The sequence below is a fragment of the Neltuma alba genome, unplaced genomic scaffold (assembly GCF_004799145.2).
Source record: "Neltuma alba isolate B1F8T4 unplaced genomic scaffold, ASM479914v2 tig00011277_pilon, whole genome shotgun sequence".
In the NCBI taxonomy this organism is placed as follows: domain Eukaryota; kingdom Viridiplantae; phylum Streptophyta; class Magnoliopsida; order Fabales; family Fabaceae; genus Neltuma; species Neltuma alba.
In genome coordinates this window covers 887,509-1,031,687 of record NW_021635987.1, presented here as the reverse complement: position 1 = coordinate 1,031,687, position 144,179 = coordinate 887,509, and the positions used below count along the sequence as shown (strand labels likewise).

At 32.0% G+C, this 144,179-nt stretch overlaps 2 protein-coding genes and 1 pseudogene across 2 annotated transcripts in view; all 3 read right to left on the bottom strand.

The window, feature by feature from the left end:
* LOC114711118 (disease resistance protein RPP2B-like) overlaps positions 1-523 on the bottom strand; it is a 1,383-nt gene extending 860 nt beyond the window's left edge. The window contains exon 1 of the mRNA XM_028895467.1: positions 1-523. This exon is cut by the window's left edge and continues 224 nt beyond it. Within this exon, the coding sequence (XP_028751300.1) occupies positions 1-484 (484 nt within the window). The 5' untranslated portion in view covers positions 485-523.
* Positions 524-42,883: 42,360 nt separating this feature from the next.
* LOC114711117 (disease resistance protein TAO1-like) lies at positions 42,884-43,712 on the bottom strand. Its single transcript, XM_028895466.1, has 2 exons — positions 43,529-43,712; positions 42,884-43,248 (listed from the first exon to the last, which is right to left on the bottom strand). Exons 1-2 carry the CDS (start codon positions 43,710-43,712, stop codon positions 42,884-42,886), a joined length of 549 nt encoding a protein of 182 aa, XP_028751299.1.
* Positions 43,713-52,207: 8,495 nt separating this feature from the next.
* On the bottom strand, positions 52,208-129,270 carry LOC114711116 (uncharacterized; annotated as a pseudogene).
* Positions 129,271-144,179: the final 14,909 nt, after the last annotated feature.

The following is a 144,179-nucleotide window of genomic DNA, read 5'->3' as shown; positions in this document are numbered from 1 at the left end:
TTGATAATGGCATGCCCGCATTTGTCAGAGTATGAGGTAGCAGATTATTTGTTGGGGACATCCAAGATTGGTAGAGAAAAGGAATCACACAATGTGCTAATCCTTCATGACCATAAATAGATAGATTTAAAATGCTTTTTAATCTCACCAAAGAGTAGGGCACTTGTTTTATTGTAGGAGCAATTAAAGTTGTCAAAGATTCCATTTGCTCTATGTCCTCCTCAAGCTTTTCAATATTCAAACAACCAGAAAGAATAAGAGTTTTTAAGCATTTTAATCTATAAATGCTTCTTGGAAGACTATGAAGGCCAACACAATCCTCCAAATCTAAGAGAAGAAGTTCATGAAGATGCCCAATAGAATCATGCATCATGGATAGTCTTGGACAGTCTTTGAGGATTAGCTTCTCAAGATTTGGTAGTTTTGAAAAATCAGGAGTTTGCTTCAAGTAAAGAGAGTGGCTGAGATTGAGGATTTTCAACATCTTCAATATCTACAACAAAAACATATTTCAAAGGGGAATTAAATGAACATCCTGAGAAATTTAACTAATAAAACACATAGAAACAATATGTAAAAACTTTCACTTAAACTGAAGACTCTTGAGTGCAAACATTGTTTTCAATCAATTGGAAAGTAACTCTTTAAAGAAAAAACATACTATATATCAATTACTTGATCCGGAAAAAGTAACACATATTTCAATATAAAGCGAATTTGAATTAAAGAAAATCTAGTAGCTTTATTCTTCAATAATAGCAAGGGATAATCCATTCATAAGCTATATATATGGGGGGAAAAAATTATAAGATAAAGAACTATCAAGAAGGCTATAAAGTATCAAACCGAATGAAAAATAGAGTAATATATTTACACGTCCCAAGTCCCTATTTTATGTTCCACATATCCAAAATTTCGAGTTTGGACTGGGCCCGTCTATAAAAAAAAAAAAAGATAACAAATTATTAATAGTTATTTTAACATTTAATAAAAATCAAAAGCTTTTCAGTGTAACAATAAAAATCTAATTTTGCAGCTGGAAGCTTTCGATTCTGGCTTTGAAATCGGGTTTTGAATCCCAGGTAAGAATAAAAATAGGAGAAAATAAAACATAGATTATTTCTGGGTGGGGATTAATTTCTTTTGTGTTGATCAAGATGTCCCTCTTCGAGTTCTTTTTGATATCCATCTCCTGTTTTTTTAAGCATAAGATATGAAGTATCTTCCCATTGAAAGTGAAAGGATAAATGGGTTACCCAGTGGCCCAAAAAAAGAGTATAAATGGGTTACCATGCTCATTCTCCAGATCCAGATGCGAATCCGAATCTTCTGTCATTTATCCGCCTCAAAGATATTGGACGGTTGGAACGATCAATCCTGTCTTCCAGAAGAAGAAGAAGAATCCGTTAAAAATGGAGCAACTACCACCATCATCAATCAAATAAACCAAACAAAAAAGGCGTGGTGATATGGAGCGGAAAGTTACCTGTGAATTGCTGGGTAGGTGAAACAGAGACGACCAATCGATCAGAGAAGAGAGAGATGTATAGGACTTTTGCTGTCTCTGCAGGAGAGTGAATGGAGGAAGAGTGAATGATATGAAACAACCCGACGAAGAAGAAACGTGGAGCCTTCACTTCACTTGACTCTGTTATAAGGCTTAGAAAGAGAGACTGAAATGGGACGACCCGACGGAGAAGAAACTCGGAGCCTTCACTTGACTTGACTCCGCTAAAACTTAAAAGAATTACAGCGCTGTCCGTTTGAAAACATTTCACATGCAAAAATTAAAAGGCTGTGTTCTTTTCACTTTTTTTTCCCCCGTCAATAAAAGCCTGTGTTCAAAACAGTATTTTGTTTTCCTTCATTTTAATTACTGAGACATTAAAGTTTTAGTAAAAAGATATTTGTACCAAAAAAGTAAACTCTATTATACTGATTACTTTAAACTATCTTTGCTATTCTGTTTGTAAGGTTTAGATTTTTTTTCCTTCTATTTATAAGTTATACCATTAAATTTTTAATATACATGTATTATTTTAGCTATTGATTTGTTATTGTGCAAACTGTGATTTTCTTGAAGATTATTTATATTAAATATGAATAAAAATATTTTTAGTTTCAGAGAAATAAATGAAGACAACATTAAAAATATATATTAAATGTTAAAATAAACTCAAATTAAAATTTATAAAACAGACCAAACCTCTTCCTAAATCTAAAGTTTATAAATTGGATCAGATGGAGTAATAAATTAAAAGTAAAATAGTACATTTATGTTAAAAATTTAATGATGAGAAAAAATTTCTTAGCTTTATAAATAGAGCAAAAAAATATTTTGAAATAGTGACTTGTGGGTATTCAAATTAATTTTTTAAAAATAATTTTACATAATTTAAAGTAAATATGTGAGATAAGTTTTGTCTTGTCATGTTTAAAAACATTTTTTTAAGTGCCCAAACACTAGCTAGTAATAAGTTATAACAAAATATCCAATGAGTCTCTTTGAACCACAATAATATTTATAAATGGTAGCTTGTGTTCAACAAAATACTTTTCAAATTTTGAATATAGACCTAATTATTAAATTAATTTTAGTTTTAAATATAAGATATATATGTCATATTTATCAATTTTTAAATTATTTTTATTAATATTCTCTCAACTATAATTAAATTGAACTGGATATTAAATAGGAAAGGTTAGCAAGTCATCGTTTTTTTTTTGAACTGATGGTAATCCGTACTTATATATTTATATGATAATTTTTTTTACTTGAATACATACTTGTATAAGAATATTACAATAATATGTGATCAAGTAAATAAATATTTTTTAAAAAAAGAAAATATGAGGAGAAACAAGTTTTTTCTTACTTGGATAGGAGAGAAAATGTGGGAGGAAAGAAAAGTGGAGGAGAAAATAAAGTAGGCCCTGTGCCTCATTTTCTCTTCAAATTTTCTCTCCACATATGAAGAGATTTGGGAAGGAAAACAAGACTTCCATGACCGTTCCTCATCTCTCTTCCTCTCCATATTTATTTTCTTTTATTATATTTAAAAAGTTATTCACTTTTTTTTCATCTTAAAACAATATTTTTATTAAATAATTTGGTTTTAAAATATAATAATCTGAAAATATATACAAACTAAATAACTTGATTTTAAATTATTTGATGATGCTAATGTTACTATAATTTTTTTATTGTAATATTTAATTTAATTTAATTTAATTGTAAATATGATATATTTTAATAATGACATTTTAGTTATTTAAATATATGCTAATTTTTTTTCTTCTCTATTTTTTCTCATCCATCCAAGTAAGAGGGATGATTATAACTTTTCTCCAGTTTTCTCTCTCTTATTTTCTTTCCTCTTGATTTTCCTTCCTATCCAAACAGAGCATCAAAGTAGGTAGTGAATGAGTCGAAGTGGTGGAAAAGGAAGGAGGGCGATTACTGTTTTTTAGACTCTTCGTTTCGTTTTCTTCCCGTCTCCGTGTTCTTTCGTCATTGGTTCAGGTTTCAATTTTCATCTTTAGACTTCATGGACATTTTTTCATTATTTCAGGGAAAATATCATAAATATATGCGACAAATAATAAGCAGTGGGCAGTAAAAAAAAAAAACAAGGACAACTCATAAAATTCGTAAGAATAGTAATACTTTTTTTAAAAAATAAAAAAAATACTGGGGTCGCTAAATTATGATAAAAGTGCAAAAGGAAGCAACAATCCATGTGGGAACTTACGATGGGGTCGTCTCCTGGTCCCACCTGGCCCCCTCCCCTTATTCCTCTCTCTCACGATCGATCAATCCCTCCGGGATTCTGTGATGGACACGTCAACCCTGCAAGCATTTCTTCCCTCATTTCTCTCTCTCGATCAATCTCTTGGCTCCGCATTCTTCGCCTTTTGTCTTTTGCCTGGGGGTGCCATGTGCGTTTTATTTACTTGTACTTTTAATATCTATGCACGGTAATGGCTCCCACCGCAAAATGAGGGATTGCGTGTTGGACTCGGTACATGCTCTTGTTTTCCCCCTAAACAAGGCTTTTTTTTTTTTTTTTTGAGTAGGATGTTATCGCTAATTCAGGGTATCCCAGCCGAAACCGACCAGACTAATCCCAAGGTGTCTCGTAGGTATCGAGCCCAAGACCTGGCGGGTACGTGGCGCCTTGCCTTCCCCTTGTCAACCAGTCGGACCGACCCTTGCAGGCAAGGCTTTTTTTTTTTAATAGGAAGTAATCCTATCTGAAATAGTATCAGACACAAAAAATATTTAAGTAATCCTATAATCACTTTATAGAAACTTTTTTTTTATAAGTTGAGACAAATTTTTTTATATATTTATTTCGTATATCATAAAAACACTTCTGAAACTATAGTTTTATTCTTACTCAAATATTCTGTAAATATAGGGAACTTTTTTCTATAGGTATTTGAATCTTATTCATCATGTTACAAAAGACAAATCCTTTAGACTTAATTTTGTTAGTTCTGTACATGCTCCTTAAATATCTTGGACTCGAAATCCGGGAGAAACAAAAAATGGTAACGGGAGATTCAAATTTCAAATTTTAAACTTTAAAATCCCCTCCACTCCTTTTTTCATCATCCGTTCGGCCCTTTTTTTAAATAAGAAAATAATAAATAAAGAAGGTTGAAATTATGATATTTCAATTTAAGGAACTAATGTTATGTTTGGATAAAAAAAAAAAAGAGAGGAAAAAAATGAGAGAGAAGTGGTTTTTCCTTTATTTGGATGAGGAAAGAAAAGCGAGAGAAAAAAAAAAGTTGAAAAGAAAATGAGATGGGTTCTACATTCTATTTTTCTTCCAATTTTTCTCTCCATATATCAAGAGAAAATGAGAAAAAAACGTATTTTCCCTTTCTACTCTTACATATGTTTTTTCTACAAAATGATACCTATTTTTTCCCATTTTTTTACTTTATTTATTATTTTCATATGTCTTTCTTCTATGTTTGCTTGATTTGAAAAATAAAATAACTAAAATTGTAAAAATCCTTCTAAAACAAACTAAAAGAAAAAATAAGTAGAGTTGTTATTTTAATTTTTTTGACATCACATTACACAAATGTTATTTTTTTAATAAAATTATTTGATGTTAAAATATAATAACATAATAATACCTCTTTATCACATAACTTGATTTTAAATTATCTAATTATGTTAATGTAAATATAGTTTTTTATTATGATATTTAATTTGATTTTAATCAAGATATATTTTGGTATAACAATAAGGGTATTTTAATCATTCATATATTTACTTATTTTCTTTCATTTCTGTTTTCTATTATCTATCCAAGTATAAGAAGTGATAATATTTTTTTTCTAATTTTCTTTTTTCTTCATTTTCTCTCTTTTCATTTTCTTTCCTCCTAACTTTTCTTCTCATCCAAACAAAAGGTAAGGATTGGAAATAACAGAGAGATAAGTTATTCTCAAATTAAAATTTTAAAATTTAGATGCTTTTTTTTTTTGGAAAAAAAAGTTCAACTCTTCGTCAGCGCTGTCCGTTTGAAAGCATTTCTCTCCATTTTAACTTCACATGCGAAAATTAAAAGGTTGTGTTCAAAACAGTATTTGTTTTCCTTTGTTTTAATTACTGGGACATTAAAGTTTAGTAAAAAGATATTTGTACAAAAAAAAACTTTATTATACTTTTTTTTTTGTGAGCTGAAAGAAAACTTTATTATACTGAATACTTTGAAGTTTAAAGTATCTCCGCCGTTCTGTTTGTAAGGATTAGATTTTTTTTTTCTATTTGTAAGTTATATTATTAAATTTATAATATGAATGTATTATTTTAGCTTTTGTTTTGTTATTGGGCAGATTGTGATTTTCTTGAAAATTATTTATATTCCTCCGATTCTTAATATAAGACATTCATATTAAGTTAATTTTGGTCTTAATACAAGATCTATTTATTATATTTATCAATTTTTTCTAAATATCCTTTATGGATACTCCCTCAACCATAATCAAGTAAGTGAGGGAGGAAGGGTATTAAGAAAGATGATTATGGTGTTTTAAGAAAAAAAACATATAATATTTTTTTTATAATTAACTAATTTACCTAACTTTTTTAATCTAAACAAATTAGTTAAATATGTCTTATATTAAAGACCGGAGAAGTATTAAATACGAATAAAAAAAAATTTTAGTTTCAGTAAACAGTAGTCCTTGGTACCCACAGCCGGAGCTCCTGTGGAAGGCACCAGACCTCCTGTGACAGGCCGGCTAGTAAAGGCATTTGGTTGTTTTAAAAAATAATAAATAAAATAAAAGATAATGTGTTCATTTCAGTAAATTTATAAATATCAAATTAGTTACTTATGTCTAAATTGAAATTTTACAAATTCAAATAATTATTTTGATATTTTTAAGTTCAAATATCATTTTTATGTTATTTTCTTCAATTGTTCAGAAGGAATTTAAAAATATCAACAACTCGTTTACGCAAAGAACAGGTTTACCTTCACATGCGAAAATTGATAGGTTGTGTTCAAAATGGTATTTTGCTTTCCTTCATTTTAATTACTTTTTTTTTTACCAGAGTCCTTCATTTTAATTACTGATGCATTAAAGCTTTAGGGAAAAGATATTGGAACGGAAAAAGTAAACTTTATTATACTCAGTACTTTAAACTATGTTTATGATCCTCTTTATGAGGTTTAGAGATTTTTTTTTATCCTATTTATAAGTTAATTTTTAACATGAATTTATTATTTTAGCTCTTTATTTGTTATTGTGCAAATTGTGATTTTCTTGAAAATTATTTATAATAAATATGAATAAAATTGAAAATTTGTTAGATTTTAAGTATGAGTTGAGATTTAAATTTTTTTAGTTTCAGTGAATAGTACTCCCTCTGTTTCTTATTTTGAGTTCTAATTTACGAATAACAAATAATTATTTAAAATTAGTTAAAAATATACTTTTATTTTTAAATATTTTTTATAATAAATGAGAAAAATGATGAAATAGAATGTGTGCAAAAATATGATAAGAGATAAATAAATGAAGGCAACATTAAAAAATATATAATAAATGTTAAAATAAATTCAAATTGAAGCTTATAAAATAGATTAAACCTCTTATAAATTTTAAGCTTATAAGTTGGACCAAAGAGATCAGTAATAAATAAAAGGTAAAATAATACATTTATATTAAAAATTTAATGATGAAAAAAATTTTCTTAGCTCTATAAATAGGGCCAAAGAAATAGTTTGAATTAGTGAGCTGTGGGTGTTTAAATTAGCATTTTAGAAGTGATTTTATGAAGTTTAAGATAAATATATAAGATAAGTTTTGTCTTGTTATGTTTGAAAGCATTTTCTAAATGCTTTTGTGGGTGTCCAAACAATGGCGAGTAAAGTTATAACAAAATATCCAATAAGTCTCTTTTAACCACAATATTATTCATCAATGGTATCTTGTGTTAAAAAAAAAATACTCCTCCGATTTTTAATATAAGATATAATTATTGAATTAATTTTGGTTCTAAATATAAAGCATATTTATCATATTCATCAATTTTTTGAAATTATTCATATTGATATTCTTTGAACTATAACCAAGGAAGAGATTGAGGGGAATATTAAAAAAGATAATTATAGCATTCTAAGAAAAATATATCATATTTTTTATAATTAACTAATTTTTTAATTTTTTAACATAATCTAATTAGTTAAATAAATCTTATATTAAAGATTAGAAGAGTTTTTTTTTCCATGTTTTTTATGAAATTGCTGATAGATTAAAGTTTTAATAAAAAGACATTTGTAAAAAGAAAAAAAATGCGTAAACCTCGGTTCTCTTTATCAAGACGGTATAATTTTCGCATGGGAAGGTAAAATAGAGAGAGGTGTTTTCAAATGGAGTATTGTGGGGAAGAGAGATGAAAAGCTGAACTGGCTCACGACAAAACTGAGTTCACTTTCCCCTCAGGTAAAAAAAAAACATGGTACCAACAAATAGTTGGTCGAACTAATAAGTAAATTCTCTTCTTGTAAAGATGAAAACGCATGTTTGAATCTCAAAAAACGTTCTCATTAAAAGAGGGGCTAACTCCATCCCGCCTCTCGAGTTTGGATTAGTCAGCTGCCAAATACCAGATCACCGGGTGATATTTCACCCAAAAAAAAAACATGTTAGATGTATTGGGATGATGTGAGGAGAGAGAAGAATACAAACTCGTTCGTTGTATGTACAAAAAGTTAAAGAATATTTTTCTTCTTTTAATGTTATTTCAGATTTTATTTTGATCTCTTAACTTTAAAAAATAAATTTTAAAAAATAAATTTCTAGTCTTCTAATGCTAAAATTGTTAACAAAAAAATGATATTGACATCTTAAATATTGATACAACATTACTAAATGCTTTAATATTAAATTCAATATTCAAAATAATCATGATTGTTACAAAAAATTATCATTTAAGACTAATAATTTTAGAGTTAAAAAAATAAAAATATACTTTTTAAAGTTAAGGGACAAAATTGAAATTTTACATAAAATTAAAAGAATAAATGTACACTTTAACTTATCTTTAACCTTATTCTTAATTTGAAGGATTTTAGGTATAGTATTTTAGTAAGTATTTTTGACCATGTAATTTTTTTTTTTCTGTTTGTAGTATCTATGTAAAAAAAACCTCCCTGCTTACGTTTACGTTCTGAAAGGAGAGAGTCCCCCCCCCCCCGGGGGGACCTCAGAACCGAGAGAGTATTAACTGCCAAGGTCTCAATAGATGCTAGCATTCAATGCTATTCCTCAAATAAGAACTACTGTGATTCTTGTTATCTGTCATGTTTGTTACATGCCAATTCATTTTTACCTGGTGTTTCAAAAATCAGACTGAATGTTGAATAAGAAAAATTAGCGAGTCATGGTTTGTTAGGCCGGATTAGTTGAACTGATGGTAATGTATACTTATATATCTATATGATATTTTTTTTTTTTGCTTGAATATATGCTTATATAATAATATGTGCGTGAAAATTACAATAACATGTTATCAGGTAAATAAACATGTTAAAAAGATGCCCTTACCATTTGTCATTCAAATTATTTCTCACTCCATTAAGGTTAAAAATTTCAACACCTTGCTGAATGTGTGTAGCTATCGTGAGTAGTGATAAATTGATTTGCATTGAAAGTGGTGAATGAGTCCCAGTTGGCCAAATGGAAAAGAAACGAGAGTGATTACTATTTTTCAGACTCCTCATTCTATTTTCTTCCCCTCTCCGTGTTCTTCCGTTTCTTCACCTTCATCATGTGGGGGAATTGGCTCAGGTTTCAACTTTCACCTTTAGACTGCATTGACATTTTTTCATTATTTCAGGGAAAATATCATGCATGTATGCACTAAATGACAAATAATAATTAAAAAAAAAAGACAGACTAATAAAATTCGTAAGAACAGTAATAATCTTTTAAAAAACTAAAAAAAAAATACTGGGGTTACTTAATTATGATGACAATGCAAAAGCAAGCAACAACCCATGTGGGAGCATGCGATGAGGTCGTCTCTCCTGGTCCCACCTGGCCACCTCCCCTCATTCTTCTCTCTCAGTCAATGATTCAAGAACCATCCGACAGTCCAACCGGTTAGATCGTCAACTAGACTTATTAACAACTCAGTTTGGACTGAAAAACCGTTCATATGATTGAGTCGGATTAGACTAGAGTTGAGCTGTTATTAAATTGGAACCTGAAGTTGGACCAGGAACTAGAACGGTTTTTAGAAAACCGAACGGTTTTTTAGTTTAACTAAAAAAAATGCTAAAAAATTAAAAAAGTAGAAGAAAAATAAAAAATTGACCCCCTCAAATATCCTAATATATTTTTGGACTATTTATAACCATATAGTATTATTTCATTGAAAATTTCATATATTGTGGTGTTAAAACTGTGAGTCGCTGGTTTTTTTGTTTCGATGTCTAGTCTAGTTTTTAAAACAATGTTTTAATTTAAATGAATTAATAATTTTTAATATTATTAAATATCTTAAACATATATAAATTTAAATATATAAGGTTTTACTGCATTTTCAGTGATTTCACCGTAAGTTTAGATTATTTAAATATATTTCTAAATTATTTAATAATTTGATATTTTATCTATTAATTATATATAGTATTATTTTTAATTAATTATTACGTCATCTCTTCGATCGGACGATGTGATCGATCCAACTGATTAAATTATGACCGTTGATTTTTATCCGCCGTTTAAACATTGCCCTCAATCAGTCAATCCGTCCAGGGATTCTTGATGGACACGTCCGCTCTGTCACTTGATCAAAACACTACAAACGTTTCTTCCCTTGCTCCTCTCTCCAAATCAACCTCCTGGCTCCACATTCTTCTTTTTCCCCTTGGATCAGGGGTTTTATCTTTTGCGTGGGGTCAAGTGTGTGCTATTTATGTGTAAAGCCAGCAAATCATTTGACATGTAACCAGAATATATATAAATTATAAACAAAAAGTTTGAGCCATGATGATTAAAAAAAAAAAAATTCTCCCTTCAATTTTAAATATAAAACTCATATTATATTATAATAATATTATTATAATATAATATGAGTTTTATATTTAAAATTGAAGGGAGAATTATTATATTTAAAAATATTTAAACAGTAATCTGAATGAGACAAATTTCTTTTTATCACAACACAAAATCTTTGCTTTGCATCAGTCTCTGAGAGGAATGGCCAAGGATTCAGGTTGGTCACGGAAACCAAATACGGACTACTCAAATTAAAAGCACGAGGTTGAAATTTAATATAATTTTATTTTTATATTTTCAATAATTTTAATATTTTAACTTACACGAAATTTAAAATAAATATTTTTTTAACCGTCAGTTTTTATAAAGAAAATTTTTTAAACATTATTAGTTAAAAATTTTAAATTTGAACAGTTGAAGATTAAAACTATATTCAGATCATATGCATTTCACTGTAGTAATGAGCACTGCAAGCACTAAAATCAGTTTTGATTTGCAAATTAAATAGACATGGGGTATAGAAGAAAAATTTTAATAAATATCTAAAACAATATAAAACAAAAGGTATTTTACTTTTTGATAAATAAAACCAAAATAAATTTTTTTAGTGAAAATTAATTTTTTGATCTTTTAAGTTTTAACTTAGTTGTAATTTAATTCTTCAAATGTGATTGGTTGCAACTCAGTACTTTTGATTTTTTTTTTATAATTTAGTCTCTAATTTTTTCATATTTAATAATTTAATCCTTATTACATATAACTTATTTTTAATTAATTATTCTACATGACAAAAAATATTACATATATAACACCAATTAAAAGTTGCAAGTGTGTCTTCCAACTCAGCTATGTATCATGCAATCGGACTCCTCCGCCATGTCCACCGACAGCATCTCCTTCCTCTGCTTCTTCAGCCTTATCGTTGGCAAGTTTATTGAACCTCTCATTGATTCCGCTCTGCTTCTTGGCCTTTTGTGGCTTTTGCTTGATTGCTTTAGTTAACAAATTTAATGTTTGAAGTGCTCAAGCATTTTTTGTTTCTAAAAGTCGTAAAGTTTGGAGCACGAGAAAGTGGAAATAAATTATTTAATTAAAAAGTAATTTTTTTAAATATTTTAATTTTAATCACTTTCATCCAATCTCCTTTCCATCAGCTTTGTCATTTTATGTGACATTATTGATTTGATTCTATTTCAATTATCAAGAAAAATGAAAATATAATAAACCAAAATTTGTCCCTCCACTGAATTATCAAGGATTGAACTCTACAAGCTTCTTTAGCTAAATAAACCACAAAAAAAGTATATACGTCCTCCAATTTTAAATATAACACGCAGTTAACTATTTTTGCAGAAGACAAAAAAAGTAACTAACTTAGTTTTATATAAAATTAATCTATGCACGTCACCATACAAAGCATATCTGATGTACTAACAAGGGGGAAAAGGGGAGAATAATTATCACCAAGAGGGAGAATAAAGAGACTAGAAAAGAGGCAGAGATATTTTTTTTAAAAAAAAGGAGAAACCAGAGAAATGAGGGGTTATATAAGGGGGAAAAAGTCACAAAGGAAGAAATTCAACATGCAATTCTATTTCACTTGAAGTCGGAGGAAATAAATACTCCTCCGATCCTTAATATAAGACCCATTTAACTAATTTGATTATATTAAAGAAGTTAGGCAAGTTAGTTAATTATAAGAAAAGTGACATATTTTTCCTAAAACACCATAATCATCTTTCTTAATACCTCATCTTCCTCTTCTATTTGATTATGGTTGAAAGAGTATTCATAGGGGTAATTTAGAAAAAATTAATAAATATGAAAAATTGGTTTTATATTTAGGACCAAAACCAACTCAAGAATTAGGTTTTATATTAAGGACCGGAGGAATATCTTAAGACGCTATTTGTAACTATCAATTTAGCACTATGAATTAAATGGTAAAACATTATTGTAAAATTCTAAAATTAAAAGCAAATATTCTGAAGATTCTAATTAGGGCAATATTGAAACCAAATCTTATCTGACGTACTTTGGGCAAATAAACTATTGGTCCCTTTGGCATGATGAAATTGGGGACCATGGAAATGGAATTGAAGGCGGAACTCATAGTTTAGCCCATATGGCATGTGACATCTTCAGGCAAAAAGACGAAAAAAGGTATGTGCCATCTTGATTTCACGTGGATTCCAATTCCAAAAAAGTTAAAAAAAAAAAAGCCCAAAATTTTCAAATTTTTGACATTTCTGCCATTGTCATTTTTTCAGATATCCTTCAAGTCTAACCCCACAAGAAGCCTTGACCTCTGTCGTCGTCCCGAGACACAAGATCAGAGAATAGGAAAGGTGCCAACGACTATGGGTCTTCAATCTTCATATTCGCCGATGACGGTGCAAGCGAACTGTTGTGACAGCGACCTCCCTAATCGAAGCCCACCCCATCGTATCCTTCACCTCCTAAACTCCACCCTTCTCCGATGTGCGACACCTCTAAGTCTGAAAATCAAGCTTGATAGATCTGCTGTAACCAGATTCGCCGTCGACTCGTCTTCCGCAACTGGAGCACGGTGAGCTTGAGAGGGACAGATTTCTAAGTTCCTCGAAGTTGTTCTTGGAGGAGACGTCACAGCCAGCTTAGCCACCGAGATCTGAAGAGCTTCAATGGTGGAAGCTTTTCATCTATTTCGCTTGCCTGAAAAATTTCAAACTTTCTTACTATCTGCTTTTGAGGTCGTCGGCGGTCTCCCTGGATTTGATGATTCTAAGTGATAGGTGGAGAATCTGGCAGGGGCAAGTAGCTGGAGCAAACCGGCTGTGGTTGTTCAAGCTGAAAAATTGTGGAGGATAATGTGGTCTTTTTATTAAAAAAATATTTAAAAGTATGTCTCGTTTCCATCACGTACCCAATATATTTTTAAATCTTATATACTTCCAAATGCTTTTGGCTTTGTTGAGCTGAGCATCATGCATGATATTTTTGATGACGTTGGAGCGGTCATAAAGTTGAAAGCAGAATTGTTTCCTTTCTTGAAAATTCTGCCATGATAAATTTAAACAGATGAAAAGAAAAACTATAAACACCTTAACCAAATGGAGTATCGTGGGGAAGAGAAATGAAAAGCTGAACTCGTTCACGACATAACCGAGGTCACTTTTCTCTCAGTAAAAAAATGTTAGAATGTTAGATGTGTTAGGATAATGTGGTAGGAGAAGAATACAAACTCGTTTGCTGCGTGCACGAGTTTTTTTTATATTTTTAAACTTATTCTTGGTTTGAAGGATTTCGGGTATAGTATTTTAGTAAATATTTTTTACCATGTAAAATTTTAATTTTTTTTCCCTGTTTGTAGTATCTAAGTAAAAAAGCCTCCCTGCTCATGTTTATACTCTGAACCGAGAGAGTATTAACTGCCAAGGTTTCGATAGATGCTCGCATTCAATGCTATTCCTCTAATAAGAACTACTGGTACTATGATTCTTATTATCTGTCATGTTTGTTACATACCAATTCATCTTTACATAGTGTTTCAAAAACCAGACTGAAAGTTGAATAAGAAAAATTAGCGAGTCATGGTTTGTTTGGTGGGTTGATGGTAATGTATGCCTATATATTTATATGATAATTTTTTTCTTGAATATATACTTTTGTAATAATATATGCATGAAAATTACAATAATATGTTATGAAGTAAATAAACATGTTAAAATGATGCCCTTACCATTTGTCATTCAAATTATTTCTCACTCCATAAAGGTTAAAAATTTCAACACCTTGCTGAATGTGTGTAACTATCATGACTGGTAATAAATTTATTTACATTGAAAGTAGTGAATGAGTCCCACCAGTGGCGGAATTATTTCTGGGTGGGGATTAATTTCTTTTGTGCCGATCAACATGTCCCTCTTTGATTTCTTTTTGATACCCATCTTTTACCTTTTCGAGCATAAGATATCAAATATCTTCCCACAGAAAGCGAAAGGATAAATGAGTTACCTTACTGGCTCAGAGGCGGATTCATCAGATCCACGGAATCTTCTGTCGTTTATCCACTTCCAAGATATTGGACTCTTGGAACGATGGATTAATCGTGTCTTTCTGAAAAAAAGAAGAAACCGTTAATTTTTTTTTTTAAATGTCGGTGGAGCAGAAAGTTACCCGTGAATTTGCTAATTGACGATAAAGACCAGAGAAGAGAGGGAGAGATTAATGAGGCTTGTACTGCTTGTGCAGCGGAGCAAATGAAATGAAACAAAGGGATCCAAAAAGATTTATGAGAAGAAAAAAATGAGGAGGCCGCATTGTGCGCGTGCCATTGACTTGACTCCCTTCAAATAAATTGCTCCCTCTGCTCCATATCACACGGAATTGGAGAGCATTCCATGAAATTCTGTTTTAGACCCTTCTCGTTTTTTCCTTCTTCAACGTGGACCCACTGACACAATCTCCATGGTATTCCCAGGCCCGTTTGAATTAACGGTAAAAAAAAAATTTATCCTCAATCTGATTTTTAAAAAAATAAAGTTGAATAAAAAAGTAAATTAAATAATATGATTTATATATAGATTAATTTTTACAAAAATTAGTTTGTAAAATAAAAAAGTTGTTTGAATTATAATTAAATAAATAAGTTTAGTTTGTAGAATGATTAGAATGAGTATGATTTTTTATTAAATAATAAAATAAATTTATAAAATATAATAATTTTAAATTATTATAATATGAAGAAGTTTTATTTAATAAATAAAATATATTTAAATTAGAAATAATAATAATGTAAAAATTTTTAAGGGAAAAGTAATCTTTTGGTCCCTATAATTTTTCACTCATTTGTAACTCAGTCCCTATACTTTGACTTGGTGTAACTCACTCCCTCTAATTTTGACTCGCTGTAACTTGGTCCCTATAGATTTGTCTGTTTTATAATTTAGTCATTGTGTTTTTGAAAAGTAAAATTATATATCTAATAAAAGGAGTAGGGGTGTTCAAGGCCGGCCGTCCCGGTCGGCCCGTTCCAGTCCTTTTTTTTTTTAATTTTTTATTCTATTTATATAATATCATTTTTTTTCATGTTTTTTTAAGATTTGAGACTATTGTATGGAACTATAGATATATTTATTTAGAGTTTTTATATTTGTTAATGATTTGAGATTATTGATTATTAGAATTTTTAGCAAGTTTTATTGTGTTAAAAGCTTTTGTTTAGAGTTTTTAATGATTATTATATGTAATATTTTGAGCTTTTGTTTAAGAGTGCCAAACAAATAAAAAAAAATAAAAAGATGTTTTTTATAAGGTTTAAGCCCAAAAAAATATAATTAAAAAATTCAGATTTTATTAAAAAAATTTTAAAAAAATTAAAAAAATTTTAAAAAAATTTTAAAAAAAATGTCCGGGACGTCCCGGTCCCGTCCTGGATCCGTCCCGTCCCGATCGGGACCGGGACAACCCCGGGACGGACCGGGACACGGGACAGAAAATCTGTCCCGTTACTGTTCACCGGGACGGGCCTGTCCCGGTCCCGATCCGTCCCGTGAACAACCCTAAAAAGGAGGGACTAAATTATAAAATAGACAAAACTATAGGAACCGAGTTACAGCGAGTTAAATTTCAAGAACTGAGTTACAACCGATTCAAAATTAGAGGGACTAAGTTACAAATGAGTGAAAACGATAGGGATCAAAAGATTAATTTTCCCAAATTTTAAACTAAATAATATAACATAATTAATTAGATGGTATATTCTATATAATTTATATAAACGAAAAATGAAAATAATATTAAAAATTAAAAATATTATACAAATTGATAAAAATTATTTTTAATTAAACGAATATTAAAAATATATGTTACTCGATTCAAATATATATATATATATATCTATATATTTATATATATAAGTTACTTTTCCCCTCCTCAATCGCGTTGGCAAAGAGGCACCGGCGGGCGGCGACTGCCAGTGCATCATACCGTTCTTCTTCCCCTCCACTGGCAATCTTCTCCCACACCGCAAGTGATCTTTGAAACCACCGTTGGTGAGCACTGAGACGTGACGGTGATTCATCCTCGCCATGGAACTCCCGCTTCGTCTTCTTCCCCACTTCATCTTCGCCTTCTCCATTTTGTTCATCTTCCCGGCGACGACTTCATTGTCTTATGAGCTTTCTGGTTCATCATCGATTTCTGGTTCTGCTAGTGAAGATCGCATCTTTGCAAGTTGAAGCTAGATTGAAGATGAGGAACATTGATTTTCGGTTTTCCTTTTTTGCTTCCATGGAGGATTTGAGCAGAACATCGATTTCTGGTTCTGCTTGGTTCTCGTTTGGATAATAGATTTTTGGGTACGGATTTTTCGTCTTCATCGATATATTTTTCTGTTCTCGCTGGGACTTGTTGCTAAATTTCTTGGTTGAATCTGGTGGTAATAGATGCCATTGAAAAGATAGATGACAAGCAAGAGTACGATAAAATTGTGGCTGTTAGATTGTGATTTCCAGCAATGGAAGACGGCGCCTACAACCTTTGGTGGTGGTGGACGGCCTTTCTGCATCTGGAGAGTGGGGGCCCGGTGTTGGCGCTCATTCTTGCGATTAGATTTGAACCAGATTTAATTTTTTAGTTAATTATTTGTACAAAAAATTATTTTAAAAAAAATAATAATTTACGGATTATTTTTATTTTAAATTTTATACTCATTAAAATATTTATTTAAAAAATAAAAATAAAAAAAATTAAATCTTGTCAGTCTACATGTAATAAATTTGGGGTGTTCATCCGGAGTAGTAATAAGTACCTAAACTCATTTCTAGGGGGTGAATATTTGGGATAGGAGCATATCAGCATTGAAAAATGACCCCAAAAAAACAAAAAATTACTAAATCTCACGTTAGATTTAATAACGACATTTTATTTTATTTGGTATTGACAATACTTAATTTATAAATAACCATGAATTTTTTAAATATTTCTTATTTGACATTTAGTAATCTTGAGCTTTTTTATTTTGTCATTTTCTCTATTAGTATTCTCACGTTATAAATCCAACTATTATAAAAAATGTGTAAGAAAATATGATAAAAAAATATGAAAAAAGAGAGAGAATAAATAATCAGAGGAAAAATAAAAAATGTATTAAATATTAAAATAAATATCATATTCAAGCTTATAAAATGAACTATGCTCCTCCCTCAAATTTAAAACTTATAAATAGGACCAGATGGAGTATTTATTTAGTGGAATTCGTTAAGATTTTTTGTCTTTCATATAAATATAAATATAGTATATATTGATTTATGAGTAATTAATGAATTCACTAATACTACCTCTTATTCTTAATATAAAACCCAATTGACTAATTTAAAAAATTAAAAAAATAAAACATTACTTAATTATAACAGATATTACATGGTCTCTTTATAAAAATTTATATGTACTATTAGATTGTATATCAATTTATAGGTTTTGCAAATTAGTTTAAAAAATGATAAATATAATTTGTTAAAGTAATTATTTAACTTCATTAATTTTTTTTAAATTGATCAACTACATCTTATATCAAGTACATGACATAGTAATTCACTAGACTTTTTTTTTTCTTTTTGCTCACGGTTGTGTTAAACAAACATGTGATCTAATTCCCATGTCTTTACTGTGAACTAGAATTAACAAAATATTAGAGGGAATGCCGCGTGTGAACTCCAATTTGCTGGATTGCAATATACAACGCCCCTTGCGTGTATTTTGATGTTTGAGTATTGAATATATGGACGCAGATGTTTATTTATTTTAGAAGCAAACTTTTCAGCTTGTAATATTTTAGATATGTACTTGTATGCATCTTTTATTTGGATTTTCTATTTATATGCAAGATGAATGTTTGTTATTCTCTTGCACTGTATATATGTTTCTCCGAGTGGAACTAGTCTTGAAGATTATTTATCCATGTGTCAATCCCTTTGTCAAAATGCAAATGGAAATGGATATTTAAATCAGATTTAATGATTAACTACTAGTTCTGATCAATTAATTAAAAATGTGACCTTGTTTAGTAGAAGGAAATTGATTCTCATGAAAATGAAAATGGAGATGGATATGAAAATAGATAGATGGAGATGAATTTAGGGTTTGAAAGTGTGTTTGGTCTTTTCATGGAATTTGGCATTATTTTACTCGCTCCCTCCTATTTATAAGTGTTAAATTTGAGAAGGGATATAGTTCATTTTATTAGCTTCAATTTGAGATTTGTCTTAGTATTTAATGTATTTTTTTTTAATTTTTCCTTCAATTATTTTTTTTCTCATTTTCTCATTTATTACAAGAACGCATTTGACAATAAAAGTATATTTTTAGCCTATTTATTGATTTGAGCTAATTTTAATTAATTATTCATTATTCGTGAATCAGTTATTTAAAGTTTATAATGAGGATGTAAGAGAGTGCTTTATGAGTCCATACTCCCTCCATTTCTTTTTATAAGAAATATTTTCTCTTATAGTGTTGTTTCTAAATATAAAAAAACAAATTTTTTTATTCGAAAATTTAAACTAGTCTTTCTATTTTTATTATCATTGAATACATGTCACTTATTATCTTTATACAATAAATTTTTACTTATTATTTCTTATGTACTATCTTTAGTCTTTATAAACAAAAGTACAATTAGATATATATTATACATTTATCATTTTTAATTAATTTAATTAACATTTTGAATGCTTGATTTTAGTAGTTGTTTCTTAAAAAAAAAATAAAGGAAGGAACAATCAAAATTTCCTAGCTAAAGTTCTCTGGCATCTAACTTTAAGGGGGAAGGGGAGTTTTACATGATTAACACTATAAAAAAAAAAAGACTTTCAATAGCGACACAAAATGTCGCCTCTAAAAATGTGACTTTGAACGGTGATATTAAGAGTCTCTCACACTTTCAACAGCAACATTAAGAGTTATTATTGAAAATTTTACTTTCAATGGTGACCATAAATATCACCACTAAAAGTATACTTTTAGTGACAACTTTTTAAAGTCATCACTAAAGGTCAACTTTTAAAAAGTGAAACTTTCAGTAGTGACTCTTAATACCACCACTGAAAAGGACTTTTAGCAGCGACTTATTGTCGCCGTCAAAAGAAGCTTCTGGTGACGACGACATTTTCTGTTGCCGCTAAAGGGCAGTTTTAGCTACGACTTTTTGTCGTCGCTGAAAATCTATTTTAACTTTTTACTATTATTTTAAGTCTTTATAAAAAATATCATATTTAGATAATAGTTTTGTTCATGATTCGTTATGACAAAATAAAGTATTTTTACTTGTTGTTATGTTAGAGAGAGAAAAAGAGAGGTTAAAGAGATAATATGGTGTGTGTAAGAGTAAGAGAGGGGGAATAAGGAAGAAATGACTGTGTATGAATGTGAGATACTATAATTATGTGTGTGTGAGAGAATTAAATAATCATGATAAAATTTATAATTAAATTTTATTTTTTTTATATACTATTTTCAAATTTCATAATTATAATATAAATATTAAAATAAATAATATATAACTTAAATAATTAGAAATAAAAAAATTTAACAAATAATATTGTGTGAATTATATTTTTATACAAAATCAATATTATAATAAATAGTCTAATCAAATAAGAAAATTAAATATAAATGTTTGATAATAGTTTGTTATTTAATAATATTTAATATATAGTTTTTAGCGGTAACTTTTCAACAGTGACTTTTTGACTTTTAGTGGTCATTTTTTATATTGTTGAAAGTTAATTTTTTTTGAAGGTAATGGAAGTATCTTCGACCCGTAAGCGTCCAAGTATAATGCATTCTTTCTTGATAAGTTCAAAGCCAGCCCTGTGACGCTGTTTAGTTCCCTGCAAAATGGTGAATATAAATGATATTTAAGTTCTAAATTTTACACAAAAAACTTTTGGCGCTTTTGGATTGGGAAAATAATGGAAAATAAAGAAATGAATTAAATCTAAATTTCTCCTTAGAATTTTTTATGACAAAAATAAATAAAAAGTATAATAAAAGGTAAATATTTTTTTTTACTTTCTCTTTTATTCGTCTTAATGCAAAATAGTACAATGACGATCTGGGTCCTCTCCGGCTTGTCAAAATGGGCAAATTTAACTATATACTGCAAACAGTACAAAAAATAACCCAAATCCTATAAGATGAAAAGTATTTACTGAAATGTTTACTTAAAACCATTCATGCAAAGAATGACTTTAAATTTGTGAAGAAGTCGGTCTTGACATGAACGATTTTACCTTATCATTCTTTTCTCTGTCTGCCAAATCATCTTCAATTCTAACATCATTTTTTTTTTAGTTGAAAGCTAAAATCGTTCACTACTTTTTATTTTTCTCATTCTTGCCTGACTTCTTTCCTCCTCTCTCTCCCTACTTTTATTTTCCCCTTCCCTCACTCCCATCCCACTCTCCCGCGTTTAGATAGGATGAATGAATGAGGTATGAGGATAACAAGATATAAAGATTCATAGGATTAAGGATAAAAAATAAAAATGTAAAAATCAGGAAAAAATTAAATATAATTTAAAAAGAGTTAATATAATTTTTTGTTCTAAAAGTTTATCTTCATTTTAGTCTTGGTCTCTCAAATTTTAAACCATTTGTTTTAATTCTTCAAATTTCTTTTCATTTAGAACGTTAGTCTCTATAATACAATAAAAACCTGAACTATTTTATTCCTAAAAGAACCAAAACCTATGGTTTGAAATTTGAAAGATTAAAGATTATATTAAACTTTAAAAAAATTGCATACTTCATAATTTTAAATTTATAGCTAGTCTTCTAAATTATAGTTTTTTTTTTTGAAAATTTGACCTATAAGATTTAGATAAAGTTTGTTACTACTTGAGAATTTTCTTTTAAAAATTATTTCATTTTCTATTCAATATTTGTAAATAAAAAACAATCTATCTTCTGTAATAAATCAATACTTAACAAATTACTACCTTCGATTTTAAGTATAAAAATTAGTTGAAGATTTAATTTGATTCTAAATATAAAATCTCAATCCGTACGGTCTCTTATATTTATTCAACTTCTTTTTAAAGTAGTCTTCATAGTGAATGCACATGTTAAAGAATTTTTATTCTAACAGACATGATTAACAAAGGTATTTTAGGGGAGACAACACTTATTTGTTACAAATAACTAATTTTCTTAATATTTATAAATTAGTTATCTAGCTCTTATATTAAATACTAGAGATGGTATGTCTAATTGGGTTAGGTTACATTTAGTTCCTTGAATTATTTTACAACGTGAATTGAAATTTTATATTTAAGACCAAATTGAATTTCTAACTTATTTTTTTATTTAAGAACAAAGGTAGTAATTTGTTATGGAAGATGGATAGATTTTTTATTTACAAATATTGAATAGAAAATAAAACAATTTTTAAAAGAAAATTCTCAAGTGGTAACAAACTTTATCTAAATCTTATAAATCAAATTTTCAAAAAAAAAGAGTATAATTTAGAAGATTAGCTATAAATTTGAAATTATGAAGTATGTAATTTTGCAATTATATTTTTTTTTTCTGATTTCTTACATTTTTATATTTTTTTCCTCAATCCTATGAATCTTCATATCTTGGTATCTTCATACCTCATTTATTCATTCTGTCTAAATGTGCGAGAGTGGGATGGAAGTGAGGGAGGGGAAAAATAAAAAGTAGGGGAGAGAGCAGGGGAGAAGTCAGGCAAGAATGGGAAATGTTCACCAGGTAGACGATTTTAGCTTTTCAACTTAAAAAAAAAAAAATTCATGTCAGAATTGAAGATGATTTGGCGGAGAGGGAAAAGAATGATAAGGTAAAATGTGCGTCACTTCTTCACAAATTTAGAGTTGTTCTTTACATGAACGATTTTAAATACAATATTTTAGTAAATACTTTTCATCTTATAGGATTTGGGTAATTTTTTTTACTGTTTACAGTATATAGGTAAATTTGCCGTCAAAATGTGAGTTCACAGAACTTCGAGGAAATCGCGCATGAAGCAACAAATCAATACATATAAACACACCTCCGCAATACCACACTTTGATGCTTAATATAAGCTATTCGTGACATATTTTCACGTATTGTTATTATGTTAATAAAATTTTCTAATTTTATTTTTATTAAAGTTTTTTCTTTCTTTTTCTACATTTACAAATCTTTTTCATGTACCTGCCTTCCCTTTTTTTTAAAAATAGAATTAATAAGGATATAATAAAAATAAGTATTAAATATATTACAAGTGATGTGCATTTAGAATTAAAATTTCTCCCTAGGAGTGACTTATATTTAGTACTAGAGTGGTATACAATAATAGATAACCAAAAAAACTAAAAATATAAATGTGAATAAAATATGCAATTGTAATTTATTCATGAGTTGGGTTGACTGAGTAGTAGGAAACTGAAAATCCTGTAAATAAAATTAAAAATTTAAACATTGTAAATAAAAAAAATTGCGCTGACTAACAAGTTATTGGCTGAGATAGTAAGCGGTCTCACTCCTATAAGAAGAAGATTATACGAAACGTGTTCGCGATACAGAACATGTCAACTGATACCGCTGCGAGCTCATCATAGAGGCGCGGGTCCACGGGAAAATTGTGTAACAGAAATGAGAAAATTGATGAGAAAAAAAATATCTGTTGAATTTCAAAATTTCTAATCAATTTTATTTACTAGATGTTAATGACAATTAACTACACTTGAAAAGTAAATAGCAACTAGGGATGAAAATAGGCCAGGCAGCCTGTCATGGCCTGTAGCCTGACCTGTATTTTAAAATAGAAAAAAGTTCAGGCCTTTTTGATGGCCTGTTTAGCCTAATAGGTCAGGTCTAAGCCTTCTAGAAAGCCTGTTAGGCTTGGTTTGACCTTTTTTAATCTTATTTTTAATTTTTATTTTATACTTATATATAGTCTTATTTTAAATTTTAATATATAATTATAATTTGTTTTCAATAATATTAACTGTAATTAAAATTTATAATATTACTCATGACATTAAAATTTAAATAAAAGATAATAATACAAAATAATTATTATGTAGTATGTATATTTTATATTTTTATTATGAAGTATGTAATTTTGCAATTAGGTCTCACTCCTATAACAATTCGTGGAAGGTACCTCAATTAGGTCTCACTCCTATAACAATTCGTGGAAGGTACCTAAAGAATATTTAAATTTATCAAAGTTCATATCGCGAACACGTTCCGTATAATCTTCGTTGAGTTATTTGCATACAACTATATGATTTTATCAAATTCCAAATCCGACAACGGGTTTTGTGACTTTCACGGAAGGTGTTCAAGGGATTGAGAAAATTGAATTGAACAAAAAATTGAGAATGTAATGGCATGAGAAATTTTTCTCTCTTTATCTCTTCTTTATACTTCTAAATTTCCCTTAGTTATTTTATTCCAAAAGGAGATTCGATTAACATTAGTGACTAAATTGTAATTTTCAAACATAAAACTTCGTTTACTGATGTCCGGTCATATAAATAGCAAGCCGAAAAAAGATAAACAAATAAACGACCTTAAAAGAAGTTTAACGGTGTGGATTTGGATCCTCTCTAATTTGTTAAAGAGATTTTAGGAACTTGTGCATGCAGCAGCAAATTAATATAATGGATTTAAAAAAAATTAGCAAAAATACTCACCGAAAATTCTTAGTGGTAAGAAATGATAAATTTTTATATACAGAAAATATTGGTGGTCTACAAATTTTGTTCATACCTCTTTGATTTCTCTTTAACGCACATTTTGTTTTCTGAGTATGGGATATAAAATATCTTCCCACTGAAATTGAAAGATTGTTGCCACACAAAAAAAAAAAAAAAGGAAAGAAAGTGAAAGGATTAATGGTTACCCCGCTGGCTCAAAGGCTCATTCCCCAGATCCATGGAATGTTGCGTCGGACTGTTGGAAGAAGAAGAATCCGTTAAAAGTGGAGCAACTACCATCATCGCATCAATCAAACCAAAAATAAAGAACAAAGGCGGAGCTGGAGCGGAAAGTTACCTGTGAATCTTCTAGTTGATGATGAAGAACAGAGAACAGAGAGAGAGACTTATGAGGCTGGGCTTTTGTAGCTTCCGCAGGAGAGTGAAACTAGAAAGAGTGAGATGAAACAAAAGGGATCCAGAAAGAGACTTATAGGAAGAAGAAATGGGGAGGGAAAATTAAAGTTAAAAAAACTCTACTTAATTATGAGTCTTGTGACAGTGCAAACAATATTTAAATCAATCGGTGGACTCTGTGTAGTCATCCGGTCTACAAAAGTCTTCCTTAATATAATTCTTCCAACTTATTAATTTTCCATATATCGAGAGTCTTTTTAATGGATGTGTGTTTGGGTAGAAATCAAATTATAATTTTAAAAGTAACTTTACGATATATTAATTAAGTACATGAGATGTGTTTTATCTTGACTAGGATGAAATCACTTTTCAAAAGTGTTTTTGAGATATATCAAACACTGAATTAATATATTTCACTTGTAATATATTTTCGTGTATCAAACAATGCATTAAATTTTCTAATTTTATTCTTCTTAAAGTTTTCTTTTTCTCTATTTACATTTAGGATTCTCGAACTTATATTTAGAATAAGAGTGGTATAATGTCAGAAGCAAAAGTCATTTCCTTATTAAGGAAATTGCGCATGCAACATTAAATTAATAGTCATCAAAACACATCTCTACAAATACACATTAATAGAGTTGTAAAAAAAAGAAGAAATATAAATGAATAAATAAAATGTTCAATTGTAATCTATTCATGGAGTTGTTGGGTTGACTGAGGAGTAGGAAACTGAAAATCCCGTAAATAAGGTATTTTTTATGGGATTTTTCCAAAATCAATTCTGATTTAGAATTTAGTAACTTTTAAATTTTTTGAGATTTTTTTTAAATATAGCACCCCAATTCACTTTATCTCTCACAATACACTTGATTAACAATAATATTTTAAGAAAGATAATACCTATTTATTACAAAGAATTAACATAATTAATTTTCTTAATCTATTTAAATTAATCAATTAGTTCTTATATTAATGACAGGAGGTGGTAGTTAATCATTAAAGTCAATATCAGGCAACGCGCTTTGTAACTTTCTTAGAAGGTAGGACCGGAGGTAGTATTAAATAGGGATAATTAATCCACAGCTCCTTATAGTTTCAACTAATTTTGAATTAGGTCCTTATAGTTTTTTTTCTTTTTATCAGATCCTTATACTTTCATCTATTTTTAATTAGGTCCTTGTATTTATTTTCTTTTTTATCAAGTCCTTATAAGTTCACCTTATTTTTAATTAAGTCCCTGAATTTTTTATTCTTTATTTTATAAATTCTAATAGTACTATTATATAAACAAAAAATAGTATATATTAGTTTATAAACAATAATATTATAAAGATATTGAATTATTATAATGATTTTAATTTTTTCAGCAAAAAAATTAATTGTTCTAAAAAGTTTTCCTGAATTAATTAATTCTATTACTTTTTTATTACATAATTATTAATTTAATTTAATTATTAATATTTTATATTTCAGTATTAATCTATTTAATTAAGCTTATATTTAATTAATAAATAAAAATTAAAACTACACAGACCTGATTAAAAATTTAGTGAAATTATAAGGACTTAATTAGAAGAAAAATAAATACAAGGACCTAATTAAAAAAAGGTAAAAGTATAAGGACCTGATAAAAAGAAAAAAAACTATAAAGACCTGATTCAAAATTCGTTGAAACTATAAGGACTTACAGATTAATTAACCCTATTAAATAATAAGTCGGTTTGCATAAAAAATATTTAATTTTAGAGAAGTCCATATCAGAGAACGCGCTCGGTGACCTTCGTGGAAGGTATGCATTGAAAAATGTTAGAGTTAAGCACGTGGGTTATTATGTAATTAGTTATAACAGATACAAGTTGTATTCCAGTAGCATGCCAGCTGTAAAACTTAGCTGTATAATAATTTATGCTTAAGCATTGTACTCTGGTGAACAGTATAAATACAAGTCGGGGTGTCCAGTGGTAGTCAACTCATTGAGCTCATTTCATTCAATCCTTGACTAAGAATATTTAAATTTATCAAAATTCATGTCACGAACACGCTATGTAATCTTCGTAGAAGGTGTGTGTGTGTGTGTTATACATATCAATAAGTGTACAAAAATATTTAATTTTATCAAATTCCAAATCCGATGATGGGTTTTGTGACTTTCACGGATGGTGTTGTTCAAGTGATTGAGAAAATTGAATTGACCGAAAAATGAAAACGTAATAACATGAGAAAATTTTTTCTCCTATGTCTTTTACATACTTCTAAATTTCCCTTTGTTTGTTTCATAACAAGGCTCCATTAATATTAGTGACCAAATTGCAATTTTCAAACATAAAACTTCGTTTGATTATGTCTGGTGATATAAGAAGCAAGCCTAAAAAAGATAAACAAAGAAACTAACTTAAAAGAAGTTTAAGGGAGAGGGTTTGGATACTCTCTAGTTTGTTAGAAAGTCAATTGTGTACATGGTACTAAAAACAGGACTGACAGGCAGGCTCAGATCGGAAATTGGGGAACTGGCCACTTGTCCGGTTCAGTTCTTGCATTAAATCGGAACAAATATGAACTGGAGCGAACCGTTTTGCACCAGTATGACTCGGACATAAACTAGCTAACCCACTGGGTTGAATGGGTTGCTCGGGTTATCTTTTTCGTCCTCCCCACTAGGCACAACACCATTACAAGGAAAAAAAAGAAGCTTGCATGAAGAGAGAGAGAGAGAGAGAGAGAAATTTATAAGGAAGAACAAACCTTAAAAAGATTAAAAAAATGATGAAAAAATTACCTAGCTTGAAATAGATCAGATGTTAATGGAGAGGACAACACAACCATTGATGAGAGGAGAATAAAATAACCAGTAGGATTACAGAATAGAAGATGGAAGAAAGCGAAACGAAGAAACTGAAGAGGAAGAAAAAGTGGAACTAAAGAAGGAGAAAAGGTATGGAGGATAAAAGATTGTGTGGGAAGATGGAGTAAGTTGGGCACTGGGAGAAAACAAAACTTTGAAAAGCTCTCAAGTCACTGGTTCCCATACATAGCTGAATCCACAGGTTCAAGTCTGGTGCAAAAAAAATTGTCTATATATCATAATTCTTCTTTATTTATTCCTTTACGTTTTGATTTAATTTCTAACAGTTTTAAAAGTGATATTAAATCTATGTATATTATAGATTCAAAAAAACAAAGTTTAACGATATGATCATATTAATATATACTGCCACATGTTTTTATTAGTAATTAAAATTTACTTTTATATTATGTTTTATTCTCATTATTTTATCTAAAGTATTTACTATATTATTAAAAATTATATTATTTTAATTATATGGGTTTGACTCGGGTCTAATTCCAGTCTGACCCATTAATCCTTGATCCACTGTCTTGACCAGTTCATTAACCGGTCTGGTTTTTAATATCTTGGTTATGCATGCAGCAGCAAATTAGTACAATGGAATTTTTTTTTGAAAATATTAGGAAAAAATCACCCACCGACAATTTTTATTGGTAAGAAATGATAAATTTTTTATATAACGCATTGGTATAGGTCATCATTGCTTGGTCATCTCATCTTCATCCAAAAATTAAAAGCATCAAATGCAATGCACTTATAAGTCGGCGCCACCCAATCATGACTTATTAGAAAACTTCCTCAAAATTTAGAGAACTCTACACATCCACTAACGGAGAGAAGAGAGAGAACCTCCTTTGATTTTTTGAAGAGCTTCGAAGAGTGGCTTCTGATCGCTGTTCTTGAGGCGAACTTGCAGCCGTAATGAAGAAAACGTTTGGCATCGACTGAAGCGGCGACGATAACAGTGCAAACGAGAGCAACAACCCATGTGGGAGTGTTTACAACAAAAAATGGAAGAAAGCTTCCAAATTTCAAATCCTCATGCCTTTCTAGTTCTGATAGATTGATGTGCCTCCTCCTCCTTCTCCTCATATTTGTGTTTGGTGACCGTTTATTTACAGCTTCGAATGTTGAAAGCTCCATTTATTCATCAAATGACTCATTATAAATCAAGGAGACGGCTCTTTCTTTCATGGCGAATCCATTCCTAAAAACCGCTTTCGCCTCCGTTTGGTCATCAGATTCGAGATTTGATATTATTTCTTTCATCTCTGCTTCTTCCAAGGATTTCAGTTTGTCTTCCATGGAGAGCAAAGTGGTTGTCTTTGTATAATTTATAATCATTAAGCAAATTATACAAGATTCACATGCCTTGTTATCCAAATCACCGAAGGGGATATGGGCACAACATATGGTCATCCGGAATTGGATTCTCTCCACTACCCTTCCCATCCTCTTCCCCTCCACCACCCTCTTTTTCTCGTCACAACCATTAGATCAAAATTTCAATGGTCCATATTTAATATTTTATAACATTTTATAAAAATAAATATTATGATAAAAAATAAATAAATAAATTTAAACTGTTAAAATCTAATCTGAACAGTTCATAACTACAGACTGTTATTATAGAGCAATTTTTTTTAAATTTTTTTATTACAGTTGTAAACTGTTTAGACCAGATTTTAACAATTTAAATTTATTTATTTATTTTTTTAATAACATTATTTTTATAAGATGTTAAATCTAGACCATTAGACTTTTGATTCAATGGTTGTGAAGAGAAAAGAAGGGTAGTGGAGGGGAAGAGGATAGGAAGGTAGTGGAGAGAATCCAAGTCCATGGTCATCCCTTTTAGATGATATGATCATGACCGTTACCTGGAGGCACTTTAAATTTTACTGAAGCTCCTTCACCCTTGAATGTTCGCCAACTTGGTAATTGTCACCAGGAAGAATACAATCATCACCATACTTTGCATATAAGATTTGATCCCTGCAAAGTAACATAAGCATAACTTCTAATTTGACTATATAATATGCATGAAGAAATCTTATTTGAAGAATGCCCGGGGGGGCTGTGAAATCTTCTTTGAAAGGGTACAAAAGACTAGAGACTTTTTTCCAACTAGAAATTGCTCCCCATTCGATGCACGGACTAGAATTTTTCTTTATACTTTAAACTCTAAAAAATTATATTATCTAAGTTAGTTCAAGATTCGCTGGTTATATTTATTCATTCAAATTGGATTTGAATTAGCGATTCGGAATTTAGTTCAATATACTCAAATCCCAATCAAAATATTATTCAAATCTTAATAATTAAATATATTCTGATATCGTAATGTCATATCCAACCCGTTTTTAAACGAATAGGATATTACTAGTTTTCAAGAATATAGTTGATTGATTGATTGATTGATTTGAATTAAAAGATGTTCCAAGCAATTTTTAAGTTTGGAGATGTCACTACTAGAAAAAAGACATATAACGTTGCAAAATAACCGTGGTTAAGAAGAAGAACGCCGTGAAAAAAAAGACAGTGGCATTTTTGTAAATAAGTTGCTTGACTACTGATTTTCCATGACGATTATTAAGAAAACTAATGTGGAAAGTTTTAAAATAACCGTGCATAGGGTTCAGTTTTACTCATTTTCAAAGTTTCGTATCAATACGCTGTGGTCCCCCACTGTCCCACCACCAACGAACTTCCATTACCGGCCATTCCCAAGCCTTTTCCACTATTTAAACTCCTCCATTTAGCTTGTGGTGTCTTGCCACCATCCATCACCGTTTGAACGCCCAATTTCACGCCTTTGAATCGTCATACTGAGTAGGGGTGTTCATGGGCAGGGCTGGGCAGGGCATGCCCCCTGCCCGATGCCCAGCCCGAAAAATGAGCGGGCTGCATTTTACGGCCCGCTGTCCTGCCCTGCCCATAGAAGCCCTAACCATTTTCGGGCTGGGCAATAACGGGCTGGGCAGGGCGGGCTTCCAAGCCCAAATAGTGATACCTTGGTGAAAATTTTTTTAGTTAAAGTAAAGGTATCTTATAACAATTATAAAGAAATAAATACTTGAATAAACAATAAATTCAACAAATCAATAACTTTGCTTTGTCTTAAATTGATATATATTTTAATATAACACTAAAGTGAGCTTGCTTTTGCATCTTTGTAAGACAACCAACAATAAAAACAAACTAAAAGATACTAAACCAAATTAAAAAAAATTAAAAAGATACTAAGAAGGAAGAATTACGCATACCACTAAATGTATTTATGGCAAATAAAAGAGGGGAGAATAATATATATTATTATATATTATATATTATTATAAGTATTTTTGGCAAAAAAAAAGAATTATAAATATATATATCATGGGCAGGGCCAAATGGGCAGGGCAGCATACCATGCCCGCAGCCCTGCCCTGCCCATAATATGCCCAGCCCAAAAATGCCCATTTTTCTTTGGGCTATTTTTTTTCCGGGCTGGGCAGGGCCATTTTCTTGCGGGCTCGGGCGGGCATACCGGGCTAGCGGGCTTGATGAACACCCCTAATACTGAGTGAGTATCCTCTTTTTTCAATCTTTTTAATTTTTCTTGGTTTCTTGGATGTTTTGACCATAAAAGTCTGTTGTATTTCAAATGGGTTTGTTAATTTTACATTGTGGTTGGATTGCATTGTTGATTTTGCATTTTTTATGTGCTTGAGTTGTTGATTAGTGGCATTTGATGTGAGAAAACTTCAATTCCTTCCTATATACGGTATTAGAAACATGTTTAAATGTTTTGAAGTTGGTTAGTTTTGAAGTTTTTTATTTTTTTGCAATTTTTTTATATTTATTTTGAATTTTTGGTAATTTTTTTGTAATAAATTTGATAATTTAGTGATAAATAATCTGTTAATTGTTTTGTGAATTTTTTTTCCCGTTATGAATATTGATTGATAATAAAGTGTTGTTTAAAATTTCATTATAAATGAAAATAATTTGTATTTCCGTTTTGGATTCAGAAGTTTTAGCTTTAAGAATCTTTAAATTGGCTGGAAATTGAATTTTTATTTTTGCTTTATTTTTTATATTTCTTCAAATTTATCTTGTCTTTAATTTGTTTATTACACTGTTAAGTTGGTTTGGTTGATTAATTGATATGTTTATTTTTTATACAAATTTAGGATTTGTTATAGGAAAAATTAGAATAGAGGACCTAAAGAGAATAATATTTTTACAAAAATTTACTTCTTTAAGTGTATATATATGTTTTAATTTATTTTTACAAAAAACTAAATTTTATATACAAATCTATTTTTATCTATTTCTATAACTTTAAATTAGAAACAAGTGTTTGAAAAAAATTATATTAAATTAATTTTATATTTTTGTAAAACTTTATGCATGTTGAAATATGTCATGAAGAATAGTTTTAATTTTGATTAAAATAATTTTTGTTTAAATATTTTACAAAACTTATATATGTTTGTTTGATTTATATTTTTATCAACATTTTCGCTCATTCACTATATATACCAATTTTTAAGAAATAACTTAATCTAATTTTTAAAAGTAATTATATTTTTTATTTTTTATTATAATATATTTAATATATTTATGGTCCTTTTAAATAATTATAATTTTTAAAATTCTTTGTAATAAATATAACTTTTGCTTGGTCCTTCACTCTAATTTTCCTTTTGTTATATATTTAAAGGGAAATTTTGTCAAATTTTTTATTTTTAAAAAAGAGACATTCCCTTTAATTTGTAAATTAAGTATTAGTCAATTTTAATTTATTGACTAACATTTAATTATTTAATTATTTTAATATTTGAATTAAGGAGTTAGAATTGAGCTTGACAACTATGTTCATTGACTCTGTAGAATAATGGATCGTAATTGGATGAAAGCTAAGAGAATTAGCAAAGAATATAAGAATGGGGCTGAAAGGTTTTTTTAGTTTGCTCAGAGAAATGCCCATAGTCAAAGAGATGGATTGTACCATTGTCTTTGTATCAAATGCTTAAATAGTAGTCGGAGGAGTATTTCTAAGATAAAAGAGCATTTTATCTGTGATGGGATAAATTTGAAGTATATAAATTGGATATGGCATGGAGAAATTAGAAAGACTGCACTGTCTGGAAAGGAAAATGTTGTAAATGAAGATTTTGGTGATAGAATTTCGGATATGTTTCATGATATAAGGTCTAAATCCTCCACACAGTTCTCTCCCACTTCTGAAACTTTGTGTAGCGATACAAAGACACCTTTCTACCCAGGGTGTAAAGATAATTACACAAGGTTGACAACTGTGTTAAAATTGATGAACTTGACGGCAAAAACTAGTTGGACTGATGCTAGTTTCACAAAATTACTTGAACTACTGAGTGATATTCTTCTAAAGGGGAATTTACTTCCAAAACGAATGTATAAAGCAAAGAAAATTTTATGTCCAATGGGTTTGGAATATGAGAAGATACATGCATGCCCTAATGACTCTGTATTATTCAAAAATGAATATAAAGGGTTGAATAAGTGCTCTAAATGTGGGACTTCAAGCTACATTCCACTCATTGAGCGTCCTTCTCGCCAAGAAAAATAGAAGGTGGCGAAGATTAAAAAGAGTTAATACATTACTCTAGAGTCTGTTGCTGTTGCCAAAAGAATTGTAAGTAATATTTATAACTATGCTTCAAATTGCTCTTTTCAATTATCTTATTTGAATTTATTGCTTTAATGTTACAGGATACACTTGAGGAGCAATTATCCCAAGGTATATCCGTCCCTCAAGGACGGATGGATATCTTAGCCACCACCATTGGAAAGGTTAACCATCCCAACAGAGTCAGAGGGGCCCCTACAGGGATTGGTATTAAATAATTTTTTAGCTCTGGTTCATGAAGAAGCACTGAATCATCCTCCGCTAACATGGTATCTAAAGAGGAGCTCGACCAGAGATTACATGAAGAAACGGAGAGAGTTCGAGCTGAACTAAGTAAACAACACAAGGTGGAGATGCAAAAGATATGTGAGGAGTTCGATGCCAAATTTTAATAGGCTATGATGATGGTGGGCACGACCATATTTTAGATACCTCGAGTGTCTAAACCTTCCCGAGTAATAATCACACAGCTTTTCAAAGCTTCTAAAGGTTCATTGGATCCATTTAAACTTATTTAATATGCCTTAACTAATTTCATATTATATTTCAGGGTTCACCTGTGATAAAAAGTAGGAAGGGCAGTAATAATCAGACACATCAACTGACAATGTCTGACCTTGACCCTAGCCTTGACCCTGTCGAAGATGATGGAATGCCATGTCCTCTTTATGTGGACTTTGGAGACTCAACTTGTAACATTCCTTTTTTTTTTATATCTTATTATAGGATTTAGATTATATGGGTGAGATTAATTCATAATATTTAATATTAAAGCTTATTGAATAAATTGTAAATCATAATTTCTGTTATATACATATAAATCATATATATAAAAAAATTATTATTATTTTTATTAAAAAAATATATTAATATATATATAAAAAGGCAAGTGGGTGGCACGTGGGCCACCCACTGCCAGCGGGAGGAAGGGGGGGGTGTAAGCCCCTGTTGGGCCGTGGCCTCTTGTAATAAAAAAAAAATTCATTTCAAGTGGGGGGTACACGTACCCCCACTTTCGGATGCTTCTCCCCCTCCCCTTTCCGCTTCGTTTGTTTTCCTCTGGTCCGCGTCCTCGCCGCGCCGCGACAGTGAGAGGGTGTGAGAGGTGGTCTGAGTGTGTGAGAAGGGAAGGGTTCTACTTGGGTACATATAAGATATCTATGTAAGTCATCTTCATCCTAATTTTTATTATTTAGCTTATTCTTTTATTTTCTGAGTTATGGCAGAATGAATATTTTTAGGGCTTGTTAGATTTTTAATTTTTAAGGCTTCTAATTTAGTATTAGGATACTAATAGAGCTCATGGGGTTAGAATAGAAGCCTTATGACTTAGATTTTTAGTTGATGGTTGATTTGAGGCAATGTGACTTAGAGATTGGTTGGGAAATTGTGATTTGTATTAATAATGATATTAATTTCGAAATTTATCTCTTAGTTGAGTTCACTTGAGGTTATATTGAGGATCCAATGCTTAAACTTTGAGGATTGTTGTTGAAATAGTAATGTTGATGATTCTTGGAGAGACTTTAATTAGTGGAAGTTGGGTGTTTGGAGGAAATTGAGGAAAATATTATAAGTTATTGATTCTAATGAGTGGGAAATGATTAATGGAAGAAGGGAATAGGATTTTAATAATGATTGAAGGCATAGTTGATATATGGTTATTTTTCTAAGAGTTAAAGTAAGCACTTTTTGGAGATTTTTAGATGATTTGAAGGAAATATTCTTATTAATGATGTGAATGAGAGAAATAGAGTTGGGAAGTATTAGGAATTGTCACTTGGAGGAATAGATGAATTATTATTTTTCTAAAGATAATTTTTTTAAGCAAGCCAATTATGGGGATTTAGTTAATAAACTATTTTAATGCTATATTAATTAGTCTTTTTATTAATATATGTTTATAAACTTATTGTTGTAGAGTGAGCTTGGTTTGGGCTCTTGGGTCTTGAATCCTCCTACTTTTAGTTCTTGTGTCAAGAACTTGAGGTAACCACTTTCTAATTTACCTTGTATGCTTGTTGATGTGATTATAAGCATGTGTTGATATTATAAATGTTCTCAATATGTGTTATGGTGGTTTTTTGTATGAAAAGTAATTTATATATCTATATCAAGATTTATGTTTTGATAAATTTATTAGTTAAGTGGGCATAAATTATTTCATCTTATGAATATCTTGTTGATGTTGAACAAATTTGATTATTGAATATGAGAATACTTTATGGATATGAAATTGTGTGGAATTGGATGGTTGGATTGAGCTGTGTTGGTTGTGCTGAAATGTAGTTGTGGGAGGTCTGATTATTTATACCACGTGGTATAGCCGCCACTTGGCGCCCAGTGGTTGGCATTAACATTCTTAGGGCCCTCGGTATCACCCTTCTTTGGCCGGGTCAAGGGTCAGCCCAAGGGACATGACACCTTTCCATATTCCAAGGGAAGGGAACCCATGGTCCGATATGAGCTCTGTAACTTTTGGCCGAGTTACACCTCATTATTGGAGAGCTTGGTGCAGTCTTGTAAAAGAGATGAATCTCGTTATGTGTGAATAGCCCATGGGTTCTGTCAAAGGTTACAAGGAGGTTATAAGGATGGATGATGAAGTTCTATACATGCAAGTTACTTTTTGAATTATTATATATTGTTTTCTGTAAAGATGTTTAACTTATATGTTATTTGAAATTGTACTTTGCCCGCTTAGCTATCTTGTAATCACTCCCTGGATACTTGTTGAATTGGAATTGTGGTTACTGGGTCAATTTGACTCACCCCGTGGTTATTTAACATTTTTCAGGCGAGGGTTCAGGTGTTGGTCCCAAGGGGAAGGTGTCCGAGGCTTGAGTTTTCCTTTCCACTCTGTATAGCCTCTATTTTGATATACATGTTTTTGACTGATGTATATTGCCAAACTTTAGGGCCTTTTTGGTTATACTTAGCATAATCATAGCTTTTCCGCTGCATTATAGACTTGTACTATTGGGCGGAGCCCTTTTTAGTCATATGTGATCGTTATTTTGATTGCAATTGATAATGGGCAGTAGTGGTAGTTATTTTGGTGGACTTCAATGTCCTCGCCCATTTACAATTGGTCTTAATTGTAGTTGAGATTCCAGAGTATTGTTGATGGATTTGATATATATACATGGAAAATCAAATGTTGATCCTTTCTGATTTGATTAACTATCTTTACTATTCTAGAACAGTAGCTACTACCTCGTTAAAGATTTGAATTGTTATTGACTATGGTAGATTTCTATTTGATTAGGTTTGTCCTTCCTACCATGGTTAGCCTTTTAAAGCAATTATCGTTTTGAAAATGATTATTTACCATGAATTACGGGGGTTGTTACACAACTGTTCATGTCACTGATGGTCGATCATTCTTGGACACAACGATCCACGGCATGAAAGTTCCGAAGGATCAAGCGAGGATGACGGTGCTTAGGATTGTTCATGGTTATGGTGGTACACTAGTACCTAACCTTACTGATGAGGTTCAACTATTGGCTCAGGCTAAAGGACATTTTATTTTATGGCCAAAAAGACTTATTACAAAGCCATTGACGAAGAAGGCGACAACGAAGAAGGCCATAAAGAACGCATCATGAGATCCTATACTCCTGCCTCTTCCTGATGATCTTGCCCTTATGTATTCCAGTTTGGAAGTTCTTCATTCTATAGTGGCAACCATGAATAAGCCTGTTACTTTCAAGATGCCGCTAGGGATTGTGGGTTCAGATGTAACATACGACTTCATCATTGACAAGAGAGACCTCGTTCAATTCCTCAACTTTGAGGAGCTGGATATAGTCTTTATGCAGTTGGTTATTTTGTAAGTTACAATATCATTTTCTTAATTCATATTATACTTATGCATGCCCTAATGTTTCTTATTTCAACAACAAGCACTTTACTCAAATCTATCAGTAAGGAGGACTTGAAGGAACATATGGCTTTATGTGTCCTCAAAGGGTGCAAAAAATAGTCAATACTGTGGAAGGAAGGTCGATCTACATTATGACCACAATGACTCAGACAAAAAAGTAAATATATTTTGCACTTTACGTGGAAGGGTAAGTATATTATTGTATTTGAGACACATAAATTGTATGTATAGGATTATAATTAACATGGTTCGTATTTTGCAGTTATCATTGGATCCTAATTGTTTATGTCCCTTTGATAACAAAGTCTACTTGTTCGATTCCCTCTATGGAAGTCCATCTGAAAAAACCAGAGATGTCATCGACACGTTAGTTTATGTTTATATATTTATTGTACGTGTGAAGTTTATAAAAACATGCTCTAACATCATTAAATTTTATTGTTGATAGGGCTTTTTATAGTTTTAATATTGTGACGATGAAGCAAAATAGACAACCACCAACATGGATTCTCCCAAAAGTATGTTGTTTTAAGCTAAATATGTACTTTTAAATCTTTTTCAATAATTAAAGTTAATGTTTATAATCAAAGTCTAATATTCAATTTTATATTTCATTTTGTTAGTACCGTTGTCAACAAGGGAGTGTTGAGTGTGAATATTATGTCATCCACTACATGAATGATATCATTGAGACAGGCGTGACTGAGAAATTAGACGAGGTAAAGATAAGTTACATTGTATGTAATTCTTCAATTCTTTTCACATTTTTGATTAAGTTGACTACGCTATTTTTGATTTACAGGTATTTCAAAATGCTGCGCCATATCAAATGGAAGAAATCAACTTGACGAGGGACACTTTGTCAACAACATTGCTATAGAGTTTTGAAAATTTGAAATAGTTAGGTCATTACTCAAAAAATTTATTAATTAGATTTTTCCTCTTAATTTCCCCCCATAAATGTTCCTTAGTTCTATTGTGCATACAGAATTAACTTAGCTTGTTACTATTCTTTGAATTATGCCTTTACTTGTTGTTAGGAGAAGTAGCAAGCTAAGGTATCATCTTGTAGCTATAAGATTGGTTTCTGTAGGAGCCTATGTAAGTTCTTGGTGCCTATGTTAATGAAAAGAAACTTCAATGCTTGTTGCGCTGTTAACCAGCTAGTTATGGTCATCTTCAAATAGTTCTGTATATTCTGCACTGCCTAGATTTTGGAACTGTAAACTGCAGGGAGTTAAAAGAAATAAACGTAGTAATATTAAAAAAATATTTTTAATGGCGGTTATTTAAATAACTATCGTTAAAAATATTTACCATGGTGGTTCTGACAAAAACCGCCGTGAAAAATGGAATTTCCACTGCAGTTACTTAACAAAGCGCTGTGGAAAGTGGAATTTTCAACGGTGATTTTATTAATAACTGTCATGGAAATTTGATTTTACACAGCGGTTTTTAACAAAACCACTGTGGAAAGTCTATTTTCCACGGTAGTTTTCAACTGCTGTGTTTTATTTACCTTTCAACGTCAACTGTATCTACTATGCCTCCAAAACCGCTGTGAAAAACCCTTAATAACAGCCATTTAAAGCCTTTTTTTCTAGCAGTGTGTCCATACATTTTGTGGCATGCAAGGAATTAGAAGTCTCCAATCCATCTTCCAACAAAAGACTTTGTTGCTTTGGTACACTACTTGGGATCATTGAAGAACCATTGGTACTGTTTAGCATATCCCACAAAATTGATGATGGCATACCCACACGTATTAGAATATGAGTTAGTGGATCATTTGTTGGGGACATCCAAGACTGGTAGAGAGAAGGAATCACACATCATGCTAATCCTTCATGACCATAAAAAGATAGATTTAAAATGCTTTTTAATCTCACCAAAGAGCAGGGCACTCATTTTATTGTAGGAGCAATTAGAGTTGTCAAAGATTCTATTTGCTCTATATCCTCCTCTAGCTTTTTGATATTGTCACAACTAGAAAGAATAAGAGTTTCTAAGCATTTTAATTTATAAATGCTTCTTGGAAGACTTTGAAGCCCAATAGGGTCCTCCAAATCTAGTAGAAAACAATTATGAAGAAGCTTAATAGAATGATGTATCTTAGACAAACTTGGACAGTCTTTAAGTATCAACTTTTCAAGATTTAGTAGTTTTAAAAAATCAGGAGTTTGCACCAAGCAAGGAGAATGGCTGAGATTGAGAATTTTCAGATTCTCCAATAACTAAAATGAAAACATTTAATTTCAAAGAGGAATTATATTAACATCTTTAAAAGATAAATGCTACACGTTCTAAGTATAAAATCTAGTTTGTAGTATAATTTGTACTAAAAATAAACTTTATATTTAAGATCAAAAGAGTAATAAAATACTTGGAAAGATTATATGTAATTAACTCTGGAATAGAAAAAAACACTATCCAATGTGTAATCTGGAAAATCTAAGATAACACATACAATTCAGTAAAACGATGTAATGTTTAGATCTATAGCAAGAGATATAAAGCAATGTGAATTAAAGAAAATCTAGCAGCTTTATTCTTCAATAGCGGATAGGGAAGATTCGTTCAGAAGCTATGAAGAAAAAATCTAAAATAAAGATTTGTCAACAAGGTTGTAAAATGTAAAATCCAATAACAAATAGAGTAGTTTATTTACACGTCCCAAATCCCATTTCTATTCCATATACATAAACTTTGAAGCTAATATCAACAAATTAACTCAGCTTTTTGAGTCATGTACTAGCAAAAAAAAAAAAGAACAAAAACTATTTACCATAATGCTAAAAATTTGAAATATTTTGGTTATTTTTTTAGAGAAACTAGGCTTTCTATCATATAGCAGTTTGGCAATATTTTTCATTTTAATTTTTTTTTGGTAAATATGGCTCAAAAAGCCAACAAATTAACTATTAATTTACATACATAATGTTTCTTCCACACTTGTCTGAGGTTGCCGTGCTTTAAGTCAATAGCAACTAAATCCTCTTAATAAAGGTTGCTAGGAGTGTATTTTACGTGAAAGTGATGCCAACAAAGCCATTTGAGATCTTTGCTAATGCATTCGTAGTCTCCTTTAAGTTGCATACTGTCAAGCAAAGTAGTAGGAGTCTCTTCATCTTCTCAAATGCTTTCATCTGAAAATGCAATTTTTTACTTTTGACATCAAAGGCAATTCTGCAATAGCCTTTGTTCCTGCAAAAATAAAAGGATATTGAAATCGAAGTGTGCACTTGTTTTATTTATTTGCAGAAAAGTAAAATAGAAACATGTCTGCCATGATCAAGCTTACCATGTGTTTTAATAATACAGCTCGTCCATCCTCATAACACCACAACCTACTTCTCTTCCCGAGGTCATTTTGAGATTGCTCACGAATTACTTCTCTTCCCATGTCTTGCAGCAAATCATGCATACCAAGTTTGTTCGTCTCATCAATAGGTACAAGGCTCCACTCCACAAGGGTTTCGATCCCATTGTCAGGAAAAAATTTACATTCATTTAATATCTTTATCGCATCATTTCTGTCTATTCCAATAAAGAAGCAATATATATCAAGGAATATTTCTTTGTTAAAACCATCTAAAATGTCAAAGCTTATTTTTAGCTCATTTTGTATCTTGTCATTAGAAATTTCTGCTAGTTTCTCCTGTACTTCATTCCATTCCTTCGTGTCTACTATTAAACAAATGGATGCCAATGACTTCAAGAGCTAACGGAAGCCTCCCACAATATGCAACTATTTTTTTTCCAAAAATCTAGTGAAATCTTTTTTTGGACTTTTTTTTACTTGACGGCATGCCAATTAAAAAGCTCCCTAGATTCTCCTTCATCCAAATTCTTTATTACGTAAACTAGACAGTCCAAATTATGGAGTAGATGTTTGTTTCTAGTTATAATGATTATACAATACTTCCTTTAGCAAGCCAGTCACAACTTCCAACTAATCATTCACTTGGTCTATCTCATACATATCATCAAGCACAACTAGTGCCTTTTTTTTTTTTTTGGCAAAGTCCATCCCTCAATATGCTTTTTCCTAATGCAATGTTATTTATCTTCATTTGTGTTGTCTTGCATATGCCTGAATGAAGTTGGTTCTGTAAGCTCATGTTGTCCTATTCTTGACCCCAAACTTTTCTAATGTTTGAAAGGTGACTTCTGCCCTCAAAAGTGCAACCAATTTCATTATAGATGGCCCTGGCAATAGTGGTTTTACCTAAGCCCCCCATTCCCCATATCCCTACCATGACAACATTTTCAGATTGATGATTTTGGAACATTGTGATCACTTCTTGCACGCGATTATCCACTCCTACTAGGTGGTCAGGACAAACAAATTTTTCACTTCTTGCCCAATATATAACAAACTTCCCTAACAACATCTTTAACATATTCGCTCCCATCCCCGCGAATCATATAAGGATACTGGGAAATGTGCATTTGATATATAAACACGCACAATATTACAAATAAATAAATTCAATATTTTGAAATGTCCATGTGGTGTTTGGAAGAAAAAGGAGATATTATGAATAAATACTCATGATTTCACTGCGATACAAAAATTTAGTTCACTGTGAGCAGATTAATTTATGTGAATCAATATCACAATTATTTACATGATTTGGAATGTGTAAGGGAAAGAGAAAAGAGAAAGGGGGAGAGCCAAAGAGAATTTGGGAGAAGTTGAGAGAAACGAGAGAAGACAATTTAAACTTATGATTTCATTCAATGATAATTAAGGCATACATACGAGGTTTTAAGGCATGTTTGTAGAGAGCCCTAAACCTTTCCTAATTAATTAATAATTAAAACAAATCTTAATCGAGTTGAATTTAGTATAAAATAACTAGAAAATTTCAAAATTATTAAAATAAATAAAAGATAACAAAACCATTTTTTGTTCTTCAAATATTTGTCAAATGACCAAGTACTCTTTAAATAATTTCCTTTTCTACCTGACTAATAAGGTCTTCATACATAAAAAATTGGAAGTGGGGAATGGCTTAAGGCTTCATGTAATTCCTAAAGCCACTTATGATTTTGATTAAAAAGGGGCTTACAATAAGAATTCATTCACACAGATGGTTAATGAGTTACAATTTAAATGATTCAAAAGTAAAACGCAAAAACTAATTGGAATAAAGCACGATTAATGAAACCACTTTTTTTTTTTTTGCCGGAGATACTGCATATATCATGGGAAAAGGGTCTCTCCACTTCCTTTCCCTTCATTTTTCTCCACTTCTCATCTCAACCATAATATTGCAATTTAAACAGTTGAGATTTCATATTTTATAAAATTATGAATAAAATGTTAATTTTACTTAAAAAATCAATAAAGTTAAACTACTAAATTTTACTCATGATAATTTAAAACAATAATAAAAAAATATTTTACAAAATAATTTTATATAATTGAAATCTGGACCGTTCATATTACAATATGGTTAAGATTAGAAGTGGATGGAAATGGAGGGGAAGCGAAGTGGGAAAGGCCCTTTCCGTTCTTCCCATATATCACGTGCTTAGTTGATTTTTATAATAAGCCATGCATGATATGACTATGAGATGAATATGCTTTCTAGCCCTACTACTAGGTTTGATAAAATATTAAAGGAAATTGTGAGTAGAACAATACATTTGCTATATTAGGTTTGATGAATTTTACTATATATGCAACTTTTAAAACTGTGCCTGGCAGGAAACAAATAAAAGTGAGTCGTGCTCCAGATAATATGCATACGTATAAACATATATCAAGTGTCTCAATCAAAAGTAAATAAGGAGTAAAAAAATATTACCTCGAGCTAAGTACAACGGTTCCTACAAGGCTTCCAGCCTTAGCAAGGGCTTCCCCCACTCTGAAACTCGATCTTTTGATGGTGATGAATTACCTTTTATGAGATCTTTAAATACTATTCCAAAATGTGAACTTTGATGATGAATTTCTGATGGATCCACATGGTAAAACACAGGTAGAATCACCTGATTGTTATTTGATTCATGAAGCTCCGTGATCATTGATAATTCCTCTAAACACCACTTAGATCCAACATATTCCCCAGAGAAGATGACGATTGAGATTTTTGAACTTCCAATTGCTTGCAATAGTTCCGCTTTGAGGTACTTTCCTTTTGGGAAGCTCAACATGATCTTTGAAAACATGAATGCCAGCATAACGTAGAGACCTATAGAGATGTGAAGTAAAATTTTTCTGAGTGTCACCTCTAAAACTCAAGACCATCTCATACCTATAAGCTGATAAAATATTTTAGAAAAACATAATATCATTAAAGTTCTATTTAGATTAATATAATTAAAATATTATTATAAAATAAACATTTTTATAATATTAGATTATAAAATTTCGGAAATACTACGGACAACAATAATAATTACCAATATTGCTATGTGCATGTTGGATAATACGTGAAGCGCATAATGCATCCTTGCAAAATGATAATGTACCTCGATTTCCAAGCTCGTTTCGCGAAGTTTGACATATGATTTGCTTTCCAGTGAGCTGCAACAGATTATGCATTCTAAGTAATTTGTTGTTGTCAATGGTTACCAGGCCTCGATCCTCCAGGACTTCTATCCCTATGCGAGCATGGCATCCACAGGCATCCAGCTTTTGGATCACATCATCCATGTCCTCCCTAATATAAAATAAAACTATATTTAGAAACATTTCTTTTTCTTCAGCATTTAAAGAGTTAAAGCTGAGCTTTAGAGTGACGTATATATTATGTTGGAGAAATCTATTCATCTTCAGCAATCCCAATTTCCATTCATCCAGTGACCTACAACGCAAAAAAGAACCCACGGTTGCAAGAGCTAGTGGCTATGAACTACCTGATCATATGGTCTGTGAAACTTCATCATTTTTGTGAGTTCCCCAAGGCATGTTTTGGAACTAGCGTAGTGTTTAGAGAAGATGATTATTGAAATTTTAGAACCTTCAATAATGCTTTACAATAGTTCAATTGAGACATCATCTTTGAAAACGAAAATTCTAGCTGCACATAGAGATGAATAGAGATAGGAAGGGAAAGATTTTGGAGTCTCTTTGCCTCTACTAAAACTCAAGAGCACTTCATATTCATTGCCTACAATATTTTAAATTACACAAACATTGGTTTAACCCGGTGTTAGATTAGACGTGGTTAAAATAATATAATATGTACAAAAGTATTTTTGTGTAATCCTAAATAAAGTAACATTCAAATAAAAATGCGTTAATGGAATATTCATGTATAAATTAAATAATTCATAATCCAGTTTGATGGACTGCTATTTTTTTAAAATTCAAAATGATATTACTATTTTCGTTCCTTAATATAAGGGCTATTTGAAAATTTGATTCGGTCTTAAATATAAGATCTCAATCTATTTTATTGTCTAAAGTATCTCTATTAATTATACATGTCTAAAATTTTCCATCTAAGAGATGTCATGATTGAAAAAGGACACTTTAGAAAAATCAAGAGAGAATTACTATCAAGTCCCAAAGAAGAAAAATAATTATTAAAAAGTTCTAATAACAACTTAAGCAACCTGTAATGATAAGTTTTAGAGTGGGAAATGACAATCTCGGGCACTTGCCTTGTAATTATTTTTCGGGACCTCATTGTAATCTCCCAAAAATAAACTCATATTTGTAACAAATAATTAACTTAATTAATTTTTTTAATTTATTCAAATTAGTTAAATCGTTCTTACATTGAGGAGCAATGGTATATTTCAGACTCGTGAATAAGGACAAATAATAGGAGGAGGTATCCTCATTTAGTGCCAAATAGTACCTCAAACAAGTTTGCCTTCAATAGGAGGATATGTGTGCTTACCAAATCTAACACGATCAACTAGTCCAAATTTTTTCACTAGACAGACCTATGAAACAATCATGTGAGGATAAATAATTTATAATTATTTAACAGTTAAAAAAATGAAAAGCTTTTCAATTTAATAACAAAAATCTAATTTTGCGGCTGGAGGTAGGTGGAAGCTTCGATGATCTGGCTTCAAAATCACGCTTTGAATCCCAGGTAAGAATAAAAATAGGAGAAAATAAAGCACAGATTATTTCTTGGTGGGAGTTGATTTCTTTTGTGCTGATCAAAATGTCCCTCTTTCATTTATTTTTGGTACTCGTCCTTTTTTTAGTATTACCTCCGGTTTTTTATATAAAACTTCGTTTGACTTTTATTTTGATTCTAAATATAAGACCCATATTCATTTTGTCTCTTATATTTATCTATTTCTTCTAAAATAGTTCTTATAGTAGTTGCACATTTTAAAGGTTCAATTAAATGGTAGTTATAGTTAATACATATGATTAGCAATAGTATTTTAGAGAAGACAATACTTAATTATTACAAATAACTAATTCAACAAACTTTCTTAATCTACTCAAATTAGTCAACTAGCTCTTATATATCTTCCAACTGAAAGTGAAAAAATTAATTGGTTGCACGGCTGGCTCATAGGCTCATTGACCAGATCCATGGACTCTTGCCTCCGCTTCAAAGATATTGGAGTGTTGGAACGATCCATCGTGTCGTTTTGAAGAAGAATAAGATGACTCCGTTAAAACTGGATCAACTAGCATCATCATCAGTCGTGCCAAAAAGAAAAACGGCGTACGTATGTAGATGGAGCGGAAAGTTACCTGTGAATTGATGAGTCGGTGAAGGGGATATGACGGATCTTGTCGATGGCAAAGATCAGAGAAGTTAGAGAGAGAGAGAGAGAGAGATTCATGAGGCTTCTGCTGCTTCCGCGGATGAAGAAAGATTGAAATTAATGAAGCAAAGGGATACACAGAAAGAGACTTGGAAACAAGAAACCTGGAGGCATATATTAAGCGTCATTGGCTTGACCCCCTTTAAAGGATTATTAATATTTAATATGCATTAGGAGAGCAACAAGCCTTGTCGTCATTCTTCTCTCTCTCGCCCTCTCTCGCTCTCTCAATCAATCAATCAAGCGATTCCGTGATTGACACATCCTCCGGTCTTCTTTGAAAGTCTTTCTCAAAAGACTCTGCAAGGTCATTATCACGAACATTGGTTAAGATGAAGGATAAGTGGGCCAATGCTAGTTACGTTGTTAGCTCTCGTTATATGACTTTCGCCGTACACTACTTGAAAAAAAAACAAATTTTGACCACGCTAATTTACAGCGGTTGTTAAAAAAAACATTTAAAAAAAATGACAGTAATATTTTTATAATTATAAGAAAAAAATTTCATTTTTCACAGAATCAATGTGAGAAGTTTTATTAACGGAGGTTTTTAAAATAATTGTCGTAAAAAAGATTTTTCATGGTGGTTTTTTTTTAAAAATCGCCTTAAAAAATCTATCAGAATTTTAAAACCCTATCCATCACGTGATGGTTTTTACTTTTTTATACTCAGAGCTCATGGTTCTCTATTACCGTCTTCACTCGATTTTCTCCCTCCTCCTACCTTTACTGGTATTTATTTTTTGCTTCTATTATTTCCGCCATGTTTTTCTGTTACTGTTATTGTCGCTGTTGCTATTGCTGTCACCAACCATGTCATCCTCTTCATTCTTATTTGTGAGTTTTTCGCCTTTTATCCTCCATTTCTTCCGTGGGCTTCATAATTTTTGTGATTTGGTTGTTTTCTTTGATTAAAATATGATGTTTCTTTTGAGTTTAAATAGATTTGAGTTTTGTTCCTATCCTCGCTTAAGCATACTTTGATATTTAAAAGCTTGAATAGATTTGATTTCTTTCTCTCTCATTTTGTAGATCAAAGTTTAATAGCCTGAAATTCATAAATTTTATTAGATTTGTGTCTTGGAATTTACTTTTATCAAATCATAGTGCTTCGATCCGGTGGTTGAAGGCAAAACTAAGTGGTGCTATTATGGCAGGAAAAGGATCTACATGTGCTCCATCAAAATGCTTTAGACCGGTGACAGGTTATTAGTTAATTGATTCTCAAACCCCTTCCTTTGGAGCTTTGTTCCCCCGTTCCATCTTGATTAATAGGATGGAAGGCAAATTAAAAAAAAAAACTTTTCACAGTGGTTATATATATAATTGCCATGAAAAGTCACATACTGTGGTGGTTCTTAAACTGTCGTGAAATTATCTATATTCTACATCGATGACATAGATGTCGCTCTCAAAAATGTCATGAAAAACGCATTTTAACTACATCAAATATCTTTTTTCTAGTGGTGGTAGTTGCCGATGTAGCATCAACTAAACAAAATATATTTATAAGTTATCAAGTAGTGTTTATGATTTGAACGTATCACCAAACTGGGCACGTCGAGTTGAACAAGATAAGAGGAACACTGAAAACAAAAAAGTCAAATTAACCTCCAATATCTTGGTTGAGATTAACGAGGGATATTAGTATTGGTTCATTTGTGCGTTTAGATCATTGTTATGGTCCAATAAATAAATAAATAAAACACGCCCTCACCCAGAAATGAAACCTATAATCCAAGAAAAGTGATTGATCCTGTGAATATAAAGCTGTAAAGAAGTTTTGGAAGAGACCTGGGGAAGGGAAGGTTAAGGTGAACTATGATGTGGTTCTCTAATTGCAGGTACTGATACCGCCGCAATTGGTCAGACAGGGAAAAAGTGAAGGCTGATTCGGCTTTTTGCTGCAGAAGTTTTGGCTCTGAGGAAACCTGTATTACTATTGGATAAGTTAGAAATTAAGGGTACTGAGACTGATGAAGTATAAGTCAATGCTGCTTAAGAATGCAGAGCTGCTACTGAAGATTCTGAACAAGGATTTTTGCAGAAACAAGCGGCGTTAGTTAAAGCTTCTGACTGATGGTACAAGATTAATGCTACAATTACTCCTTAGTATAAGAGTTATTTTTTAGTGAGAACCATTACAATCAACATAAATATTTTGGAGAAAATAGAAGACAAAATGAATTCAGAACTTATATTCAGAATCAAATCATAACCCCAACTAGCTCTTATATTAAGAACTAGCAATAATTTTTTTTAAATCATAATCCCAGAACACTTAAAGTTTGCTTGTTGAATAGATGGTTTTGTTGGTAAGATAGAGATATACTTGCTAACCTTACATAGTCACCTTAGAATTAGAGCTTAAAATTGGGTTTTATTAATTGTAACAAGAGATTGAGCAATTAATAGAATTAAACACTTGTTCTTGGCTTGAGAAAACTTTTACAAGTACTTTTTGAATCCTAGACTGACACACATATTTTCATTAAAAGCTTTTATGAGAGGAGGTGAGATTGAATGCTACTAAATACAAAGAAGATAATAACTCTAGATCCCGATTTATCCTTGAAGTCCAAGAATAATTTGTTTTTATTAATTTTTTTATTTTTAAAAGTAGTTTTCTTCATTCTTGATGTGTTTCTATCACTCAAATTAAGCGAAAGTATGATAATTAATACTTGACCAGGTTTTGAAACCAAATCTTCATGGGAACAATAGTCTACTCATTACTTTATTACTTGTAATGACTCCTGCACTTGCGGTGCGAACTAACCCCAACCTATTTTATCTCTTATATTTATCTATTTTTTTAAGATAGTCTTTGTAGTAGTGACACATATTAAAGCTTTTATCAAATAGTAATTCTAATTAATATACATGATTAGTAATGATATATTAGAGAAGAGAACATGTATTTATTACAAATAAATAACTTAATTAATTTTCTTAATTTACTCAAATTAGTTAATTAATTATTATATTAAGAAGTAAAGGTAGTAGTATTTGTTTCTTGATGAGTTCAAGGCCAGCCCGTCACCAGGTTTTAGTTCCCTGCCAAATAAGACAGTGAACAGAGGACCAAGGGTGTTTCTGGATTGGGAGAATTAAAAAAAAGTAAGATAAGGAGTGAATTAATCTAATTTTTAATTCCCCCTAGAAATTTTGATTGAGAATAGTAAATAAGAGGTTTGCGTAGATCAAAACCAAAAAGGAATTTTGTTTAATTTACTCCCCCTTTTCTTTATTAACGTTCTCAATACAAATACAACCACTTGATTTAGTGCATTATTCAGTAAAAAATCTTACAATATTATTTTTCAGCAGATGGAGGATATTATCATGAAACTATAAGTATAATCTATTATCAAGCTTGTTGTTCTTTGAAAAAAAAGATCAAATCGTTTATTTGAATTAAAAAGACAAGTATTAAAAGTCTGATGTTATGAGTGAGATCAAACTCATAATCTCTGACTCTCAAAGAAGCTCTCATAAGTCATGACACTTATGAACTCTTAACATAAACATTTAAACCTTTGTTTGTGAATTTATCTACGGAATTTGCGCAAGTTTAATGGGCGTGGAAGTGGGTGTTAGTTCCATTCTAAATTCGAACGCATGCAAGCCAAGATAACTCAAATGGACTTGAGGTCCTGAGCAACATCATGCTTTAGGCCTTTTGACGGTGAGGCAGTCATAAATGTAAAAGCAAAAGTTGTTTTCTTTCTTAAAAATACTACCATTATATATATTTAAAGAGGAGAAAAGAAAATTTATATAAACGCCTTAACCATACATGTATGAATTAATTAGTCCTTCAATGTCATTTACTTCTTTTAGTGGTCCCTATATGTCTTTTTCTCAAGGGAAAAAAACCAAAAATGAATGAATGAAAAAAACGATACCGCCTAATTGCACAGTGGATTTTTTTCCCCCCCTCACTTTTACTTTTTGGTTCGTGTTACATTATTCTGTTCCCTTCTTGAAAGGCATATAATTGTTATCGTTACCTTCACACTATTATATTGACAAAAGAAAATCCAAAATTATTACTTATAATAACATTTAAAATTCTTTTATGTGGGATAAGAACCAATCTTTTAAAACCCAAACCAAAGGGACCAAAAATTTGATCAGATCAAGAGTTTAGTGGTCAATTAGTCCGACTAATGATTAAATCGATGACTTAATAATTAAATTAAAAATAATTATTTTTATTCATATATAATCAATTTTCCAACATCAATTTTTGTTGGATCAATAAGTTGAACAGGGTAAATCACTGCAAAAAAAAAAAACACTAACTTTTTATTTAGAAAGGAGAAGGAAAAGATATTCCCCATAACAAATATCTTTTGAAAACAAATTGTGTTTTCCTTTACTTGTAATATGTTATATGACTCAATAAAGAAACCACATCGTTTGATTGATAACGTGCGTAGCTGTCTCATGATAAACACTTTAAAAAGTGGTTTCATATAAGTCGGTACGACTCTTATCATATGCTTACTCCTTGTATCATAAAACTATTTGTAAAATTATGATTTCCAATCAAAGACCGTATAATTAATTTAGTTTGAACCTCTTGTTCTTGTTATCGAGTCCTAGTTATTAAATTTGATATGGTCGAATGGCTCCTCTTTTGGGTCACCAAAAAAAAGAAAAAAGTGTGTCCGCATGTCCCAATTCCCAAACATCTCCGCGGTGGCGTCAAAATTTCTGATGAGGTGGCGTTAATCCAATTCTCTAGAACGACAAATTAATGACTAATAATATAATAAAAAAAGCTATAAAGACAGAAAATGAATTATATACGCATTTTTATTCTTTTGCATCACGCTCTCTTTCTATATTCAATTACGTTATTCTAAAATATTTAACTGGTACTATTATCTTTTCACAAAAACAATGGCTAGTCCCTCATAACGTGGCGAACTTATGTTTAAATCCCTACTGAAAGATATACCCATATTCAGTACCTAATAGTACCTCAAATAGAATTGCCTTCGACCCGCTGAGAAATGTCCCCACATTTAATACTCAACAACATCTGGAATAGAATTACCCTCAATAGAAATATACTAGGAAAAAAAAGATACAGTTATCTCTAATACTATTAAGCTATACTACCTCCTGTCCTAAATATAAAAGCTAGTTAACTAATTTGAAAAAATTAAGTAAATAAGTTAAGTTGGTTAGTTCTAATAAATAGATGTTGTCTTCTCTAAAATATCTTTGCTAATCAAATGTATTAACTAAAACTACTATTATTAAAAAAACTATTTTGGATAAAAATGTATAAATATGATAAACAAAATAAATTAACATCTTATATTTGGGATCAAAATAAAAATTAAATAGGATTTTATATTAAGGATGGGAGGTAGTGTTTAAATATTGTTTTGACCCAATTAGAGGCAGCTTGCCAAACGTGAAGTTTTCCTGCTTTCAAAGTTCAATTTAGCTAATGCGCTTACGGCATATTAGCGTGAAAGCTTTCCTATGAACAAGGGATCACAAATCTAGTCATACTCGTAACAAACTGTTTGCTCTCCTAATTCAAAAAAGAAATCATTTCTCACTTTTATTTAAGGAAAGAAGCTTGTTCTACTCAGCATCACTATTTAATTTAATAGTCTTTTGCAGTTTGACAGAAGGATTGACACATGGGGAAGCGGAGGCTGAAGCTTCAAGGCTAGCTTCATTCCGAGAAGCACATATAAAAAGCAAGAGCATGACAAGCATTCATAATACGTGTCTGTTTACGACAACCGCGAGTAAGAAAACACGTGGTCTATTGAACGATTAGTCAATTCATCAATTGCTCACAAATTAATATACACGGTATTCATACGAAAGATGGAAAATCTTAATGAATTCTAATACTCCTCCGGTCCTTAATATAAGACCCAATTGTTGAGTTAGTTTTGGTCCTAAATATAAGACCCATTTATCATATTTATCAATTTTCTCTAAATTATCCCTATGGATACTCTCTCAACCATAATCAAGTAGAAGAAGGAGATGGGCTATTAAGAAAGATGATTATTGTGTTTTAGGAAAAATGTGTCACATTTCTTATAATTAACTAACTTACCTAACTTCTTTAATCTAATCAAATTAGTTAAATGAGTCCTATATTAAGGACCGGAAGAGTACATAAATAACTTATAATCAGATCCTTGATAATAACAATGAAACAAACGACACTGCAAAATTGAAAACGAAATTCCTTTTCTCCTAGGACAGTGAGAAAGGCTCCGATTCTGGGTTCATGGCTTTACACTTGATTACACTCATTGTATTCTACAGCTCAAAATACTAGGTACCACAACATTAAACTTTACCCTACTAAGTGAGGTTACGTGATATCATTGTGCTCTGTCAACAACAAACTCTAGAAGACTAAATAAGGCGCATGAACAAAATGCTGATTGATCCATTGAATTTAATTGAGAAGGTGTTCTACCCATTGCTCTAGAATAGCAGGGGAGCCATACCAAGGTCTCAACTCATCATCTGAACCAACAGGTGAGTGATAAACTCCATCCAAGCTAATGTTGAGTGCGCCCTCAAGATGGGCTGATGCTTCTGGCACCACACCATCACCCCATACATCTGCCTGCCCACAAACCCGAAAAAATCTCATGGCTTCAGTTACCCATAATTGATCAGGAAGAACATGACAGTGAAGGATCCGTCACTTATGTTAATGGCAGTTACAGACTCAAAAAATAAAAGTTCCTGGTAAAGACCGTAAAAATCGATTAATGTCATTTACCTCTTCGACAGATCTTATTATATCACTTCAATACTCAACTTGGATTTGGTTCTAATATGGTCTTTCAAGAAGTAAATTAATGACACTACTTAACTTTTCAAGGAGTAAATGATACTATACAATATTTGGGGGAGAAAATGTTCTATGGGCTTGAAACTAATCAAACTTTCTACTATACACATGACCAAGGGGAAAAAAGCAACTTCGAGGAAGCCAATTTATATTGGGATCGTCATTGGAGAATCATGATGAAATTTTGCTTTAAAATGATTCAATCACCTGCTTGTACCCTTGTCCGACAAAGCGAGTTCGGAAAGCCGTATTAATAGGAGGAGAATTGCTTGAAGCACTCATAGCAGCAGCTTCAGGAGCCGACTGAAAACCATTTATCGGAACCACAGACTCAATTTTTGCATTTGACTGGTAAAAAAACTGAGCCCCTTCAATATACCTGCATATAGCCGTACTCAATTAAAATCCGTATCATCAATCACTCTTTTGACCTGGACAATTGGAGTTACACTAACAATAACATAAATATTGAACTCTTTAAGAGTATTTTTGGTAGTATCTTCATCCCTGGTAGTATCTTCATCCCATAAACTCCTAAAGTTGTTACCAAAGTAGATGACTTAAGATTTTAGATCAATATGAGGTGTTGGACCATAAATATGGTTCCTAACTAGAACACAATGAATCAAGGTGCTGCTGGTCTTCTAGGTTTCAACCGCTTTTTGGTTCACTACTACAGTCAAATACTTCACAATCGATATGTATTCCAAAATCATTAAGGCACACCTGTCTCAAGGATCACAAAGTTGAACAACTTTTTAGGCAAACATGAAATTCAATGAAAACATAAAAATCATCAACAGTTAAAGCATTTAGCACTTGAGAGACTAAGAAGAGAAAAATAATGTCACACTTATCCAAAAAATAATTAACCCAATCAGCAAATCATGAAGGATGATTTACCTTCCAGCAGCAATACAGACATACTTCATTTAAGGGGTATAAACGGCTTTTGAGCAGTTTTGTTCAACATAATTCAGGAGACACCGTGTTTGATCAATGACCCCAGGTGTGCCCTTTGGAGGTGGGCTGAGAAGAATGTTGAAGAAAACATTATCAGAATTTTATCACTATGGAACAGAGTATGTTGAGAGAACTGTTTCCTTCATGTCTGAATAATGAAACGAGTGGCATAAATTTTAGTCCTCCAAATCTACATCTTGTCTCATTTGATTTCTCTCAAATTCAATATCTTATATCAGTCCTCCAGTCGGTATCTTTTTTTTTCATCCCTAAAATAAGCTCATTAGCTGATACTAAACAAAGATGGTTCATGTGGCCTAAAGTGAGGTTGATGTTGCATTAAGTTTTCACTTGACCCTCAGCAGAAGCCAAGGAATTCGAAATGGGGCTTCGTGCACTTTGTAATTCAATGCCAAGTAAGCACATAACATCACATCAGCTTCACATTAAGTTGCATAACCATCTCTCTTAAATCGAATTAAAGGCCAAGATAAAATGATAAAACTTTATGTACTTCTTAGAACTAAAAGATCAATTCACTTTAATTAAAACCAGTAATGCATTCTGTAAAGAAACTAAGCTGAAAGTATTAACCATTGACCAACCCCAAACCATTTTAGAGGATTTAATATCTATAAGCATGGACATTACAGGTGAAGGGTTCCGAGAGTCAATAACAAGGAAACATGGGACACCCCAAATTCTTCCATGTGACACAAGGTTATTTGCAGGGATTAGAATTTGTAATTTGATAACGGACAAAGAAGACATGATGGGCATTCAAACATTCTGTGATGAAGAAAAATGGCAGGCGAGGAAGATAATGAATAATAGTTCTAAATTTCATGGTCGCCTGGACTTATGTGCGGGATAAATTTAAATGGTTGTTTCAAGTGTTAATATTTCCATTCTAGCTGTATCTGCCCTATTGTTTTCCCCCAGTTCTAGACATATTTAAGAGTTGTCATAAGAAAGATCACAAAAGATGAATCATTCCAGAATGCTGTTTATATTATAGTTCAATACATTTTTTTTAATGCTTTGCAATCACTCGAGCCGTGAAGTTTATATGAGTGGATGGTATCACCCAGTGGCAGGTATAATTTCTGGATCTGAAAATAAAATTAAACATGAAGAAATGCTGCAATAGAAATTCTAGAGTGTGTATCATATAGGATATATGTCCCTAGCTAATTTGGGCTTGTCTCTAGATGATGAGATTCGGATATGGTCCCAAGTTCAGGAAAAGGTTTGCTCGTTTCAATTTACCCATCACACAGGAATGGTTTACGAGAGGGGTGGATAGTTATTCGGATTTTTTGCCGTTGTTTTTTGTTTGCTTTGGGCTTTAAGCCCCTCTTCTTACCAAAAACGGATTATTAACATGCATTAAAGGCAATAGCTTTTTTTTTTAAAATAAAAAAATGAATTTTTTTAGTTTTTCAATATTTATTTTTTAATTTACTCATAACAAAGTCCATCAACTATATTCAGTTCCTAAATTTTTGACTTGCTTATGTCTTGCTGAAAAAAAGCACATCATATTTGAAAGTTTGTATTTTGAAACCAGAAGTAATAAAAAGGATGGGAAATCTTAGAACACAACGCGCTTTGCACTTTTCTCCGGTGGGTGGGGCAAATGATTCAGATTTCAGAAGGTGAGGCTTGTGGCATTTGCTTTTTAGGTTGTGTGCATAATCATCACTTTTAACAAACTTAATTTTCGAATTGCTGAAGCATTTTGTTTATAAAAGTCCTAAACTTTGGAACAGAGAAAGTAGAGTCAAGTTATTTAATTAAAAGTAAGTTCTTTTTTTTTACTATTATAATCATAATCACTTTCATCCCATCTCCCTTCCGGTTTTGTCGTTTTGTGTTGGAGGAGATTGTACGGGATTGTTGCCTTGTTTCTATATTTAAATTATTAAGGACAATGATATTTTTTTTTTTGTTTGGTCTGAGGACGGTGATAATAGAATGAACCAGAAAAAATTCTTTAATTACGTAAACCACATAAAAAGTGTGCATATATCCCATCTAGTTTTAAATATACGGTCGAATTAACTAATTCGTAGAGTTTCTTTGTAATTAATATGTGGAAAATTTGTGAGACGTTTTCAAAAATGTCCCCACCATTATTAATGACTATAATTTGGATTTGAAGAGATCAGTACTATATCAGATTTTTTTTGTTTTTTTGACCAGCCAGTACTATATCAGACTTTAATGCATAGAAGGAAAAAAGGCCTAATAAATAAGGTTATCATGAAAAAAGTTTAGCATAAAAAATATATGAGAGAATATGGCCCTATATTTACTTGAGTTAACTTATATACTCCATCTGGTTTAAAATATAAGATAAAATTTATCCATTTATGCTAATCAAAACATTAGTTAAAATGATAAATATGTAAGGCATGCATTTTTTCCTTAAATATGCCCTTATTAATAAAGAGAATAAGTAAAAGATGTAATAAATTAATCAAAGAGAAAAGAGAATATATGAAGGCAAAATTGAAAACAAAAACTCATTAAATGTTTAGGCAAAAATAAATGTATCTTATATATAAAAAAAAACCAAGCCACTCCAATAAAGTTTATCTTATATTTTGAATCGGAATGAGTATTTAATTATTTATTAGAATTAAGGACGGGCATTTTTCGCTGACAAAAAAAAATCCGCCTTTTACAATTTCTGAAATCATATGACCTAATCACCATCCTTTTGCCCAAGGAAAAAAAACCGACCCGGACCGACCAGTTCAACTGGAAAACCGGTGAACCGGTCCAAAGTCCGGTCTGGTTTAAGCAGAAAACCGGTCACTTGTTGAACCGGAAAGTAACCGGTCAAATCGACATTAAACCGGTCAACCGTCCGGTTTGAAGGGTTAACCGGTTTAATATTTCCCCCCTCCAAGTCCAAAGCCACGTCGTCTAATGCTTAAAAGGGGGGAAAAAATCGAACAACAGCGTTGGAGCAACTCCCTCGGTCCCTCCCTCCCGACCAGACCCTAGACCAAAATGGGGAAATAAGAAGAAAGTCCATCTGAAAAATGGAGAAAGAGGAAGGCAAAGAAGAGAAGGAAAATACAGGAAGAGATAAAAAATAACTTACTGGAAGAAAAAATTCCTGAAAAATTATGATGAAAAATGAAGTGAAAAACTTCTTTTAAAAGGTAGAGAGCATGGAAGAGGGAAGAGAATATGCTTCAAGAGGTGAGCACTTGAGCTTTGTTGTATGGGATGAAGATCGGAAAATTGAGAGAGGAAGAAGCTCCGACAAGGCCACAGTCCCAGGGTTTGAAATTAAAATGAGAAGGCGGAAAGGCATTAATGACAGAAGGGAAGGGCAGTATGAGAACTCTATTTCCGGTTGCAAGCATTAATTAGCTCCTTCGCGAATTTAGAGGGCTATTTAGGTAACGTGTTGCAGGCACTATGAGTACTTGTATCTTCTTTTTCCGTTTTCCAAAGCCTAGTCATCCGCTCCTTATGTTCACTTAATGGGATACTTCTAAATATTATTTTTATTAAAATATTTTTATAATAAGAAATGAATATTTTTTAAATTTTATTTAAATTTTATTTTTTAAATAATTACCGGTTTGACTCTGGTTCAACCCCAACCTGACCCATTAACCTTTAACCCACTATCTTGACCGATTTAGTGTCTGGTCCGGTTTTTTGTTCCTTGTTTTTGCCACATTTGGTACAATGGAATAAGGCTGGGGAAGTGGAATTGGAACCGCAATATGTTTTTGGCGCATTTGGTAGCTGGAATCCGGTTCTAAACGGAAGTCGCTCTTAACAAAATCGTGGGAACTCACTTCCATTGCACCCCTCATGGGACTGAAACCACTTCCCTAGAACTAAGGTCATTTCTCATCTTTACCCTTCAAGCCTCCCTCCGGCCTCCTTCCACCCAAGCATCCCGTTAGCAATGGTACTCACTGATATATTGTATATCAAATTTGAACTGTTCATATCTTATTTAAATAGTTTAAATTTGATTTTTTTATTTTTATTTGTTTAAAATAATTATTTTAATATGTATAGAATCTAAAATAAAGATAATATCTTAACTATCATTTTTTGCAAAAAATAATTTTTTCTCTTTAAACATAAGTAATTAAAGATTTTAAATATGGACTGCTCAAATCAAATACTCCTCTGGTCCTTAATATAAGACCTATTTAACTAATTTGATTAGATTAAAGAAGTTAGGTAAGTTAGTTAACTATAAGGAATATGACATATTTTTCTTAAAATATTATAATCATCTTCCTTAATATCCTTTCTCCCTCTTCTACTTAATTATGACTGAGGGAAATCTATATAGATAATTTAGAAAAAAATTGATAAATATGATAAATAGGTCTTATATTTATAATCAAAATCAACTTAATAATAAGGTACTTAATAAGGATGAGAGTAGTATGAATAGTTTAGATTTGATATGGACAAGTTTAGAGTGCTGAAGCTGGGTCCTGGTACTCACCAGGCATTCACCAACAACAGCAATGCTTGACAGATAGCAGCACCACGACTATCAGCGACAGCCGATGACTTTCACCAAGCGGGATTCCACACTCATCTTCACTGGGTTTATGCTTCACCATTCTGGCAAATTTCAACATTTTCAGCAAGCTCGGAAAGCCTCTCTCTCTCGCGCGACGGGAGGCTTCTCTTCTTCGTTCATGATTCCAAGCCCGAGTCTCGATCGGCCGACCCTCCCTCTCTCGCCTTCGTTCACGATCCAGCGACGCTCCCCCTCTTGTCTTTCGTTTTTGCTTCTCTCGTCTTCCATCTTTGCATCTTCGATAAACAGGTTGGGTTTGTACGATTTTTTTTTTTTAAAGCCATTCGTTGAGAGTTTGATTGTTATTGAGATTGGTTGTCACCGAGCTTGGTTATTTCTGAATTAGAATACATTGTATTTGATTGTGTTTTCTAATTTTCCGTTGGTTGCCAAGAGCTTTGATATCTGGGTTAGGATTGGTATTTTATTGTCTGAAAAGGGCATATTAGTCTTTCTATGTCATAAATGCAAATACTCTGATTTTTAATATGAGAATTATTTTATAGTGTAGTTTTGCGCTGGTTTTATTTTAACGACAGGAGGACTATTAAATTAGAATAATACTCTATTTTTATTATCATACCAAACACATTTCAAGGCCCAATTCTATTTTTAATTCTATTTTCACTTTCATCAAAAGCTCTTCTATTCTGTTTTTTTTTTTTTTAATTTTATAAGCAACAACTATCATTCTTTTCTTCTCCTAAGTATAAGCAATATTTGTAAGTTGTTTTAAATTTTTGTAATAAATTTTCTATTTTGTTTCATTAATTACTTATTTTAATGTTTAATATGTTTATTGTCTCATTTCGCAAACTGTCATATCTCTACATCACATATTTTTTCTCCATCATAATTCTTTTTATTATAATAATTTATTATTTTTTATACTCTCTCCCCCATAAATAAGGATATTTTAAATAAAAAACTTCTAATTTTTATCTATTTGTTGTATTTAACTAATATTTTAATCTACATAGTAAAATTCTATGTTACTTATAATACGGGACCGGGGGTACCAAATAGCGCATTACAGAGAGAAGGAAAGGAGAATTTCATTATGATATAGACAAACGTGTTTTAATAAATGCACTAATTGATTGGTGCGTGACTCATTTATTAATGGGAGTATGAAAAGAAAACTTTAATAAATGTAAGAATAAAGGATATTCGTTTCTTATAAATAAGATATAAAAAAACACCGCTAATATTTTTATTAAAAAAAAAGCCAACAAAAAGAGTACATTTTTATCATTTAATAAATGTCCCGAGCATGGAGTTCAGTTATTTAATTAAAAATAAGGTTTTTTTTACAGGTTTTAATTTCTTTGTTATTTTACTCTCAACTACTTTCATCCAAAAAAAAAAATGGTAATAAAAAACCCTTGAATTAGTAAAATGGCGAAATACACATCTCAATAAATTAAAGTGCTTAAGAAGACCAGGTCTTGAATCAAAATTATTAAATGTTGGGGAAAAGACCAAAATGCGCATCTCCTTTTCTCTTTCCTTCTTCTCTTCCTCTCTCCTTTCTTTTCTTGCGTCCTCTTTTCCCCTTCCAATCCTTCCTCTGTTCCTCAAATCCTCAGCCTCCTTCGACACTATCGACACTGAAGTCTCTCTCAGTCTTCACTCGCAGACTGCAATTGGCCTCTCCCAATCCGCCTCCAGTCTCCATCTCCCTCTGATCTCTGTCCTGCTCTCCCTCTAGCTGCACTCTAAGTCTCAAGCTTAGCCTTCAACTTCAGGTACTCTTCATCCCATTTTCCCATGGTAGAGAAAATTTTAAGCCTTCAAGCCTAGACACCACTTCACAGGTTGCTCTCTCTTGTCACCTTCAATGAAAGAACTATCTGCTCTCTCTTCTTTTTTCGTTTAACAGCAAAATTGAACTTTTTCAAAAATATATGGTAATAAAAGCAAAAGCAATAATCAAGGATTGACCATGTAGGACCATAGAAGCCAAAATTTTTGGGTTAGTCAAAGGACAAAGCAAGTTCAACGAGGGAAAAAATTGTTATATATCCAAATGAGATGTATTATAGATCAAAAAGTATTTTTTCCCCTATTTCTTGAAAACTTGTAGCTAGATTGTTTGTCATAGTCAGAAGATTCGTGTGCTGCTTAGTTGTAATTTCTAATAACCAGATTTGGTGCTTGAGTTCATACTACATGGTACGTTGAATATTTTGCAGGATTCGATATGTGATTTACTTAACTAAACTTGTTATTTGTAATATTTGATATATGTAACTTGTCATATATAATATGTAAATTGTGATTTGTTAAATTGAACTTGTTATTCTGATTTAAAAAAAAAAAGAATTTGTTATTTGGAATAGTAAAGTTGGAATTTGATATACTTGTTATATATCATACTTAAATTGTGATTTTCTAAACTCAACTTGTTATTTGCAATAGTTAAATATAATTGTTATTTGATATACTTGTTATATATAATATTTAAGTTTTTATTTACTAAACTAAACTTGCTATTTAGAATAGTTAAGTTGTTATTTGATATATTTAACTTGTTACTTGCTACACTTAACTTGCAAAAGCTAACAAGGGATAGAAAAACCAAAAGAAAGACGAAGTCTCAATAGATAGTTTCAATAAAGAAATGGAGATAAATTGTACATGATCTTTTTGCATTTAGATAGGTTTAATATATTTTTACTTTGTTAATAAGTGACCACTGTTATAAATTATCAATGGCAGGTATGTATTGCTAAAATGATATTTGAATTTGAGATTATTAAATGTTTCAGTTTGAGTTGAGATTATTTTTACATTTGATCAACTAATGATAAGTGTAGTATGGAAAATAATAAGTTATGACAAACATTTCATAATAAGTTAAGTTTTTGTATTATTTTCACATTTGAACGGAAAATTACAAGTGTAGTAAGGAAAATGACAAATTTTGAAAAGCATTTCATATTAAGTTATATTTTACTTACAAATGACATGATTTTCACTTTTCATTGACCATTGACAAGCATAATATGCTAAATAACAATTCGGGAATGAAAAATTACAATTTTGGACTACAGAAATGCAACAAATTTAACAAGTTTGTATTATGTAAGTGGTTATTCCCATTATATGTTTAGTAAAATTGTCTACACATAGATAAAAAATAGTTGCAAATGAACACGTTGCAAATCCTCTTATGCAAATGGTTATTCTCATTAGAAAGTTGTCATTTAGTAAAATTGTCTGTAAATGAATTAAAAATAATTACAAATAAACAAATTAAACTGCAAATTCCCCTATACAAATGGTTATTTTCATTATCCAAGTTGTCATTTACATTACTTGTTTTGTATAATTGTCTGTAAATGGATTAAAAATAGTTACAAATGAACAAGTTGCAAATCCTCCAATGCAAATGGTTATTTTTATTACTCAAGTTGCCATTCCTATTACTTGTTTTGTAAAATTGTTTACAAATAGATTAAAAATGGTTGCAAATGAACAAATTGCAAACCCCTTTATGCCAATGACAAGTCTAGTATGCCAAATAACAAGTTGTGAATGTCAAATTGCCAATTTAGTTTTAGCAAGGTTTTTTGAGCAAGATTCTCAAACCTGTGGTTATTGTGTTAGGGATATCAATTTTGATCACCAGAACTATGCTTTGGGCATAAATTTTTTGTTGGAAATAATGTGAATTTATGCGTACAATTAGATCTATGTCATTTTAGGAATATGTATGTAATAGTCATTAACAATTGATAAGTGTGCTAAGTAATTATTAGTACAAAATTAAATATATTAAACCTAAACTAAATACACCAATATTATCTATCGTTTATCCTAATTTCATTACCCACTAAGCCAGTCTCCTTTTTTGGCCTTTCCTCCATTGCGGCTGTGGAAGAATCATCACGTCATTCATTGAACTCATGGTTGACCAACCATCACATAGGATTACAGTAAAAGTTGACACTTAAGCCTAGACAACATATCACAACTTTGTGAATAACAACCATTCCAAATAACAAAACGGAATACAAAAACAAGTTCACTATTGTAAATAACAAGTTAAGTTATGAAAATAATAAATTAAGTTTTAGAAATAAAAGTTAGCTTTTTCAAATAACAAATTAAGTTTGGAAATAAAAAGTTAAATACAGTATTGAAAATTATAATTTAGATATTCAAAATAACAACTCTACACTTGGAAATAACAAGTTCATTGTTGTAAATAAGAAGTGAAGTGTAACAAGTTCACTGTTGAAAATAATAAGTTGAGTTTTGAAAATAACAAGTTAACTTCTCCAAATAATAAGTTCTGGAAATAACCAGTTAAGTAAGTATTGAAAATTACAATTTGGGTACTCAAAATAATAACTTTACACTTGGAAATAACAAGTTAACTTCTACAAATAACAAGTTAATTGTTAAAAAGAATAAGTTCAGCTTTACAAATAACAACTTCCACGCTTGAAATAACAACTTCCTCTGCCTTCTTGCACCCTTATTTATCAAATTCTTATGTCTTCTGGCACTATCAGCTCCCTTGTGCAAAGATGAGGTATCAAAGACTTTGAACTAAGTGAACATGTAAAAATAGCTCCAAATGAAAAATTTCAATTGTCCAAGTATCTGGTTACAAATTAGGCAGGTTTGCTCTGCGAAATTTGAACTAAATCAAGCTTGTATCGTACTTATTAACACGACCACAGAAAATGCAGGATTCTAAGTCATACTTAATGCTATCTCAAATGCTAAAACTCCATGCAAAGTCATACAACACAAATTACATGGTTTCTGCTCAAAAGAGAATGGTGTAACTGAGAAGTTTGGTAGAAAAATAAAGGGAACTGATTTTTCAAACAGAGCAGAGTCAAACGCAATTATTACATTACTCCAAACTCCATGAAAATTTGTTTTATTAACTTTCTCTTTCGTAGTTACCAACATGCACTTTATTTAGAGATAAATTTAATCTGCTTAAAAGCATATATGTGTGAAGATTTCATTGTATATGAGTGGTTTTGTATTGTATGCTTATAAAGGATAAGTCGATGGGAAAAGAATTTAGAAGCAGATAAAAGTTGTGCAAAATTTAATGAAGACAGAATTGTTTACCATTTGAGCAAGGCAATCGTGCATTTGGGCATTGCTCCACCTTCAAGTTTCTTCAATGTCACTTGTCCACACACCACAACGATCCCCGTAGTTCCTATCTTCAAGCTCTACACACCCATCCCTATTCTGGTTTGAACCTTCACATTGGGCACAAACTCTTGCTTCGAAACTCCCCCTTGAGATTCTTCCCCTCATTATGCACCAAAATCTGATACTTCATGCTTGTCTTCGCCTTCGGATACGTCACCTTCTTCACCTTAATCGAGAAACTTGGAATTGTCTTCTTCCCAAGATTCATCTTCCCATCGTCCGCCAAAACCCCGAGCATCGTCTTGCCGAAATACCACTAGATTTTACTGTTTGGGTTCTTCACTTCCACCCTCATCAGCTTGTTGGTGCCGAGGTAAGCATTGTTGGGCTTATTGGTGACGTTCAACCTGGCAGCTTGGAACGACTAAAAATGGAAAACTGCCAGTTGCGGAAGAGAAGAAGGAAAGAGGAGAGGATGAGATGAAAGAAAATGGGCAATTTTGTTTTTTGTTTTCCTGACATTTCATAATTCATATTTAGGACCGGCTCTCTTATAACAATTTTTTTAATTCAAGTACTTATTTCGCCATTTTACTAATTCAAGGGTCTTTATTTGTTATTTTCCCTTTATCCAATCTCCTGTTCAGTTTTCTTTTTTTGTTTTTTGTTTCCCGTTTGCAAAGGAGAGTTAGCGAGGGTATGTGTTATTGTTCGACATTATTGACTTGATTTTATTTAAATTATTACGGAAAATGAAAATAGCATGCGAAACCAAAGTCTGTCTCCCCACTGAATTGTCAAGAATTAAAAGTTAAAACTGTATGAGCTACTGTAATTAAAATAAACCACATAAAAGTGGTATATATAATATAATCCCTCCGCTTTTATATATAATCAAATTAATTCATATGAGAGTTTACAAAATAGTTAAATTACTTTTTTGTAATTAATATGTACAAAATTTATGAGACGAATTTTAAAGGATAATACTTACATCAAGTTTTTTTATATTTATTATGTCAAGTTTTCTAATCATACATGACCATATATTTTATTTTTAAAATATTTGCATTTAATAATGTTTAATTATAAATTCATATAAAGCAAAAAAAAAAAACTATAACGAAGTATGATTAGAAAACTTGACAAAATAGATATAAGAAACTTCATCTAAGCTTTTCCTGTTTCAAAAAGATCCCTACCATTAATGAGTGTAATATGGATTTCAAGAGGGAGAGACCATATTAGATTTTTAATGCGAAGAAAAAGGGAAAAAAAAAACGGTCCAATAAATAGGAATATTATGAATGAAAAAAATTAATATCAGGGACAAGAGAGAATATGACCATATATATAGGATCAAATTAAAATATTGAAATGAATATGTTGGTAACGTTGACTTGACTCTAATTGTTGATGGAGAAAAACATTTGTACTCTATCATACTGCACTTGGATAAAGTTTTGAGCTTATAGCTGTTGGCATGTTTGTGTATGTTAAGAGTTACTCGTGGTTCCCAAAATGTTTTACATGATTAAGGAATAATGTATTGTTTTTTAATGAGTTCAAAGCCAGCTTCTTAAGTCTTGACAGTTTTAGTTCCCTGCAAAATAATGAATAAAAGAGATTCAACTTTTAAAATTTAAATAGTCAAACAAGGACGCTGTATTTTTGGATTGGAAGACTCAAAAAAGAAAATAATGAGTGAATAAAATCTAATTTCCCCCTTATAAATTTTGATTGAGAAGAATAAATAAAAGCTATAAGTAGATCCAAATCAAAAAGGATTTTTTTTATTTCCCTTTTTTGGTTAATCGTCTCAATAGCCAATACCAAAAAAAATGTCTTAATTTGGCGTATTCATTTCAATAAAAACAAGACGTTACAACATTATTTTTCAACACGTGGAGGATATCATCATGAAACTATGATGTTTCACAAACAGTGTCTTTGCCCGTGTCACATAACTACGCATACCAAGCTTGTTACTCCTAATATAAACATATTTTTTCAAAAAATTAAAGATATGAGTACTAACAACCCGAGATTACTGCTAGAATTGAACATACAACTTTTTATTTATAAATTATAATATAGTTCTTATGTCACTAAATCACAAAGCTACTATATCTGATCTTTAATATAAAACTTTGTTTGATTTTTATTTTGGTCTTAAATATAAAATTCCAATTCATTTCGTCTCTCATATTTATTTTTTTTTCCTCAATATAGTCCTTTTAATAATGATAGTTCTAGCCAATAAACTTGATTAGTAAGGATATTTTAAAAAAGACAATATCTCTTTATTACAGATAACTAATTTAAGTTATTCTTTTAATCTATTTAAATTAGTCAATTAATTTTTATAATTAGCACTAGAGGTAGTATTGATTCTTACACACAGGAGATTGAAAGAGAAAGAATATTCACTGGTTTACGGGCCTTTCTTGTTAAGATAACTAATTAACTAGTCTAAATAGGATACAGCATTTAAACCATTGTTTATGATTTTATCTACGGAATTGACACAATTTTAATGGGCATGGAAGTGGATGTTAATTCCATTCTAAATTCGCGCGTTTAAGATAGCTCAGTGGACTTGAGGTCGAACATTATCATGTCTCCCGGCCATTTGACGTTAAAGCAGTCCTAAAGTGAACAGCAAAAGTTGTTTCCTTTCTTAAAAGTACGAGCATTATTCACTTAAAGAGGGAAAAAGGCAAAAATTATAAATTGCATCACCGTACTTTTATGAATTTATTGGTCCTTCAATATCATTGACTTCTTTTCGTGGTCCCCATATGCCAGGGGAAGAAAAGAATGAACGAGGGAATGATATGGCACAAGTGGACAATGGATTTTCTTTTTTTCTTCCCTCACTTCACTTTTTGGTCCATGTGTACGTTATTTTGTTCCGTTCTTGAAAGGCAGTGCATAATTCCTCAAGCACTAACTTCGCTCTATGTTTGTGGTCACGTGTTTACTTCAGTTTTCATGTCAAAACGTTGCTCTTTGATATAACCTGTCGATGATTTTTTTTTTTCAAACTTCAATAACACAATTAATAACTTTTATAATGATATTAACAACTATAATAATACTATTCATCATGTGATCTAAGAAGTATTTTGATGTTAGAAGATTTCTGAGTGCATAATGAATTGGAAATTTTCAACTTTTATAACGTGGTTAACAAGTCATGCAATAGTATTAATAAGTTTCGTAATACAATTAATAACATGTTTTCAATACATTTTCATAAAATAAACATAAATAACATAAGGGTAATATAGTTATTTCGGCAAATTTCAAAGTTTCTATTTAGTCATATATAACTAAAATTGAATTTCTCTATTGAAGTGGCACTGCTAGAAAAAAGGCCTTTAATGGCAATTAAAATGAGTTTTTCACGACAGTTTTAGAGGCACAGTGAATTCCATCGACGTTGTAAGGAAAATAAAACACGATAGTTGTAAATCGCCGTAAAAAATAACTTTCCATGGCAGTTTTTTTTAAGTAAAACACCGTGGAAAGACTACTTTTAACGGCGGTTATTAAAATAACCGCCCTTAAAAACTCTATTTTTTTTAAATTTTGCATCAATTTCCTTTACAACCTCCCTGCTATTTATAGACCCAAATCAACCATTAGAGCACAGAAGAATATACAGAACAATTTCAAGATGCTTATCCTAACTAACATCCAATTCTTATTCAATCACCTAATATATCAACAAATACTGAACTAGTGTTAATAATCAAATAATGAACTAAAATGTGATGAATTAATAACTTAACTATTTCATATTTTCAAAATTCTGTAGCAATATTGTTGACAAAGTATCCCTCATCAAGTTGATTTCCTCCATGTCATATGGCACACTATTTTGGAATGCCTGTAAATTGAAACTAACATATCATTAGTCAACTTAAACAAAAATGCGAAAAAAAAATTGAAGAATTGCATGCAATGCACTACTAGAAAAAAGACTTTTAACGTCGCAAAATAACGGCGGTTAAGCAGAAAAACGACGTGGAAAAAAAAAGCAGTGGCATTTTTTTAAATAAGTTGAATTTGCTGTTATTTTCCACGGCGGTTTTTTTAAAAAACCGCCGTGGAAAGTGCGTCCATTAGCCCTACAGAGCCTTTGTGTTCCGTCATTTTCTTTATCGTTTCATCAGTGCGCCGTGGTCCCCCTCTGTCCCACCACCGAAAAACTGCCATTGCCAGCCATTCCCCCCACTACCCCACCGTTTAAACTCCTCCATTGAGCTTGTGGTGCCTTGCCGCCGTCCGCAACTGTCTGCCGCCATTCGAACACCCCTTATTTCGCATTTGAATCTTCTCTACTCTGTAAGTATCCTCTTCTTTCATTATTTTCAATTTTTCTTGGTTTGTTGAATGTTTTGGCCATGAAAATTTGTTGTATTTGAAATGGGTTTGTTAGTTTTACATTGTGGTTGGCTTGTATTGTTCATTTTGCATTTTTTATGTGGTTGAACCGTTGATTGGTGGACATTGGATGTGAGAAAACCTTAATTCCTTCTTATATACCGTATTAGAAACATGTTTAAATGTTTGGAGTTGATTAGTTGTGAAGTTTTTAAATTTTTAATAATTTTTTGATATTTATTTTGAATTTTTGGTAATTTTTTTGTAATAAATATAAGAATTTAGTAATAAATAATCTGTTTGTTATTTTGTGTTTTTTTTCTTGTTATGAATTTTGATTGATAGTAAAGTGTTGTTTAAATAATCTGTAGAACAATGAATCGTAATTGGATGAAAGCTAAGAGAATTAGCAAGGAATATGAGGATGGGGTTGAAAGGTTTTGAGTTTGCTCAAAAAAATGCCCATAGTAAAAGAGATGGATTGTACTATTGTCCTTGTGTCAAATGTTTAAACAATAGTCGACGGAGTATTTTTGAGATAAAAGAGCATCTTATTTGTGATGGAATAAATTTGAGATATATAAATTGGATATGGCATGGAGAAATTAGAAAGACTACACTGTCTGCAAATGAGAAGGTTGTGAATAAAGACTTTGGTGATAGAATTTCAGATATGTTTCGTGATATAAGGTCTGAATCCTTTACACAGTTCTCTTGCACCTTTGAAACTTTGTGTAGTGATGCAGAGACACCTTTATACCCAGGGTGCAAAGATGATTACACAAGGTTGACAACCGTATTGAAACTGATGAATTTGAAGGCAAGAAATGGTTGGACCGATGCTAGTTTTACGGAATTGCTTGAATTGCTGAGTGATATTCTTCCCAAAGGGAATTCACTTCCGAAACGAATGTATGAGGCGAAAAGATTTTGTGTCCGATGGGTTTGGAATATGAGAAGATACATACGTGTCATAGTGACTGCATATTATTCAAAAATGATTATGAAGGGTTGAATAAGTGCCCTAAATGTGGGACTTAAAGATACAAAATGAAGAAAGATGATGGTGATTATAATGAGATGACTTAAGGTTCTCCTTTGAAGGTTTGTGGTATCTTCTAATAATACCACGATTTAAGCGTCTATTTGCTAATGCCACAGATGCAAAGAACTTGAGATGGCATTTTGATGAGAAAATATGTGAAGCTTCGTCACCCGGTAGATTCTCCTCAATGGAAAACAATAGATCAAAAATTTCCTCAATTTGGTGGCGAGCCAAGAAACCTTCGGCTAAGGTTTTGTACGGACGGAATTAACCCATATGGTAATCTTAGTAGCACACACAGTGCTTGGCCAGTGCTCCTCGTAATTTACAACTTGCCTCCTTAGTTATGTATGAAAAGAAAGTATATCATGCTATCTTTGATGATCTCGGGGCCAAAACAACCGGGAAACAATATTGATGTGTATTTGGCACCTTTGATTGAGGATCTGAAGAAATTATGGGAGGAAGGTATTGATGTGTTTGATGTATATAAACAAGAGACCTTCAATTTACGTGCCATGATCTTCACCACGATAAATGACTTTCCGGTATATGGAAATTTGTCAGGATACAGTGTTAAGGGGCATAAAGCATGCCCAATATGCGAAGAAGGCACCCACTATATGCAACTTAAACATGGCAGGAAGACATATACCTTGGTCACAGAAGGTTTCTTAGTCGGTATCACCCTTACCGTAGATTGAAAAAGGCATTTAATGGCTCACAAGAATATGAAATGGCTCCAAGACCATTAACTGGAGAAGAAATTTATCAGCGGGTGGAGGGAATTAATGTGATCTTCGATAAGAAGAAGAAGAAGACTGCCGATAAGAGGAATATATAGAAAAAAAGATCTATCTTTTTTTATCTTCCATATTGGCAAAGTCTTGATGTGAGGCATAGTCTAGATGTGATGCATGTGGAGAAGAATGCATGTGAGAGCCTTGTTGGTACACTTTTGCATATAAGTAGAAAGACTAAAGTTAGAATCAATACAAGACGAGACTTAGTTGAAATTGGAATAAGAAATGTCATTCACCCACAAGAAAGAGATGGTAAGAGGGCTTATTTACATCCAACTATGCACACATTATCAAAAGAAGAGAAAAGAAGTTTCTGTGGTTTTGTCAATAGTATTAAGGTGCCACAAGGTTATTCTTCTAATTAAGCAAACTTGTTTCAATGCAAGATTTGAAGATAATGGGAATGAAATCTCATGATTGTCATGTGTTGATGCAACAACTACTTCCACTTGCTATTCGAGGCATTATGAAAACCGATGTGAGAAATACTATTACAAGACTTTGTATGTTTTTTAGTGCCATTTACAGCAAAGTCATTGATCCTGCTGAGTTGGATGAACTAGAAAATAAAGGTTATGTGATCCTCTCTCAATTGGAAATGCATTTTCCTCCATCATTTTTTGATATTATGGTCTACTTGATAGCTCATCTTGTGCGAGAAATAAGACTTTGTGACCCTGTGTGTTTAAGATGGATGTACCCTTTTGAGAGATACATGAAAATCCTAAAAGGATATTCTAAGAATCCTTATCAGCTTGAGGCATCAATTGTTGAGAGATATGTAGCTGAGGAGGCAGTTGAGTTTTGTAACGCATATCTTGATAGGGTAAAGGCAGTTCGTCTTCCTCAATCTCGACATAATCAGGGGAGAAGAATCAATGGAACACGGGGTGTCATAGTGACGTCTATGTCAAGAGAAGTTGTAATACAGGCACATCTATACATTTTAAACAACACGGATGAAGTTTTGCCTTACTTGAATGCTCACAATAATATGCTGAGGAACTTAAATCCAAGAAAGAATGATATGCAACTAGCTAATGAACATAATAAGTCATTTGTAGAGTGGTTCAAGCGAGAAGTGTTAAAAGATGGTAATCTTTCTGAGACAATACAGAGGCTAGCTATAGGGCCTTCGTTTGAGGTTTTGTGTTGGGGTGGATATGATATAAATGGTTATTCTTTTTACACAAAAACCTAAGACGATAAGAGTACTATGCAGAATAGTGGGGTGATGGTAGTAGCGGAAGCTATACATTTTGCTAGTTCTAAAGACAGAAACCCAACGTTGGCGGCAATATCCTATTATGGAATAATAGAAGAGATATGGGAGGTTAGTTATACCAAGTTTAAAGTTCTCGTCTTCAAATGTAATTGGGTTAATAGTAATGATGTGCAAGTGGATGAAGAATTTAGATTTGTTTCGGTCAATCTTGAGAGGTTTGGATATGGAGACGAGCCATTTATTTTGGCAAGTCAAGCAAAACAAGTGTTCTTCGTTCCTGATCAAGCAAAAAAGAAATTGTCTATCATGCTTCAAGGTAAAAGGCAAGGAGTTGGTAGAGATGATGGTGACTTAGAGCTTAATCTTGATGAAACCCCGCCTTTCACAGCTACTCGACCTAAAACTGTTGAATTAGATTTGGTAGATGATGACTATGCTGTTAGAGATAATCATTGTGAACGAATTTGGGAGGATAATCGTTATAAGGCTTAAATGAATTATTTGATATTTTTTTTTGCTAAATATACTTAATAATATAATATTTTATATTAACTTGATATTTCTGATTCTTACATTTATTAATTCGTTGTTTTTTTAAACAGGAAATGGACGGATCTAGTCAACAGGGTTCTGGTGACAACAGATCTTTTACTAGTCAGAGAAAGGGTAGAGGGCCAACCCGTACGAGGCATTTAGCTTTACGTGATGAGAGCACACAGCCTATGAGGATTACAATGGAGTTTGATGATGATTTGAAGCCTATAGGAAAGGCTGGGGCTCAATTTACTAGTTATGTGGGTTATGTCACACGCAGTAAGATTGGCATCGACATTCCTAGCTGGAAGAAGGTGAACAAAGATTTGAAAAAAAAATTTGGGAGGATATATTGGTATATTGTGCATTGTTTTCTCTACTTGTTTCAATTACAGTTGCTTATTTACTTTATAACTCTATGCTATTATTGTATTGCAGCTAACATTTGATATTCCTGCCACTGAGCAAATGAGAGATTGTCTATTTAAGCAACTTGATGAACAGTGGAGGGATTTTAAGGCCACGCTTACAAAATATTATATTCATGGAAAAAGAAAGGGTGAACATCCTAAGGAACGATATTCATTTATTAGTGACGAGGCATGGGAGAGTTTTGTAAAGTAACGTGAAGACCCTACATTTTAGGTTTGGTTTCTTCAAACTTAATTTTTAATCAAGTCATATTTTATTTAACTAAACTAACTTTGTCGAATTTGTTTCATTGTCATAGGCATTGAGTCAGAAGAACAAACAAATATCTAAGTAGAATGTATACCCATATACCATGTCTGGTACAGGGTATGGTGGGTTGGAAAGAAGTATGATGGAAGAATGGATGAAGAATGCACAGGTGGCTGCTGCTTCAGATCCTACTGGCTACATTCCACCTATTGAGCGTCCTTCTCGCTAAGAAAAATGGAAGGAGGCGAGGATTAAAAAGGATTAATACATTACTCCACAGTCTGCTGCTGTTGCTGAGAGGATTGTAAGTAATATTTAAGAATTATGCTTCATTAATTGTTTTTTTCAATTATCTTAAATTGAATTTGTTGCTTTAATGATACAGGATACACTTAAGGAGCAATTATCTCAAGGTACATTCATCCCTCAAGGACGGATGGATATCTTGGCCACTGTTATTGGAAAGGCTGACCATCCTGACAGAGTCAGAGGGACCCCTAAAGGGATTGGTATTAAAGAATTTTTTGGCTCTGCTTTACGAAGAAGCACTAGATCATCCTTCGCTAACATGGTATCTAAAGAGGAGCTCGACCAACGACTACAGGAAGAAATAGAGAGAGTTCGAGCTGAACTAAGTCAACAACACATGGCAGAGATGCAAAAGATAAGTGACAATTCGATGCCAAGTTTCAACAAACTCTGATGATGATGGGTACGAGCGGATTCCAGATGCCCCGAGTATCTGAACCTTCCCAGGTAATAATCACACATCTTTTTAAATCTTCTAAAGGTTCATTGATTCATTTAAACTTATTTAATGTTCCTTAACTAATTCATATTATGTTTCAGGGTTCACTTGTGATAAAAAGTGGGAAGGGTAGTAATAATCAGATACAGCAACTGACAGTGTTTGACCCTGACCCTAGCCCTAACCCTGTCGAAGACAATGGGATGTCGTGTTCTCTCTATGTGGATTATGAAAATTCACCTGTTCATGTTGCTAGTGGTCGAGCATTCATGGGTACAACGATTCACGACAACAAAATTCTGAGCAATCAAGTAAGGGTGATAATGGAGAGAATTGTTCATGGTCAGGGGGTACACCAGTGTCCAATCCTACTGATGAGGTTTGACTCTTAGCCCAAGCTAAAGGAAATTTCATTTTGTGGCCAAAGAGATTTATTGCAAAGCCAATGGTGAAGAAGGCGGCAGCGAAGAAGGCCACAACGAGCGCATCATCAGATCCTGTACTCTTGCCTCTTCCTGGTGATGTTGTGTTTATGTATTCCAGTTTGGAGGTTCTTCATTCCGTGGTGCCAAACATGGATAAGCCTGTGACTTTCAAGATGCCGTTGGGGATTGTGGGTTCAGATATAACATACGACTTCACCATTGACAAGAGGGACCTCGTTTAGTTCCTCAACTTTGAGGAGCTTGATATAGTCTTCATACAGCCCGCTATTTTGTAAGTTACAATATCATTTTCTTATTACATATTATACTTCATGCATGTCCTAATGTTTTTTATTTGAACAATAGGCACTTTAATCAAATCTGTCGAAATAGAGGACTTGAAGGAACATATGGCTTTATGTGTCCTCAAAGGGTACAGAAAGAATTTAATACTGTGGAAGCGAGGTCAATCTACATGATGACCACAATGACTCAGACCAGAAAGCCAATATATTTTGCACCTTACGTGGAAGGGTAAGTGTATTATTGTATTCAAGATATACAAGTTGTATGTGTCGGGTTATAATTAACATGGTTTGTCTTTTGCAGTTATCATTGGACTCTTATTGTTTGTGCCCCTTTTGATAACAAAGTTTACTGGTTCGATTCACTCTGTGGAAGTCCATCCGAAGAAACCAAAGATGTCATCGACACGTTAGTTTATGTTTATATATTTATTATTTGTTAAGTTTATAAAAATGTGCTCTAATATCATTTTCTTTTATACTATTGATAGGGCTTTTCATAGTTTTAATGTTGTGGCGATTAAACAAAATAGACAACCACCAAGATGGATTCTTCCAAAGGTATAGGTTGTTTTGAACTAACTTTTAAACATTTTTGGATAAATTAAAGTTAATGTTTATAATCAATAATATCTAATATTCAATTTTATATCTCATTTTGTTAGTACCGTTGTTAACAAGGACATGTTGAATGTGGATATTATGTCATCCACTACATGAATGACATCATTAAGATAGGAACGACTGAGAAATTAGACGAGGTAAAGATGAGTTACGTTGCATGACGTTCTTCAATTCATTTCACATTTTTGACTAAGTTTACTATGTTATTTTTTATTAACAGATATTTCAAAATACTTCGCCATATCTCATAGATAACATCAACTTGATGAGGGACACTTTGTTAATAACATTGGTACAAACTATTGAAATTTAGCTTTCAAATAGTTAGGACATTTCTCAAAAAATTCATTGTTAGATGTTTTCTCTTAGTTCCCTCTTATATATACATGTTCATGATTTCTATTGTACAGAGAAGTAGTTACTTCTATTTCAAAATTGCTGGTCCTAGCCTATACGTGTTCTTTGGTCTTAACCCCTTAGTTCTATTGGCCGGTTCCCTATTTTCACATGATGTAAAAAAAATTTCAATGCTGTATATATATTAACTAGCTATTGATCTTGTTCTGCGTATTCTGCACTGCCTACATTTATTTGGAACTGTAAACTGCAGAGTGGTAAAAATGAAAATCAGCAGAATTTTAAAAATATATATATATTTTTAACGGCGGTTATCTTATCAAGATAACCGCTGTTAAAAATATTTTCCACGACGGTTTTTTGTTTAACTGCCGTGGAAATACAACTTTCCACGACGGTTTATTAAGAAAACGCCGTGGAAAATTGATTTTCCACGACGGTTTAAAATCGCTGTGTTTTCTTTACCTTTCAATGTTGCTTTTATCAATTTCGCTTTCAAAACCGCCGTGAAAAGCCACTATTAACTACCGTGAAAAGCCTTTTTTCTGGTAATGATGTAACCTGTATTTACCTCATTTAATTTCTCAATCATCTATGCCTCAATGATGTCATTCATATAGCGGATGACATAATATCCGTATTTAACACTCTCGGGTTGACAACAATACTAACAAAATGAAATTTAAAATTGAATATTTGACTTTGATTATAAAAAAAAAGTTATAAATATTAACTTTGATGATTGAAAAGATTTATAAGCATATATTTAACTTAAAACAATATACTTGTGGGAGAATCCATGTTGGTGGTTGCCTATTTTGCTGCTTGGGCACAATATTGAAACTATAAAAAGCTCTATTAGCAATAAAAAAATAATGATATTAGAGCAACTTTTATAAACTTTACATGTAATAAATATATAAATATAGACTAACATGTCAATGACATCTCTAGTTTCTTCTTGTGGACCTCCATGAAGGGAATCAAACCAGTAAATTTGTTATTAAAAAGGGGCACAGACAATTAGGGTCTGATGATAACTGCAATATGAACCATGTTAATTATAATCACATATATATAACTTGTGTATCTCAAATACAATAATATACTTACCCTTCCACATAAGGTGTAAAATATATTCTCTTTTTTGTCGGAGTTATTGTAGTCATCATGTAGATTGACCTCGCTTCCACAGTATTAACTATTTTTTGCATCTTTTGAGGACACATAAAGCCATATTTTTTCTTCAAGTCCTCCCTGCTGACAGACTTGAATAAATTTTTATATGCCGGAAAGTCATTTATCGTGGTGAATATCATGGCACATAAATTTAAAGTCTCTTATTTATATGTATCAAATACATTAACACCTTCCTCCTATAATTTCTTCAGGTCCTTAATCAATGGTACCAAATACACATCATTTCCTGGCTGTTTTGGCCTCGAGATCATCAAAGATAACATAATATACTTTCTTTTCATACATAACCAAGGAGGCAAGTTGTAAATTACAAGAAGCACCAGCCAAGCACTGTGTGTGCTACTAAGATTACCGTATGGATTAATTTTGTTTGTACAAAGCCCTAATTGAAGGTTTCTTGGCTCGCTACTGAATTGAGAAAATTTTTTATCTATTGTTTTCCATTAAGGAGAATCTGTTGGGTGATGAAGTTTTTCATCACATATTTTCTCATCAGAATGCCATCTCAAGTTCTTTGCTTTTGTGGCATTAGCAAATAAACGTTTAAATCGTGGTGTTATTGGAAGATACCACAGAACCTTCAAAGGAGGACCTTTAGTTATCTCATTATAATCACCATCGCCTTTCTTAGGTTTGTACTCTGAAATTCCACATTTAGGGCACTTATTCAACCCTTCATATTCATTTCTGAACAATATATATTCATTAGGGCATACATGTATCTTCTCATATTCCAAACTCATCGGGCACAAAATTTTCTTTGCCTCATACATTCATTTTGTCACTCAACAGTTCAAGCAATTTTGTGAAACTAGCATCAGTCCAATCATTTCTTGCCTTTAAGTTCATCAATTTCAACATAGTTGTCAACCTTATGTAATAATCTTTACACCATAGGTGCAAAGGCGTCTCTGGATCACTACACAAGGTTTCACATGTGAGAGAGAACTGTTTAAAGTACTCAGATCTTATGTCACGAAATATTTTCAAAATTTTATTACCAAAGTTATCATTTACAACCTTCTCCTTTTCAAATAGTGTGGTCTTTCTAATTTCTCCATGCCATATCCAATTTGTATACCTCAAATTTATCCCATCATAAATAAGATGCTCTCTCATCTCAGGAATACTCTGTCGACTATTGTTTAAGCATTTGACACAAGGACAACAATACAATCTATCTCTTTTATGGGTATTTCTTTGAGCAAACTCAAGAAATCTTTTGACCCCATCCTTATATTCTTTACTAATTCTCTTAGCTTTCATCCAATTACAATCCATTATTATACAGAGTCAATGAGTATAGTTGTACTGTCAAGCTCAATTTTAATTGCTTAATTCAAATATTCAAATAAATAAAATAATTAAGTGCTAGTCAATAAATTAAAATTGACTAACACTTAATTACAAATTAAAAAAATATCTTTTTTATTTTATAAAAAACTCGGCAGAAATTCTCCTTAAATATAACAAATCCCAAATTATTTAGAAAATGGACAAATCAATCAATCAACCAAACCAATAATGTAATAAACAAAGACAGGATAAATTTGAAGAAATATAACAAACAAAACAAAAGTAACAATTCAATCTCAAACCAATTTAATGAATAAAGATTCTTAAAGCTAAAACTTCTGAATCCAAAATGGTAACACAAATGATATTTATTTATCATGAAATTTTAAACAACACTTTACTATCAATCAAAATTCATAACGAAAAAAAAAATTTGACAAAACACTAAACATATTATTTATTAATAAATTATCAAGTTTGTTACAAAAATACACCAAAAATTTGAAAAAAAAATAAAAAATTAAAAAAAATTAAAAAACTTAAAAAACTAATCAACTTGGAACATCTAAACATCTATTTCAAATGCAAGAAGATGTAATAATAGTGATGGAAGATGGCAACAAAACAACCACAAGTGAAATGGAAGACTTTTAACAGCGAGAAATAGGGGATTTGGCCGATATTGCAGTTTGGTGGTAGTGGGACAGAGGGGGACCACGGCGCACTACTGATGTGAAGCTACAAAATGAAAAAAACAGAACTTGTGATAGGGTAAATTTTAAATCTTTCCATAGCGGTTATTAAGAAAACCGTCGTGGAAAGAACTTTTAACGGTGGTTAAAAAAATAACCGTCGTTAAAAGTACTTTCTATGGCGGTTTTCTTAATAATCGCCATGGAAAGTTAAGGGTCACAACACTTATTTACAAAAATACCACTGTTTTTTTTTTCACAGTGTTTTTCAGTTTAACCGTCGTTGTTTACCGTCGTTATATGTCTTTTTTGTAGTAGTGTGGCTATTTAATGTTTTTTCAAATTAAAGTATCATTTTATTGTCATTTTCCCTAAAAGCTTTTAATTAATTTTTATTACTCTTTTATCTTGCATCTATTCTTTATCAAAATTTTATAACCTTACTTTTCTAATTTTTTAAATTAAGTTCATTGAAATTTTTCCTCCCTTCCCCTCCTACCAAATGAACCCCAAAATTTGATTTAGAGGGAGAAGGAAAAGATATTCCCCAGCCAACAAGAGTTGATCCAATTGGTAAGCAGTTAGCTTATAATTTACAAAATCATAAGCTAGAATCCCACTGCTGATATGAGGATTTTATTGGTAGGCGATCTATAAGTACCTCTGTAAGTGCTCTCTGAGCCTGAAGGCCTGCCTTGACTAGCTAAGTCCCCAAGACCAACTCACCTAAACTTTTTTATACCAAAAAAAAAAAGATATTTCCTATAATAAATATATATTTTGGAAAAAAGTTCCTATATTTTCAAAGATATCTTTATCATAATAACCGAAGGTCAGGGACAAGGCGTGAAACTTTAGTATCATATTTTGAGTAGCATATCTCCTTCATATGAAACTCATTGTAGTTGATCTTGTCTTTATGAACTGTGTTCTGAGTCTAGTTTCATATGAATCAAGTTTCACCTCAAACGGATAATAGTTTAGGAGATATTTTAGAAATACCAAACATATGTTAGAACTAAATGAAGAGCAGAGCATAATATAGTATGTGATTTCTTGATAACGTGTTGGAGAAACATAGAACTTGAGAATATACTCAAGAAACACATATGAAAGTCATCTCCAAAGGTTATATTTGAGCTTAGATAAGGGGTAACTCAAGGCATGTCAATATAACTTTCAATTGGATCATTTTAACTTCCGATTGAGTCACTCTAACTTCTTGTTAAGCATAGTAACATTCAATATTAAATTTAAGAACTTAAATCTTAATATTCCTATTTGATCTTGCAAGTGCTTATTGCTTTAATCTCTATTCCTTTTCTTTTGAATCAATCTCATGATAAATCTTTCTTTTCATAACCAAACCACATAAGATAACTACATTAAGTATAGTACTTAGTCAAACACTACTAGAAAAAAAAAAACCTTTAACGGCGTTTAAAATGGGTTTTCCATAACAATTTTGGAGGCGCAATGAATTTAGTTGATGTTGTGAGAAGAATATTACATGGAGGTTTATAACCGTCATGAAAAATAACTTTCCACGGTGTTTTTTTAAAAAATAAAACGCTGTGAAAAGTTAGCTTTTCACAGTGGTTTTATTAAATAAACTGCCATGGAAAGATAGTTTTTAATGACGGTTATGCAAATAGCCACCGTTAAAAACTGAATTTTTTTTTAACATTCTGTATTGAATTTCCTATACAATTTTCCTGCAATTTATAGATCCAACTACAACCAGTAGAGGAGAAGAATATGCAAAACCATTTCAAGATATAAACTCAATCCTAACACTAACATCCAATTCTTATTCAATCAACCACACATTATAATCAACAACTTAACTAGTTAATAATCAAACAATGAGCTAAAATGTAATGAATAACCTAACTATTTCATATTTTCAAGATTCTCAAGCAATGTTATTGACAAAGTATCCCTCATCATGTTGATTTCCTTGGCCTCATATGGCACACTATCTTGGAAGGTTTGTAAATTAAAAATAACATAATCATTAGTCAACTTGATCAAAAATATAAAAAGAATTGAAGAATTACAATATAACTTATATTTATCTTGTCTAACTTCTCAGTAACCTCTATCTCAATGATATCATTCATATAGTAGATGATATAATATCTATATTCAACACTTCCGAGTTGACAACAGTACTAAAAAAATAAAATATAAAATTGAATATCTGATTTTGCTCATCTAAAAAGATTTATAAACATTAACTTTGATTATTGAAAAGATTTATAAGCATATATTTAGCTTAAAACAATATACTTGCGAGAGAATCCATGTTAGTGGTGGCTTATTTTTCCCTTTGGTCACAACATGGAAACTATGAAAAGCCCTATCAGCAAGAAGAAGAAAATGATATTAGAGTATGTTTTTGTAAAATTTACACATAATAAATATACAAACATAAACTCAAGTGTCAATGACATCTCTGGTTTCTTCTTCTGGACCTCTATGGAGGGAATCAAACCAATAGACTTTGTTATCAAAGGGGACAAAAACAATGAGGGTCTAATGATAATTACAAAATACGAACCATGTTAATTATAATCCTGTATATATAATTTGTGTATCTCAAATACGATAGCATACTTATCCTTCCATTTAAGTTGCAAAATATAACTTCTTTTTCATCTTAGTCATTGTGGTTATCATGTAAATCGATCTCACTTCCATAGTATTTATTTTCTACACCTTTTAAGGACACATAAAGCTATATGTATCCTCAAGTCCTCTATCTCGGTAGACGCACATAAAGTGCCTATTGTTCAAATAAGAAACACCAGGATATGCATAAGTATAACATGAAATAAGAAAATAATATTGTAACTTACAAAACAGCCAGCTGCATGAAAACTATATCTATCTCCTCAAAGTTGAGGAACTAAATGAGGTCTTTCTTGTCAATGGTGAAGTCGTATGTTAAATCTGAACTCACAATCCCCAACGACATGATGAACGTTAGTGGGTTTTCCATATTTTCCATCATGGAATGAAGAAGCCCTAAATTTCCATACATAACCCGAAAGGGAGCAAGAAGAGATTGGAGGACAAGATCTGCACTCTTTGTTGCCTTCTTCGTCGTCACTTTCTTTGCAATGCTACTGGCTTTCAAACAAGTCTCTTTAGCCACAGAATGAAATTTTCTTCAGCCTGAGCCAATAGTCAATCCTCATCAGTAGGGTTGGGCACTGGTATACCACCTTGATCATTACAAACTTTATCCACTGTCACCCTTACTTGATCCTTCAAAACCTTTTTATTGTGGATCATTGTGCCCGAGAATACTCGACCATTAGCAACATGACGAGATGAACTTTCAAAGTCCACATAGAGAGCACATGGCAATCTATTGTCTTGAGTAGGGTCAGGGTCAGGGTCAACCACTGTCAGTTGTTGCGTTTGATTATTACTTTTCTTCCAGCTTTTAATCATAGATGAACCCTAAAACATAGAAAGAAATTACTTAAGGCACATTAAATAATTTTAAATGGATGAAATGAACGTTGAGAAGATTTGACAACATGTGTGATTATTACCTGTGACGATTCAAACACTCGAGGCATTTGGAATCTGGTTGTGCCTATCATCATCATAGCCTGTTGAAACTTGGCATCAAATTCCTTATGCATCTTTTGCATCTCCGCCTTGTGTTCTTGAGTGAGTTGAGCTCGAACTCTCTCCATTTCTTCTTGTAATAACTGGTCAAGCTCCTCTTTAGATACCATCTCAGCAAAGGATGAACCAATGCTTCTTTGTGAACCAGAGTCAAAGAACTGTTTAAAACCAATCTCTTTAGGGGCCTCTTTAACTCTATCGGGATAGTCAACCTTTCTAATCATACTAGCCAAGATATCTATTAGTCCATGAGAAAAAAATATACTTTGGGATACTTACTCCTCAAGTGTATCTTGTAACATAAAAGCAACACATTCAATTTAAGATAACTGAAAAAGCAGTTAATGAAGCATAATGTTTGATATTACTTATAATCCTCTCAGCAATAACATCAGTCTCTAGAGTGATACATTGACCTTTTTTAACCCTCACTGCCTTCTATTTTTCTTAGCAAGAAGGACACTGATGGGTGGAATGACTCTAGTAGGGTCTAAAGTAGCAGCCATCTGTGCAACTTGCAACCGCTCCTCCATTATATTTCTTTCCAACCCGTTGTACCCTCCACGAGACATGGTATGTGGGTACACATTTAACTTAGATATTTGCTTATTCTTCCTACTTAGTTCCTATGACAATGAAACAAATTCAACAAAATTAGTTTAGTTAAATAAAATATAAATTTATTAATAACTAAGTTTGAAGAAATCAAACTTGAAATACCGGGTCTTCCTGTTACTTGACAAGCCTCTTCCATGCCTTGTCACTAATGAAAGAGTATCGATTCTTAGGATGTTCGTCTTTTCTTTTTCCACAAAGATACTCCCTTGTAAGCATGAATTTAAAATATCTCCATTGTTCATCAAGTTGCTTTAACACACGGTGTTCTATCTTCTTTGTTACAGGAATATCAAATGTGAGCTGCAATAAAATACAATAGAGTTAGAAGAAAATAATCAATTATAATTGAAACAAATAAAGGAACGAATTCATAATGTACCATAATATCCTCCCAAAGCTTGTTCTTCACATTTTTGTCTATCATCCTCCAATTAGGAATGTCAATCACAATCTTACTGCGTGCTAGATAATCCACATAACTGTTAAATTGAGTAAATTTAACAAGAAACATCACATTATGAATAAATAATGAAAATATAATAAATAATAAATATCAAATAAATTTAATAAGAAATATCAAATAATTTATTTAGGCCTTATAATGATCATCGTTCTAAATTCTTTCAGAATGATCATCCCTAACAGTATAGTCATCATCTACCAAATCTTATTCAGCTGCTTTAGGTTGAGTAGTTGAGAAAGGAAGGGTTTTGTTGAGATTGAACTCTGAGTCACTATCATCTCTACCAACTGCTTGCCTCTTACCTTGGAGCACGATAGATAATTTTTTCTTTGCTCGATTGGTGACATAAAAAACTTATTTCGTTTGACTTGCTAAAATAAATAGCTCATCTCTATATCCGACCCTCTCAAAATCAAACAAAACAAATCCAAATTCTTCATCTATTTACACAATATTACTATTAACCTACTTATATTTGAATACAAGAATTTTAAACTTGGTATGACTAACTTCTCATATCTCTTCTATTACTCCATAATAGGACATTGACGCTAATGTTGGGTTTTTATCTTTTGAACTAGCAAAATGTATAGATTTAACTACTACCATCACCCCACTATTCTATATAGTACTCTTAGCATCTTGAGTTTTTGCATAAAATAAATAATCATTTATATCATATCTGTCCCAACACACAATCTCAAAATAAGGTCCTGCAGCTAGCCTTTGTATTGTCTGAGAAGGATTGCTATCCTTTAACACTTCTTACTTGAATTACTTTGTAAATGATTTGTTATGCTCATTAGCTAGTTACATATCGTTCTTTCTTGAATTCAAGTTCTTCAGTATATTCTTGTGAGCATCCAAGTAAGGCAAAACTTCATCCGTGTTATTTAAAATATATAAATGTGCTTGCATTACAATTTCACGAGACATGGACCTCATTATGACAACCCATGTTTCCTTGTTTCTCCCCTAATCATGTCGAGATTGAAGAAGTCTAATTGCCTTTACCTTATCAAGATAGGGGTTACAAAACTCAACTACCTCCTCAGTTACATATCTCTCAACAATTGATGCCTCAAGTCGAATAGGATTCTTATCTTTTTAGGATTTTCATGTATATCTCAAATGGGTAGATTCACATTCAACACACGGGGCCACAAAGTCTTATCTCTCGCATAAGGTAAGCTATCAAATGGACCATAATGTCAAAAAATGATGGAGAAAGTGCATTTCCAATTGGGAGAGGATCACATAACCTTCATTTTCTAATTCATTTAATTCAACAGGATCAACGACTTTGCTAAAAATCGTGTTGAGAGATATACAAACTTTCACAATAGTGCTTCTCACATCATTTTTCATAATTTCTTAAATAGCAACTGGAAGTAATTGTTGCATCAACACATGACATTCATTAGACTTCATTTCTGTTATCTTCAAATCTTGTATTAAAACAAGCCTCAAATTAGAAGAATAATCTGTCATACCTTAATGCTATTAAAAAAACCACAAAAACTTGTTTTCCCTTTCTTTGATAATATGTGCACAGTTGAATGTAAATAATCCCTCTTACCCTCTCTTTCTTATGAGTGGATGATAACCTCTCAAAATTCCTACTAATTCAACTTGTTTTAACACTCTTTTCTGGGTTTTGGAAGCTAACTGTGCATGGTTATTCCCTTAAAGCTGGAAAATAGGGCTTGATAAAGTAAACTTTGATTTGTACTAACAATTGAGGATTATTTGTGTAATGCTTCTAAGATTCTTTGTGCAGGAAATAATAAGAGTGAAAAGATGAATGACAAGGAGACAGATCAGAGGAAGATCAAGGACCCAGAAAAAGCAAGGATGGAATACTGAAGATAGAGAGGATAAAAAAAACCCCCTGCCACGGTGCCTGAAGCAACCCGCAGCGGCGTCTCCAACAAAAATGAAGAAAGGCCATTTTGTGTAAGGCATCACGGCACCTGTCTATATCTGCCGCGGCGCCTAGTCCTTCCCGAGAAGCTGTCTATTCTGTATAAGGAGCCACAGCGCCTATCTATATCTGCCGTGGTGCCCATCCCTTTGTCAGAAGATCCTATTCTGTGTAATCCACTGGTGTAGATAAGCATATCCACAACGGTGTCTATCCCCTTGCTGCTGTGCGTTTGCATTATATTTAAAAAATGAGGGCATATAAGTGGTGAAACTCGTGATTTTCAGGGGGATTTCGACCTGGAGGCTTATTTTGGAGGTGTTCTCTGCTAGGGTTTGAAAGTTTTGAAGCTTGGAAATATTAGGGTTGAAGTTACAAGAGATTGAAAGCTTCTTCCTTCATCTTCCTTGGTTTTCTTCTTCTCTTCTCCTTTATTTCTGAAATGGCTGCAAAATATCTATGTATTTGTAGCTCTTTGTTGAACATGTGCAGCTAGAATAGTCATTATAGGGTTATTTTGATCTATTGTATGGATTAAGACTTGTTTTAACTCTCTCTTTAGTGTTAATGATAATGTTATGTTGTTTTTATCTTGAGCTTAATGCTTCCTTGTGATTGGCCACCATTTGGAATGGTTTGTTGATTGGTTGAAGGTTGAGAAAGTTAAATCAATCTTTGAACTTGGGTAAAAACGTGCTAGCTCATAAATTTATCCTATTAAACAGATGGGTTATTAATAGAATAGAGATATATCTATTGACCTAACATTGTCAAAAAAAGGTTTTGGTTTTCAAAGTGTAATCTTTTTAAACAAAAACAAGAGATCATGAAGTTTTACTAAGATTGCAAAACTTGGTTTTGACCTGAGAAAGTTTAATCAATATTTATGAATCTTAGGCTAACTTAACTTATCGTTAAATGCTAAATAAGAAGTTATTAATCAAGTTTTCTGAGGTACAATAGTGAGAAATAACCTTATATCCTTATTTGTCTCAAAGTTAAGTTTATTTTATTTCAAATTTAATCTTTCTCTTCAACGTACATTACACAACTTCATTTACAGCAATTATTTCACTTAACCTAATCAAGAGCACAATTATGATTTTTAACTCGTCTGGCCTTAATCTTTAAGGGAACGATATTTTTTATACTACTCGCGACTTGTCTGCTTATGGTTAAGCTAATCAGCAAACAGTGGAGGAGTTTTCTTATTCCAATCTTGACTAAGTCCCGTCTTGCATTGATTCCATCTTTAGTTTTTCCATATATATGTAAAAGTGCACTAACAAGGCTCTTACACACATTTTTCTCCACATGCATCACATCTAAACTATGTCTCACATTAAGAATCCGCCACTATGGAAGATTGAAAAAGATAGGTCTTTTTATCCATATATTCTTCTCACCAGCAGTCTTCTTGTTTTTATTGAAGATCACATTAACTCCCTCCACCTATTGAAAAACTTCTTCTCTAGTTAATGGCATTGGAGCCATTTGATATTCTTGTGAGCCATTAAATGCCTTCTTTAACCTATTGTAAGAGTGGTGCTAACTAAGAAACCTTCTATGACTAAGATAGACCGCCTTTCTTTCATGTTTGAGTTGCATGTAATGAGTGCTTTATTTGCACATCGGACATGCTTTATGCCCCTTAATACTGTATCTTGACAAATTTCTATATATCAAAAAGTCATTTAACTTGGTGAAGATCATGGCACGTAAATTGAAGATCTCTTGTTTATATGCATCTAACACATCAACACTTTTCTCCTATAATTTCTTTAAATCCTCAATCAAAGGTGCCAAATACACATCAGTATCATTTCCTAGCTGCTGTGGCCCCGAGATTATCAAAGATAACATGATATACATTCTTTTCATACATAATCAAAGAGGCAAGTTGTAAATTACCAGGAGAACCGGCCAAGCATTATGTGTGCTACTAAGATTACCATATGGATTAATTCCATTTGTACAGAGCCCTAGGCGAAGGTTTTTTGGCTTACTACCAACTTGAGAAAATTTTTGAGCTATTGCTTTTCATTGAGGAGAATATATGGGATGACGAAGTTTTTCATCATATATTTTCTCATCAGAATGTCATCTCATGATTTTTGCTTCTATTGCATTAACAAATAAACGCTTAAACCGTGGTATTATTAGAAGATACCATAATACCTTCAAAGGAGGACCTTTGGTTATCTCATCATAATTACCACCATCTCTCTTCACTCTATATCTTGAAGTGCCACATTTAGGGTACTTATTCAACCCTTTATTCTCATTTCTGAACAATATGAAGTCATTAGGGCACGTATGTATCTTCTCATATTCTAAACCCATCAGACACAATTTTCTTTGCCTCATACATTCTTTTTGGAAGTGAATTCCTTTTTGGAAGAATATCACTCAACAATTCAAGCAATTTCATGAAACTAACATCGGTCTAACTATTTCTTGCCTTCAATTTCATCAACTTCAATACAGTTGTCAATCTTGTGTAATCATCTTTACACCCTGTGTACAAAAGCGTTTTGCATCACTATACAAGCTTCCACATATGGGAAAAAATTATGTAAAGGACTCAGATCTTATGTCACAGAACATATCCAAAATTCTATCACCAAAGTCATCATTCACAACTTTTTCCTTTCCAGACAATGTAGTCTTTCTAATTTCGCCACGTCATATCCAATTTGCATACCTCAGATTTATCTCATCACAAATAAGATGCTCTCTTATCGCAGGAATACTCTGCTAATTATTTTTTAAGCATTTAACACAAGGACAATAATACAATTTCTCTGAACAAACTCAAGAAACCTTTCAACTCCATCCTTATATTCTTTGCTAATTCTCTTAGCTTTCATCTAACTACGATCCATTGTACAGTTCTACAGAGTCAATAAGCATAGATGTACTGTCAAGCTCAATTCTAACTACTTAATTCAAATATTCAAATAAATAAAATAATTAAGTGTTAGTCAATAAATTAAAATTGACTAATACTTAATTACAAATTAAAGGGAATGTCTTTTTTATTATATAAAAATTTTGACAGAATTTCTCCTTAAATATAACTAATCCCAAATTATTTAAACAATGGATAAATTAATCAATCAACAGACCAACAATATAATAAACAAATACAAGATAAATTTGAAGAACTATAACTAACAAAACAAAAGTAACAATTCAATGTAAAACCAATTCAATAAATAAAGATTCTTCAAGCAAAAACTTTTGAATCCAAAATGGGAACACAAATGATATTCATTTGCTATGAAATTTTAAATAACACTTTATCATTAATCAAAGTTCATAACAAAAAAACAAAATTGGCCAAAACACTTAACAAATTATTTATTGGTAAATTCTCAAGTTTATTACAAAAATTTGACAAAAATTTGAAATAAAATATCAAAAAATTACAAACTTAAGAACTAATCAACTTTGAACATTTAAACATGTTTCCAATGCCGTGTATAAGAAGTAATTGAGGTTTTCTAACTCCAAATATCACCAAACAACCCCTTAAGCACATAAGATACGCAAAATAAACAATGCAAGATATCCAAAATGTAAAACCAATTAACTCATTTGAAATATTATTAGTGGCAGTCTCACCCAAGAGAGGGGTGAATTAGGTGGGTTATAAAAATTTAAACGAATTGAAACAGTGAAATAAATAAAAACAGAGCTTTGAGTTAGAAGGATTTCAACGCAGAGTAAAGACATAGGATTTATATTGGTTCGGTCTTAACTACTCGACCTACGTCCAGTCCTCAGAACACCTCTGAGATTTCCACTATGATCCAAGATTAACTGGGCTCTTGGCACCTCAGTACAGATATTGATTTTCTCAATCACTCCCCCTTACTACCTATAAGGTTACAATTCCACTCAAGAATCCACACTCTTGAGTTACACTTAGAAAGTGATTAAAGATGATGTATCAGTCTCTCTCACAAAAGAAATGAATATGAAACACTGAAGCTCCGTAAAGAGAAAAACAGAGTATTGAATGCAACAGTAAAAATATTTACGTAAGGTAACTCGCGTATTCAATCTCGCATTCAATGCTTCTTCGCGCCTTTTATAGTTGCAGAAGTTTAATAACCATTAGACAGAAGAGCTTCTAGCCGTTGAGAGTTCGGTTGCGTGTTTTCCCAATTGTAACGGTATTCACCATTAATGCTTCTGACATGGTAGGTTACAGGCTATTTAAATAACCGTTGAGCTTGCTTCGTATTCTGTATCAATACTTCAATCTAATAAGTTTTTCATTCAGAATGAAACTCAAGAAGATAACTAATTAAATGGTAATAATATTCATATGGTAGATGAGAAAGAAATCAATCAAACATCAGATCCAATAACTATGAACTGAACATCCATATCCTTGATCGAAGTCATGATTGATAACTGGTTTATCGATTACGTTATTGATTAATTAAGATGAAAGATTTTGAAACAGATAACTATATTTATCAATCAAATTATGGATTAACTCATGATCGATCAGGTGATTGATAAATAAAAAGAGTGACTTGAGAAAGATTATGTAGAAAAAAGGCTCAAGATCACTTATGATTTTGAATCCTTTAAAACAGAGAATTAAGATAAACAATAAGGCTGAGAAAAGCTCAAAGAGAAATATTTAGAAAAAAATTGGATTTTACCATAGCTTCTTGGTATTGAAAGAACTGGATCATTGATTGAATAAGTAATCGAAAAATATATGATCGATCAAGTTATCGATAAAGATAAGCAAGAGAGAATTTGATTTTCAAGGTACATTAATCGAATACATCGATAAATGGATGACAGAAAATTTGATCAATAAAAAGAGCTTTAACAAAGATTTTCACAAAGAGCACAAATCCTATGATGATTGAGTAAGTGATCGATTAAAGATTGATCGATCAAGTTATCGATAAAATATAGCTGAGAAACTTAATTTTGAAATGCCAAAAAAAATTTGATCAATCATGTTACATGAAAATAGGTCATTTAGAAGAATGGATGATCAATCATTTTATCGATAAATCAATTCTCGATCAAGTGATTAAAAAGGTGATTAACATAGTTTAAACCAGTAAAAAGGTAATGATCGATCATTTGATCGATAAACCTTTGATTGATCAAGTGATCGATAAAGTATTTTTCAAAACACTTAAACAAAAGGAAAATATTGATAAACAAGTAAGTTATTATGTGATAACAGAACAAGTGATCGATAAATCTATGATCGATAAAGTGATCAATAAATGGTGATTAAAACAAAATACAACAAGAGTAGAAAGCTTTACCATTTATCTGTCTTCTCATCGATGACTTATTTATCGATCATGTGATCGATAAAAACTTACCAAAAATTGTGTCCCATTATCTGTCAGTTGTTCGATTATTAGATTATCGATCAATTGATCGATAATTTTCTGCAGACCTCTATACAAAACAGTATTAACAATGATCGATCAATTGATCGATCAACACATACAAAATGATTTATCTATCAAGTTATTGATTAACATTTCTACTAAGTTATCAGTTTACACAGTAACTTTATCTATCAAGTGATCAATAAACCCTTGATCGATCAGGTAATCAATCAACTTACTAAAACATAGATTCCTTAATTGTTATCATCAAAACCTTAAATCTAACAAATATAATATATTTATATTATCAAGTTTGGATGGTGGGATAGAGGAGGACCATAGTGCTCTAGACTGTGAAACTGTGAAAAAGAAAACGCACGATAGGGTTAAATTTAAAACTTTCCATAACAGTTATCTTAGATGTAACCGTCATTAAAAATATTTTCCACTACATTATCTTAATAATCATTGTGGAAAGTGAAATGTCATGCCTTTTATTTATAAAAATGCCACTATCTTTTTTTTCATGGCATTTTTCTTACTAACCGCGATTAAATTGCGACATTATATGTCTTTTTTGTAGTAGTAAAGGCATGAGATAAACATTTGATACAAACCTTTTGCTTTAATATTTGACATCATCCAAACTAATCATATCTAACAAAAATGCTTTTTAAAAGAACTTTTGTCTAATACCAAACACTCCCAAAGACAAAGTAGGGAGGTAACTATTTGGGTAGGAAAAAGGATATTAAGGTATTTTACTTTCATGACTACTACCTCTCTAGTCCTTAATATAATATCTAATTAATTAATTTGGAAAAATTAAAGAAATTACTAAATTATTTTAAACTATCTATATTTATCATTTTTCTCCAAACTAATTTACCTTACTTATAAATTGATATATAATCTAATAATTCACATAAATATTTTACAAAGATCATGTAAGACAAGTCCCTCACAACATGGCAAACTAAGGTTTGAATCTCTGTTGAAAGAAGTGCCTACATTTAGTGTCTAAAAATACTTTGAACATGATTGCTTTCAATAGAAGAATATTTATACATATAAAAAAATAGAAAAAGAATTAAATTGCTAGTAAATTGAGTATAGGAAGGAGCTATTTGAATTGAAGGAGAAACAACACAACTCGAAACTCAAGAGGGATTAGTCTCAAATCTAAAGTGATTTGGGAATACTCTCAATTACATATAAAAAAAGAAAAAGAAAAAGAAACTATAAGGCAATCAAATTAAAACAACTACATCATCATCAAACGACTACGTTATCGATCAAACTAAAAGGTTTTTCTTATTGAGTCATATAAAATATTACATGCAAAGGCGAAAACAATTTTTCCAAAAAATATGGGGAACATGTTTTCCTTCTCTTTTTTAAATCAAACATTAGTGGCTTTTTGCAGTTACATACCCTGTTCAATTTACTTAATTGGCAAATTGATTAAAAACTTATAGAAAATAATTATTTTTAATTTAGTTATTTGCTTATGATTTAATCAGTAAGCAAACTCGTTTAACCAATAAAACATGACCTGATGATATTTTCGGTTCCTTTGGTTTGGGTTTTAAAAGAGTAGTTCTTAGCCGTATATAAAACACTTTAGATGTTGTATGAATTACGAAATATTTTAGAATACTGGATGTACTTGAAAAAATATTTTGGGACACTAAATAAATTATTAAATATTTTAAAATATTGAAAGTATTTAGAAAAATACTTCAAAGTGCCATTCTTTCATTCATTTTTTCCCTTAAGAATGACATATAGGACCACTAAATAAAAGAAGCAAATGACATTGAAGACTAATAAATTCATAAAAATATTGTTATGGCGTTTATAATTTTTCTTTTATCCTCTTTAAATTTATAATGGAAGTATTTTAAGGAAGGAAACAACTTTTGCTTTTAAACACGCACTACAAAGGAAAAAAAAAAACCTTTGGCGACAAGTTTAAGCTAAAACTTGATTTTCTACGACGACAATAATGATCACCGTTGAAAGTCTCACTTTTAATGGTGGCTATATTAAGTCACTATTGAAAATCGTCACTTTCAGTGGCTACTTTTTTGAATCGCTGTTAAAAGTCTAACATTTATTGACCATAATAATAGTCACCACTAAATGTGTGAATTTCAGTGGTGACTACAACTATTGTCACTAAAAGTCACATTTTTAGCAGCAATTTTTTTGTGTTGCGCTTGAAAGCCAGACTTTCAACAGCAACTATTATTATCACCGTTAAAAGTGACACTTTTATCGGCAACTATAATTTTTGCTGCTGAAAGGTAGTGGTCATTTTTTGCAATAATTTTTTATCACCAATGATAATAATTTTTTTCATTTTCATATTTTAAAGATAATATTTAACATATCAAATTATTAACTGTGTATTGTAGTGTACAGGATATTACAATATATAGAGGGTTTGAGAAACCCTAGAAAGAATAAGAAGAATACGCATGTACAATGATAAACATATACAGAAATAATAAACATCTAATAATTTGTAACTTGGACTCGGACTTCTTATTGGGCTTCTCTAGTATAAACCCAATTCTCTTAACATTCCAAGACTTGCCACGGATATATAAGTGGGTGTACAGTAGTCTCCGCTTTTGATTTAAGCTCTCATTATATAGTGTGATTATAGTACAGATGATGACCCCTCAGCAAGAAGACGTCGAGCAATTCCAGACATGTCTCTTGCTTTTGCTCCAAACCATCTCAAGACATTGCGCTTTCTCCATTTTTAATGTCATAACCAGTATAGCCCTGCTGCTACTTTTGGCCATTATTCCGCAAGGTTTTTTTTCACATTGTAGGGTCATTATTAGCAATAGCTGAACAATATCAATCTTCAATAATGACTCAAAAGAAAGGTTAGTTGATTTCATTTCTTATCAAGTATACCAAAACAACGAATCATAAGTCTAACCTCTTACTTCTCAATGCGATCCAACATTTCTTCCCTGTGCTTAATTATTTTCATATTTTTGATGGAATTTTATTTTCATTTTTCTTTTGCTATGAATAGGAAGGGAAGAGAAAAAAAGGGAATCACCTGACATTATTTGTAAAAGGATAGCCACAGATGGGCGAATATAATCATTTATGTACAACCATACATATAAATAAGTTTTAATTCTAGAGTGACATATATTGACTTCATGAAAAGTGTCATGACCAGAGAAAACTTGAGAAAGAGTGTCACAGGAAAAATGGAAGAAAGTTTCCAAATTTCAAATCTTCATTGCCTTTTTAGATCTGCTTGATTGATGTGCACGCCTCCTCCTCTTCCTCCTCTTCTACACATTTGTGTTAGGTGCCAGTTAAATTTTCAACTTCAGATGATGAAGGCTCCATCTGTTCATCAAATTACTCCTTATATATTAAGTAGACAGCTGTTTTCTTCACAGTGAATCCATTCCCAAAAACTGCTTTCACTGCCACTCGATCATCACATTCAAGACTCGATATTATTTCTTTCATCTCTGCTTCATTCAAGGATTTTAGTTTGTCTTCTGTGTAGAACAAAGTGGTTGTCTTTGTATAATTTATGATCATTAAGCAAATTATACGAGATCCACATGTCTTGTTATCCAAATCACCTGAGGGGATATATACACAGCAAATAGTCATCCCTTTTAAATGATCATGACCATTAACTGGAGGCACTTTAAATTCTACAGAAGCTCCTTCACCCTTGAATGTTAGCCAATAGGGATAATTGTCAACAGGAAGAATACAATCATCACCATACTTCGTAAGATTCAATCCCTGCACAATAACAAAAACATAAACTCTGATTTAACTATATAATGTGCGTGTAGAAGTCTTTTTCAAAAAATCCAGAGAGAGAACCTGTGAAATCTTCTTTGAAAGTGTACAAAAGACTTGAGAATTCTTTCTAATTTCAATTAAAAGATGTTCCAAGCAGTTCTGAGGTCTCGAGATGTCCATACAGTCTGTGGCACACAAGAAATCTGGAATTGCCAATCCATCTTCCAAGAAAAGACATTGTTGCTTTGGCACACTACTTGGGATTGTTGAAGGAGCATTGACACCGTTTAGCATATCCCACAAAATTGATGATGGCATGCCCGCATATGTCGGAATATGACGTAGTGGATTTTTTGTTGGGGACATCCAAGACCAGTAGAGAGAAGGAATCACGTAATGTGATAATCCTTCATAACAACAAATAGATAGATATAAAATGCTTTTTAATCTCACTAAAGAAAAGGGCACTTGTTTTATTGTAGGAGCAACTAGAGTTGTTAAAGATTCCATTTGCTCTATGCCCTCCTCTAGCTTTTCAATATTTTTACAACCAGAAAGAATGAGAGTTTTTAAACATTTTAATCTGTAAATGCTTCTCGGAAGACGATGGAGGCCAACACAATCTTTCAAATCTAGTAGAAGAAGTTTATGAAGACGCCCAATAGAAGGATGTATCTTGGACAAACTTGGACAATCTTTAAGGATTAGCTTTTCAAGATTTGGTAGTTCTGAAAAATTAGGAGTTTGCACCAAGTAAGGAGAGTGGCTAAGATTGAGGATTTTCAGCATCTCTAATACCTACAATGAAAACATTTAATTTCAAAGAGAAATTAGATGATGAACAGGTTGAAAAAGAAATAATAATGTACGTGGAAATGATTATATGTAAAATCCTTCATCTAAGCCGAAAAATCGAAGTGACAACATTGTTTACAGTCAATTGAAAATTAACTCTTGAAGGGGAAAAATAGACTATTAGGTACTTAATCCAGAAAAGTTAACACATCATTCACTATGATGGTGTAAGGTTTAGATCTATAGCAAGACATATATGACGCGAATGTGAAAGAAAATCTAGCAGCTTTATTCTTCAGTAGTAGCAGGGAAGATTCCTTCATAAGCTATGAAAAAAGTCCAAATTAAAGATCTATCAAGAATGCTGTAAAATGTAAAATCCAATAAAAAATAGAGCAACAAATTAAATTAAAGATCTATCAAGAAGGCTGTAAAATATAAAATCCAATTTACACGTCCCAAATCCCCCTTTCATTCCATATCCATAAAATTGGAAGCTAATAATACCAAATTAACTAAGCTTTTTGTGTTATATACTGGCAAAAAGTAACAAACAAAAAATTACGATAATACTATATATATCACAGAAACTATTTATCATAATGCCATCAGTTTGAAGTATCTTGGTAAGTTTTCAGAGAAACTAGGCTTTGTGTCATATAGCAGCTTGGCACAATTTTATCTCTCAATTTTTTTTTTTTTTTGGGTAGTTATGGTTCAAAAAGCCAACAAATTAAATTAAGAATTAATCTGCCTACCAGAGGTTTCTTCCACACATGTTTGAGGCTGCTGTATTTGAAGTCAATAGCGACTAGATTCTTTTGATAAAGGTTGCTGGGAATGTATTTTAAGGGAAAGCCATGCCAGCAAAGCCATCTGAGTTCTCTGCTGATGTATTTGTAGTCTCCTTTAAGATGTACATTGTCAAGACAAAGTAACCTGAGTCTCTTCACATTCTTAAATGCCTTTGTCTCTAGCAAATGCATTTTTTTACTTTTTGACATCAAAGAAAGTCCTTCAATAGCCTTTGTTCCCTGCAAAAATAAAAGCATATTGAAATCGAAATGCGCACTTGTGTTACTTGTTCACCGAAATGCAAAATAGAAACATGTAAGTCATGATCAAGGATATAGAGCATGTGAATGATGAGTTTTAAAATGCAATACATGTTAACAGGAAAGAGTAAATATCGTATATAAAAGTTTCTACCATGTGTTTTGATAATACACCAAGTGCATCCTCATGAAACCATAACCTACTTCTCTTCCCATGTTCCTTTGGAGATTGTTCACGAATTATTTCTTTTCCCATGTCCTGCAGCAAGTCATGCATACCAAGCTTGTTTTTCTTATCAATGGTTATAAGGCTTCGCTCTACAAGGGTTTTGATTCCAATATCCGCAAAAAATTCACAACCATTTAATATCTGCGTCACTTTGTTTTTGTCTTCCCCAATAAAAAAGCAACATATATCAAGGAATATTTCTCTCTCCAAATCATCACTTAAACCATCAAAGCTTATTTTTAGTTTCTTTTGTATCTCTTTATTGGGAATTTGTTTAAGTTTCTCCAGTAAACTCTCCCATTCCACTGCTTGTCTACCAAACAAATAGGAGCCAAGGACTTCAAGAGCTAATGGAAGTCCCCCACAATATGCAACTATACGTCTTGAAAGTTCAATGAAATCTTTTCCAGGACTTTTTTGTTTAAATGCATGCCAACTAAAGAGCTCAATAGATTCCCTTTCATCCAAATTATTCATCATAAAAACAAGACAGTCCATTAGAAGGAGTAGATGTTTATCTCTGGCTGTGATGATTATTGTACTTCCTGGTTTAAACCAATCATGACTTCCAGCTAAAGCATTCAGTTGCGCCAAGTTATCCACATCATCAAGCACAACTAGTGCCTTTTTATGGCGAAGTCTATCCCTCAATACAGTTTTTCCCAATTCAATGCTATTTATCTTTATTTTTGTTGTCTTACATGTTTCAGAAAGAAGTTGGTTCTGTAAGAGCAGTGGGCCCTCTTCTTGATCCCAAACTGTTCTGATATTTGAAAGGTAACTCCTACTGTTGAACTTGCGACCAATTTTATTATAAATGGCCTTGGCAATAGTTGTTTTGCCTGCGCCACCCATTCCCCATATCCCTACCATGACAACATCTTCAGATTGATGGTTTTGAAGCACTTTGATCACGTCTTGTACGCGATTATCCACTCCTACTGGGTATGCAGCAACAAATAAGTCTTTCTTGTCAAATAACAGAGAACAAACATGTTCAACAACCTTTTTAACTTTTTCGCTCTCGTTCCTGCGAATCATATAAACATAATAGGAAATGAGTTTTGGATATATGAACGCATACAATTACAAATAAAGAAAAGTCAATATTTTGAAAGACACAAGTGTTAGGAAAAGAGGAGATATTATGAATGAACTATAGATCAAAGTGACAGGATCTAGCTAATGGCAGCAATAACGAGAGAAAATCAACTATTTGATTTTTTTTTTTTTTTTTTTTGCCAACGCAACAATTTGCTTAGTCAATTGCTAGTATTGACTTCAAAACATTTATAGGAAAAATCACTTTTATGACTCGGATGTATGGATTGTTATAGTCCAAAATACGCACGCTTTCTGCAACAACAACAATTGTTGTTGTTGCTGTTCAGCTACAAAACATCGAGTTCCTAGTTAGCACATAGTTCACCCGACCCATCATAAATTTTGTGAATCAATGTCACATGTACCACTCTCTTCCTATTTCTAAGTTTCCAGGTTATTTGTATTTCAAGCCCACAATTAAAAAAATACATTAAATTTGTATTTTTCTTACATTTGTCCTTATTAAAAAAAGATATTAGTGATTATGTTTTATATTATCTCTCACCCCTTTATTCTCTCTCTGCATTGACAACTATTTTCCCTTGCTTATTTACAAGTCAATAGGGGTAAATTGGGAAAAAAAAAGTTCATTAATAACTTATTAGTAACTTATATTTAGGAACAAACTTTTTTCTATGAGTAACTTATATACTGCGACAATAAATTGTACTCTCTCACACCTACACAATATTAGCAAAATTCAAATAAATATAACGCAAAGGGCAAAGATTGAAAATAAATATAATGCAAAACGGAAAAAAATAAATAAATCACCTGGACTCAAAAATAGGCACAATAAACCCACCAATACTTCCAGCTTCATTGAGAGCTATCCTCCACCTTGACACTTCATCTTCAGTGGGTGAAATTCTTTGTACAAGATTTTGAAATGCTTGTCCAAAACTGAATATTTGATTACGAACGTCAAATGGTTCCACACCATAGAATATGGGAAGAACTACCTGACCATATGCTCTACGAAACTCCATGATTTTTGTGAGTTCCTCGAGGCACTTTCTGGAACTAGCATAATGTTTAGAGAAGATGATGACTGAAATTTTACAATCTTCAACAATGCTTTGTAATAGCTCAGTTGAGATCTCATCTTTGAGAATGGAAAGTCCTGCTTCCCTTAGAGACGAATAGAGATGGGAAAAGAAAGATTTTGGAGTGTCTTCGCCTCTACTATAACTCAACAACACTTCATATTTAAGGCCTACACTTTACCCAAACAAATAAAATGATCCGCACAGGTTAATACTTAACTATTTATTAAAGCGAATGGCCATAAAAATTTGCAATCGTAAATATATTCAGAAGCCAAAAAGATAAATCATTGGCCTTCACATCCTAAACAATATTACTACTTTTTATCCTTAATATAAGATCTAGTTGAGTAATTTTGAGAAATTAAAAAAGTTACTGAATTACTAAATTATAACATATGTTACCTCATATATCTAAAATACTCGTGTAATATTAGATTATATATTAATTTATTAGTAAGACAAATTAGTTTGGAAAAAAATAATAATGAAAATAGTTTAAAATAATTTAGTACTTCCTTAATTTTTTTTTAAATTAGTCAATTGAGTTTTATAATAATAGTAGATTAGTACATACATGTCATTTTTTTGGGAGAATTATAATGAAATCCCAAAAAAAGAAAAAAATTATAAAATAAGTCCTAGAGATTATCATTTTTCACTCTAGAATTGTTATTACAATAGTTGTTATTGGGACTTTTTAGTAATTATTTTTTTTCTTGGGATTTGATTATAATTCTCCTTTTTATGTTTTTCCTTTTCGTTATTTTTCTTTATTTTCTTTCTTTTTTTCCTTTTCTTTCCCACCCTGCTGGAAAATTTCATTGAAAAACACATTCGCATAGCACTTTTTCTCGAAGTGCAAAATCCAATTGTTAGCCCTTATAGCCAAAAACAGGGTTTTGTTTCTTTTTCTAGGCAAACCGTCTATGCGTTTTGCCTAAAAAGAAAGATCCTATATACTCATTCATTTCACAATATAAGCCACTTTTACAAGAATTTTTTCACAATAAAAAAGTCAGTTGAAAAGTAAGTGATGTTTGTTTGTCAATTATTCCTATAATTGATGCTTAATCTTGCTTGACTTGCTTCTTACTCCCTCCTATTCAAAATATAAAATAAACTTTGTTGAAAATGCTTAGTTTTTTTTATAAGTTAACATGTCGAAACATCTAACGAGTTTTTTCTAATTTTGTGCTCTATATATTCTCTTTCCTCTTTGATTTAGTCCTCTAGTCCTATTTATATAGAACTTCTAACATACTCCTCCGATCCTTATTATAAGACCTAATTTGACTTTTTATTTGGTCCTAATTATAAGACCCAATCCATTTTCTCTCTTATATTTATACATTTTTTTTCAAGATAATCCTTCTAATAATGATAGTTTTAGCCAATATACTTAATTTGCAAGGATATTTTAGGAATGACAACACTTATTTATTATAAATAACCAACTTAACTTACTTCCTTAATCTCCTCAAATAAGTCAATTGGGTCTTATAATTAGGACCGGAGGAGTATTTCACATCGACCAAAACAAAACATTAAAATGTATTAACTCTCTATTAAATATAATAATTTTTAACTTTATCCTTATTCAATATATACACTTTTCAAAAAAGATAACTATTTATATTATAATAAATGAAAGACGAAATAACATATTCATGTTAAAAATTTAATAAAATGACTTATAAATAGGATTAAAAAAAACCTCTCTATATCCTATAAATAAGACCAAATAATTATTTATTATATTTTTTACTTATTTTTTTCATTAATAAGGACATACTTAAAAAAATTACATGCATTACATACTTATTATTTTAAACTGATTTGAAATTTAATAATTTTAAACTTCCTTTTAGGAAAAACCCAAAAAAAATGCTTTTTGTATTTTAAAATTCTAAATTAATTTTGTTTACTACACTTAAATAGTAATTGATTATATTTAAAAAAACTGCTAACACATTTTTATGATAATTTCTCTAAAAAGATATTTTGTTTTTAATTTTCTCTTCTTTGAGATTCTCCCTAATTATTTTTTAAATTAAAAAAAAAAAAAAGGCAAAGGGGTTGATGATTACCCTGCTGGCTCGACGGCGCGTTCACCAGATCCATGGAATCTTTCATCGGTATCCGCTTGAATGATATTGCAGAGTTGCGGCGATCAATCGTTTCTTTCTGAGGAAGAAGAAGAATCCGTTAAAATTGGAGCAGCTGGCATCATCAATCAAACCATATAAACAAGGTGTAGATGGAGCGGAAAGTTACCTGAGAATTGCTGCCTTGCTGGGTAGGTGAAAGAGAGACGACGGATCTAGCTTATGACAAAGATCCCCCGGGGGGGGGGGGATTTAGAAGGCGTTTGCCGCTTCCGCAGGAGAGTCAATGGAGAGAAAGAGTGAAACGAAACAAAGGAATCCAGAAAGCAGTTTATGGGGAGAAGAAACGTGGAGGCTACATTAAACGCCATTGACCCGACTCCCTTAAAAAAGAATTATTAACAACCTATGGGGGAGCGTACGCTGTCGTCTCTCTTGTCCCCACCGCCATTGCCCTGTTTGATGCATAACGCTGATTTTTGGTGGATTGGAATTAAGGGTGAAAGTGGGAGTATGCTAAATTACGTGATTTAAAAAAACAACTAAAATTAATTTAAAATAATAGATATGTAAAAGTTGAATTTTATTTTTTAATGTTCTTATTTAATGAGGAGACAAATAAAGTAGATAAATATCAATAATGAAATAGATAACGAAAGAGAATATAGTAGGTGTAAAAGATGATGAAAGGGAATAGAAGTTAATTAGGAGAAAAATTAACAAAAATATATTTAATGTTTAGATACCACTAAGTAGGATATTATAAAAAATCAAAAAAATAAACCAATTCAAATTTTAAGATCTTATATAAAAAGGGGCATGAGTGAGTATTTGTAAGTAGTATTTATATGAATTTTATCTTTAATTGGAGGGTATTTTGGGTTGAAAAGTTCCAATGGCATGATTGAATTTTCAGTACCACCTCTCCCGCTAGTATTTGTCAATCCCACCTATGTAGTTTAATTTTGCCAATATCAAATAACAAGCACGTCCTCCTATCAAACAATTATTTCTGACTAAAACATATTTTTAGTCTTTTAATTTTATACAAGGTTTCAATTTGATTTTTTAACTTTAAGAAGTCTATTTTTAATCCTTAAACCCTAAAATTGATAATCTAAAATGATAATTTCTTTTGTGATCATCATGATTATTTTGAAAATTAAACTTAATATGTTAGCATTTAAAAATGTCTAATCAACATCTAATATCTCAATATTATAATTTTTTGTTAATAATTTAATTACTAAAGGACTAAAAATATACTTTTTAAAATTAAGAGACTAAATCAAAATCTTCTATAAAATTAAAAGACTAGAAGTATACTATAACTATTTTTTAATAGGTTTTTCCAATTTCAATTCCCACCTCCCAATACTTAATTCCGACCAAACTGGGCAGATTTGACTCTGGTAACATTTGGTCTGTTAGGTTATATTGCACTGGATTTATGAGTGTTAACTATGGTAGGGAAGAATATTTTTCTGCGTTTGTTTATAAGTTATTTTTAATATGTTCTGTAGAAATAAAAAAATTAAACATGATTAGTTTTACTTTAAAATTAAAAAACATTATTAGTTCTCCCTTAAAATTTAACACCTTTTCAAATTTACCATATTTAATATACAATATACATGATGAGAACAAAATCAATTCAATAATAAATAAATAGTAAAATAATGCATTCATATAAATAATTTAATGATGTAAATTATAAATAAAATTAAAAAAATTCCTTATCTTTATGTCTTTAGAAAAAGAGGATAATTGGTAATCTTCATAGAACATCATAACGCCCATTAATAGTAATGTAATAATGTGAAAGCTTTATAACAAATTAAGCAATACTTTATAAATTGTTATACAGGGGTACCAAAAAGAACGTGGGAGATGGATGGCAAAGAAGGGTGCTAAAAGGCCAGAGGTCCCCCGGGTTCGAATCCTTCATTCATTCAAGGTTGGTTTTATTGTTCTTCTTCTCTCACCTAACACAGGCATCATCTTTTCCTTTTTTCATTTTTCAGTTTGTGCGTTTCTTCTTCTCCCTCCTTAATTCGTGCCGTAGTTGAATCAAAGGAGGAAAAAATAGTTCTGATTTTTAGGCACTTTAGATCTCTCTTCGCTGGCCTTTTCCCCCCTTCTTTCTTCCATTTTCTTCTTCCCATTGTCGTCGTGAATTTGGGGGAAAAAGTTTATGATTGCTGAGGTGTGTGGCTACAGGGCATTTCTAGCTCTACTTCTCCTCCTTCTTTCTCAGCTGCAGTTTTTTTTTTTTTTTTTTTTTTTTTAAGAAAGAAGAAAGTTGGGGGCTCTCTTAAGAGAAGCATATTGAAGAGGAAGGATTTTATACGTTGATAAGGGGTTGATTTATAGTACTTGCTTGGAAGTATCGTTTGAATCTTGAAACTCGTTGGGTGCTGTTTATTTTGATCTATGAGATGAATTTAGTTAAGAAGAAAACTTGAGAAATTTTTCTTAGGTTGTGTGGATGATTGTTTCATGAAACAATCTTAAGTGCCCGTAAAGTGTTTGATGAAATGTCTACATGAGCCAAACAACTGCTTGATAGGTGTTTGTATAACATTTCGATTAACACTTTGATGGAAAGAGTAAGATAGATATTATTTTGGATTAATTATGATTTAACTTTGGTTTAGAGGAGGTGCTTGAAGGGAATAAGAGTTGATTGCTCTTGTGGGTAGCGAGAACTTGAAGGTTATGGAGTTTTGTATTGTTATTGGGAAGCAAATGGATTATAATTTATATGTTATGCTTGCCAACTATTATGCCACTCTTTGGATACTTCTGATATAGTTGGTTGGGCTTGTTAGAGCTGTATGAGATTATCGATAAATGATTTAGAAATCTATATAAGTTTGAGCTAGAGTGTTAAAAGGTTGATTTTAAGATAGTGATATGAGTTAAATGGATACACTTTTGTAGAAGATTAGTTTTTATAATAGAATGCAAGGAATGTAATCGTTGGTGTGATGATAACTTGAAGTGCCCATGTGATGCGATGTAGAAATGTTTAAATGAAACATTTTTGAAATTTTTATAAGTTATAAATGGAGTATTAATAACAAAGAACAAAAAACCAAACCGGATGCTAAATTGATCGAGACACTGGTTTAAGGGTTAGTAGGTCAGATCGGGGTCAGACCGGAGTCAAACCGGTGATAATTAAAATAATATAATTTAGTTAAAATTGATAAAAATATTTATATTCTAATTATAAAAAAATAATATTTAATTTTTAAATGGGCAATCATGTTACAAAATATTTTTGTATATAAATGATTTTTATTTCTCTTTTTTATTTTTTTTCTTTGTTCTTTCCTGGGACCAAATGGGATCTTTCTTTTTGTTTTTTTTTATTTTTTTTACCATTTCTTTTCTCTTCCTCTTTCCTCTCTCTCCCACGTGCACTACCCTTTTTCATTTTCTCCCCTATATCGCGCATCACGAAGCAGTCTTTCTTTCTTTTTTTTTGCCTTGGACAATGAACAAGCAGTAGAATAGGCTATAGCTGTGAGCCTTGCCTCATTGAGCACGCATCATTTTCCCTTCCCTCTCAAATTGCTTCTGCCTTCTTCACTTCTCTTTCTTTCTCAAACAAAGAAACAGCAAACTCTAGCATTATTTTTTAAACTCTAGCATCATTTTTTTTCTGTACACTTCATCCATTCATCCTACTCTCTCTATTATATTTTTGCTTGTCTTCCAGTTTTCTATGGGTATGCTTCAAAGTGGCGCAAACAAAGTTCTATCTCCTTCCACCTTCATGATCTGCTCTATTTTTACCACTTGTCTCTGTAGTATTCATTGTCTCGGCAAACGGTGAGGTGTCCGTGATGAAAGGTGAGAGTAAGAAAGAAGGGGGGAGAAAAACAACCGGCCAACCCAGTAAAACTAGCGATTTTCCTGGTTTTTATTGGTTTTTTCCAGTTCGTTTCGAGTCATTCCGGGTTGATTAAGGGCCAGTTTTTAAGCTAAACCAGACCGGACTTTAGACCGGTTCACTGGTTTTCCGGTTGAACCGGCCGGTTCGATCCGGTTTTTTTCTCCTTGATTAATAATGTTTTGTTTTGGGACACTAGGGGATTGAGGAGTGAGTATAACTCAAAAATGTACAAATTGGAATGAGTTATATTTTGGGAGCACAACAGGTGAGTGAATAATGTCCCATTATTATATTTTTTTAAAAAAAGAAAAATAATAATAAAATAGGCTTTTACTAGCTTCTTTATCAAATAGTCTGGTGGTTTAACTTAAATTTTATCATTTTTCAATCTTACTTATCTAATGTTTCAACATTTTATTGCTTGGAGGGATATTTTGGTGCTTCTTATAAGCTGAATAAAATTGCTGCTTACAATATGTTAATTTGCATTTTATTCTTAATAAGTGTTTATATCTGGAATTTGAAAGGAATTTTGAAAATGTTACTTGAAAACCTTCATGTTGGGATCATTTGTTACAAAACATTCTTTAGAGGATTCCATTATTAGAAATAATATATATATGTACGTATATATATTATCTTTAGTTTGTTGGTGATAAATTAATCCCAAGCATGCTCGTGCACATGTTTTTGGGAGGACTTGTTACAGAACATTGGTTACTAACCGTAGTACTATTAGTCTTTGGTGTGCCATGGTAAACTCGAGCTCACTTGATATTCGCGGGCATTGTTCTCGTACTTGTTTCATGGCTTTGACCACGCTTGATTGATGACTTACCCTCATGAACTATGTGTCCACGCTCGTATTCGTGGCTTGGAGCCATGCTTGCTGTTCCGTTCTGTGAGGCCCTATGAAAGGTTAAGATTAAAAAAATATTGTTTTATATTATTTTTGCGTAACAAGCTATCCTATTACAAATTTGGATTTCATTGTTTAATGAGCTCGATATATTTATCTTTTAATTTAAGATTGTATACCGTAGAAATTTTAATTCTTTACCATATAGTTATTCAAAGTTAAATTTAATTTTATTTCATTCATTTGTTAGTATTTTAGTAAATATTATCAATAGGATATTATTTACTAATAGATTCTTTTGTTGACTTTAGATAACACCAATGACCTTGTACCCTTAGCTGAGCAGTGAAAAGTGTCATTGAAGATCCAGAACTTGCGAATATGTTTTGAGTAGCTGCTTACTAATGTAAACTCAAGAGTACACATATGTATTTAATCTTATAGTTAGATACTCCACGTAATTTATGTTTAAGTCTTAATCTTTTGGGTTATTTTGGGATGTAGTTATATATAGTGGTGCTAGGGAGCAAAGCTCCAATTTTTGTTTGAAACTTGCAGACCACTGTAGAATTTTTGGGAAGTCTAATTTACAGTGGAGACTCTACTGAAAATTTTTATAAATGATCTTATATTTTGGATTATAACAATTATGTGCAAGTAAATGAATATTTAGTTCAAAGAGATACTTTCATTTAGGATTACCTTAAAAATATTTGTTATACAATTGTCTATATATGTTTAGGCTTGGAAATGTTACATCCCTCATATTTCGTAGCGCTCGCCTCCAAAATTGGGCATGATAAGTAATGTCCATAAAAAATTTCTCCCAAATCACAATTTTTTTTTTTTTTTTTACATTTTCTCTATACATGTTGACTTTTTTTTTCTCCCTATGCCCTTAAAAAATACTTAATTTTCATTTGCCTCTAAAAAAATTAAAATTTCATTGCACCTCTAAGGACAAAAATGAAATTACATTTTGTGGGCGAAAATACATTATTACCCTTTCTCCAATTGTAAATGACGTATTTTTTTTATGATTCACCTCATCTTAGTTATAAAGTCCATTATCCTACTCCTGAATTATAACTCACTAACTTGTTATGAATTACTCCAATTGTAAACGGCTGTATTTCTCTTTGTAAATTTTCTTATCTTAATTGTAAATTCTTATATTCTACTTGTAAATCTTAATTCCCTTATTTATTGCGAAGCTAGCTTTATTTATAGTGATTTTATTCTTACTGTAAATGGGCGTATTCCTCTTGTGAATCATCTTATCTTATTAATGAATTCTTGTATGAATCCTAAATCTCTGAATTATTACGAATTACTCTAGTTGTAAACGAGTACATTTCTCTTGTGAACTCCATTATCTTGGTTGTAAATTATAGTATTTCACTTATGAATAAGCTTTTCTTGTTTCTCTTTCAGTATGTTTGTTATTGTCTTTTCACTCCAAGAATTAATTTCACTTTAATCCCAAAGGGATATTGCGAAATTTCATAATTATATGGGGATATTTTAAAATAAAATTTCTATAGAAGGCACCAAATGAAATTCTCCCATAAAAAAAATCAAATATTGCTATGTTTGCCATTTAGCTTAACTGCAAGCGCACGGCTTGTAAGTAGTATAAAAAATATCATTCTCTCAAAGATTAAGGCTAGACAAGTTAAAAATCATAATTATATTCATAATTAGATTAAGTGAAATTAATATATAAATAAAGTTGTCTAAGGAAAGTATTTTGAAAACAAAGGTTAGAATTAAAGTTAAAAACTTGATCTTGAAACAAATAAGGATTATTTCTTACTATTATACTTCATAAAACTTGACTATAAACTTTTCATTTAGTATTTTAATGATAAAAAATGTGAATCCAGGATTCACAAACTGTTGATTAAACTTTCTCAAATCAAAACCAAGTTTTGTAATCTTAATAAACCTTTACAATCTCTTGCTTTTGTTAAAAAGATTACACTTTAAAAATCAAAACCCTTTTTGGACAATGCTAAGTCAATAAATATATTTCTATTCTATCAACAAATTATCTATTTGATGGAAGAAACTTCTGGTTTAGCATGCTTTTACTCAAGTTCAAAGATCAATTCAACTTTCTCAAATTTCAACCAATCAAACAAATCACTCCAAATGGTGACCAATCACAAGGAAACACTAAGCTCAAGGTAAAAATAACATAACATTATCATTAACACTAAAAAGAGAGTTAAAACAAGTCTTAATCCATATAACAGATCAAAATAATCTTAGGATAACTGCTCAACAAAGAGCCACAAAAACAAGGATATTTTACAGTCAAAGAAACAAAGGAGAAGAGAAGAAGAAAACTAAAAAAATGAGAATGAAGCTCCAAACCTCCTTCAAACTTCAAGCCCAAAACTCTCAAGCTTCGAAACCTCCAAACCCCAACAGAAAATTCTGCTAAACAAGTCCCCAATTTGAAGTCTAGCCTAGAATCCCAAGTTCCCCTTTTTACATGTCATAAATTTTAAGTTACAGTACAAAACACATGGTTACAAAGGGATAGGCGCCGTGGTGGATTGGCTCATGTGTTGCAACAGATTACACACAGAGAGAAAAGCTCTTTGAAAGGATTAGGTGCCGCAACGAATTTAGCCAGGTGCTATGGTGCCTTGTACAAAACGCCTCTCTCTTCTTTTCTGTTTCAAAGGTAGCAATGGATTGTGCAATATTAGCCTTCTTCACTCGATTCTTCAATCTTTGCTTGCTTTGCATCTATGATCTTCCTCTGATAGACTAAAATAGGTTAAGTATTCTTCCTTCTCGTTCATCTTTCAGCTCTTGCTACTTCCTACACAAAAAATTTTAAAAGCATTGCACAACTAATCTACAAATGTTAGCACAAATCAAGTTTCACATTTTCAAATCATATTTTCCAACTTTAAGGGAGTACCCTACACAATTAGCTTTCAAAAATCACAAAAGAGTGCTAAAACAAGCTAAATTGGTAGGAATTTCATGAAGTTATCAGCTTGACTCCGTAACTATTAGTACATCATATTTTTAAGGGTTAATTAATCCGTAAATCTTATAGTTTCAAACAATTTTAAATCGGGTCCCTATAATTTTTTTTATCAGGTCCTTATATTTTTACCTATTTTTAATTAAGTCCTTGTATTTATTTTTCCTTTTATCAAGTCCCTATAATTTCACTAAATTTTTAATCAAGTCCATGTAGTTTTAATTTTTATTTATTAATTAAATATAAAATTAATTAAATAGATTAATACTGAAATATAAAATATTAATAATGAAATTAAGTTAATAATTATATAATAAAAAATAATTAATTTAATTAATTAATTTAGAAATTTTTTTAGAACAATTACTATTTTTTTGCTGGCAAAAAATAAAATTATTATAATAATGCATTGTTTTTATAATATTATTGTTTATAAAATAATAGTAAATAATATATACTATTTTATATTTATAGACTAGTACTATTAGAATTTATAAAATAAAGAATAAAAGATTCAGGGACTTAAGTAAAAATAAGGGGGAATATTAAAGACTTGATAAAAAGAAAAATAAATACAATAATCTAATTAAAAACAAGTGAAAGTATAAAAGCCTGATAAAAAGAAAAAAACTATAAGGACCTAATTTAAAATTGGTTAAAATTCTAAGAACTTGTGGTTATTTAACCCTATATTTCATATAAAAGCCAAGTACCAATTAGATTGATCATAAATACAAAACCTCAATCTATTTTATCTTTTAAATTTCTATTTTTCTGTCAAAATATCCCTATTAAATGTAATGAGTTCTCATCATTGTCTAAAGATGATAATTTGAAAAATTCAATACGCATTTATAATAAATAACTAGCTTAACTAATTTGTTTAATATCCCCAAATTAATTATCTAATTCTTAAATCAATGACCATATTAACACTTAAAAAAATGGTGTTTATGTTATATTTTTATAATATATTATATTGGCATATTTTTTTTATTGATTTAGTTCTTAAATTAGCTTTTAAATAAGAAAAAATGACAGAAAAAGGAACTTGAAAATTTCTAATCCCAAATTATGAATTTCTATAAAAATATATTGTTATTTGCATATTAAAGTGTAAGATAAAATCCTGATTTAGAATTTAATAATTTTTAGATTTTTTCTGTCATTTTCTCTAATTTTATATGAAAAAATGACAGGAAACAAACCTAAAAATTATTAAATTTTAAATTAGGGTTATTAATTTAATAAGAAAAAATGATTAAAAAAACTTGAAATTTACTAAATCCTATCAACATATATTATGCAATAATCAAGAAAAAAGGCGGCCATACTGTGTAATTCTTTGGTTAAACGAGAAACAGAAATCAAGTTGAACTTTAGCTCAAGGACATAAAGAACTTCTCTTATATGAATTTGATTTGGAAATTTAACTTCACCTTGATGAGTCACAGGCAACCTTTTCCCATTAGGTATTTTAATATTCTTAATAGGTCCTGTGTATGTTTTAACGTCAATTAGAAGGCTTAAATCTCCTACCATATGTGTGGTTGCCCTAGAATCCATAACCCAATGATTATTAACAATTTTATATAAGATAGAACTAGTCAAGCCAGTACTAGTTAAGGCATGAACTGTGGTCTCTGAGTCCCTTTTTAGCAACTCGAGCATCTTCTCATATTGCTCCAGTGTGAAACTTGGAGAGGCAGTGCTGGCAATGTGAGTCACCGCCTCTACGTCTTGCCCAGAATTTGTAGTTGACTGATTAGCTCCTGCTTCTTGACTTCCTTTATTCTTACTTCCTTTGAAATCAGCCAGACAACCCACCAACTAAAAACAATTCACCTTTGTATGCCCCTTCTTGTGGCAATACATACACTCAACTAATGTTACTCCTCTCCCTCTTCTTCTGCCACAACCTCTCCCTCGTCCGGTCATTGCAATTCCTTCTATTGGTTGACCTCTGCCAGCATTTGCAATATTCTTTTAGGCCTCATCTTCAAGCACCATTTGCATAGGCTTGGTTCACAGAGGGAAGGGGAGTTATAAGAAGAATCCGACTCCTGCCTTGAGTAAAAGAGTTATTTAATCCCATAAGAAATTGTAGCAACTTCTGTTGCTGAATCAATTGGGCATATGCCTTGGAGGTATGACACGTGCAAGAAGGTATTGCAACCAGTGCCCCTTGTTCCTCTTATAGTTGTTTCAATCGTGTGTAATATCCTGACATGGTAAGGGTTCCTTGCTTCAGCGAACTAATTTCCCGGTGTAGATTGAAAATGCGAGATCCAGTTACCTTATCAAGCCTCTCCTTCAAATCCATCCAGACTTCATGTGCGTTTTGGATATAAACTGTCTCGTTAGCCAACTCCTTCGAGATAGAATTCAATATCCAGGAAAGAACAGCAAAATTGCACCACTCCTATTGGTCATGGAGGTGCTTTTCTTGCTGTTCTGTCGTACATGACCCATCAACGAATCCAAGTTTCTGCTTACCCTTCAATGCGATGCACATGGCCCGACTCCATACAGTATAATTCTCACCGCCGATGAGGACCTATTGAATTATCATGGACCCTTGTGTATCAGAGGGATGCAGATATAACAGATGATTGAAATTGAGGCTAGCGAACAGTGATTCATCAGTGTTTTTACTGTCTACCATGGAATCAAATTGAGCAACGTTCTTTGATAAGCATCGCTTGACCGGAGGAGAGGGATGCAAAGACCTACGCTTGCTTGAATGATCTTTCTCCAAATCTTGGAAACCTTAACAGGGTTTTGGGCCTCTGATCTTTGGGCCATTCGGTACATTTTTGAGCAACCTAGGCTCTAGATACCATGATGAGCACCGTACAAGACAATTATGAATAATACTCAATATTATTCCATTTGTGAAACTGTATACATAAAGTGAATGGTTCCAAGCTTAAACCATTTATACAGCACAAAATGGGCCTAAAGGCCTAGGGCCCAAGAAAGTAAGTGAATAATTAAAAACAATAACTGAAGTCCTAAACTAATCCGTATAGATATAGAAATAAATAGGAAACTATATTCCTAACAAGTTTTGTAAAATAAAAGATTTACAATTGCTTTCAGTTTTTGAGTAAACTATTAAAACATAAAATATATATATATACACAAAATTAGCTAAACAATTAAAAACATATTTATAAAATCAAACTTTTTTCAATGGAGGATTTCAACAGAGCGAGAAACAAGCGTGGACAAAGAGTCCACGAGGGCAAGTAACTAACAAACATGATCAAAACCACGAATACAAGTATAGTCGAAGCCAAAAATGTCAAGAGCAGCAGAAGCCACAAAACAAGCACACGACCGATGCTCACGAATATCAAGCGAGTTCAAAATTAACCTTGATGCACCAATACAAGTGTAGCCGAAGCTACGAATACAAGCGTAACTAAAGGCACGATTACAAGCACAGCAGAAGCTACAAATACAAGCGTGAGAACAATACCCACGAATAACAAGCGCAGCTCAAACCACGAATACAAGCATGAGAACAATACCCACGAATACCAAACACAGCTGAAACTATGAATACAAGCAAGCTCGATATTAGCCATGGCGTGCTAAGGGCTAATAGTATTGCTGTTAGCAACCAACGTTCTATATTCAATCTTCACAAAAATCATTTTCAGACATGCATGAGGCCAGTTTACCATAAGCCGAAGCTATGATTTTTCTTTGTGACTGAAAACTTCTAAAAATTTCATAACAAAAGGCCCTAGCATGAAAGTTCACAAAATCTCAAATATTTTCTTCAACTTCCATCAACGAACAAAAATTATTTTTCAAATAATAGTAATTTACACAAGTACATCTCAAGGTGTTAAAATATTGTAATATCAATAAAGTAAAAATGAATAATGACACAACTCAAATTAAGTTGTTTGATGAAACAATGCTTGAGAAATGGGGTAGCTAAATAAAGCTATAACAATTAATAAAAATGTCATCTCTAGAAATGTTTATGGGACACTATTCCCGCACCTAATGCGTTAATTCTCAACACATAAATATTTTTTTTTGTCCACTCCTAAATTCCCTAGTGTCCAAAGCATCACCATTGTTATTCTCTTTTACAAACTTTATAGCATATGCATAATTCTTTTTAATAGAGTCATTTCTTCTAATTGCTTAACAGTGCTGTCACATAATTGTCATTATTGACATTCAAGCGTTAGCCACTTCTATAACTAACTGAGCAAAAACTCCAACAACATAATAACAACCGAAATATACTCTCAACAATTTAAAAAGATAGGAATAAAAATCTTGATTTCAACCTGTCCCATGTGAAATACTATATAAAATTCAATCAATAATATATTCTTAATAATAAGATGCATGTATCATTTCTAATAAGCAGTCCCATCAAAACTCAATCAAGCATAAGAAAATTTCTCTGACTTCTGTTTTATATATGCTTTAAGATTCAATTTAGTAATCCAAGTTTGGCCACGGCAACATTTACATACATCCGAGCAACATCTATCCCCTTAGATTCCAAAATATAGTTTTAGCAACTTTAATCTTTGAAATATCAACCCGATACCTTTCCAATAATTCCTTAGTTTTATTAGAACTTTTCAATAATTCCATAAGGTGCAATCTACCGACAGCAGCTTTAAGCCATTCCTTTAATTGATGAAACTTTGTTAAGTTATTGAGCACCAATTTCCAGTAACGCAAGAGAGGATTACAACCAATCATGATCTCAAACAATTTGAATCGATTCTTGTTTAGTTTACCCTTGCACCCAACATCGTAGAACTTTAAACCTGTATTTACTACCACATAAGGAGGAAAGATATCTTCCATCAAACCTATGTTGCACACATGACGTTTCCAGTAAGCGAAACAAACTCCTCATCACATATACAATGCCTCTCATAATTTCATTCAATCATTCCATCAAACACCTTGTGAGCAACCCAATACCAAGACACAAACAAACCCCATTGTTCATAAATTATCAACCATACAACTTTCAAACTCAACATTTAAAATAACCAAACAAGTCCTATATATATATATATATAGAGAGAGAGAGAGAGTGTGTGTGTGTGTGTGTGTGTGGACCCATCTAAGCATTTTTTTCCCAATCTACACAACACACGGAACAGCAAGAGGAGGATCGAAACTCGTGTACAAATGTATACCCACTGACGCAGCAAGGAGGCAGAAGATTTCACACATAACATACACACAAGGACGTAACCAAGAAGGAAGAAATAAGGAATTCAGGAATCCGTATAGCAATCCAGAAATCTTCTCCATTTCTCCCATTGAAAGCATCAGCGAACTAGATAAAAAGAAGAAAGCAAAGCTGAGCAGGGGGGAAATCAATTAGAGCTTCCACAAAAATTTCCTACCTCCATTTGCTGTTGTAATCGCCCCAAGAGAGAAAGGAAAATGGGGAAGAATAAATGGCGATGGGATTGAAGGTTGAAGCTTGCACAGAGTTCTGGAAATTTCCCCTTCTCCTGAATACGGCAATAAGATTCCCCCTAAGAAGCGGGGAAAATTTGAATATATGTTATTACTTTCATTATTGTTATTGTTAGTATCTTTTCTGGTTCTCTTTTCTTAATCTAGAAATTTCTCCCCATATGATATACCGATTAACATATTTGATTAGATTTAAAATTTTAATAAATTGAATTATCTATTATAGCTCAAGATCTACTTTTTATAGGAGTGTGATTTTTTTTTATTTGTCCAGATAAACCTTGAATTAGAGATGCAAAATTTAAGAGGAATCGATAAAAATTTTAAATTAATTAATTATTTCTCTATTTAAGACTCCAATTGATATATTATTTAATTATAATGCTCTACATTTAATGCAATATATTCAAATTTCAATGAAGATATTATTCAAATTTAAAATTGATTATTAATTTCTTCATTTAAACATCTACTTGAAATTTTATTTATTTATAATAATTTTTATTTAATTCAATATATTCAAATTTCAATTAATATGTTATTCAAATCTTATTCATTCAATATATTCAGATCTAATAATATCATACCCAACCTATTTTCAAACGAATCGGATATTACAACCTTTCAAGAATATAATTGATTGATAGTTGATGGGCTTCCCCTGTTAATTTTTTTTTTTCTGGATCTTTACATAGTCAATCAAAAATTTAAATAGAGATATGAAATATGCAAATTTAATTGTATTTTATTACTACTACTAATACTACTACCTTCAACTATACCCAATGTTTCTCCCCTTTTTTCTGCTATTTTTAATTATTAACTTACTTAACCAGTTAATTAATTATTGTTGACCTTTAAAAATTCTCAAATTCTTAGGTCATTACAAAATTCATGCTAAACCTTTTACTTCTCAAATGAGTCTAAATTTTCATTACCATATTTTGTTATTTTATATTTTTGCTACAATTTTATTTTCATTTTTTTCAGCCAAACAGTGACCAATGGAAGAGGAAGGAAATTAAAGAACAAAAATGGAAATCACCCCACATATTATCTCTTTATATAGCCAGGAATGGGAGAATATAATCATTTATGTACCACCATACATAGAGATCAGTTTTAATTCTAAAATGAAATAATATTGACTTCATAAAAAGTCATGTGACCAACAGAGAGAAAAAAAAAAAAAGCTTCATAAAAAGTGTTGCAACGAAAAAATGGAACAAAGTTTCCAAATTTCACATCCTCATTAAAGGTTTGGCAGATTGATGTGCCGCCACCTCCTCCTCCTCCCTGTTGTATTTGGTGCCGATTAAATTTGTAGCTTCAGATGCTGAAGGCTCCATCTGTTCATCACATGACTCATTATATATCAAGTAGACTGCTATTTTCTTCACAGAATATCCATTTCTAAAAACAACTTTCACCTCTACTGTATTATCAAATTCTAGATTTGATATTATTTTTTTCCTCTCTGCTTCTTCCAGGAAAGTAAGTTCGTCTCCCCTGTATGTCGACACTGTTTTCTTTGTATAATTTATGATCACTAAGCAAACTACACAAGATTCGCATCCCTTGTTACCCAAAATACAAGAGGGGAAATATACACAACAAATAGCCATTCCCTTTAAATGATTACAACCACCAGCAGGAGGCACTTTAAATATTATAGAATCTCCTTCACCCTGGAATGTTAGCCAATGGGGATAATTGTCACTAGGGATAGTACAATTATCACTATACTTTGTATCCCTCAATCCCTGCACAAAAACACAACCTCTAATTTAACCATACTTTGTAAGATTCAATCCCTCCATGCAGAAATTTTTTTAAGAAGGGGAAAAGAAAGCAGAGTCCAATTAGAGAGAGAGAGAACCTGTGAAACACTCTTTGAAAGTGAACTGAAGACTTGAGAATTCTTTCCAATTTGAATTAAATGATGTGCCAAGCAATTTTCAAGAGCTGAGATGTCCATACAATTTGTGGTACACGAGGAACAAGGAATCTCCAATCCATCTTCCGGAAGAGTTAGCGTTGTTAAATGTTTCATTTTCTCTTTGATCTCCTCAAGGTTTTTAATATTAGTACAACCAGAAAGAATGAGAGTTTTTAATTTTTCTAATCCACAAATCATACTTGTGAGACTACGAAGACCAATACAGTCCTTCAAATCTAGCAGACGAAGTTTATGAAGATGCTCAATTGAATCATCTATCATGGACAATTTTGGACAATCAGTGAAGATCAACTTTTTAAGATTTGGTAGTTCTGAAAAATTAGGAGTTTCCTCCAACTGATGAGAGTGGCTGAGGTTGAGGATTTTTAGCTTCGCCAATAGCTACAATGAAAACAGATAATTTCAAAAGGGAATGAGATGAACATCTTGAAAAATATAAGTAATAAATAGTGGAAAAGATTATATGTAAAATCCTTCACCTAAACCAAAAGCTCTTAAGTGAAAACATGGTTTTCAATCAATTGAAAATCTTCTCTTGAAGGGAAAAATCAGAATATCAATCTCGAAAAGGTAACATAAATTCAATCTGATGGTTTAATATGTATATCCGTAACAAGATATATGAAGAGAATGTGAATTATCTAGCGAAAAAACAGAGAATGTGAACTAAAAGAAAAATCTAGCAGCTCTATTCTTCAATGTCCACTTAGAAGCTATCAAAAAAACCAAAATAAATATCTCTAAATCATGAGCCAACAAAAGTTTATCCAGTTGGTGCTCATGACCCATGGCATCATGAGTTAAATTCCATTGCTAAAAGTCTTTCAAGACCCAACTCATTTAAACTCTACTTATGTAAAAAAGGGAGGCTGCAAAATAACCCTACTCACCAAATAGTAATGCATTTACACGTCCCGAATCCATCTTTTAATCCACATACATACACTTTGAAGCTAACACCGACAAATTAAATTAACTAAGCTTTTTGTGCATAAAAAAAACTAAGCTTTTTGAGTCTTATTGGCAAAAAAAAATAAAAGAAATAAAAAATTACGATAGTACTATATCACAGAAACTATTTATGACAATGCTACAAATTTGAAAAATAAGCTAGGCTTTCTGTCATATAGCAGTTTGGCTTTTTTAAACGTTTCAAATGTTCGTAGTCATGGCTCAAAAAGTTAACAAACTAAGCATTACATCTAGTCCTAAAAAAAATCTATTTTATAGTGTAATTTACACTAGAAAGTGGATTTTAAATTTAGGACTGGAGGTAGTATTGATTTTCATACCTGGGGTTGTCTCCACACTTGTGTGAGCCTGCTGTATTTTAATTCCATAGCAACTAATTCCTCTTGATAAAATTTTGTAGGAATATATTCTACAGGAAAGCCATGCCAGCAAAGCCATCTGAGAGCTCCATTGATATATTCATAGTCTCCTTCAAGTTGTATATTTTCAAGATGGAGTAATCTGAGGTTCTCCATCTTCCTAAATGCTTCTGTTTTAAAATGCTTTTCTCCACTTTCTGACAACTTCAGAGATAGTCCTTCAATATACTCTGTTCCCTGCAAAAATTGAAGTGTCCGCTTATGTTATTTGTTTGCCGACAAGCAAGATAGTAACGTAGATGTCATGATCAAGCTTATAGAGCATGAGACTACCAAATTGAGTTTTAAAATGCATACAATAAAGACGAAACCAAGTGATTTACCCGAACAATTTATTTATACTCATCTGCTCTTCGAGCAATACATGTTAACCCAGGAAACATTAAATATTGGACATAGAAGTTCCTACCTTGTCCTTCAATAATACAGTTCGTGCATCCTCGTGAAACCATAACCGACTTCTCTTCCCCATTTTTTGAGACTGTTGACAAATTTCTCTTCCCATGTCCCGCAACAAATGATGCATACCAAGTTTGTTCTCATCAATGGTTACAAGGCTTCGCTCCACAAGGGCTTTGATTCCCGTCTTATAAGCAGAAGATCGCCAACCGTTTAATATCCGTTTCACATCTTGCCCATCCATCCCAATAAAGAAGCAACATATGTCAAGAAATATGTCTTTCTCCTTATAGTCATCAGGTAAGTCATCATAGCTTGTTCTTAGCTTGTCCTGTATATCTTTAAAGGGAGATCTTTTTCCCTTCTCCAATACACTCTTCCATTCCTTCGCTTCTTCACCACGTAAGAGGCTGCCAAGCACTTTAAGAGCTAATGGAAGTCCCCCACAGTATGCAACTACCTCTCTTGAAAGTTCATTGAAATCCTTTTTAGGACTTTCTTGTTTAAATGCATGCCAACTCAAAAGCTTAATAGATTCCTCTTCATCCAAATTCTTCATCATATAAACACCACAGTCTCTGTCAACGAGAAGACGTTGATTTCTTGTTGTGATAATTATTGTACTTCGTTGACCAAACCAGCAAGGACTTCCAACTAAATTGTCTAGTTGGGCCGGCTCACCCACATCATCAAGCACAACAAGTGCCTTTTTATGGCAAAGTCTGTCCCTCAATATGGTCTTTCCTGATTCAGTGTTATATATCCTTGTTTTTGTCGGCATACATATGTTAGAAAGAAGTTGCTGCTGCAAGTCCACTTTTCCTTGCTTTGAACCCCAAACTGTTTTGATATTTGAAAGGTAACTCCTCCTCTTGAACTTACAACCAATTTTATTATAAATGGCTTTGGCAATAGTTGTTTTGCCAACGCCCCCCATTCCACATATCCCTATCATGACAACATCTTTAGATTGATAGTTTTGGAGCATTGTGATCACTTCTTGCACGCGTTTATCCAGTCCTACTGAGTGCTCAGCGACATCCAAGTCTTTCTCGTTCAATAAACAAAGAACATCCTCGACAAGGCCCGTCACAGTTTCACCCTCGTCACTGCGAATCATACAAGCATATATGATAGGAAATAAGCATTAGCTGTATCAACATCTATAATTCCCAAGAAGAAGGTCAATATTTTATAATAAATAATTCAGAAGTCAACAATGCAGAGATTACTTGGAATGAAGTACAATTAACGATAACGCATATATCATATGCTTAGTTGATTTTTATAATAAGCCATGCATGATAATGAGAGGAGTATGCTTGCTCTAATTATTTTCTAGCCTTGATACTAGGTTTGTTAAAATATTCAAGGAAATTGCCATCAAGCAAAGGCCAGTCATACGTATTCCAAATAATGTGATTCCAAATAATGTGACAAGTGATATATACGAAATATTCTAAATAACATGCATATACGAACATATAAACATGTACGAGGTGTCTCAATCAAAAGCAAACAAAGATTAAAAAATTTACTCGGAACCAAGTATAGCAGTCCCTTTAATTTTCCCAGCCTCACGAAGGGCTGTGCTCCACTTGGAAACTTGAACTTCTGTTGGTGAATTTTCTTGTATAAGACGTCCAAATGCTTCTCCAAAAGTAGAAGTTTGATGACCAACGTCTGATGGTTCCACGTGGTAAAATACAGGTAGAACCTTCTGATGATTTGATTTACGAAGCTCCATAATTATTGACAATTCCTCCAAACACCATTTAGATCCGGCATAGTTTTCAGAGAAGATGATGATTGCAAATTTTGAACACCCAATTGCTTGCAATAGTTCTGTTTTGATATGATTTCCTTGGGGAAGCTCAACATCATCTTTGAAAACAGTAATGCCAGCTTTATCTAGATCCTTATAGAGATGTGAAGTAAAAGTTCTCCGAGTGTCTTTACCTCTAAAACTCAAGAATACCTCATACCTAAAACCTGAATGTTATTTTTAAAAATACAGAATATCAATAGATTAAATTCTTATTTAAATTAAACTAATTAAAATATCATTATGATATAAACATTTCTGTAATTTAAGATTATAAAATGTCAGAAATATGATGGACAATAATATTAATTATCACTGCTACATGCATGTTTGATAATATGTGAGGCACATGCGTCCTCACAAAACCATAACCTACCTCGCTTCAGAAACTCGTTTTGTGGAGTTTGACGTATTATTTGTCTTCCCATGAGTCGCAACATATTATGCATTTGAAGTTTGTTCTTGTCGTCAATGGTCACAAGGCTTCGATTCTGTAGGTCTCTTATCACAGGTCGAGCATCACATCCACAGCTATCCAACGTTTGTACTGCATTATCCATGTCCTCCCCAATATAAAATAAAACTATACTTAGAAATATGTCTTTTGCCTTACTGTTCAAAGAGTCATAGCTAAGCTTTAATTTGTCGTATACATCATGAAGGGGAATTATGCTTAGTTCCCTCAACATCGACTCCCATTGCTCCGATGATTGTCCATACAAAACAGAGCCAAGAACTTCAAGAGCTAGTGGCAGTCCCTCAGCGTGAGCAACCACTCTTCTGCAAAGTTCCATGTATTCTACGTCAGGCCCTGCTTGTTTAAAAGCTTTTTCATTGAAAAGTTCAAGAGATGCATGACCGCTCAAAAATTTCATGCCATGCACATCATCCACTTGAAAGGCATCAAGTAGATGGAAATCTCTAGTTGTAATGATGATTCTACTCCCTTCACCAAACCATCCATGAATGCCACATAAAGCATTTACTTGCTCCTTGTCATTCACATCATCAAGCACGAGAAGTACCTTCTTATGGCAAAGTCTTTTCTTCAACTCGAAGCTTGCTGATTCAATGCTATCTATTTTCACATCTATTGCTTCACATACTACTAAAAGAAGATTTTTCTGTAAATAAGCTTGGTCTTCCCTATTCTGTTCTTTCTTGAGAATTGAAAGAAAACATTTACTCTCGAATTCATATTGAATGTGCTCAGAAAGGACTTCAGCAAGAGTTGTTTTGCCTATACCACCCATTCCCCATATCCCTATGGAGACAACATCTTTTGATTGATGCTTTCGAAGCATTGTAATCACTTCTTGCACTTGAGAACTCACTCCAGCTGAGCCATCTCTGTCAAACGCGTCTTTCCTGCCCAATATATGAAGAAGACGCTTGGTAATATTCTGAATAACCTCTTTTTCATAGCTGCGAATTATAAAGAAAGAATAGCAGAAAAGGGAGCGTTGATTAATTAAGCATGGCTACAAATAAAGCAGAATAATGGTAACAAGAGTAACACATATATTTCCATCAGGAAATTAAACACAATAGCGTTGTTGATTTTATCATGTTCGCACCTTCATAGAATTCAAATAATATAAGTCAACTCACAAAATCATAGATCCATGTTAATTGTGCTGCATAAATTAAGCCTCCATTACATATATAGCATGAATAAAAAGGGAAATTTTGCATGTCCTGCTGCATTCTAAAGTTGCTTTCTGTTAAAAATTTCAGTGATGACAAAAAAATGATATCACAAAAACGTGATATAGACTATGTGCTTATTTGATGGCTATAAGTTTTGACTTGAAAAAACATTGCTATATGAATTGGGTGTATAGAGTTATATCAATTTTAAGAAATTGTACTCCCTCCCTCTAAATCTCACGCCTGCTCGTGGCACACACAAAATATCAGTAAAAATTGAACATAAATAAAACAAAAAACGAAAAGGAAAATAAATTACTTGGACTCGAAATTAGGCATAACAGCCCCCTTAAAGCTTCCAGCTTCACTAAGAGCTGCCCTCCATCCTGACACTTCTTCTTCAGTGGGTGAACTTCTTTTTATAAGATCTCGAAATGCTTCTCCAAAACTAGATTCTTGGTGATGAAATTCAGACCGACTCACACCACAGAATATGGGAAAAACTACCTGATCATATGCTTTGCGAAACTCCATGATTTTCGCGAGTTCCTCAAGGCACCTTCTGGAACTAGCATAATGTTTAGAGAAGATGATGATTGAAATTTTAAAACCTTCAATAATGCTTGGCAATAGTTCAATTGAGATATCATCTTTGAGAACGGAAATTCTAGCTTCCCTCAGAGATGAATAGAGACGAGAAGCCAAAGATACTTGAGTGTCTTCCTCTCTACTAAAACTCAAGAATATTTCATATTTACTGCCTACAGTTCACAAAAACGCATAAAAGGATATTTGCAGGTTAATATTTATTGTGAACGACATAACAATTGTAAATATATTCAAGAACCAAAAGATAGTAACTCATTGGCTTTCATAACCTAGAAAATAATATATGTATTTTATTTTATTTTTTTACTTTTTCCTATTTTTTCCTGTTTCTTTATTTCTTTCTTCTACCACTGAACTCTGCGGGCAAAGGAGCGGAAAAAAAAGAAAAAAAAAAGACACATTCACATTGCCAAATGCACTGTTTTTTCTTCCTTCTTTTTTTTTGGTTGTCCACCCAATTCACCGGAGCTTTGTTCCGATTATATCTGAATCCGACCCAACAGGGATTTCTGCATATATTGATGTTTGAACTTGAGACCTTATTTAAACAATACCAAACTGCTTACCACTTGAACCAATTCTGTTGGTGTTTTCTTCCCTTTTCAAGGCAAATCGCCCGTGCGTTTTGATTGAAAAGAAGATCCCATGCACTTATGTCTCCGTGGCCCAATATATGACCGACAGTTTTTTGGGCCCGAGGGCAAATTTTTTGGTTTTAGAAAAATAATTATTTTTTTCATCAACAAAAAATAAAAAAATAATTACTTTTTAATATTTTCTAGTCGAAAAATCAAAAAAAATAAATTATTTAACATTTTAAAAAATTCAAAATAATACTTGAGGGCGTTCTAATACTATGAGCTATTATGTTTAATCAGGCATAATAAATTCTAGAAATTTCAAAGAAATACAAAGATTACTTTTTGGTGGGATTTAGGAGAGTGTTTGGGTATCACAAAAAGTACTTTTCAAAAATATTTTTTTATAAATCGAAATAAATTTTTTCACATATTTATTTTATATATTATAAAAATATTTTTAAAATTATAATTTTGATTCTATCTAAATATTAAAAGTCCCCCTTCTTGACTTCTTTTAATACACATCTTACGGGCATATTAAATTATCTTCACACTGAATGAAAAAGGCTTTTTTCTTTTCGGAGAAAGTGAAAGGATTAAAGGTTACCCTTGTGGCTCAGATGCTCATTCACCAGATCCATAGAATCTTCCATCGGTATCGGCTTCAAAGATACTGGACTGTGGGGACGATCAATCGTTTCTCTCTGAAGAATAAGAAGAGTCCGTCAAAAGTGAAGCAGCTAGCATTATCATCAATCAAACCAAAAAAAAAAAAAAAAGGTACCAAGGTCGAGATGGAGCGGAAAGTTTCCTGTGAATTGATGGGTTGGGGAAAGAGGGGCGACGAATCGATCCGGGGGGGGGGGGGGGGGGAGAGAGAGAGAGTTAAGAGGCTTTTGCTGCTTCTGCAGGAGAGTCAAGGGAGAAAGAGTGAAACGGCGAGGCTACATTAAGCGCCATTGACTTGACTCCCTCAAAAGAATCATTAACAAGCATCAAGAGATGAAACCAAAATTAAAATAAAAATAATCAATTCCAAATAATAATAACAACAGCAACACCAAGTAAATTATGAGTCTCGTGAGGGTGCAAAAGAGAGCAACAACCGATGTAAAAGCATACACTGAGGTCGTGTCTCTCTTCTGCCCTGCCTGGCCACCTACCCTATTCTTCTCCCTCTCCCTCTCTCAGTCAACTAAGAAATACGTTCATTTTTTTTTGAATGAAAAAGGACAACAAAAAGAACTACAGAAAAAACAACGCAAACAAAACTAAATACGTTTATTTTTAAAATGACGATTTGGAAATTGACTAAAATACCCAGTTTATTAACTTATTGTTGACTCATTTATTAATAAGAATATAAAAATAAAATGGGACAATTACACACAGGTCTCATAAAATATAATTAATTCTGGAAAAATTTCTCAAAATCCCTAAATGCTTCCTAAGTTCCTAGGAACCTCAGAGCAAAAAATTAAAATTGTGAAATTACCTACTTACCCTTACCGAATGACAACCTGCACATCATACAATCATAACCTATACAGCAGTCAATCACAACCTACATTTGAGTCATTCACAACATGCACAGAAGCCAATCATAACTCACACTCAACCGAATGACAATATGCACAGCATATAGTCACAACCTATACAGCAGCCAATCACTACCTTTTCAATCAATGAGGGCAAGTAGGTAATTTCACAATTTTAATTTTTTGCTCTAAGGTTCTTGGGGACTTAGGAAGCATTTGGGGATTTCGAGAGATTTTTTCAGAATTAATTATCTTCTGTGGGTCCTGTGTGTAATTTTCCCAAATAAAATTTTAAAGGCACGGAACAAAGGATATTTGTTTCTTATAAATAATAATTAAAAACATATCTCTAGTTTTTTTTTAATAAAAGACAGAAAAAAATATATTTTTATCGTTTAATTGAACTCTTGCAAAATTTAACTGTACTCATTATTATAATGCAGTTTACACCATCCTAAATCTGATATAGACAGTTTATATTTATAATTTTTAATACATAATTTTTTTCAATAATAACTTTATTTTTTAAAAAAGAAGTATTAGTTATATAATTATCTTTATTTTAAATTATGTATCTATGAAAAAATTAATTAAACTATATAAAAATTTAATTTAATTTGGACCATCCAAAATCAACTTGGATGATCCCAATCGCGAAGAGCATGAAATGTGTACCCATACCTCGGAGGTTTAAACCAAGGAAAAAAAAAAGGTAAACTTGCTCTTAACCCTAAATAATTATTACTTCCAATCCTAAATATAAGAATTAATTAGAGATTTAATTTGATTCTAAATATAATATTACAATTCATTTTGTCTTTATTATTTATTTATTTTGCATACAAGTAATCCCTATAGTAATTATATATGTTAAAGAGTGTCCATCAAATGATAGTGTCAATACACATGATTAATAGAAAATAAATAACTCAACTAATTTTTTTAATATTTACAAATTAATTATTTAGCTTTTATGATAAAAATATGGGGTAGTACTAGAACAAAATGCGTTTTGGCTTTTTGGCGGATGGGGGAAATGATTCAAAAGGTGAGGCTTTTGCTTATAACTTTCACTTTTAACAAATTTAATTTTCGAACTGCTGGAGCATTTTGTTTTCTGTAAAAGTTTGGAGCACGAGAAAGTGGTGATAAGTTATTTAATTAAAATTAAGGTCTTCTGTTATTTTAATTTTTATTCACTTTCATCCCATCTCCTTCCCACTTATGTCCTTTTGTGTTGCCAGAATATTGTTCCACATTAATTACATTATTGGCTTGAATCAAAAGCTGTCTCTCCAATTATCAAGGATTTAAACCCTAAAAGATTCTTCAAGTAAATAAACCACATAGAAAGTCTCCGGTCAAAAAAGAAACCACGTAGAAAGTGTGTGTACCCACACACACAGTATGCTCTCTCCAATTTTAAATGCAATGTCCAATTAACTACTTGGCAGTTTCCAAAAACCTTCTTTTGGCGGAAGGAAAGTGAAGGATAAGATGTTTCATGGCAAACGGAAGTTTTTAACAGTGTTGATCCTTGTTTAACGGTTTTCAATTGTAGGGACTGACAAATCTGACAGTCCACAATCAAAGGACATAATAAAAAGGAAAAAAAACTTTAAGTGCCTAATTCAACGCTAAGGAAAATTATAAGTACCTCCAAATTATTTTTGCCATAATTAATTCGTAGTTCAGGAAACAAGGGCCAATGAATAGGAGCATTATGAGGAAAAAAAATTTAATATAGGAGGGGAGAAAATATGATGCTATGAAAACGGAGATGCTCGGAGGAAAGGGATATTTTACAGTGCTTCGGTTGAGTAATGTAGATTCTAATCGCAGAAGAAGAAGAGATCCATGTCGACCCTTTTAGGTCACTCAAGAAGAATAGGAAGCTTGGTGTGCCCTGTGGAAAAAATCACTAATAAATTAGAGGCATAAACAAAGTGCTCGTCCCTTCAATTTAATTAAGAAGGTGCTCCATCCATTGCTCTAGAATAGCAGGGGAGCCATACCAAGGTCTTAACTCATCACCTCAACCAGCAGGTGAGTGATAAACTCTAGCCAAGCTAATGTTGAGTGCACCCTCAAGATGAGCTGATACTTTTGCCTCCCCACAAACCTCACAAAATCTCATGGGTTCTGTCACCCATAATTGATCAGGAAGAACATGACAGCGAAGTATCCATGACTTCTGTTAATTGCAGTTAAAGACTCAAAAAACAAAAGTTCCTGGTAAAGACCGTAAAATTGGATTACCATTGGTACTACTAAAATTACAACTTGATCAACCAAATACTGTCAGGGTGTTTTAATCCAGAGATAGGAACAAAACTTACAACATTCTTGTAATTTTGAAAGTAGTCATGTAGTAACTTTAAGTAACACCATTGGTAATTTTATGAGAAGCAATGGTAACTTATTTCTATGATACTTAGGAGTTTCAAGTCTGTAATCATCATTAACACAAGTCATGGATCCTTCATTGTAATTTTTTCCTAACTGATTTATCAGTTGGACTGGAGGATAGCAATTTAAATACCTATAACCACAAGTGAACAAATAAAACAATGAATAAAACTTCCATAACAAAAAAAACCAAAAGAAAAACAATGAATAAAACTTCCATTAAAAAAAAAACAAAAGAAAAACAATGAATAAAACTCAACTTTGGTCCTCCTTGGAGAACCTCAGACCTCAATGTCAAATTACCTCTTCGAAAGATATTATTACGTCACCTGAGTACTCAAAAGTCAAAACTTGGATTTGGTTCTAATTTCATCCTTCAAGAAGTAGTAAATTACTGACTTTACTCAACTTTTCAAGGAGTAAATGATACTATACAATATTTGGAGGAGAAAGTGATCTATGGGCTTGAAACTAATCAAACTCCCTAGTGTTGAAGTGACTAAGGGGAAAAACGCAACTTCGAGGAAGCCAACTTACATTGGGATCATTATTGGAGAATCAAGATGAAATTTTGCTTTAAAATGATTTAATCACCTGCTTGTGCCCTTGTCCAACAAAGCGAGCTCAAAAAGTTGTAGTAATAGGTGGAGAACTGCTTGAAGTACTCATAACGGCAGCTTCAAGAACTGGCTGAGAATCATTTATGGGAACCACAGACTCAATGTTTGCATTTGACTGGCCAAAAAACTGAGCCCCTTCAGTATATCTGCATATAGCTGTGGTCGATTAAAATCCCTATTATCAATCACGTTTTTGGCCTGGACTATTGAAGGTACACTGACGATGACAAAGATATTGAACTCTTTATGAATATTATTGGTTGTGTTTGTGTCTTCATCTCATAAACTCCTAAAGTTGTTACCAAAATAGATGCCTTAAGATTTTAGATCATCAATATGAGGTGTTAAACCATAAGTATAGTTCCTAACAAGAACATAATGAGTCAAGGTGTTGTTGATCTTTCAGGTTTCAACCACTTTTGGTTCACTACCACAGTCAAATACTTCAGAATCGATATATATTTGAAAATCCATTAAGGCACATCTGTCTCAAGGGTCACAAAGTGGAACAACTTTTCAGGCAAACATGAAATTCAATGAAAACAACTAAATCATCAACAGCTGTTAAAGCATTTTAGTTCTTGAGGGATTAAGCAGAGAAACTAATTTCACACGTATCCAACAACTAAATAACCAATTCAGCAAAGCATGAAGGATGAGTTTACCTTCCAGCAATACAAACATACTTCATTTGAGGGGTGTAAACAGCTTTTGAGCAGTTTTGTTCAACATAATTCAGGAGACCCCGTGTTTGATCAATGACCCCAGGCGCGCCCTTTGGAGGTGGGGTGAGAAGAATGTTGAAGAAAACATGATCAAAATTTTATCATCATGAAACGAAGTTAAGAGAACTGTTTCCTTCAAGTTTGAATACTTAAAGGAATGGGCATAAATTTTAGTCCTCCAAAAATACGTACCTTTTCTCATTTGCTCTCTCACAACTTTAATATCTTATATCAATCCTCCAATCAGTATCTTGTTTTACATCCTTACAACAAGCTCATTAGCGGATAGTAGACAAAGAAGGTTCATGTGGCCTAGAGTGAAGTTGATGCGGCAGTTAAGTTTTCACTTGACACTCGGTATAAGCCAAGGAATTCCAAATGGCGCTTGGCACACATTGTAATTCAATGCCAAGCAAGCACTTAAAATCACATTAGCTTCACATTAAGTTGCATGACCATCTCTATTAATTATCTAATGGGCTTAAATTGACAGGAACATTGAATGCAAAATTTGCTTTAAAGGCTAAAATAAAATGATCAAATTTTATATGCTTCTTAGAACTAAAAGATCACTTCCTTTTAATTAAAACCAGAAATGCACTGTGTAAAGAAACTATGCAGTGAGTATTAACCATTGACCAACTTCAAACCATTTTAAAGGATTTAATATCTGTAAGAAAGAAAACTACAGGTGAGGGGTTCCAAAGATTCAATAAGAAGGAAATGAGACATCCCAAATTCTTCCATGTAGACACGTGCAAGCCATTCTCCAGCTGAGTGTCCAATCAATAATAAAGACGCACCTAAAACAAGGTTATTTGCAGGAACTAGGATTTGTAAATTGGTGCTGCACAAAGGAGACACGAAGGGGATTCAAATGTTCTGTGATGAAGAAAAAAGGCAAGGGAGGAAGAGAATTAATAGTTGCTCTAAATTTCATGGTCACCCGGACTTATGTTGGCAGAAAAATAATTTCTTGCTGGATAGATTTAAATGGTTGTTTGAAGTCTCAATCCTTCTATTCTAGCTCTATCTGTCCTCTTGTTTTCTCCCCAGTTCTGTGACATTCTTGAGAGTTGTGTCATATGAAATATCACAAAAGATGAATCATTTCAGAATGATTTTTTTTTTGTATGATTATAATTATATATACATCAACTCCGAAAAAACGAAAAAAATTTCAAAATTAAAAAAAAATCTGCACATCCAATAATGAAGAGAAGAAAGAGAGAACTATAAAACATAAATTATATTTCATGGTTCCTTTCCTCCCACAGGTACCGGCAAGCCACTCCAACAATAGTATCCCAATTGGCATGCCTTCTCGAATCGTTCTCCTTTAGGCTTCTAGTAAGCCAGCTCTCTCCTTATCAAGCTGAAAGCAACTCTGAACAATTTCATTTGGAACAACAAAGTTTCTAGACTTCCTCTGCACGTACTCCTCAGTGCCAGTACAGAGACCACACATAACAGTATAGCCAAAGAAAATTCTATTTCTTTGAATTCTACGAGGGCCTTTCCAGTGCCAAATCTGATTCAGGCCTTTTTTACAGGCCTCTCGGGTTCAGCTTGAAGATCTTAATATCACTTGGGAGGTAGCTTCAAAAGCTCCTAGTTCCACTTACCCTCACTACCTGTCATATCTCTTGCCTTTGCGTCCAGCTAGTGTCCACTGGCGCTCATCCATCCAAAACACTGCTTTTTCCTGTTCTAATATCATAACCAATATGTCCCACAACTTTTGGCTACTATTCCACAAGGTTTTCCCACACTGTGGAGTCATTATTCTTTGCAATAGCAGTACGATATCAATCTTCAATAACAGGTATTAAAGTATACCAAAAAAAAATCATAATTCTATTCCTTTTACCTTTCAATTTAGTCTAACAATTGTTCACTCTATTTGGTTATTTTTATATTTTTGATACAACTTTATTTTCATTTTTTTGCCAAGAATAGGAAGGGAAGAGGAAAAGGGATATCACCCCTCATTATCTGTAAAAGGAGAGCCACAAATGGGAGGATATAATAATTTATGTACAACCATACATATAGATCAGCTTTGATCCTGAAATGACATATATTGACTTCATAAAAAGTGTTGTGGCTAGAAAAAACTTGGGAAAGTGTTGCAGGGAAAAATGGAAGAAAGTTTCCAAATTTCAAATCTTCATTGCCTTTCTAGGTCTGGGAGATTGATGTGCCTCCTCTACCTCCTCTTCACATTTGTGTTTGGCACCGGTTAAATTTACAGCTTCAGATGTTGAAGTCTCCATCTGTTCATCAAATGACTCATTGTATATCAAGTAGACAGCTGTTTTCTTCACAGTAAATCCACTGCCAAAAACTGCTTTCACTTCCACTTGGTCATCAGATTCTAGATTTGATATTATTTCTTTCACCTCTGCTTCTTCCAAGGATTTTAGTTTGTCTTCTGTGTAGAGCAAACTAGTTGTCTTTGTATGATTTATAATCATTAAGCAAATTATACAAGACACACGTGCCTGTTATCCAAATCATCCGAGGAAATATATACAAAACAAATAGTCATCCCTTTTAAATGATCATGACCATTAATTAGAGGCACTTTAAATTTCACAGATGCTCCTTCACCCTTGAATGTTAGCCAATAAGGGTAATTGTCCCCAGGGAGAATACAATCATCACTATATGAGATTCAACCCCTGCACAATAATAGAAGCATAACCTTTAGCTTAACTACATAATATGCACACACAGATCTTCTTCCAAAAAAAAATCCAAATAAAGAGAGAAAACCTGTGAAAACTTACTTGAAAGTGTATAGAAGACTTGAGAATTCTTTCCAATTTGAATTAAAAAATGTTCCAGGAAGTTTTTAAGTCTTGAGATGTCCATAGAGTTTGTGGCACAAAAGGAACCAGAAATCTCCGATCCACCTTCCAACAAGAGACTTCGTTGCTTTGGCACACTACTCGGAATTGTTGAAGGACCATCGGTATTGTTTAGCATATCCCAAAAATTTGATGATGGCATGCCCGCATGTGCTGAAATAAAAGGTAGTGGATTATTTGTGGGGGACATCCAAGACCGATAGAGAGAAGGAATCACATGATGTGATAATCCTTCATGACCACAAATTGATAGATATAAAATGCTTTTTAGTCTCGCTAAAGAGAAGGGCACTTGTTTTATTGTAGGAGCAATAAGGCTTGTCAAAGATTCCATCTGCTCTATGTCCTCCTCTAGCTTTTCGATATCCAGAGAACCAGAGAGAATGAGAGTTTTTAAGCATGTTAATCTATAAATACTTCTTAGGAGACTGCGAAGGCCAATGCAATTCTTCAAATCTAGTAGAAGAAGTCTACAAAGAAGCCCAATAGAATCATGTATCATATTCAGATTCGGACAATTTTTGAGGATCAACTTCTCAAGATTTGGAAGCTTTGAAAAATCAGGAGTTTGCATCAAGTAAGGAGAGTGGCTGAGATTGAGGATTTTCAACCTCTTCAATAGCTACAATGAAAACATTTAATTTTAGAGGGGAATTAAATGAACACCCTGAAAAAATTGAATAATAAAATGCATGGAAACCATACGTTAAATCCTTCACCTAAACGAAAATCTCTTAATTAAGCGTAAACATTGTTCTCAATCAACTAAAAATTAACTCCTAATAAAAACTATCAATCAATTACTTAATCTAAAAAAGGTAACACGTAATTCAATATAAAGAGAATGTGAATTAAAGAAAATTAGCAGCTTTGTTCTTCAACAGTGGCAAGGGAAGATTTTCATTTAGAAGCTATATGGGAAAAATATAAGATAAAGAACTATCACAAAGGCTATAAAAAATAAAATCCAATGAAAAAAAGAGTAATATATTTGCAAGTCCCAAGTCCCTCTTTTATCCATATATAAATAAACTTTGAAGCAAAAATCAACAAATTAACTAAGCTTCTTGTGTCATATACTAGCAAAAAGAAATAAGAAATAAGAAAATACGATGAACTATTTACCACAATGCTACAAATTTGAAGTATTTTGGTAATATTTCATAGAAACTAGGTTTTCTGTCATATATCAAATTGGCATCCTTTAATTGTATTGTGGCTTAAAAAGCTAGTAAACTGGGTCTTAATTTACATACCCGGGATTCCTTCCAGACTTTTATGAGACTGTTGTATTCTAAGTCAATAGCAACAAATTTTTTTTTTATAAAAATTGCTAGGAATGTATTTTACAGGAAAGCCATGCTAGCAAAGCCATCTGAGATCTTTAGTAATATATTTGCAGTCTCCCCTAAGCTGTACTTCATCAAGATGAAGTAAACTGAGTCTCTTCGTATTCTTAAATGCTTCTGTCTGGAAATACATCTTCTCAGTTTGTGATGACTTCAAAGACATTCCTTCCATAGCCTCTGTTCCCTACAAATACAAAAGCAAAAGCAAAAGCAAAATAGAAACATATATGCCTTGATCAAGCGCATATATAGAGCTTGTAACTACAAAATGAGTTTTAAATATGGGATATAAAAGTTCCTACCATGTGTTTTGATAATACATCCCATGCATCCTTATGAAACCATAACCTATTTCTCTTCCTGAGCTCATTTGGAGATTGTTTATGAATTATTTCTCTTCCCATGTCCCGCAGCAAATCATGCATACCAAGCTTGTTTTTCTCAACAATGGTTACAAGGCTTCGCTCCACAAGGGTTTTGATTCCAATGTCAGCAAAAAATTCACAACCATTTAATATATGTGTCACTTCATTTTTGTCCATCCCAAGAAAGAAGCAACATATATCAAGGAATATTTCTTTCCCCGAATCATCTAAATCATCATAGCTTATTTTTAGCTTCTTGTGTATCTTCTTGTTGGGAATTTCTTTAAGTTTCCTCAATACACTGTTCCATTCCTCCGTTTCTCTACCAAATAAATATGAGCCAAGGACCTCAAGAGCCAATGGAAGTCCCCCAGCGTATACAACTATATTTCTTGAAAGGTGGATAAAATCATCTCTAGGACTTTCTTGTTTAAATGCATGCCAACTAAAGAGCTCAATAGATTCTCATTCATCAAAATTCTTGATCACACAAATATGGCAATTCATTTTAAGGAGTAGATGTCAATTCCTAGTTGTGATGATTATTCTACTTCCAGGTTTAAACCACTCACGACTTCCAACTAAAGCATTCAGCCGGGCCAGCTCATCCACATCATCAAGCACTATTAGTGCCTTTATATGGCAAAGTCTTTCCCTCAATGTGATTTTTCCTGACTCAATGCTTTGTATCTTCATTTTTGTTGTCTCGCATATATCAGAAAGAAGTTGTTTCTGTAAGCGCACTTGGCCCTTTTTTTGATCCCAAGCTTTTCTGATCTTTGAAAGGTAGATTCTACTCTCAAATGTGTGACCAATTTCATTATAAATGGCTTTGACAATGGTTATTTTGCCTATACCATCCATTCCCCATATCCCTACCATGACAACATCTTTAGATTGTTTGTTTTGGAGCATTTTGATCACTTCTTTCAAGCGAAGATCCATTCCTACTGGTGCTCAGTCACAAACAAGTCTTTCTAGTCCAATATATCGCAAACATTCTGAACAACGGTTGTTACTTTTTCACTCTTGACGTCCCTACAAATCATATAAGCATACTAGGAAATGAGAATTTGATATGTAAACATGTGTGATTACAAATCAAGAAAGCCAATATTTTCAAAGCTGCATGTGTAATTAGGAGAAGAAGAGATATTATAAGTAAACCATAGATCAAAGCGACAGGACCTAGCTAACTACTGGCTGGAAAAAAACAACAGAGAATATATTAAAACATTCATTATTTAGCAACAAAACAAACATGCAGTTCACCATAACATTCAATATCAGATTTATTTATATGATTTAGAATGTGGAAGGGAAACAGAGAAGAGAAAGGGGGGAGAGAGAAAATATGAACAAGGCATCCAAACAAGAAGTTTTAGGGTGCATTATAGAGTCCTAATAAACTTGTCCTTAAGTGATTAAAACCAATCTCAACATAGTTGAATTTTGATATAAAATAAAATAGTCTACAAGCTATATCAAAGATAACAAAATCATTTCTTATTAATCAAATCTTCAAATATTTTTTATTTACAGAAACTAGCTTTAATAATATACAAGTTGTCGCACTTGATAAAGGAAATGCTACCTTTCATTTATATAATACTTTTATTTTTTTCACGATTACCCGTAGTATTTCCGTGATTTTTATAACAAGACATGCATGATTATGAGAGGGTATGCAAGATCTAATTGTGGATATGCAAGCCATATTAGACATGCGAATTTTACAATATGTGACTTTCAAAACTGTGCCTTGTAGGGAAATAAGGGCAAAAGTGAGTTGTGTTCAAGATAGTGTGATGAGTGACATTCCAAATTCCAAAATATATGCACACACGCACATATACAAGCTTCCACTAATTCACAATATAAGTCACTTTATTCATCATAACCAACAAATGGTAATTAACTCATTAAATATGTTATAAATTGAAACTTTAACTTTTCCCATATTAAATGAGGTTGTGAAGTGGAGAAAAAAAATACAAGAAGTGATATTTAAGCATTAATTATTGGAGCAAAATTGACACCTAAGCATTAATAAATTTTTGTAAAAGTGATTTACATTATAGACTGAAGGGAGTAAATATAAACACATGAGGAGTCTCGGTCAAAAGAGGAAAAAAAAAAAGAGTAAAAAGGTTACCTAGAACGAAGTACAATGACCCCTCCAATGCTTGCAGCCTCAATAAGGGCTGTACTCCATTTGAAGACTTCATCCTCTGGTGATGAAATTCTTTGTGTGAGATCTCTAAATGCTTGACCAAAACAATATGTTTGATGATGAACTTCTGATGGATCCACATTGTAAAACAGGGGTAGAACCACCTTATCATTTGATTTGCGAAGCTCCATGATTATTGACAATTCTTCCAAACACCATTTAGATCCAGCTCAGTCTCTAGAGAAGATGATTATTGCAATTTTTTAACTTCCAATTGCTTGCAACAGTTCTGTTTTGATATGATTTCCTCTAGGAAGCTCAACATAATCTTTATAAACAATAATACCAGCATTACATAGAGCCGAATAGAGATGCGAATAAAACGTGTCCAAGTGTTTTTGCCTCTAAAACTCAAAAACACCTCATACCTATACGGACCTAAATGTTGTATTTCAAAAATACATGATATTAATTAAATTCCTGTTTAAATTAATATAACTAAAATATTGTTATGATACAAACATTTTTATAATGTAAGATTATAACATGTCAAAATATTAATAATAATAATAATCACTGCCACATGCATGTTTGATATATAACCCAACCGCATGAAACCATCACGTACCTTGATTTCGAAGCTCATTTAGTGAAATTTCACGTATTGTTTGTCTTCCCATGACCTGCAACAGCTTATGCATTCTAAGTTTGTTGTTGTTGTCAATGGTTACAAGGCTTCGTTCTATTAGGACTTTAATGATATAGAGAGCACCATACCGACCGCCATCTAACTTTTGTATCACGTCTTCTATGTCCACCCCAATATGAAACAAAACTATATTTAGAAATATTTCCTTTTGTTTACCATCTAAAGAGTCAAAGCTAAGCTCTAGTATGTTGTACATATCAGGAAGAAGATCTTTGCCTCATTTCACCAATGATGATTCCCATTCCATCAGAGACCACCCATTTAGAAAAGAGCCAGGTGTTTGGTTCTAAACATAAGAGCTAGCTGGAAATTCAATTTGGTTTTAAATATAAGACCCCAATTCACTTTGTTTTTAATACTTATTTATTTTGCTCTCAAGTTGGAGCACACTTTAACAACTTTCTATTAAATGATAGTTTCAACATATGTGATCAACAAGAGTGTTTTGCAAAAGATAACATCAATTTGTCACAAATAACTTAACTAGTTTTCTTAATATTCGTAAATTAGTTATCTGACTCTTATATTAAGGATTGAAGGTAGTATATACAAGTCAATTAACAAAATTGCATAATTAATCGTATTACATAAATTAAGATTCCATATATAGTAAGAATAAAAAAGAATTATCTGTATCGTAAAGTTGTTATTTGGTGAAAGTTTCAACGTCGCTCGCTCGCTGAATTATAAAAGTAATTACATGAATGTAAACTCAAATTCACATCAGTTAGTACTTATTCCAAAAACATCTGCAAGCTTTGATTAGCAATGAAAGTCTTCATTATACACCTAGAGGTGCAGGTTCAACAATACCATCTGAGGACAAAAAATACATATATTTTTTTGTTCCTGAGTAAGTAACATCCCATTAATAATTCATAAAATAAAAACAAAATAAAATACATGTTCAAAGAATAAAGCATGAAGATATAATTCTATAAAACAAAAGACTTACAATTGCCTCCAGTTTCTGAGTAAACTATTCAAACATAAAATATATATACAAAATTAGCTAAACAATTTAAAACTTATTTATAAAATCAAACTTTTTTTTTCAATTGAGGACTTCAACAAAACAAGAAACAAGCATGGACACACAGTCCACGAGAGCAAATAACTAACAAGCGCGACAGAAGCCACGAATACAAGTATGGTCGAAGCCACAAATGTCAAGCGCAGCTGAAGCCATGAAACAAACACGGGAACGATGTCCACGAATATCAAACGAGCTCAAAATTAACCATGACACACCAACACAAGCGCAGCCGAAACTACAAATACAAGCGCGATCAAAGTCACGATTACAAGCACAGCCGAAGCTACGAATACAAGCGTGAGAACAATACTCACAAATAACAAGCGCAACTGAAGCCCCGAATAAAAGCGAGCTCAATATTAACCATGGCGCGTCAAGGGCTAACAGTAATGCTGTTAGCAACCAGTGTTCTGTATACAGTCCTCACAAAATCATTTTCAAACATGCATGGAGCCAGTTTACCATAAGCCGATAAAGATTTTTCTTTGTGATTGAAAACTTGTAAAAATTTCATAACAAAAGGCCCTAGCATGAAAGTTCACCATTGTCATTCTCTTTTACAAACTTCATAACAAATGCATAATTCTTTTTAATAGAGTCATTCCTTCTAATTGCTTAACAGTGCTGTCACATAATTGTCATTATTGACATTCAAGCTTCAGCCACTTCTATAACTAACTAAGCAAAACCTCCAACAACATAACAACAACCGAAATATACTCTCAACAATTTAAAAAGATAGGAATAGAAATCTTGATTTCAGCCTTTCCCATATGAAATACTATATAAAATTTAATCAATAATATATTCTTAATAACAAGATGCATGTAGCATTTCTAACAAGTAATCCCATCAAAACTCAATCAAACATAAGAAAATTTCTCGACTTCTGTTTTATATATGCTTTAAGATCCAATAAGAAAATTTCTCGACTTCTGTTTTATATATGCTTTAAGATCCAATTTAGTAATCCAAGTTGGCCATGGCAACATTTACATACATCCGAGCAACATCTATCTCCTTAGATTCCAAAATAGAGATTTAGCAACTTTAATCTTTGAAATATCAACCCGATACCTTTCCAGTAATTCCTCAGTTTTATTAGAACTTTTCAATAATTCCATAAGATACAATCTACCCACAGCGCCTTTAAGCCATTCCTTTAATTTGTCGAACTTTGTTAAGTTATTGAGCAGCAATTTCCAGTAACACAAGATAGGATTACAACCAATCATGATCTCAAACAATTTGAATCGATTCTTGTTTAGTTTACCCCTTGCACCCAACATCGTAGAACTTTAAACCTGTATTTACTACCCCACAAGGAGGAAAGATATCTTCCATCAAACCTATGTAGCACACATGACGTTTCCAGTAAGCGAAACAAACTCCTCATGACATATACAATGCCTCTTATAATTTCTCGTTCAATCATTCCATCAAACACCTTGTGAGCAACCCAATACGAAGACACAAACAAACACCACTGTTCATAAATTATCAACCATACAATTTCAAACTCAACATTTAAAATAACCAAAGAAGTCCCATATAGAGTGTGTGTGTGTGTGTGTTTCGACCCATCTAAGCATTTTTTTTTTCCCAATCTACACAACACACGGAACAGCAAGCGGAGGATCGAAACTCCTATACAAATGTATACCCACTGACGCAGCAAGGAGGGAGAAGGTTTCACACATAACATATACACAAGGACGTACCCAAGAAAGAAAAAATTGAGGAATTTAGGAATTCGTACAGCAATCCAGAAATTCTTCTCCATCTCTCCCATTGAAAGTATCAGCGAACTAGAGAAAAAGAAGAAAGCAAGGCTGCGCAGAGGAGAACTCAGTTAGAGCTTCTACAAAAATTTCCTCCCTTCATTTGCTGTTGTAATCGCCCCCAAGAGACAAAGGAAAATAGGGGAGAATAAATGGCGATGGGGTTGAAGGCTGAAGCTTGCAGAGACCAGAGAGTTCTGGAAATGTCCCCCTCTCCTCCTGAAAACGGCAGTCCCCTCCCCCTAAGAAGTGGGAAAATTTGAATATATATTATTATTTTCATTATTGTTAAATGTGATTCCCCCATCTATTTTTTTTTTTTTGACCTTTACATAGTCAATCAAAAATTTAAATATGGATACGAAATATGCAAATTTAATTGTATTTCATCACTGCTACTAATACTACTACCTTCAGCCACACCCAATGTTTCTCCCCCGCCTCTGTTTTTTTTTTTTTTGGCTATTTTTTAATTATTAACTTACTCAACCAGTTAGTTAATTATTGTTGGTCTTCAAAAATTCTAAAATTCTTAAGTCATTACATTCCTTGATCACCAGACCAGAATAAATAATAAAAGAATTAATTAACTTATAATTACATTATCAAGATTATTACAATTATTATTTTTCTTATCTCTGTTTTTTTTATGAGTTTTTTTTTCTTTGTTTGAAGATGGGCTCACTTTCAACTATACCAATTGTTATAAAATTTAAATCATACCTTTTTTTTTTAATAAATTTACTTGATCAATTAATAACTACTGAAGATCTTAAGAATTTTCAAATTTTTTGGCCATTACATTTCATCTATGAGAACGGAAATCCCAGCTTTCCTAATAGATGAACACAGATGGGAAGGGAAAGATTTTGGAGTATCCTCACCTCTACTAAAACTCAGCGGCACTTCATATTTGTTGCCTGCAATATTTCAAAGTGCACAAACATTGTGCAGGTTAATATTCATTGTGAATGGCCATAAAAATCGTTAATATATTCAAAAACCACAAGATAAGTCATTGGCACTCATACCCTGAAAAATACTACCTCTAGCTTGTCTTTAGTATAAGAATTAGTTAGAGGTTAAATTTGGTAGAAAATATCATACCTCAATCTATTTTGTTTTCTAAATTTATAATTTTTCTTCTAAAACATCACTATTAATTGTATGGTGTTCTACTAAATGATAGTTCTAATATACATGATTAAAAATAATAGATTATGTTTTTAAAAAAGCCAACACATATTTATTATAAATAATCAATTGAACCAATTTTCTTATATCCTCAAATAATGCATCTATATTGGAGGCAGTAATAATACACGTCATTCTTTTGTTTTCTCCCCTTACCACACCTCCCCCCCAACCGTGCTAGAGAAGCAATTGTGTAGTAGTTCACTGAAAATATGCGTTCGCATAGGCTTGTCTATAATTTTGAGCCCCTTTCAAGGCAAATCCCTTGTTTTAAAAAATTTTCTAGGCAAATCGTCTGCGTTTTGCCTGAAAAGAAGAACCCCACATGGGGCCCCTATATAAAATAGAGGACCAACAATGTGTTTTTTGGGGCCGAGGGGCAGACAGTTTTTAATAATAATAATATATTTAATGGTAGTTTTACTTTTTATTTTGTAAGTTTGAAGAGTAATTTTGTAATCTAAAAGATCATAAGATAATAAATTATTTATAACTATTTATTATTTTAAAAAATTCAAAAGCTTTTCAATTTAATAACAAAATATAATTTTGCAGTGGGAGGTGGCTAGAAGCTCTGAGTTCGGCTTCCAGATGGGTTTTGAATCCCAGGTAAGAAAGAATAGGAGAAAACAAGACTAGATGGACTTTCAATACCATGAATCATATTTAAAGGCCATGAATTCTGGAAAATTCAAATAAAGAGATATTATTTCTTGGTGGGAATTAATCTATTTTTTTTCCCCCTTGATATAGACCATTTAACCCCCCCCCCTTTCAACGAAAAAAAAATCTGTAATTTGTGTTTATAAAGTTGTCCCTCTCTGATTTCTTTATAATACGTCTTTTTCTGAGTGTGGCATGTAGAATAGCTTCCCACTGAAAGTGAAAGGATTGACAAGTAAAAAACAAAAAAACAAAAGAAAAAGAAAGTGAAAGGATTATTGGTTACCCTGCTTCCTCATATGCTGATCCACCAGGTCCATGGAATTTTCCGTGGATCGGTATCGGCTTCAAAGATATAAAATGGACTGTTTGAACGAGCAATCGTGTCTTTCTGAAGAAGAAGATTACGTTCAAACTGGAGCAACTACTATCATCATCAATCAAACCCCAAAGAAAAGGGAAATTACCTGTGAATTTATGGGTTGGTGAGAGAGAGACGACGAATCTTGTTTATGAGGATTTTGCTGTTTCTGCCGGCTAGTGAAAGAAGAAAGAGTGAAATGAAGCATATTTGTTTCTTAATGTCTTAAAAGTTTGGAACACAAGAAAGTGGAGATCAGTTACTTAATTGAAAGTAAGGTTTTCTTTGTTATTTTAATCTTAACCACCCCGCTCATCCAATCTCCTTCCCAGTTTCCTCATTTTGCGTGGGGAGCCCGGCGGTAGGATATTGTTAGACATTATTGGCTTAATTCTACTTAAATTATTAAGGACAATGAGAAAAAACAGAATGTGAAACCAAAATCTGTCTCCCCACAGAATTATCAAGGATTAAAGGTTAAATTAGTTTTTTATTTTATAATTAATATGTACAAAATTTGAGACATATTTCAAAAATACCCCTACCATTAATGAGTATAATTTGGATTTCAAGAGAAGAGAGAGACCGTATTAGATTTCAATGCGGAGAAAAAGAGGGAAAGAAGGGTCCAATAAATAGGAATATTATGGAAAATTAAATTAATATCAATGGTTTCATCCGCTTGACCACAAACTGTAGGACAAATTAAACCGCTTTGCATGATTAAGTTGAAGCAGTCCAAAGACTCTTCATCTTCTTAATGTTTGAGACATAATGTATACCTCTAATTCATAATATAAGAATTAATTTGACATTTAATTTGGTTTTAAATAAAAAACCCTGTTAACTTCAAGAAATTCATATCTTTTTATCACATTTTCCTCCTTAACCTCCTGTTTTAAGAGTTAAATTGTGCATAGAAATAGAGCCATTAAAGAAAATATGCTTAGTTTAACTTTTTGGAACACTCTTGAGATAGTTGTGATTATTTAGAGTTGTTTAGAACTTTCACATTTCTCCTTTAAGTATGAGAATGGAGACCAATGTTTTCAAGCTATGTAGGACACCTTTGAATAGTAGATTAGCTGGAAGAGCTCTGAAGACTAATACAGAAAACTCTCATTTTTCAGTACATTAGTTGTTGGTTTGCCACAACCACTGCCACAGTAAACGCAAGGAAAATGCAGCCTGAGAGGGGTGAAATTTGTGGCTATTTGCTGTTGATTCACCACAGCCAATCCACAGTGAATAAAGAAAATCCACTACTTTGCGTTTCAATTATTAATGCGCTGTTAGGGTTAAATGGAAAGAGAAACGCAATGGTTGGGCATTCTGGACTGTTGGGGCCATCTTAAGAGCTCTTTTGGTGTGCTAAGGCAAGGATTTTGGTGGAGATTGAGTTGGGATTTGAAGATTGGAAGAGATTTTGACTTCACATCCTGGTTTTTCTCCATTCTCCTTTTCCTTCCTCTTGTTCAATGTTTGTGCTGAATATATATATTTTCTCATGAGAGTTCTCAACGTGTGGGGTTAAAGCTTTGATTCTAGGATTATTTTGAATCCTTGTATCGATTAACTCTTGATTCCTCCTCTCATTTTGTGATTAATGATATATATGTGTTTATTGTACCCTTGCTTAATGCTTCTAAGTGCTTGATCACCATTTAGATGTTCCGTTCATTTGAGTGATGCTTGAGAGAGCTAGCTTAAGTGTATAACTTGGGTAAAATTGTACAAGAATTTAAAGTTTGCTTGTTGAATGGATAGTTTTGTTAGTAAGATAGAGATATACTTGCTAACCTTACATAGTCACCTTAGAATTAGAGCTTAAAATTGAGTTTTATTAATTGTAACAAGAGATTGAGCAATTAATAGAATTGAAAACTTGTTCTTGGCTTGAGAAAACTTTTACAAGTACTTTTTGAATCCTAGACTGACACACATATTTTCATTAAAAGCTTTTATGAGAGGAGGTGAGATTGAATGCTACTAAATACAAAGAAGATAATAACTCTAGATCCCGATTTATCCTTGAAGTCCAAGAATAATTTGTTTTTATTAATTTTTTTATTTTTAAAAGTAGTTTTCTTCATTCTTGATGTGTTTCTATCACTCAAATTAAGCGAAAGTATGATAATTAATACTTGACCAGGTTTTGAAACCAAATCTTCATGGGAACAATAGTCTACTCATTACTTTATTACTTGTAATGACTCCTGCACTTGCGGTGCGAACTAACCCCAACCTATTTTATCTCTTATATTTATCTATTTTTTTAAGATAGTCTTTGTAGTAGTGACACATATTAAAGCTTTTATCAAATAGTAATTCTAATTAATATACATGATTAGTAATGATATATTAGAGAAGAGAACATGTATTTATTACAAATAAATAACTTAATTAATTTTCTTAATTTACTCAAATTAGTTAATTAATTATTATATTAAGAAGTAAAGGTAGTAGTATTTGTTTCTTGATGAGTTCAAGGCCAGCCCGTCACCAGGTTTTAGTTCCCTGCCAAATAAGACAGTGAACAGAGGACCAAGGGTGTTTCTGGATTGGGAGAATTAAAAAAAAGTAAGATAAGGAGTGAATTAATCTAATTTTTAATTCCCCCTAGAAATTTTGATTGAGAATAGTAAATAAGAGGTTTGCGTAGATCAAAACCAAAAAGGAATTTTGTTTAATTTACTCCCCCTTTTCTTTATTAACGTTCTCAATACAAATACAACCACTTGATTTAGTGCATTATTCAGTAAAAAATCTTACAATATTATTTTTCAGCAGATGGAGGATATTATCATGAAACTATAAGTATAATCTATTATCAAGCTTGTTGTTCTTTGAAAAAAAAGATCAAATCGTTTATTTGAATTAAAAAGACAAGTATTAAAAGTCTGATGTTATGAGTGAGATCAAACTCATAATCTCTGACTCTCAAAGAAGCTCTCATAAGTCATGACACTTATGAACTCTTAACATAAACATTTAAACCTTTGTTTGTGAATTTATCTACGGAATTTGCGCAAGTTTAATGGGCGTGGAAGTGGGTGTTAGTTCCATTCTAAATTCGAACGCATGCAAGCCAAGATAACTCAAATGGACTTGAGGTCCTGAGCAACATCATGCTTTAGGCCTTTTGACGGTGAGGCAGTCATAAATGTAAAAGCAAAAGTTGTTTTCTTTCTTAAAAATACTACCATTATATATATTTAAAGAGGAGAAAAGAAAATTTATATAAACGCCTTAACCATACATGTATGAATTAATTAGTCCTTCAATGTCATTTACTTCTTTTAGTGGTCCCTATATGTCTTTTTCTCAAGGGAAAAAAACCAAAAATGAATGAATGAAAAAAACGATACCGCCTAATTGCACAGTGGATTTTTTTCCCCCCCTCACTTTTACTTTTTGGTTCGTGTTACATTATTCTGTTCCCTTCTTGAAAGGCATATAATTGTTATCGTTACCTTCACACTATTATATTGACAAAAGAAAATCCAAAATTATTACTTATAATAACATTTAAAATTCTTTTATGTGGGATAAGAACCAATCTTTTAAAACCCAAACCAAAGGGACCAAAAATTTGATCAGATCAAGAGTTTAGTGGTCAATTAGTCCGACTAATGATTAAATCGATGACTTAATAATTAAATTAAAAATAATTATTTTTATTCATATATAATCAATTTTCCAACATCAATTTTTGTTGGATCAATAAGTTGAACAGGGTAAATCACTGCAAAAAAAAAAAAACACTAACTTTTTATTTAGAAAGGAGAAGGAAAAGATATTCCCCATAACAAATATCTTTTGAAAACAAATTGTGTTTTCCTTTACTTGTAATATGTTATATGACTCAATAAAGAAACCACATCGTTTGATTGATAACGTGCGTAGCTGTCTCATGATAAACACTTTAAAAAGTGGTTTCATATAAGTCGGTACGACTCTTATCATATGCTTACTCCTTGTATCATAAAACTATTTGTAAAATTATGATTTCCAATCAAAGACCGTATAATTAATTTAGTTTGAACCTCTTGTTCTTGTTATCGAGTCCTAGTTATTAAATTTGATATGGTCGAATGGCTCCTCTTTTGGGTCACCAAAAAAAAAGAAAAAAGTGTGTCCGCATGTCCCAATTCCCAAACATCTCCGCGGTGGCGTCAAAATTTCTGATGAGGTGGCGTTAATCCAATTCTCTAGAACGACAAATTAATGACTAATAATATAATAAAAAAAGCTATAAAGACAGAAAATGAATTATATACGCATTTTTATTCTTTTGCATCACGCTCTCTTTCTATATTCAATTACGTTATTCTAAAATATTTAACTGGTACTATTATCTTTTCACAAAAACAATGGCTAGTCCCTCATAACGTGGCGAACTTATGTTTAAATCCCTACTGAAAGATATACCCATATTCAGTACCTAATAGTACCTCAAATAGAATTGCCTTCGACCCGCTGAGAAATGTCCCCACATTTAATACTCAACAACATCTGGAATAGAATTACCCTCAATAGAAATATACTAGGAAAAAAAAGATACAGTTATCTCTAATACTATTAAGCTATACTACCTCCTGTCCTAAATATAAAAGCTAGTTAACTAATTTGAAAAAATTAAGTAAATAAGTTAAGTTGGTTAGTTCTAATAAATAGATGTTGCCTTCCCTAAAATATCTTTGCTAATCAAATGTATTAACTAAAACTACTATTATTAAAAAGACTATTTTGGATAAAAATGCATAAATATGATAAACAAAATAAATTAACATCTTATATTTGGGATCAAAATAAAAATTAAATAAGATTTTATATTAAGGATTGGAGGTAGTGTTTAAATATTGTTTTGACCCAATTAGAG

Bases quoted from the DNA above. Each gene is read 5' to 3' on its own strand.
- LOC114711117 (XM_028895466.1), bottom strand. From the start codon at position 43,712: ATGGATGATGTGATCCAAAAGCTGGATGCCTGTGGATGCCATGCTCGC. The intron at 43,249-43,528 runs GTACATTATCAT...ACATCTCTATAG, and splicing joins AAACGAGCTTGGAAATCGAG to GTCTCTACGTTATGCTGGCA.